The sequence below is a fragment of the Schistocerca piceifrons genome, chromosome 8 (assembly GCF_021461385.2).
Source record: "Schistocerca piceifrons isolate TAMUIC-IGC-003096 chromosome 8, iqSchPice1.1, whole genome shotgun sequence".
In the NCBI taxonomy this organism is placed as follows: Eukaryota; Metazoa; Arthropoda; class Insecta; order Orthoptera; family Acrididae; genus Schistocerca; species Schistocerca piceifrons.
The window spans coordinates 301754768-301898946 of record NC_060145.1 but is presented as its reverse complement, the minus strand read 5'-3'; the positions used below and the strand labels follow the sequence as shown (position 1 = coordinate 301898946).

At 41.4% G+C, this 144179-nt stretch overlaps 1 protein-coding gene across 8 annotated transcripts; it reads left to right on the top strand.

Moving 5' to 3' along the window:
- Nucleotides 1-27185: 27185 nt before the first annotated feature.
- Nucleotides 27186-116493, top strand: LOC124711632 (apoptosis-inducing factor 3). 8 transcript variants are annotated; one of them, XM_047241810.1, is made up of 12 exons: nucleotides 27473-27584; nucleotides 27820-27945; nucleotides 28272-28332; nucleotides 35558-35730; nucleotides 50758-50934; nucleotides 60049-60215; nucleotides 72285-72406; nucleotides 90220-90353; nucleotides 94099-94433; nucleotides 112941-113151; nucleotides 114692-114885; nucleotides 115009-116493. In XM_047241810.1, exons 1-12 carry the CDS (start codon nucleotides 27512-27514, stop codon nucleotides 115021-115023), a joined length of 1788 nt encoding a protein of 595 aa, XP_047097766.1. In that variant the 5' UTR covers nucleotides 27473-27511; the 3' UTR covers nucleotides 115024-116493. The 8 variants fall into 8 exon arrangements, with proteins under 8 accessions (XP_047097767.1, XP_047097769.1, XP_047097771.1 ...); XM_047241811.1 differs by lacking the exons at nucleotides 27473-27584; nucleotides 115009-116493 and adding an exon at nucleotides 27186-27326 and having other exon boundaries at nucleotides 114692-114906; XM_047241813.1 differs by lacking the exons at nucleotides 27473-27584; nucleotides 115009-116493 and adding an exon at nucleotides 27312-27354 and having other exon boundaries at nucleotides 114692-114906.
- Nucleotides 116494-144179: the final 27686 nt, after the last annotated feature.

Below are 144179 nucleotides of genomic sequence, written 5' to 3'. Positions count from 1 at the left end.
CGTTTACAGATGGCAAGTGACTGCGTCGGGGTTGCACTTCTGTCACACTGTACGATTCTCTTCAGTCGTTGTTGGACCCGTTCTTGCAGGATCTTTTTCCGGCCACAGCAATCTCGGAGATTTGAAGTTTACCAGATTCCTGACATTCACGGTATAGTCGTGAAATGGTCTCACTGGAAAATCTCCACTTCACCGCTACCTCGGAGATGCTGTGTCCCATCGCTCGTGCGCGGACTGTGACACCACGTCAAAACACATTTAAATCTTCACAACATGCCATTGTAGCAGCAGTAATCGATCTAACAACTGCGCCAGACACTTGTTGTCTTACATAGGCGTTGCCGACCGCAGCGCCCTGTTCTGCCTGTTTACATGTCTCTGTATTTGAATACGCATATGTCTACCAGTTTCTTTGGAGCTTCAGTGTACATCGTTCACCCTTTTAGTCGTGTGAGAATTAAACTAGAGCAATATTTCTGTGTCAATTGAAAATGGAATTCGGCATATCTGATTTTATCTGCTATTCACTCTTCAGTTTCAGTTGCTCTGTCGTCCATGAATGTCTGGAACTATCACAAGTGCCAATGACGCTTTTACATCAGAACTTCTCTGGATTTTGCGAAGGATATTTCTGTAAGATTGTGACATGGTATTTGTGGTATCGCAGCCCAGCGATCTCTTTCGCTGGGAGGGACTGTTATAACCGCCAGCGCTCGCGTAACCGCTGAGGTGTTACACACCATCCCGCCGGCCAATTAGAGAGCTCTTAGCTGCCGAGTTCCGCCTTGCAGCCACACGGGACTCGGTGGTGAATTCGCTTCGCTAGAGTCTCGTAGTCATAACCATTGTTGGAGCTCGGTCTTCATTTTCTTTACGCCTGTTTTCTCTCTCTGGATTACTCGTTGAACATCGTTTATCCGTACTGCCACCTGCACTTGTCCGTTTCTTCGTTGTTTGTCTCTCTCTTCCCACTCAGCAATCTGCTGTTGACAGCTCCAGACTGGTCGCTCAATACTTACAGGGTTTCTTTTGAGTCGTTCCCGACACTCGGTCGGATCTCGGTCATAATAATTGGCAACGAAGGAAAAGCTTAGCAAAGTACCGCGGCAGCAAGGAATGTGAAGCTATTTGAACAGCAACAGCTCTTTGAACAGCAGCAATTGCAGCAACAGTTCTAGCAGTTGTTTCGACAACAATAACAACAACATCAGCTGAAAAATGAGTTGCTCCATCAAGAAGTTCAGCTTCTGAAAGATCAGGGTATCTACCCAATACCAATACGGGCAGTACTAAATTCCCTCTTCGAGGGCCACCCACCCTCGTTTTCGTCATCTGACGATTCCAAGAGAAACTCGCACAAGTATTTACAGCCGTAACGGCACTTCACCGCCTTTCAGGTCACTCTTAAGTCTTCCTCTCTTGGGCTTCCCCAGAGATGTTTTCCTTACTTTAATAGTTACCATCCTTTTTCATGTTCATCATACAACGGAAGAGGAGGAACCTTCTCGCGCCACTAACTGATGCCCTCTTCCCTATTCCATTAACTAATGGCGCATGAGAAGAATGATGGTCAGTAAGCCTCTGTATTAGCTCTAATTTCTCCAATTTTCTCGTAGTGGTCATTTTGGGACATGTATGGGGAGGAAGTAATATGTTGTGTGAGTCTTCCCGGAAAGTTCCCAATAGAAAATTTAGTAGTTAACTTCTCCTTAACATACAACGCCTCTCTAGTAGCGTCTGCCCCTGGAGCTTGTTGAGCATCACTGTAACGCTCACGCTCCGAGTTAATGTTCTCGTGACGAAATACGCTGCTCTTCGTTGGAACTTCTCGATATCTTCTATCAGTCGTACCTAGTAGGGATCCCACATTGGCGAAGAATAAAGAATCGTTCGAACAGGCTCCTCGTAAGCCACTTGCTTCAAGGATGAGTTATATTTCCTTTAGATTCTTCCTACAAATCTGTCTGGAATACGCTTCTCCTACTATTTGTTTTTTGTGATCACTCTACTTAAGGGCGCTCTGGATAGTTACTCCTAAATATTTTAAGATAAATACTGTTTCCAACAATTTGTCATCAATAGCGTACAAGTAAAGTAGTGAATTTCTTTTCCTAAGTACGTGTAATACCATACATTTACTTACGTTCAGAGTTATCTGTCAGAGCGTGCACCATTCATCAGTCCTCTGCAGGTCATTGTGCAAATCGATACTGTCTTCTGGCACTGCTACTTTCTTATAGACAACAGCATCATCTGCGAACAATCTTAGAGCTTCAGACTCTTTCTGCATGATAATATATATTCATTGTATCGAATAACGATCCTATGACATTGCCTTCCGGTACTCAGGAAATGACCTTTACATCTCTCGATTTTGTTCCGTTAACAGCGGCGTGTCCAGCTCTGTCTGTAATACAGTCTTGTATCCAGTCACAAATCTGGTCCGATACTCGGCAACCTCGTTTTTTTTTTTTTTTTTTTTCTCTTCACTAAACGCCAGTGCGGGATGGCGTCAAATAGCTTCCTGAAGTCAAGGAACACGGCAGCAGCCTGAGCGCAGTTGCCTACAGAGCTACTGATCTATTGTAGGAATAGAGCGTGCTGCGTTTCGCAAGATCTCTGCTTGCGGAACACATGTTGATATTTACAGAGGAGAGTTTCGTTCTCCAAAAACGTCGTAATTCCTGAGCATTCTTATGTACGTCTGTCCTACGAATCTTCTTGTAAACGGAAATGACCTATACAATTTTTCAGTCACTAGGAACTCTTCGCTGCTCCAACTATCTACGATAAACTGCTCCTAGAACGGGAGCAAGTTCTTTCGCATAATCTTCGTGAAATCTTGTAGCTATCTCATCTGGTGCTGATGCCTTTCCAATACTAAGCGATTGTAGTTGCTTTTCTATTCCATGATCGGTTATCTCAATATCTGCCAATCCGACGTTCGTACGATGATTGAAAGGAAGGACTGTGTTATGATCTTCCGTTATGAAACAATTTCAGAAGCCCGAATTGAGTATTTCGATCTTTTCTTCCGTTTCGCATCCATTCACTCTGAGTCGAGGAACTATGTACGTTACTTTCGAATTATTATTAGCAAAGATTCGACGCGGTCGCATCGTGAGTCGGATTTCATCAACACCACGAAAAACGTGGTCCGCCGTGTCGCTCCTGGGAGACTGATTTGGGAGAGTTAAGTCTCCAGCCGAGCGGGTCTAGGCGCTTCAGTCTGGAACCGCGCGACCACTACTGTCGAATCCTGCCTCGGGCATGGATGTGTGTGATGTCCTTAGGTTAGTTAGTTTAAGCAGTTCTAAGTTCTAGGGGACTGATGGCCTCAGCTGTCAAGTCCCATAGTGCTCAGAGCCATTTGAACCAAGTTAAATTTCCAGTGCGATTTTATTTCTAACTTCATACTTTAGTCACGGCTGTAGTTCTCCAATTGGCGCCCAATCCGAAACTACGCACGTCGGCCCTCAAACTAGACAACCCATTACTGGAGGATATTTGGAGAATAGCGCACTCATCCGTAATGGTACAGGCAGCAGAACCTCATGGGTCGACCGCAATTAGCAGTGATACAAGCGCCACACTGTGCCTGAGACATGCGAAACACCCATAAATTACTAGCAAGACTGCAGCGTCGCGATTCATCAACTTCATAATTTCCTTTCTTCCAGGAGTGCTAGTTCTGCAAGTTTAGCAGTAGAGCTTCTGTTAGTCTGAAAGGTAGGAGATGAGGTACATGCGGAATTAAAGCTGTGAGTGCGGGTCTTGAGTCGTACTTGGGTAGCTCAGTTGGTAGAGCACTTGCCCGCGAAAGGCAAAGGTCGCGAGTTCAAGTCTCGGTCCGGCACACAGTTTTAATCTGCCAGGACGTTTCAATTTGCAAGTATCAGTGGCCTCTTAATAGCCAGACGTACCCCATCGGCGTATGCAGCGGGGCTTCCGCCTAGCTCAGACTGTTCCACAGAACCGCTCGTGCAGAGTGTACGGAGCACTGGGCGCACCGCAGCCATTGTGGAAAAGATGAGCATGTCCGAACGGCTTGCGATAAACCGTCAAGACGATCAGAGGTTCCCTGCACGCGTCAAGGGAGACAATAGGCCCTCCAGGTAGCCCTTTCGCTAACAAGCTATCTATAAGCCTCGCCACTGGTGATAAAGACGTGCGTTTCTAAGTTGACACAGGGACTACAGTTTCCTTGGTAAAAGTGCAAACGCATGTTCGTCTAGGTTCCCAAGACTTCCCCATCCTCTCACGCATTGGCAGCATACTGTACAATCGCCACAACCTACAGGGAGGCCGCACGGTTGACGACGCTATTTGTTGTTGACAGTCTCTCACCTGAAAACATTTTCGATCTCGATCCCTCCTCGTTCTTTCGATTCTCCATCCATGACGAACTTAAGCCCGTCTCTGACACAATTCCCTTTCAGGAATCGCGGTGTCGTAACAAAGTTGGCACCTCGCATCAATATCACAGAGGATAACGATGTCTGGCTGCATACTGTAACGACGAATGGGAGGCGCTGACGAAGCCGCACGCTCTCCCAGCTTCGTAACGCCACCGCACCGAGACGCCGGTATACAGGCGAGCAGAGCAAAGCCTAGTTCGTGATAAACTATTAAGATGACAGCATCGTCTTAGATAAGGTACGTATACATCTACGTGATTACTCTGCTATTCACAATAAAATGCCTGGCAGAGGGTTCAATGAACCACGTCCAAGCTGTCTCTCTACCGTTCCAGTCTCGAACGGCACGCGGGAAAAACGAGCACTTAAATTTTTCTGTGCGAGCACTGATTTCTCTTATTTTATCGTGATGATCATTTCTCCCCATGTAGGTGTGTGCCAACAGAATGTTTTCGCAATCGGAGGAGAAAAGTGGTGATTGAAATTTCATGAGAAGATCCCGTCGCAACGAAAAACGCCTTTGTTTTAATGATTGCCACTGCAATTCACGTATCATGTCTGTGACACTATCTCCCCCATTTCGCGATAATGCAAAACGAGCTGCCCTTCTTTGTACTTTTTCGATGACATCCGTTAGTCCTACCTGATGCGGATCCCACACCGCTCAGAAATACTCCGGAATAGAGCGGGCAAGCGAAGCAGTCTCTTTTGTAGACCTGTTGCACCTTCTAAGTGTTCTGCCAATGAATCGCAGTCTTTGGTTTGCTCTATCCACAATATTATCTATGTGATCGTTCCAATTTAGGTTATTTGTAATTGTAATCCCTAAGTATTTAGTTGAATTTACAGCCTTCAGATTTGTGTGACTTATCGCGTAATCGAAATTTAGCCTATTTTCTTTTAGTATTCATTTGAAAAACTTCACACTATTCCTTATTCAGGGTCAATTGCCACTTTTCGCACCATATAGATATCTTATCTAAATCATTTTGCAAGTTGTTTTGATCATCTGATGACTTCACAAGACGGTAAATGACAGCATCATCTGCAAACAATCGAAGACGGCAACTTAGATGTCTCCTATGTCGTTAACATTGATCAGAAACAATAGAGGGCCTATAACACTTCCTTGGTGAACGCCTGATATTACTTTTGTTTTACTCAATGACTTTCCGTCTATTACTACGAACTGTGACCTTTCTGAAGGAAATCACGAATCCAGTCGCACAACTGAGGCGATACTCCGTAGGCACACAGTTCGTTAAGAAGACGCTTGTGAGGAACGGTGTCGAAACCCTTCTGGAAATCTAAAAATATGGAATCAATTTGACATCCTCTGTCGATAGCACTTATTACTTCATGAGTATAAGGAGCTAGTTGTGTTTCACAAGAACGATATTTTGTGAAACCATACTGACAATGTGTCAATAAATCGTTTTCTTCGAGGTACTTCATAATATTCGAATACAGTATACGTTCCAAAACCCTACTGCAAATCGAGGTCTTACGCTGAACTTTAACTTGTGAACATTATGTCTATGTACACCAAATGAAGAATCTTAGAAAGCTGATTGCATACAGTGATACTTTAATATTCAGAAACACTTCTAAATTCTCAGAACATAACCGTGGAAATGGGTTATATAAAGTTAAATCACTCTTCATATCTATTTTGTAACCGAGCGTGGTGGCGCAGTGATTAGCACACTGGACTCGCATTCGGGAGGACGACGGTTCAATCCCGTCTCCGGTCATCCTGATTCAAGTTTTCCGTGATTTCCCTAAATCGCTTCAGGCAAATGCCGGGATGGTTCCTTTGAAAGGGCACGGCCGATTTGCTTCCCTCACCCGAGCTTGCGCTCCGTCTCTAATGACCTCGTTGTCGACGGGACGTTAAACACTAGTCTCCTCCTCCTCCTCTCTATTTTGTAATAAAGTGAACCAATATTTTTCATGTTCTAGTTTCCACGTGTACTCCTCACTGAGTAAGTTGTAATGCTCATTGTTCAAAGTGACGTCCGCCATTATCAATGCATGTACTGCAACAGCGCATGCTGTTATGCCGCACTCTTGCAAAGATTCCATGTGTCTGCTGTACACTGGAACAGGCAATGAGTGATAAACATCGTACACCTCCCACCACCAAAAAGTCATACTGTACACAACTTAGCTCATAGAGCATGTGTCATGTGACGGCCGCATGGATCGCACCGGCACGTTAACCTGTGCCGCAGGAACACCACTATCCCCGGTGTCAGTTATCCGTTGCGTCAGACAGCTTGTGAAGTGTCCATGGCGAGGTGAGTTACTATGTGTAGTGCATGACGCATAGTCAAAGATGGAAGGTTACTCGTCACAAGAGTTAGCAGACATGCACTTAATGTACATTGCGGCAGGATGTAGTGCCTGTAAAGCCGCAAGAATGTACAGAGCCGGCCGAAGTGGCCGAAGGTTCTAGGCGCTTCAGCCCGGAATCGCGCTCCTACTACGGTCGCAGGTTCGAATCCTGCCTCGGGCATGGATGTGTGTGATGTCCTTAGGTTAGTTAGGTTTAAGCAGTTTTAAGTTCTAGGGGACTGATGACCTCAGATGTTAAGTACGATAGTGCTCACAGCCATTTGAACCATTTTTGAATGTACAGAGAACGCTTTGCCAACCGGCGTTATCGTAATTGGAAGACGTTTATCGCCATGGATACCAGCTTATGAGAGACAGGGTCGTTCATGCTACAGAGTCAGACATGGTTCCCGCCAAAGATATATCCAAACACCAGGCTTTCAGGAGATAGTGCTAGATTGCGTGGCCATGAAACTCACATTTTGAATGGTGCAGTGTAGAGAGTACTGGCGGAACAAGTATTATACCCCTATCCTAAAGAAACATGCCCAAGTGCTGGAAGTACTTCTGTCAATGCATTCACTGCAGTGGAGTAGTGCCGCACATTACAGTTTGTATTGTTAATGCATGAAACCTCTTTCACTGATGATGGTGTTTTCAACAGCCACGTCTGGAGTGAGGACATTCCCTGCGCCACCCTCAGTGGTGGCCTTCAGCAATAATCTTCTGTCCTGGGCATTGTCCAGGATCACCTAATAGGTCCTTTGTTTGCTGCCTCCCACTTTGATTAGTCCACATTACCTGGAATTCCTGAGCGATATCCTGCCATGTTTCTTGGAGATTGTACTCCTTGTTGTCTGCGGAAGGATGTGGTTTCAACACGACCGTACACCACCCCACTGTAAAGTTAATATCAGCGAGCACCTGAACAACATGTACCCTCATCGTTGGATTGGAAGGGGTGGTCCTGTGCCATGGACAGCGTGATCGCCGCTTCTCACAACTCTGGACTTTATCATCTGCAGTTACATCAAAACGGTGGTGTATGAAACCATCGTAGAAACGGATGAACATCTTCTTGCTAGGGACCAAGCTGCCTGTCTCCAGGCACAACATACTCCAGGGAACTTCGAGGGAGTGCAGCAGAACTTCATGCGCCACTGCCATACATCTATTCACACTGGCGTCGTCGCCTAGAACAATTACTATGAGCTATGTAATGTGGTGTATGCTGTGCATGTCCATAACACAATACATATGCATTTCCGGCCATTGATTCCCAATATCAAAGTAATCAGCTGTGGGCACACTATCCCCTGTTTAATCTGACCCAAGAGGCAAACCTTTTGGCTCAGACATCCTGTAGACAGGGGGGTCCATTGATCGTGACCGGGCCAAATATCTCACGAAATACACTACTGGCCATTAAAATCGATACACCACGAAGATGACGTGATACAGACGCGAAATTTAACCGACAGGAAGCAGATGATGTGATACACAAATGATTGGCTTTTCAGAGCATTCACACAAGGTTGGCGCCGGTGGCGACACCTACAACGTGCAAGAGGAAAGTTTCCAACCGATTTCTCATACACAAACAGCAATTGACCAACGTTGCCTGGTGAAACGTTGTTGTGATGCCTCATGTAAGGAGGAGAAATGCGTACCATCACGTTTACGACTTTGATAATGGTCGGATTGTAGCCTATCGCGATTGCGGTTTATCGTATCGCGACATTGCTGCTCGCGTTGGTCGAGTTCCAATGACTGTTAGCAGAATATGGAATCAGTGGGTTCAGGAGGGTAATACGGAACGCCGTGCTGGATCTCAACGGTCTCGTATCACTAGCAGTCGAGATCACAGGCATCTTATCCGAATGGCTGTAACGGATCGTGCAGCTACGTCTCGATCCCTGAGTCAACAGATGGGGACGTTTGCAAGACAAAAACCATCTGCACGAACAGTTCGACGAGGTTTGCAGCAGCAGCACGGACTATCAGCTCGGAAACCATGGCTGCAGTTACCCTTGACGCTGCATCACAGACAGGAGCGCCTGCGATGGTGTACTCAACGACGAACCTGGGTGCACGAATGACAAGTCATTTTTTTTTATGAATGCAGGTTATATTTACAGCATCATGACGGTCGCATCCGTGTTTGGCGACATCGCCGTGAACGCACATTGGAAGCGTGTATTCGTCATCGCCATACTGGCGTATCACCCGGCGTGATGGTATAGGGTGCCATTGGTTACACGTCTCGGTCACCTCTTGCTCGCATTGACGGCACTTTGAACAGTGGACGTTACATTTCAGATGTGTTACAACCTGTGGCTCTACCCTTCATTCGATCCTTGCGAAACACTGATCGCAATGAACATGTTCCCAAGAATCCACTAGTCTGAGATGCTGGAGAATTGTCGCTAGCACCGCACACAGAGAGTGACGTGGTAGTTGATCTTCGGTTGCCTGGGTGCAATTGAAATCACTTCCCATGATCAATGCATCCTGCCGACCCAGGAAGAGAGGCGTGACGGTCTCTAAGAAGATGATGGAATGTTCACGGCGGCGACCCGAACCAGATGGCACATAGATATTGACGATTCTGACGCCACTAAAGGTGAGGGGGATAGGCAACTGCATCAGGGAGGATACCGTTACATAAGAGTATTGCCACCCCACTACAATTAGGGGAAGCATGAGAGACATATACTGTAAAACCTTGGGGAGCACACAAAATTAAAACATGCATCTCCTGAAGGAGAGCTACGTCAACGGCCGCGGCATTCAACATGTCATGAAGTAAAGCCAGTTTGTGGGTATGAGAATAGTGTTGACACTGACTGTAGCTGTGGGATAAGTCCAGAAGGCTGCCATCTCCAAGCGGACATGTGATTCACGCACGGGGGAATGACAGGGAACTCCCTCAGGACCCCACGGAAGGGCACATCAGATACAGGTGGGGGAAGGTCGATGTCGGGAGGTGGACACTGACTGGAGATGGAGGCAGGGAAGGACGGCGCGTCGTCGAGTGTCAGGGCATCAGACGGCAGCGCACCATCAGTAGCAGGGTCGCCTTCCTGTGCTGGTTTCCGATGGACGCAGTCATCAGAAGGGGTACGGCGTTGTCTCTTCCGTTTCCTCGGCGACCGTTGCTTCCTAACATATGAGGTGCATTCAAGTTCAAAGGCCTCCGATTTTTTTTCTCCAGACTGGAAAGAGATAGAAACAGGTGCATTGTTATAAAATGAGGCCGTGTTCATTGTCAATATGTCCCAGAGATGGCAGCACCGTACGGCAGATGGAATTTTACCGCCAGCGGCGAGAATGAGAACTGTTTTAAATACTTAAAATGGCGACGTTTTCCTTACTTGAACAGCATGCAGTCATTCGTTTTCTGAATATGCGTGGTGTGAAACCAATTGAAATTCATCGACAGTTGAAGGAGACATGTGATGATGGAGTTATGGATGTGTCGAAAGTGCATTCGTGGGTGCGACAGTTTAATGAAGGCAGAACATCGTGTGACAACAAACCAAAACAACCTCGGGCTCGCACAAGCCGGTCTGACGACATGATCGAAAAAGTGGAGAGAATTGTTTTGGGGGATCGCCGAATGACTGTTGAACAGATCGCCTCCAGAGTTGGCATTTCTGTGTGTTCTGTGCACACAATCCTGCATGACGACCTGAAAATGCGAAAAGTGTCATCCAGGTGGGTGCCACGAATGCTGACGGATGACCACCTGGCTGCCCGTGTGGCATGTTGCCAAGCAATGTTGACGCACAACGACAGCATGAATGGGACTTTCTTTTCGTCGGTTGTGACAATGGATGAGACGTGGATGCCATTTTTCAATCCAGAAACAAAGCGCCAGTCAGCTCAATGGAAGCACACAGATTCACCGCCACCAAAAAATTTCGGGTAACCGCCAGTGCTGAAAAAATGATGGTGTCCATGTTCTGGGACAGCGAGGGCGTAATCCTTACCCTTTGCGTTCCAAAGGGCACTACAGTAACAGGTGCATCCTACGAAAATGTTTTGAAGAACAAATTCCTTCCTGCACTGCAACAAAAACGTCCGGGAAGGGCTGCGCGTGTGCTGTTTCACCAAGACAACGCACCCGCACATCGAGCTAACATTACGCAACAGTTTCTTCGTGATAACAACTTTGAAGTGATTCCTCATGCTCCCTACTCACCTGACCTGGCTCCTAGTGACTTTTGGCTTTTTCCAACAATGAAAGACACTCTCCGTGGCCGCACATTCACCAGCCGTGCTGCTATTGCCTCAGCGATTTTCCAGTGGTCGAAACAGACTCCTAAAGAAGCCTTCGCCGCTGCCATGGAATCATGGCGTCAGCGTTGTGAGAAATGTGTACGTCTGCAGGGCGATTACGTCGAGAAGTAACGCCAGTTTCATCGACTTCGGGTGAGTAGTTAATTAGAAAAAAAATCGGAGGCCTTAGAACTTGAATGCACCTCGTACTGTTCCGTGTCGGATGGCGGGCGGCTATCGTACGACGTGGGGCCAGATGACAGTAAGACGGAGATGGGTACTGCTCGACGATCAACAACCGTGGGGTCGAGACAGGCAGCTTGTGCCTGCTGACAGTCGTCGTTCATTTGTATCGACTCCAGCAGGGGTGTAGGAGAGACAGGTGGAGCGTCCATCGCGTCGCCGAGAGGAGCCGACGACAGTACGGAATTCCTTCACGGTAGAAGATGAAGTAAATGTTCCATAATTCGAAACCAGAACAGCTGTTAGCATGAGCGACATAAAAGTAGATATCTTAGGTGTTGTGAAACAACTCAAATCACTTAAGAAAGGCAAGTCTTCCGGTCGAGATGGTATACCAATCAGGTTCCTCTCAGAGTATGCAGACACAGTAGCTCTTAGCAATCATATACAACCGCTCACCTGACGAAAAGTCTGTTCCTAAAGACTGGAAAGTAGCACAGGTCACACCAATAATCAAGAAGGGAAATAGGAGTAACCCATTGAATTACAGACCCATATCACTGACCCCAATTTGTAGTAGGATTTTGGAGCATATACCGTACTCGAACGGTATGAATCACCTTGAAGAAAATGACTTATTGATACGTAACCAACACGGGTTCAGAAAATATCGTTCTTGTGCAACACAGCTAGCTCTTTATTCCCATGAATTAACGAGTGCTGTCGACAAGGAATCTCAGATCGATTCCATATTCCTAGATTTACAGAAGGCTTTAGATACCGTTCCTCACAAGCGACTGTTAATAAAATTGTGTGCAAAATGATTCAAATGGCTCTGAGCACTATGGAACTTAAATTCTGAGGTCATCAGTCCCCTAGAACTTAGAACTAATTAAACCTAATTAACCTAAAGACATCACACACATCCATGCCCGAGGCAGGATTCGAACCTGCAACCGTTGCCGTCGCGCGGTTCCAGACTGGAGCGTCTAGAACCGCTCTGCCACTCCGGCCGGCAACTGCGTGCATATGGAGTATCGTCTCAGTTGTGTGACTGGATTCGTGATTTCCTCTCAGAGGTCACAGTTCGTAGTGATAGACGGTAAATCATCGAGTAGAACAGAAGTGATATCTGGCGTTCCGCAATGTAGTGTCATAGGCCCTTTGCTGTTCCTGATTTATATGAATTATCTAGGTGATAATCTGAGCAGCCCCCTTAGATTGTTTGCAGATGACGCTGTAATTTACCGTCTAGTAAAATCATCAGACGATCAATTCCAATTACAAAATGATCTAGAGAGAATTTCTGTATGGTGCGAAAAGTGGCAATTTGCACTAAACAAAGAAAAGTGTGAGGTGATCCACACGAGTACTAAAAGTAATCCGATAAATTTTGGGTATACGATAAATTTTACAAATCTAAAAGGGCTGTCAATTCGACTAAATACTTAGGAATTACAATTACGAGCAACTTAAGTTGGAAAGACCACATAGATAATATTGTGGGGAAGGCGAAAAAAAGACTGCTCTTTGTTGGCAGAACACTTAGAAGATGCGACAAACCCACTAAATAGACAGCCTACATTACACTTGTCCGTCCACTGCTGGAATATTGCTGCGCGGTATGGGATCCTTACCAGGTAGGATTGACGGAGGACATCGAAGAAGTGAAAAGAAGGGCAGATCGTTTCGTGTTACCGCGCAATAGGGGTGAGTGTGTCACTGATATGATACGCGACTTGGGGTGGCAGTCACTGAAACAAAGGCGTTTTTCTTTGCGGCGAGATCTATTTACGAAATTTCAATCACCAACTTTCTCTTCCGAATGCGTAAATATTTTGTTGACACCCACCTACGTAGGGAGAAATGATCATAATAATAAAATAAGAGAAATCAGAGCCCGAACGGAAAGATACAGGTGTTCCTTTTTCCCACGCGTCATTAGAGTGTGGAATGGTAGAGTAGTAGTATGGGCCGGCCGGAGTGGCCGTGCGGTTCTAGGCGCTACAGTCTGGAGCCGAGCGACCGCTACGGCCGCAGGTTCGAATCCTCCCTCGGGCATGGATGTGTGTGATGTCCTTAGGTTAGGTAGGTTTAATTAGTTCTAAGTTCTAGGCGACTGATGACCTCAGAAGTTAAGTCGCATAGTGCTCAGAGCCAGTAGTGGTATGAAAATGGTTCGATGAACCCTCTGCCAGGCACTTAAGTGTGAACTGCAGAGTAACCATGTATATGTAGATTCAGAGAGGGCGTAGCAGGCAGCACCGCCGCAGACACCACACGGTACGTTTCGAACGTCTTCCACGTTTCAGCCACGTAACTGACGGTGTTGCCGTAAGGTGTGAAAGCGGCCACCACAACGTCCGACGGTACTTCAAACGGGAGTTCGAAAACCCGCAACATTCGGAGGCCGTAACCAGCGCGGTCAACCACGACAGTCCCTATATGTCCGTCAGAGTATCGAAACTTGTGATCGTTAGCCTGACGCCGTGCAACGTTGGCGCACAGCTCGTCATTCGCCAGCTTTATATACGCAGTAGTACTGAGGATCGAAAAATGTATTCCGAAAACATCTTGTGGCGCGAGACGCACTTCTTCCCGAATAAAACGTTCAACCTCATACGCCTTCGGTCATTCGTGATTTAACAGAAAAGTTAATGTAATTGTTCCTTGGCGGTAAGAAAGCGCCATGATGATCAATGAAGTCGGACTCGGAAACAAGCCGCAAAGCGGATGTAAACAAACGCGCGTTCGCTAGCAGGCAGCAGAACAGGCGAGACGCAAACAAATTGTGTGCGCCTCACCACAGCCAAAGGCAGACTGTCCACTTAATCCTTGCTCAGATTACACTTGTTGAGCTTGAACCGTCCACTGTTTCTGTGGTGTCACCGCCAGACACCACATTGCTAGATGGTAGCTTTAAATCGGCCGCGGTCCATTAGTACATGTCGGACCCGCGTGTCGCCACTGTCAGTGATCGCAGACCGAGCGCCACCACACGGCAGGTCTAGAGAGAGACGTACTAGCACTCGCCCCAGTTGTACGGACGACTTCGCTAGCGATGCACACTGACGAAGCCTCGCTCATTTGCAGAGCAGATAGTTAGAATAGCCTTCAGCTAAGTCAATGGCTCCGACCTAGCAAGGCGCCATTATTATTAAATAGCATGTATCTACAGAGTCTCACTTGTATCGTCAAGAGCGATGTACAACAATGATGGATTAAAGTTAAGTATTTCAGTAGCTACGTACTTTTCTATATAGCATTCGTTACGTATCCTGTTTCAGACATATCTCTAGTCTGCGTGAGTGTAACGCGTGCCTTTCGGCTACTTCCGAGTGGCGTGGCTGTCTTACTACGCCACAACAGTTTCTATTTTGCTTTTTTTTCCCGCAGAACAGTACACTTTTTTCCTATTTTCGTGCTTGATCTGTAGACAGGTTTTGACTGGGCTATCTCGCCACTAAACCTGAGAGGGATGTGATGGGGAGTATCCAATTTGAGAATCGTGAAGGTTTGATATGCTAGGAAGGGGTTGTTCTTGAGCCCTTGTAAAGAAAAAAATAACTCGTAATGTAAAATAATGAATGCGAGGTAGTCATGCATAATAAAATAATGAACATAGTACAAGCAACTTTTTATTTGTTAATAGAATTCACCGTTTGCTTTTTCCGCTTCTTTCTCAGGTCTCCACATTTTTGAGCTCTTTTATGAAACTTGATCTCAAATTTTGTAGTTAAGTTTTTGTTACACTTTGGTCCACAGTTTTATATCGTCTAGAAATTTTTTAACAATCTCTTCGTACGGCCTATTTTTTATATTCTTCGGCATGTAAAGTTCCCGGGTGACTTGCCACTCACAAAGTATTTTGCGGTACAATTTTACAAGTTTTCGATGTGGCCAGTGACCTACTCCTTTGCCATACCGATAGCAACTAGACCTGACTGTCACGTGCAGGAAAACCCGTGGACCCCATTGCGACACTCTAATAACTGCAAAGCTTCTCAGACCAATAGAGGTGGAAACCTTACGGCGTCAGCAAAATCCATTGACCTGGAGAAGTGTGTAACAATGTGCACTAGATATCTGTAGCTCTTCATCAAAGGGCCAGGGGAAGGTTTTCTAGATTTTGCACAGACACTGCCGGAAACAGAACCGCAGTACCCTGCTGCAAGTGCTAAGAGGTGTGCTTTCTCCCCCCACCAACAATTTCTCGCCTTGAAAATGAAACACCAGACTTGGTCCACCAAGTGTTGCCACATATCGAGGATGGTGTGCGCGCATGTACAGCTGTCACGTGGGCAGACACATACACTAAAAGGCATTTTATTACGCATTCAATATCGTCAGTGTTGCAGTGCGAAAACCAGGTCCTGTTTGTTACAGAGTTCCTGTTTGTTGGAGAAAAATGCTACAAATATACGGGAGGGAACTGTAACTAACATAAGAAAGTTAGGGATATTTACAAGCCATGTCTTCAGGGTTGAGTTCGTTACCGGTCAGGGAGCAAATATGAAAAAGTCCCTAGAGAACTGTAGTCACCTTCCATACAACAACCACTTCTGCAACACTGTTCTGTGCTACATCCTTTGGGAAATATGGTTGCAGGAATCTTGTCGTAATGTTCACCCATCGTTGGAATCAACGAAACATGCCGTGACTTACTTAAAAATGAGTGGTCACGTGAAAGACTCGCGGTTGTACTTTACCTTGAAGCAGCACGTTGAAGACTGGCTGGAATACTTTGTGTGTCATGCTAAAATCCGTGTTTATGCAGCATGGAGAAATTGCTGAAGTTTTACGTGAATTCGGAAAAATAAACTTGTTTGGGAACTGGGATTACCAGGTATCTGACAAATTAATTTATTTTCTCGCGGTACGACAAGGGGATACCAAGGTTACGGAAGCTGAGAGCGATTCAACGCTGCAGTTTCTGATGCCATAGGTGTACCAGCTACAGGAACACTATGCTGAGAATGAGGCCGATAGTACGGTAAGCACTGACACATATGTAAAACGACGCATTTATAAATGAAATTTATATTTTGGCTAAACATCTTGAACACCGGTAACAGGATAAGAGATCGTATTTAAGGAATGCGGTATGGCTCAATATTGTCAAACATTTGCGGAAAGCAGCACTACTGAAAACAAGCGCTCGAAGTCTCTTAAGCGGAAAATGGAAATAAAGTCAATGCATTTACTTGCATTATTTCTAGTACCACAGGTGTGTCATCTAAAGAAACTCTCGATAACAGAGAGAGAGGACGTTTATCCCGCAACACGTTCTAGATGTGCTGCACTATGAGGTAAATGCGATGTTAATTAGCTGTACTAAGCAAATATTTTATCAGTACTGACGTACTCAATGTTTGATCATATAATAGTGAAAAAATGAAATGAAATGTCGTGTGACGAGGGCCTCTCGTCGGGTAGGCCGTTCGCCGGGTGCAAGTCTTTCGATTTGACGCCACTTCGGCGACTTGCGCGTCGATGGGGATGAAATGATGATGATTAGGACAACACAACACCCAGTCCCTGAGCGGAGAAAATCTCCGACCCAGCCGGGAATCGAACCCGGGCCCTTTGAATTGACAGTCTGTCGCGCTGACCACTTTTTTTTTTTTTTTTTTTAATCTCATTTTGTTCGCTTTTGTTCGTTGCATGTGCTCGGCGCGGACGTCGTAAGACATCCGTTTAAGTTCGTTGTTGATCGATTAACTCAGTTTTTTTATTACAGAGGGCTGCTAGCCCTCTGACCGAACACGCTGAGCTACCGTGCCGGCTGTCCACTCAGCTACCGGGGGCGGACATATAATAGTGAAAAGACGTAAGTTTATATGAACAATGCGCCAAATTTATTAACAGCTACGCGATGTAACATATTTGTCCTTCATTCTGGCATGATATACTCCTATTATTTGTAAAATGTACAGAGGACGAGCCCTAGCGTCGACGCCTTCAAAACGTGGAAAGTGCGTGCAGTGTGAGAACACTTCTGCTGTGATATAACCTTATAACTTTAGTGGGTGTCAACAGAAACTTTTAAATACTTGCCGTTTCCTCATCAGTATTACAAAAATTCCATAATCAATAGTGCGGTATTTAACGCGTCGTAAGGTACAGAATTTTTTACATGCACATAGCAATGAGTTGATTTAACAATTACAAGCAACGGTGGAAATTTAAGTGCCCATCTTGTTCCTGATGTTACATCTATCAGTTATTTTAAAGCAACACCGGAGGTTAATTACTGCGTCGGTAAATACTGTGCGAAGTAAAAAAACTGTTTGCATGCGGAGCCACAGATATTTCGTTCTGCGCTCGCATCAGCTTTGAACACCCAAAAGCGGTATTGGGAAATCAGTTTACGAAATCGGTTTGAGAGCCCCATGTAAACGCGGAGGTACGGTGCGTGTCGGCAGCCCAGGATCTACGATATTTCCGAACCGGGACCGACATCAAAAATTAAAAAAAAAAAAATCGAGTTTTCCAAATTATACAAATTTTGTAGCAGACATCTTTCAGAAGAGTTCGTTATATAAAACATATATGTCCGAGGAAATGTAAGACATGTTAGTCGATCTTAAGTGTGCCAAAGTGCAGTGCCACACCTCTTCACACAGCGTTCTTCTGTCGTATGTCACTGTATTTCGCTCTGTGGAATTCAAACGTGTACATTTTGTAATGGAAGCCATGAAACCTACATTCAGCACTTGGAAATTAAAGCGTCCTGTGGTGCTTCTCGGCCGATTAAAAAAAATAATAAAATAAAATAAACAAACAAAAATAAAAATTAATACTGGGCGGGATTATTTGTGACCAGGAGAATAAGAACTATTCACAAAATTTGCACTCTTTATTAGTTATTAGCTAATAAATTTCTCGTTTGTGTGACATAAAATTAAATTTGTTGTTGTTGTTGTTGTTGTGGTCTTCAGTCCTGAGACTGGTTTGATGCAGCTCTCCATGCTACTCTATCCTGTGCAAGCTTCTTCATCTCCCAGTACCTACTGCAAGCTACATCCTTCTGAATCTGCTTAGTGTATTCATCTTTTGGTCTGCCTCTGCGATTTTTACCCTCCACACTGCCCTCCAGTACTAAATTGGTGATCCCTTGATGCCTCAGAACATGTCCTACCAACCGATCCCTTCTTCTAGTCAAGTTGTGCCACAAATTTCTCTTCTCCCCAATTCTATTCAGTACCTCCTCATTAGTTATGTGATCTACCCATCTAATCTTCAGTATCCTTCTGTAGCACCACATTTCGAAAGCTTCTATTCTCTTTTTCTCTAAATTATTTATCGTCCACGTTTCACTTCCATACATGGCTACACTCCATACAAATACTTTCAGAAACGACTTCCTGGCACTTAAATCTATACTCAATGTAAACAAATTTATCTTCCTCAGAGACGCTTTCCTTGCCATTGCCAGTCTACATTTTATATCCTCTCTTTTAATACTTTCAGCGTCTCATTTCCTATTCTAATACCCTCAGCATCACCCGATTTCATTCGTCTGCATCCCATTATCCTTGTTTCACTTTTGTTGATGTTCATCTTATATCGTCCTTTCAAGAGACTGTCTTTTCCGTTCAGCTACTCTTCCAGGTCCTTTGCTGTCTCTGACAGAATTACAATGTCATCGGCGAACCTCAAAGTTTTTATCTCTTCTCGAAGGATTCTAATTCCTACTCCGAATTTTTCTTTTGTTTCCGTTACTGCTTGCTCAATATACAGATTGAATAACATCGGGGAGAGGCTACAACCCTGTCTCACTCCCTTTCCAACCACTGCTTCCCTTTCATGCCCCTCGACTCGTATAACTGCCATCTGGCTTCTGTACAAATTGTAAATAGCCTTTCGCTCCCTGTATTTGACCCCTGCCACCTTCAGAATTTGAAAGAGAGTATTCCAGTCAACATTGTCAAAAGCTTTCTCTAAGTCTACAAATGCTATAAATGTAGGTTTGCCTTTCCTTAATCTATTTTCTAAGATAAGTCGTAGGGTCAGTATTGCCTCACGTGTTCCAACATTTCTCCAGAATCGAAACTGATGTTCCCCGAGGTCAGCTTCTACCAGTTTTTCCATTCGTCTGTAAAGAATTCGTGTTAGTATTTTGCAGCCGTGGCTTATTAAACTGATAGTTCGGTAACTTTCACATCTGTCAACGCCTGTTTTCTTTGGGATTGGAATTGTTATATTCTCCTTGAAGGCTGAGGGTATTTCGGCTGTCTCATACATCTTGCTCACCAGATGTAGGAATCATAAAGCCAGTAAAGACAAGAGACACGTACCAATGTTCGTCAAAAGTTTTACTACATGAAAAGTCAAAACGTGGTTGTCTAATACTGAAAAAGCTGTTAATACGAATTGTCACTGTCTGCTAGATAAAACGAGATAAGCCTTTCTAATATTGCAGCAGTTGTAACACACGCCAAATAAGGGAGACTGTTTTGGCAAAAATTGTAATTTTAATGTGCTTCATTTACATAAATAACACTGCAGAACATAATTCACGAATTACCCATATCAAATGCCTATTAGGCTTACTACAAGCAAAAAGTTTCATGTTAGGGAATAGTTTCGCATTTCGTTCATAAGCTCCAGCTTCTCAAGCATGAGATCGATAAGTAGTACTAGATTTTTAATTGGAATCGTCATACTCTTCCATATAATTTGTGTGATGTCACAGCTTCCTTCCTCGTTCTAACAATCAATCTTGTCATCATTAACTCTGTAACTATTCCTACCATTGTTAAAACTTATTCTCTATTTAACTTCACTAACACTGCCATAATGATAAGTTCAGTTAAACCACAGTTAGGCGTTATTACATGTTCGTGCAACGCGTTATCCGCGGTATTCTGAGAAAAGCGGCTGCTAACAGGGAAGTGTACAAATGGTAGTGTAGCGATCTGGCAAAAATTTTCTGTCAAAATTTCGTTCTCTTGGATCTTTCTTACCTGTTATTCCTGTTAGTCGTTCAGTCCACTCTGGTAGTATGAATCTATGGATTTCGCTAATAATTATAACAATGCTGATCATTCGCACACCTGAACAACCACATAAACAAACAGCGATTGGCACTCACCCGCTCGGGTTTATTCGGCTCAGCTTGTATAGCCCCGTCCTCTTTTGTTTGCAGGAAAGATTTTTATTTCTAGATGACAAGAGGATTCCCCTAGCAAGAGACATCACGTACACTATTTATGCATTCAAAAATCGACTCATATTTCGTTCAGAAATCAACTTCGATTGTGTTCAAAAATGTTCTAAAACCAACAGGGATGCGTTTCAAAATAATATGAATAATATATAGACCGTCCGCGGCTCGTGGTCTTGCGGTAGCGTTCTCACTTCCCGCGCACGGGGTCCCGGGTTCGATTCCCGGCGGGGTCAGGAATTTTCTCTGCCTCGAGATGACTGGGTGTTGCGTGTCTCTCATCATTATTTCGTCCTCATTCACACGCAAGTCGCCGTAGTGGCGTTAAAGAACTTGTGGAGCGGCGGCCGAACCGCCCCACGAGGGGTCTCCCGGCCACCAATGCCATACGCTCATTATTATTATCTATAGACCAACGTGCATTGGATGCTCGGCGCTTTGTGAAACAAGGTGTTTTTTTCCCCTCAAGAGTATGAATTTGGCGCCCCCTAAATTGCCGCCCGGGGCCGGTACCCCGGTTCAGCCACCCAGGTCCGGGCGCGCAGCCGAGGCGCACGGATGTCCGGATGGACTCGGGCGGCTGAGCACCGCTAGGCCATGCGGGCGCCTGTGAGGCTCGCACAGCTGACCAAGCAGTGCGAGTCGAAGCTCGCCAGTCATGGCTGCGGCACCGGGAGGGCCGCGCAGGCACGATCCTCATCTCATCAGGCAAGTACTGGGGATCATTTTTCTTCACAATTAGGATTTGAACCAAGTACCATTGCCAACCCGCCAGGATAGCCGAGAGCGCTAACGCGCTGCTTCCTGGACTCGGGTAGGCGCGCTGGCCCCGGATCGAATCCGCCCAGCGGATTTACGACGAGGGCCGGTGTGCCGGCCAGCCTGGATGTGGTTTTTAGGCGGTTTTCCACATCCTACTAGGTGAATACCGGGCTGATCCCCAAGTTCCACCTCAGTTACACGACTCACCGATATCTGAACATGTTCGCACTATTCCATGAATTACACTAGACGCAGACAGCTGGGGTACACTAATTCCGTCCCGGGGGGTACGGGTGGCAGCAGGAAGGGCATCCGGCCTCCCCTTCAACATTAACATGCCAAATCCGTTCCTAACAATGCCGACCCTGCATCAGTGCGGGACATGCACGAAAGAAAGAAAGTATCTGAAAGTACCATTGCCAACCCAAAAGTGTACAGTAATAATCTCAGCAACAAAGATAGAAGCCTAATTTCACTAATAGTATAACATAACCCAATTATTCTTAGAGTTGAAACAGACAGTAGTTTAATGGCTCTAAAATGGCTTTAAATGGAAGACTACATTCAGATTCATAGGTAAATATCTGCTGCAACCACTGGACGTGAAATCCAGAGTATAATGACTTTTCTGGAGACTAGAAATCTGCTCTGTAGGTATCAGCATGGGTTTCGAAAAAGACGATTGTGTGAAACCCAGCTCGCACTATTCGTCCACGAGACTCAGAGGGCCATAGACATGGGTTCCCAGGTAGATGCTGTGTTTCTTGACTTCCGCAAGGCATTTAATGAACAACGTAAGAGCATATGGACTATCAGACCAATAATAATGATGATGATGATGATGATGATGATGATGATGATGATGATGATGATGATGATGATGATGATGATGATGATGATGATGATGATGATGATGATGATGATGATGATGATGATGATGATGATGATGATGATGATGATGATGATGATGATGATGATGATGATGATGATGATGATGATGATGATGATGATGATGATGATGATGATGATGATGATGATGATGATGATGATGATGATGATGATGATGATGATGATGATGATGATGATGATGATGATGATGATGATGATGATGATGATGATGATGATGATCGTATGTGGCATTGGTGGCCGGGATACCCCTCGCAGGGCAGTTTGGCCGCCGCTCCACAAGATCTTTAACGCCACTACGGCGACTTGCGAGTGAATGAGGATGAAATGATGATGAGAGACACACAACTCCCAGTCATCTCGAGGCAGAGAAAATCCCTGTCCCCGCCAGGAATTGAACCCGGGACCCCGTGCGCAGGAAGCGAGAACGCTACCGCAAGACCACCAGCCGCGGACATCAGACCAATAGTGTGATTGGATTGAAGAGTTCCTAGATAACAGAACGCAGCATGTCATTTTCAATGGAAAGAAGTCTTCCGAAGTAAGAGTGATTTCAGGTGTGCTGCAGGGGAGTGTCGTAGGACTGTTGCTATTCACAATATATATAAATGACCTTGTGGATAACATCAGAAGTTCACCGAGGCTTTTTGTGGATGATGCTGTAGTACATCGAGAAGTTGTAACAGTGGAAAATTGTATTGAAATGCAGGAGGATCTGCAACGAATTGACACATGGTGCAGGGAATGGCAATTGAATCTCAATGTAGACAAATGTAATGTGCTGGGAATACATGGAAAGAAAGATCCTTTATCGTTTAGCTACAATATAGCATGTCAGCAACTGGAAGCAGTTAATTTCATAAATTACCTGGGAGTAGGCATTAGGAATGATTCAAAATGGAATGATCATATAAAATTAATCGTCGGTAAAGCAGATGCCAGACTGAGATTCATTGGAAGAATCCTAAGGAAATGCAGTCCGTAAACAAAGCAAGCGGGTTACAGCACACTTGTTCGCCCACTGCTTGAATTCTGCTCACTGGTGTGGGATCCGTACCAGATATGGCTGATAGAAGAGAGAGAGAAGATCCAACGGAGAGCAACACGCTTCGTTACAGGGTCATTTAGTAATCGAGAAAGCATTACGAAGATGACAGATAAACTCCAGTAGAAGACTCTGCAAGAGAGATGCTCAGTAGCTCGGTACGGGCTTTTGTTGAAGTTTCGAAAACATACCTTCACCGGGGAGTCAAGCAGTATATTGCTCCCTCCTATGTATATCTCGTGAAGAGACCATGAGGATAAAATCAGAGAGATTAGAGCCCACACAGAGGCATACCAGCAATCTTTCTTTCCAGGAACAATACGAGACTGGAATAGAACGGAAAACTGATAGAGGTACTCAAGGTACCCTCCGCCACACACCATCAGGTGGCTTGCGGAGTATGGATGTAGACGTAGAAGTCCATAAATTAAATTTATATAAATGAAAAACCACAAATTTATCCATCCCCAATAACTGTACAACACGATTATACCTAGTGTCAACACTAACTGATGATGAGTTTTGTTGCATATAAAGAAAGAATGAGTGATTGCATTCATTCATTCATCACATTCCGTAGATCCCATGAAGAGGGAGCACTGTCAGGAATGTTGAATGAGACAAGGTATAGCTACATTAACAAAAGAGTATCAAATCGTATAGCCTTAAACTGTTGTCCCGTCAATTATATTAAAATCTTACAGTTATTCTTTTATTGATAGCTTAATATTTACTTGAATGTAGTAGTGAAATAAAAAAAAGTTGATATCTATATCTGTAACAACAGATGTCAATTTACAATAAACTCATATTTGCTGTACGGATTTACACTGAATATTGTTACGTGTCATATAGAAAATAAGTATTTTCGTGTCTTTAATGTAGTTAGATAGTTTACAGAAGGAGTTATGAATTAAGTATGTTTATAATTTACTTTTGAACTGGTAGGATTCACAATGTTTTACTTCTTGGTAGACAAGCAATCAATGAAGAAATTCATGTATCTCTACTGTGAACACTAACAAAGAGGCAAAGGCTATATGAAAATATTTTTGTGTCTTACAAATGAAGAATAAACTTCCCATTAGAGATTGAAAGTTACTGTTGAATCTAATAGGTAAATATAAATAGGAACATAAAAGGAAAAAAAATGGAATATAGCCACTCTAAAGTTCTATGCAGATTTAAATATTAGTATTCATTAAATGCATATTAGGCAATCTGCAAGGACCTGAAGATTAAATATAGTTTGTTGATTGTTGATAAATTGTAGAAATGACAATATGTAACATGTGAAGCGGCTGCATAATTTATTTTTTATTGTGTGATAGCTCTGGGCCAGAGACCATTTTCGAGTAGAATTTGGAAAATGTACATGTTCTGGCAGCTCGACTGAAGTGTATAGGTGCACCATCATGCTGGACCAGATACGTTGATGGGTTGCAAATGACGCCTCCTCTAGTAATTCTAGCAGCACTTCCTGGACAAACGTTGTATGGATGTCACCTGTGAATCAAGGAGGAAGCATATAGGGGCCAATGCAAGCCCATACATTGATGGTGAACCTTCCATGAGACATTGTTTGTGGATGTCATAGGGGTTCACCACAGCCCACACATGGTAATTGTGGGTTTTGAGCACAGCTTCGTGGGTGAAAGATGCCTCAGCCATGAACAACAACTATGCAACATAATATATCTGTCTGACACAATGCTGCAGGAAACCACTGCCCAAACACCACGTGCAGAGCAAAGTAGTAGACCAACGAGACCTGTTTCTTCTGAAGATAGAATGAAAGCCTTCCCTACTCATGCAGCACCCACCAAATCACCGAGTGGGAGCTTTGCATTGCACATGCCATAGTATACATATCATGAAACAAATATCAAAACATAAATTTGTAAATAAGGTTTTTTATGCAAAGTTGTGTAGATGAATGAAGTGTCACACAATTATTTCTAAATATTGGTATCTTGGCGTGTGTGTGTGTGTGTGTGTGTGTGTGTGTGTGTGTAAAAAAACACCTGTTATTAACAAAAAAAATTACTGGAATATGGTCTTCAATCCAAACCAGCACTTCTTACATAATGTCACTTATACAAAATTTAAACATCTGGTGTCAACAGTTCATGAAATGAGATAACAGTAACCTGATAAGTTTTGCTAAAAACTGCAAGTTATTGTTTTCAAGAAGGTGACAGTTGATAAGTGAGAAGTATTTGGAATTGCTTTAGTGATTTGGAATCAAGTTAATGTAAACTGTTAATTAAAATAAGTTGGAACGCATGATGAGGGCATTTTATGTAACATATGTTTCTCAGAAAACTAATAAACAGAATTTTAATCTTCAGTGTTCTGTGATTACACAGAGGCTTACTTCACATGTGATCACAACAACAAGAAAAAGTACACAACAGGCAGTATCATACTGGGAGTATGCTTTATAAACACATTCTTTCTCATTTTAAATATGTACCAAATTAAAAACATGTAAAGGAAAAATGAAGTAGTTCCTATTTGGCAATTGCTTCTACTCAATGAATTTTCACAGTATCACATAAGTGTATAGGTACAGCTAACTAATAAAATATTGTTAGTTACCATACATCTTTACTTCTAAATTACAGTTACTTCAGTACTATGGCATTACTTTACATTCAGTTCCACTATTATATATGAACTTTATTGTTCTTCAGTTGATGAGTAACTCTACGTCACTAATAATAAATACAAATAAAACAGCTACAAAGCAAAATAAGAAAAGCACATGAAGAAAAGAGAATAAAATTATCAGCATTTGACATTGCTCCTGTGCTTCTGACTTAGAGGGACATGGAGTAAATTTGTAACTGAATGATTGACATACAATAAATAGGTCTACCTCAACTGCCAAATAACAAAAACGAACACTAGTTTCACCAACAGTGAAGTGAATCCCATTGAATGTCGACTCGACACTCAAAAAAATAAAATAAAATTGTGGACTTGCAGAGGAATAATTAGACTTGTAAAAGTTTAAATGGTTGATGTACCATAATGCAAAGCAACTTCAGCAAGCTATGAGCGATGTAATTCTTTGCTACTGGTATTGGGAAAATTATGTGGAAGTACTATAAAGATAATTGAAAAATCTTGCAGAAAGCTGAAAGCTTGACTGTACTGTATCGTGATATTCTAGATAGGTACTTACCACAAAATACTAGCAATAAACCCAGGAAAATGCCAAGCTGTTGTAGACGGTCACATTCACATCATATACTAAAGAATGGTTAATTCCGATGTTTGGAACTCATGCTTCTGATGGACAAAGGAAAAAAAATACGTCCCACAGATACGTGAAAGTTGGTGTTGATCGTCCCACTGTCGGCTTCGTTACAGAAGTTTCAAATGGCTCTGAGCAGTATGGGACATAACATCTGAGGTCATCAGGCCCCTACAACTTAGAACTACTTAAACCTAACTAACCTAAGGACATTACACACATCCATGCCCAAGGCAGGATTCGAACCTGCGACCGTAGCGGTCGCGCGGTTCCGGACTGAAGCGCCTAGAACCGCTCGCCCACCCCGGCCGGCCTACAGAAGTTTACTTGCCAAAATAGCGAAGAGTACGGAAGGAAATAGGGCGTGCCCTTTCGAAGAGCCGTATGCTACCAGCCAGTGTCTTCACGGATCATGGGGAAACCATGGCAAATCTGCGTTGCCATGAGAGGAACTGAATACTTTTTATCCCCATTGAGGACACGAGGAAATTTTGACACACAGAGCAAATCACTATCGAGACTAGGGACTAAAAAATAAATTAAGAATCCAAAAGGGATAAACATTGGCAATTCGATGCCACAGGTCTACTATCGAAACTTCCTGGCGGATTAAAACTGTGTGCCGGACCGAGACACGAACTCGGTACCTTTGCCCATCGCGGGCAAGTGCATTTCATTCAGGTCCGCTACCTTTGTACACACAACATGGAAAAGCAAGCATGAAATAAAAAAAGAATTAATCACATAAAACGTCAGTCACAGAATGTAGCTTCTTTTATACAGACAAATTGAACGTCAGGTTAAATACTTAAGTTAATTGTAAGATAAGTTCCCTGAAATAGAGACCATTCGAGCACGCAGGCGTTGTGTCGTAATAACCAGTGGTCGAGTATTACGTCATTTGTACCGCCGCTGAAGGCGGAGACACGAACTGCTATCAGAAGTGAAAGTTGACTCGAGCAAGTACGTTGTTGATGTCTGCCTCACTATAGTAATTACGGTTTGCACTTTACTTTTTCGCACAGCTTCTGTTTCCGCCAACTAACTGACACTAACATTACACAGTGGCTTCATAGCGGTTAGTTTACACTTTATCGTCGGGAGGTATATATTTGAAGATCTCTGCAGCAGTCAGCAGTGATAGCAGTATGTTTACAAGCAGACGTTTGTTTACCGTCTTGTGCGGAAGGAGGTTTAATAATGCAAAATTCACGCGCAACAGTTATGTCACAAAATTAATTAGCACTCTTGAATATTTGCGCGTATATAACTGTTTTTCATGCATTCAAAAATTGTTTTCTATTAGCTAGATATTTATCTCAAACTTATTAATATTTCGAAATGTGTCATAGCTCGTAGAAGTTCTGTAAAGCAAAATCCAACCTATTTAGTGTGTCTCGAATTGCATATCTATAAAATCATTAGCAGTGAAACTTTTTCTTTCTGTTTCTCCCAGATTTACTTCAGTATCGTTTGGACAGTCATCCGACAGCATTCAAAAGCACAATGGGAAATGGGAAGTCTAAATATGAACTCTCAGCAGCAGCAGCAGAAGCAGCGGGCTCAGGAAGCGCCCAAAAGGGTCTGTATCTCCACTTTTGTATATCTTTTGTTTATATGAATTTGTAAGGGGACATAAATTTTATCTCTGTCAGGATTTTCAGAGGAATGTGTACTTTAGCGAAATTACGCAAGCCATTTTCTGTTGTTACAGTTGTACTGGTCTGTGGAAAGTTGTTTCACAAAATTCGTGTAACCAGATAAATTACTGCGTTCATAGCCTCTTCCGTCATCAGTAAATTAATTCTGAAGATGGCGTGTAAATGCTGTAAATTATTAGCTCTCTTGCTTTTGGTCAGTGTAATTCATCACAGTTACTGACAAAATGTTTAATCTTTTGTATTCCAGCAACGCAAGATGATTTTGTGGAAGAAGTTGTTTGCCAGGCATCAGACATCAATGACAATGAGTGAGTATAATGTAATTGTGCCGTTAGTCGGAAATTAAATGTTTGTTTTAGTCTTAGAAGCAAGTATAACATGTAGAAACTAGAAGTGCAGAACTTTGGTTTTCAGAAATGCCTTTAATGCTACAGACATTAAGTGGAAGTTTTTCTAAATTATTTTCCTCGAGAGATATGTATGAAATACTCAATTTTTTCTGATTTATGCAGTGGGCATTGACTTGCAATAATTTCGATGTTCGTGCCCTTTTTATGTATGCTACTTGACAAATTGCTACATTGCCCCTCTACATTTTCTAGAGACTTTAAGGTTGGGACCATAATGTTGTCAAAAGAAAATAATCAAATTCGTATACTGTTAAAATAGGCCTAATTTGAATAGAATATCAAAAGTAGGCACAATACCTGTGATCATTTATTATTCTAAAATTCCAAAAGTTTTTTTGTATGTTCTGTCACAAAGTGATTACATACACATTGTCCATGAATAAAGTTGGTGGGTATCTTTTCATATTTGGTTTGAATGTAAACATATTGTCGCAATATTTGGCAAAATTGAATATAAGGCATACAAGTAGGTTATTGGATTAATGGCACATGGGTAATAGGCTACACTACACATCAGTCTATTATGTCAATTATATTTTGTGTCAAGATTCATCTGAACTCATAAGCAAATTCACATATTCCAACCTAACATAGACCTCGGGCCACACTATATATCTGTCTGTCAGCGTGTCTAATTTTCTTCAATTCACATTCATTCGCTTACCAATTCATAACATTCCAGTCTAATCTAGGCCTTGAGCTTCATGACAAGTCAGTCTGTTAGCAAATCTAGTGTTCCCATCCATTAAATAAATAAAAGTATCAATAAAAAATGTAGCATTCAAAAGAATTATATAAGTAAAAGTTATTCTGGCACGATCCAAATTGAAAACAAATGTATTGGTTCATACCTTCTGCCAAAAGGAATCATTAGGTTTAGTATTTTTCATTTGCTACCATATATTATCACCAGATGGAAACTCTAGGTTGGAATATCAGCAATGTAACAAAAAGATAGATTGGTACTTATTGTAAAGATGATGTATTAAAGTATTAAGTTGCAGGCAGGCACAGCTAAAAGACGCATTAGCTTTCGGCCACAACTTTCAACAGAGAAGGAGAAATGTGCGCCACCCACACACACACAAAGTGATCACGGGGGGGGGGGGGGGGGGGGGGGGGGGGAAGAGAGTTTGTGATGTATACCATCACTGTAACTGTTTTCGTGATATATATCATCACTACAGATGCATAAACAGGACCAAACTGAGCTGCTGTTATAACATAATTCTCGGGAAGGTGGTCAGTATACTATTGTAAGCCACCCCTCTTAAACATTTGTAGAATATAAGTAGGATGAATTAAATTACTTATAACAAAAATAAGGATGTAGGCCTAGATACTAAATTACAGAGATAGGAGTATATGTGGCACTTTAAGTAGAACATAAAAAAAATACATGGCGAGACACAAAATGAAATTCTGTAAGGTGACGGCTGTACCTGTGCTACTATATGGCAGTGCATCCTGGGTTATGAAGAGAAAAGTCTGTAGCCATGTTCATGTGACTGAAATGATATTTTTACAAGCAAATGTTTTAGTAAGCTGGACAGGATACCTAATGAAAACATTAGACAAGAACTGAATATTTTTGCAATAATGGCAAAATAGAACATCACAAACAAACCTGGAAACCATACCTGCAACGAATGCAAGAAACAAGGATTCCAAAGATGGCCTTACAGCACAAACCCAAAGGGACATAGGACAACCAGTTAAAAGGTGGATCTTAGAGCAGAACAGGTCAACAGGTCTAATCTGTGAAAAGCAGAAGAAGAAAGATTGGTTATAATTAGATATCTGTTGCTTCTCTCCTCTTTTATAAATATGTGTGACTCCCATATTGCAGTTTTTTCAGGTAATGCACTGTGACTGGTTGGTTACAAAAGTAACTGAAGTGAGTTGCTGTCAAGCCAGTGTAAGGTTTGAGTATTTTTGTTGAAATACCACCATAGCCAGAAGAGTTTTTCAAATCAGTTCATACGTTTCATATCAGTAACGGCCTTATAGGTTCTAGTCCACCTTGGTATTATGTAATGAGGAGGGAAAACTTTTATTTCTGATTTGCCTGGATATCATCAGGTTAATAAACTTTCTGCAAGGTGGTTCTCCACAGTTGTAACAAGTTAATAGAAGACATGTTTATATACACCATCAGTGGCTTTGTTGAAATGTGCTGCCTTCCCAAGTTACTCAAATTATGCTCGCTCACAGTTATTCAAAAAAAAATCATCTCTCCAGTGATTAAAATCATTTGGATTTTAAGCTAAACTTACCAAAGGCCTCCACATCCTACAATTTTTCCCGGTATAGAGCAAATAAGCATAACACATCTCCATGCCAAGTTGGAGGCAGTCAGTGGGAGGTTAATATGTGGTAACTAGTAAAGTGCTGTTAACTGTCTTCGTGTTGTTAACATATGAATTAATTGTTTTTTGCTGACAGCCTTTCCTTCACATGATGCTGTTTTTACCACTATTGTTATCTTGTATCTTCAGCTGAAGTTAATGATTATGCCAAACATATATGAATTTTGTTTGTGGTGGAAAAATGATATGAATTATTTTTATTTTGTGGACTAACGTTTCTTCAGTTTCTGCTTTTGCCAATCACAGGAGTTTCTTTCATTGATGCATGTACAGCACTTTTACACTCTGTGTTGAAAGATTATCAATGTTTTGGAATTTTCATTGTGGCAACTAATACGAGGGCTATCCACAAAGTACATTACGTTTTGTAATTAAAAATAAAGTATTGGAAATTTTTTTATTATATACAGATGAAAGCCACACTTAAATACTACTTTTCTGCATAGTTGGCATTTAAATTAAGGCACTTACCATAGCGATGGACGAGCTTGGAAATTCCTTCGTCGTAAAATTCGGCCGCCTGCGCCTTCAACCACATGGTTACCTCTTCTTGAAGCTGTGCGTTGTCATCAAAATGCTGCATAGCCAACCACTTCTTCATTGCTGGGAATAAGTGGAAGTCGCTCGGTGCCAGGTCGGGACTGTACGGTGGATGACGGTGGATGAGGAAACAACTCCCACTTAAAAGATTCGAGAACTTCACGAGTGGCATTTGCCGTGTGGGCCGTGGCGTTGTCGTGAATCAGCAAGATCTTTTACCCCAACTTTCCCCTGCGCTTGTTTTGTATTGCTCTTCTGAGGTTGTGCAGAGTTTGGCAATACCTTTGAGAGTTTATTGTAGTACCTCTTTCCAGGAAATCCACAAAAATCACACCTTTTCTGTCCCAAAAGAGGTAACCATGTGGTTGAAGGTGCAGGCGGCCGAATTTTATGACGAAAGAATTTCCAAGCTCGTCCATCGCTACGATAAGTGCCTTAATTTAAATGGCAACTACATAGAAAAGTAGTATTTAAGTGTGGCTTTCATCTGTACATAATGAAAAAAATTTCCAATACTTTATTTATTTTTAATTCCAAAACGTAATGTACTTTGTGGATAGCCCTCGTATGTAGTGTAGCCTGAAGTACATGTTAGCCTGAATGGTGACAGTTTGGTTGCAAGTTGGCAAAATTGATGAATGTGAGTATTAAGTCTAGATTGTGGTGATGGATGGGTTTATAATGAGGCCAGGGATCTCTGTAAGCCCAGATAGTTCAGGTTCCAATTATTTTTCGTTTATTTGCATCCAGAGTTCTGAGAAATGCCAAGGAGTGGCAAAAGCAGAATGTGAAAACTCAGGGTTAAATTATTTATTACACCTTTCTGTATTTTTATCCTGCAAAGGGTAAATGTTCTCTAAACATTCAGTTCATTTGCACTCTGGCACCTAGTATGTTAAGGTTATTATTCTCATACATTTGAAACAAAAACCTTATTGTGTCGTTGGGTTTACACATTGGCTGTCCTGTCATCGCAGCTTGCCATGACCACACACAACAAGCATTACCAACGTACACTTTGAGATTGGACCATGAACAGCCCATCATAAAGTTTTCTCAATTTTAGATTGGAGCAGAAGGAAAATTTAGTAGTTCTTGCTCATTAAGATTCTAGATAGGAAATGGCGCTTTATCAAGATAGCCGAAAATAAGTTTCTCTCCCACTCTCACCATTCAGTTTCCTGTTGAGTGCTCTCTCTCCCGGTCATTTGCCTCTACCATTATCCATGAGTCCACACCCATAGTTTTGCATTTTGTTCCACATATACACTTTGTAAGCCACTGTATGGTGCACGAGAGGGGGGGCCGCTCAGTTCCCGTATTGCCACTTTGTCATGTTCCATTTGTGTATGCCACGAGGGATAAATGACTGTCTATATGCCTCTGTATGTGCCCATAATCTCTGTATTATTCTCTCGAAAACTACACAAGACATGAAATGGACCCAGCAGAATTGTTGCACTGTCTTCCTTGAAGTCTGTACTCTTAATTTATCCAACAATGTTTAGTAAATATGTAACGTTGTAGGCCTTTGTGGCTGGTGTCATTGAAAGTAAAATATTCTACAGTGTTAGGGCTCCATCATGTTCCTGTTAAATTTCTTCTTATAGAGTCAACATTTGGACTCCTCTTCTGAGGTCTTCTGGTGTTTCCAGGTAGCTGAAAATCCTATCCTTCTGTAGGTTCCCACATAAGGTTTTTGAGCTATTCTACTACATGTTCCTATTGGCTTTATTGGCCCATTACAGACTTTGGGAACCCGTTACAAACTGTCTTAGATGCTTAGCTTCATTTCCTTAGCAGAAAGATCTGGTTTCGGTTCTCAGTATCTCCTCAGATTTTTCTGAGGCAGGGAGGTCTAGAACAGAGTCCACTAAGCAGTGTGATGCCAAATGAGGAAATGTTTGAATAAAGAAGCAGTGTTGTCACTAGGATCCATCTATTGGTAACAATAGGTGGAGGGATTTGCAACATGCTGATCACATGTTCCACAGTAATAAATCACTCCTCATGCTATCTTTTAGACAGCAGTTGGGCCTAAGGCCTAATCTGTCAGTGGTGGCTACATTCACAAACCTTGCAATGCATCCCAGAAACTATTAATGTCATTAGTCATACCCAATTGAGAACGCTGGCCAACAAAAAAATATTTTTGAATGTTTCCTTCACTTCATGAGTCATATTATGTGTTAAAAAATTAGAATATGACAGAAAAATTTATTAGCTCTAATTTCTGTGAGTCACAATAGGTGGAAATATTATATTTTAGTGGATTAAGAGAAAACAGTACATTTTAAGTAAATAAGTCAACAACATTGAAAGTCCAGTTGAATTTTTTTTAGTGAGCATCACATTCTGAGTATTTAAAATTTATGGAAGAACCCCTGATTGGCAGTTTGGTCTGAAGAGAATTGTGAGATAGCTCATGAGCTCATTGTCTTTCGGCTTCCCTCTTGTGAATTCCAGAGCATTCCTATACAGAGACCAGTAGTAATTGGCAAGCATTGCTTCATTTCAATAGTCCTGATGTCTGTGTTCCAGTACAGTAATTTCCTGATTGAGCCTTTCCCTGTGCTTATCATAACAAGGAGGGGAAAAAAAGTCTAGTGGGAGTGGAAGAAATGCACCTTAAGGCACAGGTTGCATCAGGGGAGACGGTATTTTTGCAGGAATACTGCCACCAACTGAGAATAGTTTCTGTCTCTTTTACCGCTTAAAAAGTCATGAATAACTCCATTGAAGGCTTCCCAAGCTTCCAAAACTTGATTCAATGCAGGATCCTTTACAAGGTAAAAATTTGTGGCCCAACAAAAATACCTTCCTTAGCCTTTGCATAACGTGATGTAGGAAACAACAGGATTATTTTTGTCTCAAAATAAGGCAGCAGATTCTTCTGGAATCTGTAATCTGAGACTCTGACAGGTTGAAGAAGATTCCATTGCTGTAATCTTGACCCTAAAAGTTTTGCTTTCTCCTTTGGCAAATCAAGGTCTTGAATGAGATAACTCAATTCTTATTGCTTCAGTCAGTGTGGTTTATTATCTTTTTCCTCCTCATAATAAGGGTCATGGGTGGCGTAAAGCTCCGCGGGTCCTTCTTTCACACTTTCTGCATCCTTTGTTTCCACCTCAAAGTTTTGGGGGTGGAGTAGTATCTGAATGTCGAATAGCAGATGGAAGATTCAGGTAGTGAATTGAATTGATCTTCTTCTCTCTCTCTTCCCTTTTTTACGATCCTGCCTGTATAGGTGGAGTCAAGCAGAAATAGCAGTCATCTGCATGGTTTGTGGGCTCCAGCCAAAACTATATGTACAGCAGTGATGAAAATGTTAGTTCTCCACTTATTTAACAAAAATTATTCTCTGATTTTGCACATTTCCTTGGCATTTTAATAACTCTTACACTGTAAGTGACTGAGACACCAGAAATTCTGCACTAATTACAATAAAAACAATATTAAATTTTCACTAACAGCAAAAGTATGTATGTTTATAACCTTCTGGTATCTGCAGAACATTGGGCTTGTCAGGTGATAGGCATGCCAATTGCAAAAATAAAATTTTCCCCAGACAGAAAATGTTTTTTTAAAAGACTTGTTACTTTATTGGCAAGACAAGAGCTAATTGATCATTATTATTGTTAGTTATAAATTCAGCAGGTGGATGTGCATAACAATCACCTTTTTTTTTTTTTGACCAAAACTTTTTCAATGTTGACCAGCATAAGGACTCCAAACAGGTGGACTTTGCCATCAAATTGCATATACTGTGTTGTATTTACATGTTGTTTTCTTAACAGATGCACCACACTGTCTCAGAATACTTCCCAAAAGTCCAGATCTTAAATTTTCTTTTACTACTACTGGTTTCACTTGTTTTTCCATTTCATATCACCTTCCATTTCATATTACCTTATACATTTAAATGGTATGGCAGTCTTGAAAATTTACTATTAATGTAATTAGATAACATAGTATTTAAAAGAAATAATTGATCCATTAGTACTGCTCTCCACAGTTTGGCCTGTAGCTACTTAATGTGTGCATGTTAATATGGAATTCTAAACAATTTTCGTAAATATAATTGTTTTGCAAATATTTATATGCTCCTATTAGTTTCTTGTGACATAATAGCATTTAAATTTTTTGTACAATTATCATCTGTTGTGTTGTTATTTCTTAAAGTACATTTGTTTACAATTTCTTTTCTTGTGAAGAATGAAATCATTTGAAGTGGGTGGCGGAAAAGTGCTGCTGGTAAAGCAGGGCGGTAAGCTGTCTGCAATTGCCAACAAGTGTTCACATTATGGAGCTCCTCTATCTTCTGGGGTCTTGGGAGATGGACGTGTCCGTTGCCCCTGGCATGGAGCTTGCTTTAATGTTCATACAGGTGAGATGAGTATTTTAATAATTTCATCATTATATAGTTACTGTGTGTTTAATGGTCGTAATTTATGGCTGCTCCTTGTAAACAGATGGTACTGCAGGCATTCATTTTTGTGATCTTCTGTCTGTTCCCTTACTTAAACTGATTTAAGAATCTAGTAGGATACACATGAGCCAATTCAGTTCAGAGTGTAGAAGAACCTCAAGGCAATTGGGGTATATCATTTTATGTACAATGTGGCAAAATCAGTGATTTGTTGAGCTCAACAGAGGACTCAATTATCAGCTATGCAATCGCATGCTTTCAAGAGAGAGATGAAAAAGGTGATAATGACTGTAAAGCAGCCTCCTAGTATGAGTTGTGATAGACAGATTACAGGGTCCCATTATCTTGGCTGACAGCAAACAGCATTCAGGATGCTGCTGCATTAGGTGTTGCAGTAAACATAGCTGCCAAAGAAACGGACAGCATTGCATCAACTTAAATGCCACTGGGCTCTGTAAGTGCAGTACTGTGTCAATGTACTGATTTGCTTCTCATTCTACAGTACCAGCTACTAGAAATGTCAGTGAAAGCTGCTATCAATAAATGTTAGCTCCCCTCCTCCCTGCTCATGTTGTTGATTCAAAAATTAAGTTATGTAATATTCTTAAAAACTGTTAATGAAAATAGGATGAAATAGTAGTACATAAAATACAAAATGGCACTGGTTCATTATTAAATACACCAACCAGATGAAGGCCGCTTCAACAATAGCCAAAATCTTGGCTAATATAGTATGATAACATCGTCATATATCCAGAAATGTTTTTCTGAAGAACACTAAATACATTTAGTAATACAATATATTCTAATTTTTACCTCACAGCCGTAAATACAACATTGTTAAGGTCTAGATGCTGAGTTGCTGACTAACTAGGGCATCTATAAATTCCACACTGGTCAGTCCTTAGCCCTTACCCACCTTACCGTTGGCCAGTACATTGTCTCTGCTAACCACAACTCCCACAATTCTCTACCTTTCAGCCCATGGATATGCTAGCACACTCAGTGCAGATCATCTTGAAGCCAGCCACAAACTTGAACAGAACACCCGACACCCCAAAGAAACAATTGTTACGGCTGTTAGTTATATACTTCAAAAACGGCATTTTTCTGTCGCAAATGTCATTCACACCGCCATCTCCACCAACCTTCCCCCCCCCCCCCCCCTCCCCTCTGCCCTCTGTCATCACGCCTGTCTGGCCAAAAGCCTAGTCTAGCCTCCTGTCATAGACTACCAATCCCAGCGAGTCACTCCAACAACTCACAGCCTAGCGCCCCCCCCCCCCCCCCCAGTCCTTAATCTCTCATCCAGATCGCTCTCCATTCCAGTCAAGGGTGGTCATTTCTTTCCAAAGGCATAACCTACAGTCCCTACCCAAACTCAACCGTACTGCCGTATTTAAATATCTTCTTTCATCCCCAAGTAACCTCAGCTGAATATACCACTTCACCACCCAATGCCAAACCACAACCAAGAGAATGAGCATCAAACCCTGCCTAGAACAGTTCTAACTCAAACCCCGAAGGGATCCTCCTCCCTTCCATAAAATCATCCTCTCACAGCATTTCAGCCACTATATTATGCTTGAAAAACATCACCAAAACAGCAAACCTTACTAGAGCTGAGTTCTGAGCTGTCCGTGACCTGCAATCCTCCAGTCAGACTGCTCTATCATCCTTCCCGCAGACAAAGGCTTGACTACTCTAGTACTTGACCTTAATGAGGGTGTGGCAGAGGTGCATTGTCAGCTCTTGGATACTTCAGCTCGCAGAATTATTCCTAATGACCAGATTTCCTTCATCCAGACTAAGCTGCAGAAAATTCTGAAAACTCTAGGCACCTCACAAGGATTCACAACTGCTTCTGCAGAACTCCTCATCCCTCCTGATATCCACCCTCACTTTTTACTTAATTCCCAAAATACACAAATAAAAACATCCTCTCTGTCCCTTAGTAGCATTTCTAGTGTATCAACAGAGCCTCTCATCCTATGTAAAAAGACACCAGTCACTCTCTTTAATGTCTCCAATCCATTCCCCCCCTCTTGCATCTGGTACCCTCCTTGTCACCATCATTATGATCACACTGTACACAAACACCGCTGCACACAACCTCTCAGCCCTAGAACTCACCCTCTCCCTATGGCCACCTGAAAGTCTTTCTAAAACTTTGTTTACTGTCATCCTAGTGAATCTCATTGTTATTGTAAGTGCGTCACTTGCTAACTGTAACTACTAACTACATAACTCGATAACTATAATTACATCACTTTTGAAGGCCAGACCTACAAACAAAATGGAAGACTGCTGTGGCAACCAGGATGGCTCCATTCTATCCCAATACAGGGCGTTTCAAAAAGAAAGAGCAGATTTCAAACATTTATTTCTCAAAAACTACAAATGATAGAAACACAATTCAAACGTTTCTTGTCAGAGAAAGGTTCAAAGTTTTTCAATGGTCCGCGCAGAAGTTCCATGCAAATCCGCAGTGGCGCTGGCGTTTGTTTGTAGGAAAATGGCGACGACACCACAGGAACGATCATTTTGTGTGCTGCAATTTGCAAAGTTAGAGTCCATTGTTGGTGTGCAACGTGCATTCCGCCGTCAATTCAACAAACAGCCGCCTCGTCATAAGCAAATTTATGAGTGGCATCACAGATTCGTAGAAGATGGTTGCATCTGCAAGCGAAAAAGCACGGGTCGTCCACGCACATCGGATGAAAATGTCGAGCGTGTCCGTGCAGCTTACGAAAGGAGCCCTAGAAAATCCACGGCACGGGCAAGTCACGAACTAAACATGTCTAAAACAATGGTATGGCGCGTTCTGAGTAACCGTCTGCACATGAAGCCGTACAAACTGCAGTTATTGCAAGCATTGCGTCCTGACGACCACAACAAAAGGTTCGAATTTTCAACTGCAATTCTACAGGACATGGAAGAGGACAATTTTGCCGAACGATTAATTTTTTCAGATGAATCAACGTTTCACATTTCTGGTAAAGTTAATCGGCATAACGTACGAATTTGGGCGAGTGAAACTCCGAGGGACGTTATTCAACATGAAAGAGACTCACCAAAGGTTAACGTCTTTTGTGCAATTTCGGTAAACAAAGTTTATGGACCTTTCTTTTTCATGGAGAAAACTATCACAGGAACCATTTACCTGGACATGTTAGAAAACTGGCTATTTCCTCAACTTCAGGAAGATTCAAATCACTTCATCTTCATGCAAGATGGCGCCCCACCACACTTCTCTGAACCTGTACGACGGTACCTAAATAACACCATTCCAGGACGGTGGATTGGAAGAGCAGGAGCACAAGATCAATGTCATCGTCTGTGGCCTCCCAGGTCACCAGACCTTACTCCCTGCGATTTTTATTTGTGGGGGTACATAAAGGACTGTGTTTATGTCCCACCTATGCCCGCTACTCTTCAAGAGGTACGACATCGAATTGTTGCGGCCGTGAATTCGGTAACTAAAGACCAGTTGCGTCGTGTGTGGCAAGAAATGAGATACCGGTTTGATATTTGTCGTGTAACAAATGGTGCTCATATTGAGGTACAGTTTTGATATTTGTTGTGTAACATTTGGTACTCATATTGAGTGAAGGACCGTTGGAATTGTGTTTCTATCATTTGTAGTTTTTGAGAAATAAATGTTTGAAATCTGCTCTTTCTTTTTGAAACGCCCTGTATTTTCGTGCCCTGCATGGAAGAAGCATTCTAGTGATTCACAAGTTTGGCCCCAAGTATAGATTTATCGATGACAGCTTGGTGGTCTGGACGTATTGTGTGACTAACAACTCTGTTTTCTTCAACGACGTCACTCCTTTTCTCAACACACTCACCTGGGCCTTTTCTAAATCCAAAGTCACCTTTCTTGCTTCCTTGGTATTAACCTTTGCCTTGCTGAAGCCAATAAACCACAGTCCATGTAATACCAACCAATAACTGACAGTTTCTAAAATTTGAAAACTGTTACCCTTTCCAGGTAAAACGCTTCCTTCTTTTCAGCCCAGGCATATGCACCAAACTGATCTGTTCCACTGCCAAATCCTTCAACACCTACATCAAATATTGTCCCAGACTTCCTTTCCTGTGACTACCCCATAGGGTTTAATCAGAAACGAATCTCTCAGGGAGTATTCTCCTCTGCCCTCCTACTAATGCTGTTGCCAGTCCCAAAAAAATGGGAAGCATCCTCTTGTCACACAATTCCACACAGGGCTTGAGTCCTCAATACTTTGCCAAGGCTATAATTTTTTAAATTGTAACCTCCCTTTTATAGTTTAATTTTTGTGGTAATTGGACATGGGCAGGGGATGGTTAACAAAGAGAGGATCATTTATTGCTAGATGAATCTGACTATTGTCTAATACCAAACCATATTCCTTTTGAAAAATATTTAAGTTCCTCAAATTTAAGTGGAAATACTTTACTTTGAAATGAAAAAAAGTGCAGATCATTTTACTTTATTGACTTCTTGCATGTAACATGCTTACTACCCAACCATGCTCATATTAACAGTTAGTTGTATTCCACTTTCATACTGAAGTTTGTCATTGCTGTATTGCTTTTCCAAATTAATCTTTCAGATTATAACTGTCCATTGTAGCTTTCTGTAACTGTAGAAATAGTAATATGTTCCACCAATTGAACTACTGAATAACAATGACAATACAATTTTGTTCACTGATTTCATCTGTAATTATATGCACATTCTGCAAATAAAACACACCATTACTTGTAACTACCCTGCCAATAGACATAATACATCCAAACATTTAACTCGACACTTTAGCAAACTATTCAAATTTGATGTGATGCATTTACATGCAACCATTCTGTGCCGAACATGAATGATGAGTTCCTTCCTTGCATACTGGTTGATGACACACAACACTTGAGTGGTATTGAACAAAATAACAAGACAGTGCCCTTGCCAGAAAAAGGGGCACTCAGCTCTGAAAGTTCCAGATGGGCAGGAATGCATAAGGTGTATATTTACTGTGTCATACTATTTCTATTAAGTACCCTTTCAGGGTGTATACGACCTGGGAGATCTGGGAAAAACCCAGGAATTTTTTCATCCGGGAAAAACCGGGGAATTTTTTAGAATTCTGTGAATTTTTCATTGTTGTAGTTTTCAGTTAGATTTTTCTAAATTTTACTGGCAAGAGCCAATATTCTAACAAAGGATATTACTGTATCCCGGTACTGCAGACTAGTACTGCAGCAATAAAACATGAATGAGAGAAGAAAAACAAACATAAAACTTACTGGTAAGTTGTAAAGGAAATGCGCCATATACAGCAACGAAACACAATGCTCACACAAGCGTATGCCAACAGCGATATGTGTCAAAGGCTTTAGGAAGACTATGCAGTGCTTCAGAACAACAAATAGCCTCCAATGAGCGTGATGTCACAACTGTTTGCATTAGATTCATTTGAGCAGTTGCGAGCGGGCTCATGTGCATGCCCAGTTGAGTCACATAAGAGTTGTACCTTCTACCGGTTTTGACTACAGAAGTGTGGCTGTTTGTGGTATAAAGAGCAGCAGCAAGCAGCCAGATGGTACATGGAAAAATTTTACTGCCGTGCACAAGCTGCCAGATTCATGCATGCACAACAGACCCGTATCTAGGGGGCGGGGGCAAACTTGGGTACTTGTCCCAGGCGGCAGTTTCGGGGGGGGGGGGGGGGGGGGCATCAAATTCATATTCCTGAGTAGAAAAACCTTGTTTCATAAAGCGCCTAGCATTCAGCGCACATTGGTCTATCGATTATTCATATGATTTTGAAACGCATCCCTGTTGGTTTTAGAACACATTCTAAGTTTTTCTGAATGAATCATAAGTTGAGTTTTGAATGCATGCGTAGTGTATGTGTGGAATACACAACTAACAAGAATAACAGGTAAGAAAGATTATGCGTTGTCTTCTCGATGTATCAAAAAAAAAAAGAGAATTTGACAAAGTTTTTAGCCAGGGAGCTACACTGGTAAGGGCCAGTTGCACAGTTCCCAGCTAGAGGTGCGTAAGTTCTGTTCTGGAAGTAGTGCGGAAAATGTGTTGTGTGAATACATAAAAACACCTAACGGGAAAATAAACTTGGGATAACTAAACCTGTGACTGTAGCAGGGTTAGTGAAGTTAACCAGAGAATAAGTTTTGACACTGGCAGGGATAGTCACAGAATTAGTGATAAGATTGTTTGGGTGAGGAAGGAGAAGAAACAGGGACATCAGACAAATTACAGAGGAATATGACGATATCAAAATTATATAAAAATTTTGTACTACTGCTATTCAATCTCGTGCTCAAGAAGTGAAGCATATGAATGAAATGTGAAACTATTTCCTAACATACAACTTTTTGCTTGTAGTAGCTTTAATAGGCATTTGATATTGGTACTTCGTGAATTTTATTCTGTCGTGACATAAAAATGACCATTTGTTCCAAAACAGGACCGTTTATTTGGTGTGTATTACAACTGCTGCAATATTAGGCAGGTCTATTTCATTTTATCTAGCAGACAGTGGCAAATTACATGTAATCAGCTCAAGAAACCACACCAGTCTTTGGTACTATTTGTATTAACAGTTTTTTCCGTATTAGATAATGGCATTTAATTTTTCATGAAGCAAAACGTTTGACAAACTTTGGTGAGGTAATAGATCCTTTTGCAGAAAGCGCTGGCACATCGATACACACACAAACAAACACAAACATACACACAAAATTCAAGCTTTCGCAACAAACTGTTGCCTCATCAAGAAAGAGGGAAAGACGAAAGGAGTTGGGTTTTAAGGGAGAGGGTAAGGAGTCATTCCAATCCCGGGAGCGGAAAGACTTACCTTAGGGGGAAAAAAGGACGGGTATACACACACACACACACACACACACACACACGTATCCATCAACACATATACAGACACAAGCAGACATATACAGAAGCCAAGTTCTTGTATATATATATGTGTCTGTATATGTCTGCTTGTGTCTGTATATGTGTTGATGGATACGTGTGTGTGTGTGTGTGTGTGTGTGTGTGTGTGTGTGTGTGTGTGTGTGTGTGTGTGCGCGAGTGTATACCCGTCCTTTTTTCCCCCTAAGGTAAGTCTTTCCGCTCCCGGGATTGGAATGACTCCTTACCCTCTCCCTTAAAACCCACATCCTTTCGTCTTGCCCTCTCCTTCCCTCTTTCCTGATGAGGCAACCGTTGGTTGCGAAAGCTAGAATTTTGTGTGTATGTTTGTGTGTCTATCGACGTGCCAGCGCTTTCGGGCGAAAGCGCTGGCACGTCGATACACACAAACAAACACGAATATACACACAAAATTCTATCTTTCGCAACCAACGGTTGCTTCGTCAGGAAAGAGGGAAGGAGAGGGAAAGACGAAAGGATGTGGGTTTTAAAGGAGAGGGTAAGGAGTCATTCCAATCCCGGGAGCGGAAAGACTTACCTTAGGGGGAAAAAAGGACGGGTATACACTCGCGCGCACACACACACATATCCCTCCGCACATATCCCTCCGCACATATCCCTCCGCACATATCCATCCGCACATATCCATCCGCACATATCCAGACACAAGCAGACATATTAAAAGGCAAAGATCAGCAGTGTATGTGAAAGCTTAGATTCTCTCGAAGCTTATTAATCTTATCATCATCATTTAAGACTGATTATGCCTTTCAGCGTTCAGTCTGGAGCATAGCCCACTTTATAAAATCCCTCCATGATCCCCTACTCAGTGCTAACATTGGTGCCTCTTCTGATGTTAAACCTACTACTTCAAAATCATTCTTAACCGAATCCAGGTACCTTCTCCTTGGTCTGCCCCGACTCCTCCTACCCTCTACTGCTGAACCCATGAGTCTCTTGGGTAACCTTGCTTCTCCCATGCATGTAACATGACCCCACCATCTAAGCCTGTTCGCCCTGACTGCTACATCTATAGAGTTCATTCCCAGGTTTTCTTCGATTTCCTCATTGTGGACCGCCTCCTGCCATTGTTCCCATCTACTAGTACCTGCAATCATCCTAGCTACTTTCATATCCGTAACCTCAACCTTGTTGATAAGGTAACCTGAATCCAACCAGCTTTCGCTCCCATACAACAAAGTTGGTCGAAAGATTGAGCGGTGCACAGATACTGACTTCCTTTTTTCAGAAGAGAGTAGATCGTAGCTGAGCGCTCACTGCATTAGCTTTGCTACACCTCGCTTCCAGTTCTTTCACTATGTTGCCATCCTGTGAGAATATGCATCCAAAGTACTTGAAACTGTCCACCTGTTCTAACTTTGTTCCTCCTATTTGGCACTCAATCCGTTTATATTTCTTTCCCACTGACATTACTTTCGTTTTGGGGATGCTAATCTTCATACCATAGTCCTTACATTTCTGATCTAGCTCTGAAATATTACTTTGCAAACTTTCAGTCGAATCTGCCATCACAACTAAGTCATCCCCATATGCAAGACTGCTTATTTTGTGTTCACATATCTTAATCTCACTCAGCCAGTCTATTGTTTTCAACATATGATCCATAAATAATATGAACAACAGTGGAGACAGGTTGCAGCCTTGTCTTACCCCTGAAACTACTCTGAACCATGAACTCAATTTACCGTCAACTCTAACTGCTGCCTGACTATCCATGTAAAGACCTTTTAATTGCTTGCAAAAGTTTGCCTCCTATTCCATAATCTCGTAGAACGGACAATAACTTCCTCCTAGGAACCCGGTCATATGCCTTTTCTAGATCTATAAAGCATAGATACAATTCCCTGTTCCACTCATAACACTTCTCCATTATTTGCCGTAAGCTAAAGATCTGGTTCTGACAACCTCTAAGAGGCCTAAACCCACACTGATACTCATCCAATTGGTCCTCAACTAATACTCGCACTTTCCTTTCAACAATACCTGAGAAGATTTTACCCACAACGGTGATTAATGAGATACCTCTGTAGTTGTTACAATCTTTTCTGTTTCCATGTTTAAAGATTGGTGTGATTACTGCTTTTGTCCAGTCTGATGGAACCTGTCCCGACTCCTAGGTCATTTCAATTATCCTGTGTAGCCATTTAAGACCTGACATTCCACTGTATTTGATGAGTTCCGACTTAATTTCATCCACTCCAGCTGCTTTATTGCACTGCAATCTATTGACCATTTTCTCCACTTCCTCAAATGTGATCCTATTTCCATCATCATTCCTATCCCATTCTACCTCGAAATCTGAAACATTACTGATCGTATTTTCACCTGCATTGAGCAACTTTTCAAAATATTCCCTCCATCTGCCCAAGGCATCCACAGGATTCACCAGCAGTTTTCCTGACCTGTCCAAAATACTTGTCATTTCCTTCTTACCTCCCTTTCGAAGACTGCTAATTACACTCCAGAATGGTTTTCCAGCAGCTTGACCCATAGTCTCCAACTTGTTTCCAAAGTCTTCCCAAGATTTCTTCTTGGATGCTGCAATTAATCTTAGAGACGAATATTATGTGAAAGCTTTGCTTTTCTTGTAGAAACACTTTGTATATTAATGTAAACCATTAACTTTTTCTATTTGTGTGGTCGTGCCAGATCACGACATAAGCTATGACTGGATTACAGAAGTGCATCCCAATCTCGATTTCAATAATTCAGAAAATAACCACATGGGAACTCGAATTTATACTTTCGTAATATGAAAATATGCGGCGTACTTGTTGCTGCACATCAAAGGTCTTTCCAAAATGTTCTTTTTTCCCCCCTAAGTTTCATCTTGTAAAGTACTGGGAAATACTATGACGGTGTATGAAACCATAGCTATTCAAGGGACTGATTACTTTTACAGTTCTTAGTAAAAGTATACTGTCACTTAACATGGAAAAAGTGTGTTTTCACCCGGGAGAAAGTGTATTTTTAACCTAGAAATCCAGGAAAAATGTGGGAATTTTTTTCCTTGTCTTCGTATACACCCTGCCCTTATATCCCCCCCCCCCCCCCCCCTCCTACACACTAGAATTTTTCAAAAAAACATGTAAAAACGTTTTTGAAAACCCAGAAAGAAGCTAGAAATCCCCAAGGTCTTGACTCAGCCACTGGATTCCCAGGAAAATAAAAAACTGCACAGTAACGAACAACCCAGCAATGTCTTTCTGTGCCTGAATCGTCAGAACTGTAATACAATAAAAATAGCAAGCACACTTCAGTCTCTCATCCCTACACCTGAAGCTACATTTTGTTTGCATTTTGCTTATAAGTAGACATAGGATATGGAAAGGAATCAATTTGGTTATGATCAGCCACAACATTATGACTACCAACCTACTATTGATATAAACCCTTCCAGGCAATAGCATCATCATCTGGTCAGGAATGACTGCTATTCAGACACCACATGGTGCATGTAGTATCAGGGAGCATGCTATTTGTGTGTAGAATGAGGAAGGCAAGCGATCTATCTGAGTTCGACCAAGGGCAGATTGTGATGGTCTGGAGGCTCAGCATGAGCATTTCAGAAACTTCACAACTTGTCAGGTGTTAGAGGAGTGCTGTGGTGAGTGTCTTCAACACGTGGCAAAACAAAGGTGGAAGCATGTTTAGATGTTGTGGGGTTGGGCAGTCAACCCTTTTTACAGCTGTCTGACGTTCTAGGCTGGGTAGACTGATAAAATAGGACAGGTGGCAAACTATGGCTGAACACCAGACTTTAATGCTGGGCAGAGTACAATTGTGTCTGAACACACAGTGCAGCAGACATTCCTAACGATGGGCCTCCGCAGCTGACGACCCATGCATGTGCCAAAGTTAACACCATGACATCGGCAACTATGACTGAAATGGGCATGTGACCATCAGCACCAAATGTTGGCCCATGGCAGAGCATTGCATGATCTGATGAATCCCAATACCTACTTCATCTTGCTGATGGGAGAGTGCAAATCCATCATTTTCTAGGGGAACAGCTCCTTGACACGTGTACTGCTTTATGCAGACAAGCTGGTGGCAGCTCCATTATGCTCTGTGAAACATTTGTGTGGGCATCCATGGGTCCACTGGAGCTCGTGCAAGGCACCATGATGACCAAGGAGTATCATACACTGGTTGCAAACCACGTACAGTCTTCATGTTTCCCGATGTCAGTGGCATTTTTTAAGAAGATAATGTGCCATGTCACAAGGCTAGGAGTGTGGTGGAGTGGTTGGAGGAACACAGAGGTGAGTTTCAATTGACGTACTGACCCCCAACTCTCCAGATCTGATTTTGATTGAACACATGTGGGATGTGATTGAATGGGGCGTGAGAGATCATCATCCCCCTTCCCGGAATTTACAAGAATTAGGTGACTTTTGTGTGTAGATGTGTCCTAACTCCCTCTAGCAGCTTACCAAGGCCTCATAGCTTCCTTGTCATGTCGCATTGCCACTGTTATCTGTGCCAAAGATGGACATACCGGCTATTAGGTAGGTGGTCATAATGTTCTGGCTGATCAGTGTATATCTAGACCAAACAAAAAAATCTGAAAAACACTTTTCATGTTACTGTTTTGCAGCAATTAAAAAGAAAAATAAGGCATATCAGTAGTATGAAATAGAAAACAAAGCACAAAAAACATTTACTGTTCTACTTAAATACCACAAATAAGAAACAGTTTAATGTCTGTTGGCACACCCAATGGCACACAAGTGGGGAAAAATCCTGTAAGGATAAACAATATGACATAAGTACTCGTATATATGGTGTGATCATTGTGAAAGTTTAACTAGCATGATGTTAAGGAATAGATAAGTTTGTTTTGAGGTAAGTAAGTAAGATAAAACAGACCGAAAAATGCTGTATTTATAGTTGGGAAACTAACACAAGTTGTAATTAGTCTGCTGGAAGATGATTTTGATGATCTCCCTATTGCCTGGAAGAGAATGGAAGGTGAAGAGAACACCTGTGTGGCCCTCTTGTGTGTCAGTTCTCCATCATTACATCAGGGATGGGTGCACCGAAGCTTAGCTGCAGCATCACATCTCTTGGTCATTTGTAGCAGGTTCGATTGGGAACTGTGTTGTGTCTTAGTCCCATTCCATTATTGCTTCATCAACATGGCAGACATGCAAACAACAAAGTGGCTTTGCGTACATACGCGTGACAATAATCAGAATGTGTGCAGTGCAGTAATGCTCCTACTTTCTCTGCCACTACCCTTGTACGTGTTGCAAGGCTGAAAAGCAAAAGAAGGGAGAATAGAATACTTCGACTTCTTGCAGTAATGAAAGTCTTCATGGCTGCTAGCACTAAAGTGCGCGTCATTTATTACGGCGGCCGAGTTTAGGTTCGTTCTGCGTATCTGACGTCACAAAACACAGTCAGCCAATGAACAGAGAACGACGTTGCCAGAGCTCTACTGCAGTGCAGTCATAAATAAAGTAATTGAACAAAAGCAATGTCTTGATAGCAGACTCTTTTATAGAAAGTTTGGAAAAAGCATTCTTTATACCAATTGCTTCATATTCTATTAATTAATTAAACCAAACAAGCAATAAGCCTCCTAATTCAGGCGATTGCAAGGAAAGGTGTTTGTATCATTCTCACTAACGGCTTTTTCGCATTAAAGAACAGCGGTAATTGTTTATTTCCTGTTGTACTTCGACGAAACGTGAGTAATTCATAATCATACCAACAGTGTTTGTCGGTATTTTGCGTGATATTTTAAAGTCCTCCGGGTGGTATATTGAACGACGAGCTGCGTTAGCGTAATGGTTAAAGTGTATGGCTGCTAAGCAAAAGGTTCAGAGTTCAAACCTTGATCAGTGCTTAATATTTTCTTTATTTAAAAACAATATCGAAGTGTCTTACTTCATGAATTTTATTTGTTTGAATGTAATTTTTTGAAATTTATAGTGGCAACTAAAATCGACCATATGGAAAGTATATGCTATGGACTTTTACCTCTGCAAACTCTTCAAAATTTCGTGCAATGGTTTACTACATCTAATGCTGCACAATAACTGCGTTGAACATCAAAACAAAATTAAGTCATTTATGGGGGGAAGGTATCAGTCAAAAAGATGTGTAAAAATCAAATTTTTGGGCCAAATAGTTTTTGCGAAATCAAATGATAGTGTGTCAAAGCAGTCGAAACACCTTGTGTCTGCCCAGGCGAGCAGTGTAATGATGGCAAAATCGCGCACATCGCGGAATGCGGGGAGCACGTCTCTGTAGCAGTGAAAGGGTTAATGCGGTCGTGGTGGCTTTACTTCATAAACTGCGCGCTCCCTCCTAAACGTAAGTTAGCGAACTATACTATGGCGCTGCTTCTCTTGGCGCGTACAACTGGCAACACAGCAATCTCCCGCATCTGGGCGGGCATGCGCAAACCACCAAGAAAAAGAATTGAACTATAATTGTTCATTAGGCTAACACAAGCAGATTAATGTTCAGAAAAACTTTACAGTTCTTTTATTTTGTGGCTACCACACAGCCTTATTGCCGACTTAAAATGTGCTCCATTGTACTGTTGTTGATCTCCTTGCCATCTTATTCTGCCTCTTCTTCCAGTGTATAATATTTATGGACATTTTGAAATATTGTCTTTCATAAATTCTCCCATTTTGTTAATTTTCTGGAGTTGGGATATATGGATGCCTGATTTCAACAGTCTCATAAGAACCTATGTAATTTTGTAATCTTGTGCTTAGTCTTCTTGAATTGTGTGTGTACACTGACCAAAATGAAGTCTCCATTCCTATACACACACTCTGATGTACCAACTTTTCATACTGTACCTTCCTGGCAGTGGCCCTCTTCACTAGCATCGGTGACACCAGTAACCAATTGCTGAACATTCTCTACGGGATCGGTACTGATAGTTTCCAAGAACTAAGTGGATAGAGATTTTCTAGCACTTGATATACTGTCAAGTGTTAAACTTGCAGAACTCCCCCTAACTTTGCTGACTAATTCACAAATCTGTATGTGATTCATTTCACCTCATGTATGAAATAAAAATAACTGGTGCACCCAGAGTCATGGTGACTGATGGAGAAGTGTGTTGGTAAGATTGATGAGTAGGATGAGAGTATGACATACCAGTAGAGGGAGACACATAATGAGATACACTGTTTTAAACGTCATGATGGACATACACAAATTCTGAATTCTTTTCTGTTCATATTCAATTTCTTTAAAACACTAAGAGATTTGGTGTACTTTATGGGACAACCTGTACAATTCTACTGTGAAGTCTCTCTGGTTAGTGAGGGCTTATATGTAATGCCGCACAGTGCACAAATTACTTATTTCATTGACTTGCCTCACTTTTGTTGAAAAGGCCCAAGATGTTTTCAGAGACATAGAAATTGAGTGCTTGAGTGACATACTCATTGCATGTATGTATAAAAAATAATACAATCATTCATACAAACGAATGTACTGCAACACCAGTGCTAAACTTGAATTTTGTTGATGCTGGTTTGGTAGCATTGTTAGGACTGAAGTAAAATGTGAAATCTAACAGTTATGTGACTGTTTGGGCTGTTCTGGCAGGTATAATGAGTGTATGGCAATTTACAGAGTGTAATCCAGTAGCAGAACAGAAAACATTTGTTTATTATTTCAACAATAAGTAAGGGTTGTCAGTGTAGTTATGCATTCATAAGTTTAGCTGAGGACTGATGTTTTGTCAAAGCAGTGTACTCTGTTCAAATAATACTTCGTTCAAGAGAATTAAACTAGCCCTTTAAATCCAGGAGTGAAAGTGTTTGTGGAATATGTGAAGTTGGCCAACTATTTCCTGATGTATATTTTTTAATGTATTTGTGTTAGTGTAAACATATACATTTTGGATAAAGCATCTTACATTTTTATTAAGATATCTTTTGTAGACCACTGTCTTCTTTTACATTTTACTGTTGGGAAGTTAATCTTTCATGTAATGGTATCTCTGCTGCCCTATCATAATTTGCTATGCAACTCTGTTCATCTTTTTTCAGGTGACATTGAAGAGTTTCCTGGTTTGGATAGTGTTCCATGCTTTAGTGTGAGAGTAACATCAGATGGTGGTGTTGCTATTAGAGGAAAACGAAGTGATCTGAAATCTGGAAAGCGAGTGAAGCCAATGCAGACTCGTGATCCAGTAAACCAAGATACTTTCGTTATTGTTGGAGCAGGTAATAGCTATAATAATTACTGTTGTTGCTGGAATACCAAATATAAATGAGATTAGTATCAAGTATATCTTCCTGTAACATGACTTTTCAATAAATACACCAATTGAGGTGGTGCCACAGTTAGCACACTGGACTTGCATTCAGGACGATGATGTTTCAAACCATTGTTCAGCCACCCTGATTTAGGTTTTCTGTGATTTCCATAAATCGCTTCAGGCAAATCTCGGGATGGTTCCTGTGAAAGGGCACAGCCGATTTCCTTCCCTAATCCAATGGGACTGATGACCTCACTATTTGGTCCCCCTCCCCCAAATCAACCAACCAGCCATTAAGTACAAAACTTAATTTTTCTCATGGAAAGGATGATGAACTAAACGGAAGTAAGCTGCGTATCTGATGAAGTCAGTGCAGTTACTTACTGGAGTTAAAAAAGTAAACAGACGGGTGGTGATCAAAGCAATGAGAGAAAAATAAAAATATGTGCTGTGCTGATGGTGTTAGATTGCTGCTACATTGGAAAAGTAGCTTTTGATCATAGAATATGCCCAAATTACACTGAAGATTTTTCAGACCATGTAGAAGAATGTAACTTCAAACAATGGAAAATCCAGGATAGAATATAACAATATTATGAAAAGGATAGTTGCTAATCACCATGTAGTGGACACACACACACACACACACACACACACACACACACACACAGGCGCTGATAAACGATAAATGCAAGTAATAATTGTAAGTGCTTGAGAAAGAGACAGAGAAAGAGCTTAAAATCTGAGATTAATTAAGGGATTTTACTCCAATTAGAGTGGAAACTTATACAGATAGTGTACAGTATGAGAATGAGCAAGATGAGAAGGCAGTTTTATTTTGATGTCTCTTTTGCAGTAATTGTGAGCTTTTACTACAGTCAGAGTGCAGATTCATAATTTATATCAGAATTACCCATATGCCATACCAAAGGACAAGGACCCCCTCCCTGGCTTTTAGGGAAGGGAAGGAAAAAATATGGTCAGATGTTTTTCTGTCAAGAAAATTGTTTAGAAGCTGATATTATGCAGGTTTTTAACAGCGTCAGAACTGGCACTTATGGGTACTTACAAGTTGCCATTCGTATTCCATAATATTAAAAATACGTCATACCCCCCAGGTCTAGCTCCCTCCTCCTCCCCACTATGGGCAAAGTTCAACAAATGACAGGATTATTCTTTCAGGTTTTGCGTCTTTATGCTACTGTTTTTTTGTATTACAAACATAGATTACTTGCATTGTACCACTCCTGTTGAACATTGCGAAAATATCACTCTGGGCCAGGAAAGCTAATTTATTTTAAGACTGGCCCGGCTCAACTTGACATCTTTATGTATTCTACCAGTGGTGTTACGAAAAAGTGTGATAACGTAAGGCTTCTACTTCTCTCTCATCTCAGTATCTTTTGCTCAGGCGGATATACCAAAGAATAGCCGTTTGAAGCTGGAAAGACGACTGTTTACTTTACTGGTAGTGAACTGCAACAGAATCTCCTTTCTCTTTTTTTAGCAACCCAACAAAATAAAGATCATATATCCATCACTCTTCTGTAAATCCAGTACTGGTAAAACAGTTACCTGTGAAATTACACATGTGATCTGTGTAATATATAAATTCAGGGAGTTCCAACAAAACATCTGACTGTTCATTCTTCTTCACCTTGAAACACATCTCTTCATTGTTGTTCTCATCAAGTAGCATTTTTTGTTCCTCACTTTCAACGATCTGCTATATCTTACCCAACATACAAACACTGGAAAATATATCCCGGCACAGCATATCAAATCTGTTTGGTATTTGTACTTAAAAATTTTCAGTAAGTTAAAAAAGAAAGTAATTCCATCTTATGCATTCAGCTAATGCTGTGTTACTGACACATCATATGTCAGTTAACAGCTGCATGTTTCAAATTTTAGATAAGTAATTTAGTAATATCTCTTAAATGAAAAATTGTGAAACCTGTGTGCTCTGAAATTTGTCTGAAGAGTGATGGTACAACTGGTTTGTTATTAAAAAGTGACAGTCTCAGCCTTATCATTTGTGCATTCACTGTAAGTGTGAAAAGTGTATATTATGAATAAAAAATTATATACAGGACAGCACATGTTTGTGTTACAGATGTGGTGGAAATTTGATCGAAATTTTGAAGATGTAAGACTATCTTTCATTGAAAAGTTCCCACATTCACAGCCATCATGCATTCCCCTGCGGGTCCGGGGTAAGAATAGGCCCGAGGTATTCCTGCCTGTCATAAGAGGTGACTAACAGGAGTTTCAACCGTTTCGGCCTTCCATGTGATGGTCCCCCTTGGGGTTTGACCTCCATTTTTCAAAATTCTACTGAAGTATGAGCCTTTCGGGGAAGGACACCTTACGTGATGTACCACTGGTCCTAAGTGCACTAAGACCTTGGCACTCAGCATTGTACCGGCGTTGTAACCATACCCACTATTCCTCAAATTGGGCCTAAACGCCTGATGGGTTGTACAAGTTACGCCCATAGTGCGTCCCCATCTGCACCAGCGATCATGATGGACTTTCCATGGCACCAGAAATCCAGCACGGTAGCCAGCCCGTTGTGGTGGGGTCGTCATGTACCCTCTAGGTTGTAGCCCCCTGACAACACAGGGATTGTACTGCCGATACCTGAGCTGCACCCTCCCCACATCGGCCAAGGAGTAGATGCCCGTCTCCTTGGGGCATCAGGACTCCCGGCAACGGTCATCCTGCCAGGTGGCCCTTGCTGAGGCTGGGTGGTGCCCGTGGGGAGAGCCCCTGGTCGGAGTGGGTGGTATCGGGGCGGACGTTTCGCAGATGAAACGTCAACACGTATCAGGTCGCTCTGCGGCCGAGTCTTTCAAAAGAAAAGGTACCGTTTCTAGTTCTGGTTCTCCTGCCCTTTCCCCCTTGGCCACTCCCTGGGAGGAGGGACAGGCCCGCCGGCTTGGGGCGAAGTACTTCCCCCACTATTTGGTCTGTTCTCGAACCGATGGGGGGACGTTCGCCACCTCCAAGCCCATGTTCTTTGTTCAGCACATTGAGGACATCTTTGGGGAAATCGAGGCTTCAGCAAGATGCGTTCAGGGTCCGTTCTTATCAAGACCACCTCCGCCACACAGTCGGCAGCGCTCCAGCCGTGCGACCGCCTAGGGGACATCCCAGTGTCCATTGTCCCGCATCTGGCACTAAATAGGACGCAGGGGGTTATTTTTCATCGTGACCTCCTGCTACAATCTGATGAGGAGCTCAGGGCCAACCTGGAGCGCCGAGGCGTGCATTTCGTCCGGCGAGTCCAGCGCGGCCCCAAAGACCGTCGCATCGACACCGGGGCCTTTATCCTCGCCTTCGAGGGGGACGTTCTCCCGGAGAAGGTAAAGGTGATGTGCTACCGGTGCGACGTGCGACCTTACGTCCCGCCTCCTATTCGCTGTTTTCGGTGTTTGCGCTTTGGGCACATGTCGTCACGTTGTGCGGCTGAGCCCCTTTGTGGCGACTGTGGACGTCCTCTTCGTGACGAACATACATGCACCCCACCACCTCGGTGTCTTAATTGTCCTGGCATCCACTCGCCTAGATCCTCAGACTGCCCCGCCTATCAGAAGGAGAAGAAGATACAAGAACTCAAAACTTTGGATCGGCTCTCTTATTCTGAGGCCAGGAAGAAGTATGACCGCCTCCATCCCGTGCCGTTGACCACTTCGTTTGCCTCAGTTGTGTCCACTCCTTCCGCGGTATCCTCACCCCTATCCTGTCCCCCCTCCACCTCCTCCGCCCATCAGGGGGCTCTGCCTCCGCCTCCCAAATCCCTCCTTTCCAAATCCTCCTCCCCCGTGGCCCCCGCCCCCTCTGCCCCAGGGGCCACCCTTCCTCTTCCTCCTCTCCCCCCGCCACCTGAGAAGCTATCCTCTTCTCAGGCGTCCATCGGGGAAATGTTCCGGAACCCAGCTTCCGAGGTCCGGCGTTCCAAAACGGACCCCGCGCGTGAGGACCTTCTTCGGGTCCAGCCCACCATCCCTGTGCCTCCTCGGCCTTCCAAGAAGGTCTCCAAGAAGAAGTCTCTCTCCCCCTCTCCACCCCGGCGCGTTTCGTCTGACGCTCCATCCGTGAGTCGCTGCTCCCGGCCGTCCTCAGTTTCGCCGGGATGCTCTGCTGCCAGGCGCTCAGCTGGCCTCTCGTCGGCAAATGATGCTGCCCCTCCTACACAACCAGGGACAGCGGCCGCAGCTGGCGACGACTCGATGGAACCGGATCCGCCTCCCGCCGGTTGTAGCGTTGTTCCCTCGCAACCTGGCCCTCCGCGGCCGTCGAGGTGACCAGCTCTTCCCCCATCTCGTTCCCCCAACTTTTTGACTAGCGATGGCTTTGTTACATTGGAACATAAGAGGTATTCGATTTAATCGGGAGGAATTACAACTGCTCCTCCGCCTGCACTGTCCGCTCGTCCTTGGTCTCCAGGAAACCAAGTTGCGCCCGACTGACCGTATTGCCTTTACCCACTATACCTCGGAGCGATATGACCTCACCCCTGTGGACGGTATCCCAGCTCATGGTGGGGTCATGTTGCTCGTTCGGGACGATGTCTATTACCATCCCATCCCATTGACCACCCCACTCCAAGCAATAGCTGTCTGTATTACTCTTTCTGCTTTTACTTTTTCAGTTTGTACCATCTACACTCCACCGTCATCTGCTGTTAGTCGGGCTGACATGATGCACCTGATCGTTTAGCTTCCCCCGCCGTTTTTATTGTTTGGCGACTTCAATGCCCATCATCCCCTTTGGGGCTTTCCTGCATCCTGTCAAAGAGGCTCACTCTTGGCGGATGTCTTCAACCACCTCAATCTTGTCTGCCTCAATACCGGCGCCCCGACTTTCCTCTCGGACTCTACTCATACCTACTCCCACTTGGACCTCTCGATCTGTTCTACCACTCTTGCCCGTCGGTTCGAGTGGTATGTCCTTTCTGACACCTATTCGAGCGACCACTTCCCCTGTGTCGTTCGTCTCCTGCACCACACCCCATCCCCACGTCCTTCGAGCTGGAACATACTGAAAGCTGACTGGGGACTTTACTCCTCCCTGGCGACCTTTCCGGACCACGATTTTCTCAGTTGTGACAGTCAGGTCGAATACCTCACGGCTGTTATCGTCAATGCTGCCGAATGTTCCATTCCTCGTACTACCTCTTCTTCACGTCGCGTTTCCGTCCCCTGGTGGAATGAGGCTTGTAGGGACGCTATCCGTGCTCGACGACGTGCATTACGCACCTTTCGCCGCCATCCTACGTTGGCGAATTGTATTGAATACAAACGACTCCGAGCGCAATGCCGTAGAGTCATCAAAGACAGCAAAAAAGCTTGTTGGGCCTCTTTCACCAGCTCCTTTAACGGTTTTACTCCCTCTTCCATCGTTTGGGGTGGCCTGCGCCGGCTGTCGGGCATTAAGGCCCACTCCTCGGTACCTGGCCTGACCTCAGGTAATGAGGTCCTTGTTGATCCTGTGGCTGTCTCCAACGCCTTTGGCTGCTTTTTCGCAGAGGTTTTGAGCTCCGCCCATTACCAGCCTGCCTTCCTTCCCAGGAAAGAGGCAGAAGAGGCTCGGCGACCTTCCTTCCACTCGCTGAATCTGGAAACTTATAATGCCCCCTTTACTATGCGGGAACTCGAATGTGCGCTTGCACTGTCCCAGTCCTCTGCTCCGGGACCAGATGCCATTCACGTTCAGGTGCTGGCACACCTTTCTCCGGCGGGCAAAAGCTTCCTTCTTCGTACCTACAATCGCGTCTGGACCAAAGGTCAGGTCCCCATGCGTTGGCGTGATGCCGTCGTTGTTCCTATACCCAAACCCGGGAAGGATAGACACCTTCCTTCTAGTTACCGCCCCATTTCTCTTACAAGCTGTGTCTGTAAGGTGATGGAGCGCATGGTTAATGCTCGGTTAGTCTGGGTTCTTGAATCTCGACGGCTACTTTCTAATGTCCAATGCGGCTTTTGTCGCCGCCGCTCCACTGTTGACCACCTTGCGACCTTGTCGACATTCATCATGAACAACTTTTTGCGAAGGCGCCAAACGGTGGCCGTGTTCTTCGACTTGGAGAAGGCTTATGATACCTGTTGGAGAGGAGGTATCCTCCGCACTATGCACAGGTGAGGCCTATGCGGTCGCCTGCCCCTTTTTATTGATTCCTTTTTAACGGATCGAAAGTTTAGGGTACGTGTGGGTTCCGTATTGTCCGACGTCTTCCTCCAGGAGAACGGAGTGCCTCAGGGCTCAGTCCTGAGCGTAGCCCTTTTTGCCATCGCGATCAATCCAATTATGGATTGCATTCCACCTAATGTCTCAGGCTCTCTCTTTGTCGATGACTTCGCGATCTACTGCAGTGCCCAGAGAACATGCCTCCTGGAGCGCTGCCTTCAGCGTTGTCTAGACAGCCTCTACTCATGGAGCGTGGCAAATGGCTTCCGATTCTCTGAAGAGAAGACGGTTTGTATCAACTTTTGGCGATATAAAGCGTTCCTTCCGCCGTCCTTACATCTCGGTCCCGTTGTTCTCCCATTCGTGGAAACAACCAAGTTTCTAGGGCTCACGTTGGACAGGAAACTGTGTTGGTCTCCACATGTCTCTTATTTGGCGGCCCGTTGTACACGTTCCCTTAATGTCCTCAGAGTTCTTAGCGGTTCATCTTGGGGAGCGGATCGCACTGTCCTGCTTCGCTTGTATCGGTCCATAGTCCGATCGATGCTGGATTATGGGAGCTTCGTCTACTCGTCTGCTCGGCCATCCCTCTTACGCCGGCTCAACTCCATCCACCATCGGGGGATACGTCTTGCGACCAGAGCCTTCTACACTAGTCCTGTCGAGAGTCTTTATGCTGAAGCTGCTGAATTACCATTGACCTACCGGCGCGACGTACTGCTGTGTCGGTATGCCTGCCGGCTGTTGTCTATGCCCAACCACACCTCTTACCAGTTCTTCTTCGCCGATTCTCTCGACCGTCAGTACGGGTTGTATGTGTCTGCCCTGCTGCCCCCCCGGAATCCGCTTCCGTCGCCTGCTTCGACAATTGGATTTTGTCCTCCCTACCACCTTCAGAGAGGGTGAGAGCCCGACACCACCTTGGCTCCAGGCTCCGGTTCATATTTATCTCGACCTCAGCTCACTCCCGAAGGATGGTACTCCGGCTGCAGTGTATTGCTCACAGTTTGTCGTACTTCGTGCTCGACTTGCTGGTCACACCTTTATTTACACCGATGGCTCCAAAACTGACGATGGTGTCGGCTGTGCCTTTGTCGTCGGGGCCGCCACCTTTAAATACCGGCTCCTCGACCAATGTTCCAGCTTTACGGCCGAGCTTTTTGCTCTCCATCAGGCCGTTCAGTATGCCCGCCGCCACCGCCATTCATCGTATGTACTCTGCTCTGACTCACTCATTGCTCTTCAGAGCCTTGGAGCTCCCTATCCGGTCCATCCCTTGATTCAACGGATACAGCAGTCCCTCCATTCTATCGCTGATAATGGTTCTCCTGTCAGCTTTCTGTGGGTTCTCGGACATGTCGGAGTGCCTGGGAATGAGGCTGCTGATGCTGCAGCCAAGGCTGCAGTCCTCCTGCCTCGGCCAGCCTCCCATTGTGTCCCGTCATCTGACGTTCGTGGGGATGTATGTAAGAGGCTTGTGTCGTTGTGGTGGGATGCTTGGTCATCCCTCCAAGGAAACAAGCTCCGGGCAGTAAAACCGCTCCCAACTGCTTGGACAACATCCTCCCGAGCATCTCGGCGAGAGGAGGTCCTTCTGACCAGGTTGCGGATTGGGCATTGCCGGTTTAGCCACCGCTACCTGCTCTCCGGTGACCCAGCCCCGCAGTGCCCTTGTGGTCAGGCATTAACAGTACGCCATGTTTTATTGTCGTGTCCCTGTTTTAGTCAATTTCGTGTTGTCCTGTCTCTGCCATCTACTTTATCAGATGTTTTAGCTGATGACGCTCGAGCAGCTGCTCGTATTCTGCGTTTTATAACTTTGACTAGCTTGTCCAAAGACATCTAACCTTTTTACTTATTTTATCTGCATCTTTGTCAGGTCCTTCTGGTGTCCCCCCATCCCCTTGAGTTTTACTGGATTCCATGTGCTCTAACAACAGTGACTGGGCGCTAATGAGCTCAGTAGTTGAGCGCCCTTAAACCCCACAAAAAAAAAGGCCATCATGCAGGCAAGCATCTACAAATTAAATCAAAGGTTCGAGGTGACAGGTTCTGTAGCTGGCTTAGCACACAGTGGCCACCAAAGAAAATCTGCAGCTCTTTGCACACACTTGTTTAGCCATGCAAGAAATTTGCATGAACAGCACCTAAGGAACTAGAATATTCTGACAGAAGTTGAAGTAGAATGTTAAAAACATTACAGCTGAAGCCTTTATAAGACTTTATTGGTGCACACAGTAGTAAATCAAATTTAAAATTAAATGAAAGAGCAGTTGCATATATTTGTCTTCTGAAAATCTGCAATTGTTATTGAGGAGTAGTTAATGGTGATGGAGTTAAGGTTTTTTGCTGATGTATGGGGCAAAATAGTGATAGGTCCTTACTTTTTCAGTGGGACCATGAATGCAGATAAGTTGTTATTGAATCAAGCAATACCACTGTATGAAAAGCTGTATGAAACCCCCTCATTTGCCAGCAAGACAGTATTCCACTGCACTATGGATGTTTGGGTGACAATTTTCAGGAGTGGATGGAAAAGCGGGATAATATTGATTGATTTGCTAGGTAACATAGCACTGTGGCCAGTGACACTTGACAGAAAGTTAAGTAAGCTGAAATAAAATGTTAGTCTGTGTGAGGAACAGGCAGTAACGATAGATATGCGAATATCTTAGATATGCGAATATCTTAGATATGCGAATATCTTAGATATGTGAATACCTTAGATATGCAAATACCTTAGATATGAGAATATTTTAGTCTTCAGAGAATAAGACTTGTAACTGTTTTCTGTGAATGTGTGTGTGTGTGTGAACATAAGTAATTAACATAAAAATGTCTCAAAATACTCAGAAGAGCTGTAGCGATTTTTCTTTTCATGTTCTAGGTGCAGCTGGTATGTCTTGTGCTGAGACTTTAAGGCAGGAGGGTTTCAGGGGCCGGCTGGTTCTTATAACAGCTGAGAGGTATCCACCTTATGACCGCATCAAGCTTAGTAAAATGTTGGATGCAACCATTGATAAGTTGGCAACGAGGCAAGATAGTTTTTATCAGGTATATGGTTTATATTGTAATGTTTTGTGACCTGTAAGTCACAAAAATCTAGTTCCTTCTTAGATTACTCCTGAAAGTTACCACTGCGTGATCTGAGGTGCCTTGTCACAGTCCGTGTGGCTCCCCCCGTCGGAAGTCCGAGTCCCCCGTCGGACATGGATGTGTGTGTTGTCCTTAGTGTAAGTTAGTTTATAGTGCGTAAGCTTCGGGACCAATGACCTCGGCAGTTTGGTCCCATAAGACCTGACCACAAATTTCCAAATTTGAAAGTTACCAAATATTTTTCTAAAAACTGATGTTTTGTTGAAGTTCATTTTCAGAAGTTTGCCAGTATGCTGTGGCTAATGAAATTGAGCATTGCTGAGGATTATGAATTTAAAATAAGACATATGTGGCAACTGCCTGAGGCAGGCTGCCGTGTGGAAGAATTATATCCTTATAGCAGGCATGAATTCCACGAACCATTGTCTGTAATTTCTGAGCCAGCTGGAGTGGCTGTGCGGTTATAGGTGCTACAGTCTGGAGCCGAGCGACCGCTACGGTTGCAGGTTCTAATCCTGCCTCGGGCATGGATGTGTGTGATGTCCTTAGGTTAGTTAGGTTTAATTAGTTCTAAGTTCTAGGCAACTGATGACCTCAGAAGTTAAGTCACATAGTGCTCAGAGGCGTTTGATTTTGTAATTTCCGATGCTCAGTTTTCACAGAAGGATGCTGTCCACAGGGACAATTTTGAAATGCATGATGGCAACCTTGACTAAAAATGTATTAAATCCATAACAGTATTCTATAAAGAAACACTATCATACTATATTATTTACCTGTAGCCCTCCTCCATTCTCTTATATAAAATAACTTAAAACACCTGATTACTTTACAAAGGAGTTAAGTTAAATATTTGACTTTAAGCTTGTAAGCAGGAGAAAGTTCCAATGAGATGTGAAATTATGCTGAAAGTTTGTTGGAAGCCACTAAGTGCTCTCATTATGAAACACTGAATGAATATAGTATGAATAATTGGTGTTCCATTTTGAGAGAGAGAGTTTTTTTACACATCTCAATGTTTATGACTGAACTACAAATTGTTCAGTGATACAATTTTGCAGGTACATTCAGCAATATACTGTCTGCAAACTGTGTTGCAAATAATCAGTAGTAAAGAAGTGCTGAAGTAAAATGTGATGCCTGATAGCGAAGTTTTCTTGCATCCCAATTCTGTAGTCATGCCAGTGTACAAGGCTGAACAGTGTTTACCTATTAGGTGGTATGACATATGTCGTTTTGCATGTGCGATATGTCATACCAGCTGTTATGTAAACACTATTCAGCCTTCTACCACCAAATTATCAATTAGGATAAATGGGCATAGGCAGAGGGTATATACTGGCAAATAGCAATATTCTGCTGCAGAGCATGCTCTACAACATGGCATTCGTGACCTCGGCACCTGTTTCGCTAGACGCGCTATCTAAATTCTTCCCCCAGACACCAGTTTCTCAGAACTCCCCAGGTGGGAACTATCACAACAACATGTCCTTGGTTCTCACCACCCATCTGGCCTTAATTTATGTTAATTTCTTCCGTCTCAGCTTTTCTTCACTGTAACTACTGTTTGCTTCACTTTGTTTTAGTTTTCTACATCTTTGATTGTCTTACCTGTCAGTTTTTCACCACCCCCTCCCACCTATGTTACGTACAACGCACTTAGCTTCCCAGTTTTATTAACTCGTGCACGTTGTTTCGTAGGAATCTCTGGCTTGCATATTACCCTGCCTTCCATCTTTAAATTCTCAGGTTTTCAAATCTCATCCGATGCAGTCCCCAACAATCAGTCTTTCCTTCTCATCTCATGCGGTAAGTCTCTCCTGAGTTGTGGGTGACTTTCCAAAATCTACACCTTTTCCTATATCTCTCCTGTCCTTTTCCTTCACCCGTCTTCCTTCCCCTTCAGTCCTTCTGCCTGAAGGAACCACTGGCTCTGAAAGCTTGCCAATCACAACAGTCTTTTATGTGTGTGTTCTGCCACAGCTTGGCGAATAGATTTTTTATCTATCCAATTAAATAATTTCGCAAAGGTTTGAAATTTATATGTAAACTTGGTTGAAAGTTGGTAAGTGCTCTTGTTTCCAAATACTCGATGAATAAAGTCTGGTTATTTGCATGCCACTAGTTATGCTGCTGCAAGACAAATGTACAGTGTTAAACTTTTAACATCAGATTATTATTCTTAATGAGTGGATTATGACAGCATTTTAAATTAGGTCAACAAGTACATGCAATACAGAAAATCAAATTTTTGTTGCTCTTGGGTTCACACTGAAATTATGTGACAAGTAAGGCATACTATGTGTGTGATTAAATTATCAATTGGTGTACACTTCAGTTAGCCTAATTTGTTTTTAAGGACTGAAGACTTTGTAAAGAAATTTTCATTCATACCTTTCATACTCAAGAATGAAGAATGAATGTATGATAGTAAACTTTTAGATAAACTTTCTAGCTTATATAATATGTGCACTGACGCAATTTATGTCACATTTCCAGATATGGAGGCTACAGTGTGTTTTAATTTTAAAATTGAATACTTGCAACAGACTTGACAAATAAGGTTTTAAACATTTGATCTTCTTTTGAGTGCTCTGATGACAGCAATTTTAATTCTGGAATAGTTTGTGCAGCCTGCTTTACAATGAATTTAACTTAACTTTTTAAGTGCACTTGTTTAATATTCTTTTAGCTCAAACATTGATAATCAAGAAGTAGAATGCCTTTAAAGACGAACTATTATTATTATTATTATTATTATTATTATTATTATTGTCATCATCATCATCATCATCATCTCCCCAGGAGACTCACCACTCTTTGTGAGTTTATGCTTGGCTACCACCAAGCCCCAGCCTTTGCAGCACCTCTTGCCTTATTGTGCCTGCTGCATTTCTGTCCTCCTGCTATTCTTTTTCCCCTCCCTTCTGAAGTTTTATTATCCTGGTATCAGAACAGTCTTTAGTCTGTTTTTTCCTTCTTTCTTCATTTTTCACCTCATCCCTTTCCTCAGCTTTGGTGTTTGCTCTCTCTCTCTCTCTCTCTCTCTCTCTCTCTCTCTCTCTCTCTCTGTTTTTTTTATGTGGTCCTGAAGACCAGTCCACGCATTTGACGTGTAACAGGTGACTAGGTAATGCTTAATTCCCAGCCATGGGTTGACAGTAGGGTTTGTACATACCTCTGGTACAGGCCAGGCCCAGGGAAGGGTGGTTGCCTGAGCTGTTACCTTCGCAGTTGCCAATTGGTCCCTCTGATCGTAGTTCAGGAAGTGTGACCTAAGATGTGAACACTCACCGAAATTGGGTGAGCCATTACCTGTGAGGGGTCTCCCATTCGGAAGGAGTGCACCATCGGAGAAGCTGGCAATTGTGGGGATTTTTGCGTAATGAGCCAATCATCTTCATCTCAGTAAACGTCTAACGAACATACCTGTAAGTGGAATGTGGCTAAATATTCGATAACTCTCCCAGCTACACCTCCGCTCCTTGTGATGTCACATACTGAAGGTCAGCCTTCAGTTCATCCATTTATTGTTCAGAAATGCATTGATGCAGTTACAAGCACTGGGAAATCTTGCTCTCGGTTACATAATGGGACTTTGCTTCTGGAGTCCATTTGCGATTTTCAAGCCCAACAGTTACTTACAGCTTCACTCCTTCACAGGTATCCTGTTTGTGTCGAGGCCCATTGTACCTTGAATTCTTCACATGATGTTATTTGCGCTCAGCTGCTTGATGGTCTGACCTTGGGCGAAATCTATCATCATCTCTCTGTTCAGGGCATCACTGTGGTCCATTGCATTATGAAAATGGTTGATGAAAACTGAGTGCCTACACACTCTCTTTTTCTTACATATGATTGAGTAGTGCTTCCGTTGTTAGCCAACTTATCAAACGATGGGAACAGGAGTGTTTGGAGAGGAACCGTAGTGACTATAATCGAGTGTCAGATGGGGTTTGCGTTTATGTCCTAAACTCAGTCTGTAGTGACACTGTGCCCCTTCAAACCTCTCTTGAAGCTGTGGCTGTCAGAATAAGGGTGACACAGGAAATAACTGTTTACAATGTATATCTTCTTCCAGATGGTGCAGTACCCGTGAATGTATTAGCTGCACTGATTGATCAACTCCCTAAATCTTTCCTACTTTCGGGAGATTTTAACACCCATAACCCCTTGAGGTTCGCCGATGACATTGTAATTCTGTCAGAGACAGCAAAGGACTTGGAAGAGCAGTTGAACGGAATGGACAGTGTCTTGAAAGGAGGATATAAGATGAACATCAACAAAAGCAAAACGAGGATAATGGAATGTAGTCAAATTAAATCGGGTGATGCTGAGGGGATTAGATTAGGAAATGAGACACTTAAAGTAGTAAAGGAGTTTTGCTACTTAGGGAGTAAAATAACTGATGATGGTCGAAGTAGAGAGGATATAAAATGTAGACTGGCAATGGCAAGGAAAGCGTTTCTCAAGAAGAGAAATTTAACATCGAGTATAGATTTGTCAGGAAGTCGTTTCTGAAAGTATTTGTATGGACTGTAGCCATGTATGGAAGTGAAACATGGACGATAACCAGTTTGGAGAAGAAGAGAATAGAAGCTTTCGAAATGTGGTGCTACAGAAGAATGCTGAAGATAAGGTGGGTTGATCACGTAACTAATGAGGAGGTATTGAATAGGATTGGGGAGAAGAGAAGTTTGTGGCACAACTTGACTAGAAGAAGGGATTGGTTGGTAGGACATGTTTTGAGGCATCAAAGGATCACAAATTTAGCATTGGAGGGCAGCGTGGAGGCTAAAAATCGTAGAGGGAGACCAAGAGATGAATACACTAAGCAGATTCAGAAGGATGTAGGTTGCAGTAGGTACTGGGAGATGAAGAAGCTTGCACAGGATAGAGTAGCATGGAGAGCTGCATCAAACCAGTCTCAGGACTGAAGACCACAACAACAACAACAACAACAACAACAACAACCCCTTGTGGGGTGGCACTGTGCTTACTGGCCGAGGCAGAGATGTCGAAATTTTACTGTCTCAGTTCGACCTCTGTCTCTTAAATACTGGGGCTGTCACACATTTCAGTGTGGCTCACGGTAATTACTCAGCCATTGATTTATCAATTTGCAGCCCAGTACTTCTCCCATCTATCCAATGGAGAGCACATGACGACCTGTGTGGTAGTGACCACTTCCCCATCTTCCTATCACAGCCCCAGCGTCAGGCCCACGGACACCTGCCCAGATGGGCTTTTAACAAGGCAGACTGGGAAACTTTCACCTATGCTGTTACCGTTGAATCTCCCTCGCACGGTAACATGGCTGTGATGGTTAAGCAGGTGACTACAACAATTGTTTCTGTGGCAGAAAACGAGATCCCTCGCTCTTTAGGGTGCCCGAGGGGTAAGGCAATCCATTGGTGGTCGCCGGAAGATGCTGAAGTAATTAGCGTCGACAAGCTCTACAGTGGCATAAGCGGCCCCCTTCGCTGGAGCACCTCATAGCCTTTCCTCTGTCTCGTGATGACTGGGTGTTGTGTGATGTCCTTAGGTTAGTTAGGTTTAAGTAGTTCTGAGTTCTAGGGGACTGATGACCATAGATGCTAAGTACCATAGTGCTCAGAGCCATTTGAACCTCATAGCCATTAAACGGCTCCGTGCCCTTGTTAGCCAACTTATCAAACGACGGGAACAGGAGTGTTTGGAGAGGTATATTTCGACCGTTGGGTGCCATGCATCACCTCCCCAAGTCTGGACAAAGATGAAACGTCTTTTCGGGTATCAGACCCCAACAGGTTTTCCCGGTGTTACCATAAATGGCGTTTTATCTACCGATGCAAACGCGATTGCTGAGAACTTTGCTGAGCACTTTGCTCGATCTCCTGTGTCAGAGAATTACCTTTCAGCCTTTCGCACTCTCAGACGGCGACTGGAAGGGAATGTCCTCTCATTCACTACACGCCACAGTGAATCCTATAACGCCCCATTTACAGAGTGTGAGCTCCTCAGTGCCCTTGCACATTGCCCCAACACAGCTCCTGGGCATGATCGTATCCACAGCCAGATGATTAAACATCTCTCATCTGACTACAAGTGACATCTCCTTGTCATCTTCAACCGGATCTGGTGCAATGGCATCTTTCCATCGTAATGGTGGGAGAGCACCATCATTCCAGTGCTCAAACCCGGTAAAAATCCATGTGATGTGGATAGCTATCAGTCCATCAGCTCCACCAACATTCTTTGTAAGCTGCTGGAACGTATGGTATGTTGGCAGTTGGGTTGGGTCCTGGAGTCACGTGGCCTACTGGCTCCATGTAAGGGCGGCTTCTGCCAGGGTCGCTATACCTCTGATAACCCTGTCTCCCTCGAGTCTGCCATCTGAACAGCCTTTTCCAGGCGCCAATACCTGTTTGGTGTCTTTTTTGACTTACGTAAAGCATACAACACAACCTGGCGACATCATATCCTTGCCACATTGTATGAGTGGGGTCTCTGAGTCCCGCTCCTGATTTTTATCGAAAACTTCCAGTCACTGTGTACTTTCCATGTCCAAGTTGGTGCCTCCCATAGTTCCATCCATATCCAAGAGAATGGGAGTCCCATAGGGCTCTTTATTGAGTGTGTGTCTTATTTTTAGTGGCCATTAACGGTCTAGCAGCAACTGTCGGGTCCTCCATCTCACCTCTTTGTGTGCAGACGAGTTCTGCATTTCGTACGGCTGCACCAGTGCTGGTGTCGCCGAGCGTCGCCTACAGGGAGCCATCCAGAAGGCGCAGTCACAGGCTGTAGCCCCTGGCTTCCAGTTTTCAGCTGCAGAGTCGTGTGTCATGCACTTCTATCGGCATTGTACCATTCATCCAGACCCAGAACCTTACCTTCCTGACGATCCACTCACTGTAATGGAGACATATCGATTCTTAGGACTGGTTTTTGATGCTCGATTGACTTGGCTTCCTCATCTTTGTCAGCTTAAGCAGAAGTGCTGGCAGCACCTCAATGCCCTCCATTGCCTGAGTAACACCAATTGGGGTACAGATCGCTCTACACTGCTGCAGCTCTACAGAGCCCTTGTCCAATCCCAAATTGACTATGGGAGTATGGTTTATGGTTCGGCAGCACCCTCAGCATTGCATTTACTCGACCCTGTGCACCACTGCGAGGTTTGACTAGCAACAGGAGCTTGTAGGAGTAGTCTGGTGACCAGCATACTGGTGGAGGCTGGGGTCCCTCCGTTGCAAATCAGGTGTGTACAACTGCTCACTAGTTACGTAGCACACATTCGTAGTTCTCCTGAGCATCTGAATTACCATCTCCTTTTCCCACCTGCGGCAGTCCATCTCTCGCATGAGCGGCCCAGGTTGGGGCTAACGATTGCGGTTTGCATGCGTCCTTTCTCTCTGAACTGGAGTCCTTCTCTGTACCACCTCTACTTGCGGTCCGTTCATGTACGCCTCCATGGTGTACGCCTCGGTTGCAGTTTTGTCTGGACCTTTCAGGTGGCCCTAAGGACTCCATTAACTCTGCAGCTCTCCACTGGCATTTCTTCACTCTCGGTTCTTGACGTGTTCTGGGGCTCTGAAGTGGTTTACACCAGTAGCTCGATGGTTGATGGTCACGCTGGCTTTGCCTACGTTCACAGCGGCCGTATTGAACAGCATTCCTTACCCGATGGATGCACTGTGTTCACTGCAGAGCTGGTGGCCATTTCTCGTGCACTTCAGTATCTCCGTTTGTGCCCTGGGGAGTCTTTCCTTTTATATACTGACTCCTTGAGCAGCCTGAAAACTATCAGCCAGTGCTACCCTTGTCATCCTTTGGTAGTGCCCATCCAAGAGTCCATCTATGCCCTGGAACGGTGCAGTCGTCCAGTGGTTTTTGTCTGGACCCCGGTCATGTCGGAATCCCAGGAAATGAACTTGCTGACAGGCTACACGGGAACCACTTCTGGAGATGGGCATTGCTACAACTGACCTGCATTCGTTATATGCCGCAAGGTGAATGGTGAATTTGATACTGGGGTGCCAACATTTCAGATGTTTGAAGAACTCCTAAAGTTTTTCACTCCCATGTGGCCACACAACAAATGTTTCCAGAGCTTTCTCTTCGAAATTCTCCATAAAAAAGTTTGCCACAACCCTGTTGATAGAGAACACCCCATCGCAATGCTAACCAATTATTCATAATAGTTGCCATTGAAGAGTGAGAATGTTGATGTGAGGACTGATTCAGAGAGATTAGTCAGTGTTGGGTTGAATTTCTCCCTAATCAATGTGAGGGAATCTGCAAGCAGCACTCTGGTGAAGAGGGAAACTACATCAAAGCTCACAATAAAGTCCTAGTCACGAAGGCGTAGCTCTTGCAGCCATTGACTAAAATGTACAGAATTCCCGATGTGATGGTAACATTTACCAACGTAGAGGCTGTTAAATATTCTGCCAACTGGTAAATAGGTGAGCATATCTTGTTCACAAGTGAACATGTTGTTGTTGTGGTCTTCAGTCCTGAGACTGGTTTGATGCAGCTCTCCATGCTACTCTATCCTGTGCAAGCTTCTTCATCTCCCAGTACCTACTGCAACCTACATCCTTCTGAATCTGCTTAGTGTATTCATCTCTTGGTCTCCCTCTACGATTTTTAGCCTCCACGGTGCCCTCCAATGCTAAATTCGTGATCCCTTGATGCCTCAAAACATGTCCTACCAACCGATCCCTTCTTCTAGTCAAGTTGTGCCACAAACTTCTCTTCTCCCCAATCCTATTCAATTCCTCCTCATTAGTTACGTGATCTACCCACCTTATCTTCAGCATTCTTCTGTAGCACCACATTTCGAAAGCTTCTATTCTCTTCTTGTCCAAACTGGTTATCGTCCATGTTTCACTTCCATACATGGCTACACTCCATACAAATACTTTCAGAAACGACTTCCTGACACTTAAATCTATACTCGATGTTAACAAATTTCTCTTCTTGAGAAACGCTTTCCTTGCCATTGCCAGTCTACATTTTATATCCTCTCTACTTCGACCATCATCAGTTATTTTTCTCCCTAAATAGCAAAACTCCTTTACTACTTTAAGTGTCTCATTTCCTAATCTAATTCCCTCAGCATCACCCGACTTAATTCGACTACATTCCATTATCCTCGTTTTGCTTTTGTTGATGTTCATCTTATATCCTCCTTTCAAGACACTGTCCATTCCGTTCAACTGCTCTTCCAAGTCCTTTGCTGTCTCTGACAGAATTACAATGTCATCGGCGAACCTCAAAGTTTTTACTTCTTGTCCATGAATTTTAATACCTACTCCGAACTTTTCTTTTGTTTCCTTTACTGCTTGCTCAATATACAGATTGAATAACATCGGGGAGAGGCTACAACCCTGTCTTACTCCCTTCCCAACCACTGCTTCCCTTTCATGCCCCTTCACTATTATAACTGCCATCTGGTTTCTGTACAAATTGTAAATAGCCTTTCGCTCCCTGTATTTTACCCCTGCCACCTTCAGAATTTGAAAGAGAGTATTCCAGTTAACATTGTCAAAAGCTTTCTCTAAGTCTACAAATGCTAGAAACGTAGGTTTGCCTTTTCTTAATCTTTCTTCTAAGATAAGTCGTAAGGTCAGTATTGCCTCATGTGTTCCAATATTTCTACGGAATCCAAACTGATCTTCCCCGAGGTCGGCTTCTACCAGTTTTTCCATTCGTCTGTAAAGAATTCGCGTTAGTATTTTGCAGCTGTGACTTATTAAACTGATAGTTCGGTAATTTTCACATCTGTCAACACCTGCTTTCTTTGGGATTGGAATTATTATATTCTTCTTGAAGTCTGAGGGTATTTCGCCTGTCTCATACATCGTGCTCACCAGATGGTAGAGTTTTGTCAAGACTGGCTCTCCCGAGGCCATCAGTAGTTCTAATGGAATGTTGTCTACTCCCGGGGCCTTGTTTCGACTCAGGTCTTTCAGTGCTCTGTCAAACTCTTCACGCAGTATCTTATCTCCCATTTCATCTTCATCTACATCCTCTTCCATTTCCATAATATTGTCCTCAAGTACATCGCCCTTGTATAAACCCTCTATATACTCCTTCCACCTTTCTGCCTTCCCTTCTTTGCTTAGAACTGGGTTGCCATCTGAGCTCTTGATATTCATACAAGTGGTTCTCTTCTCTCCAAAGGTCTCTTTAATTTTCCTGTAGGCAGTATCTATCTTACCCCTAGTGAGATAAGCCTCTACATCCTTACATTTGTCCTCTAGCCATGCCTGATTAGCCACTTTGCACTGCCTGTCGATGTCATTTTTGAGACGTTTGTATTCCTTTTTGCCTGCTTCATTTGCTGCATTTTTATATTTTCTCCTTTCATCAATTAAATTCAATATTTCTTCTGTTACCCAAGGATTTCTATTAGCCCTCGTCTTTTTAACTACTTGAGCATCTGCTGCCTTCACTACTTCATCCCTCAGAGCTACCCATTCTTCTTCTACTGTATTTCTTTCCCCCATTCCTGTCAATTGTTCCCTTATGCTCTCCCTGAATCTCTGTACAACCTCTGGTTCTTTCAGTTTATCCAGGTCCCATCTCCTTAAATTCCCACCTTTTAGCAGTTTCTTAAGTTTCAATCTGCAGTTCATAACCAATAGATTGTGGTCAGAATCCACATCTGCCCCAGGAAATGTCTTACAATTTAAACCCTGGTTCCTAAATCTCTGCCTTACCATTATATAATCTATCTGATACCTTTTAGTATCTCCAGGATTCTTCCAGGTATACAACCTTCTTTTATTATTCTTGAACCAAGTGTTAGCTATGATTAAGTTATGCTCTGTGCAAAATTCTACAAGGCGGCTTCCTCTTTCATTCCTTCCCCCCAATCCATATTCACCTACTATGTTTCCTTCTCTCCCTTTTCCTACTGACGAATTCCAGTCACCCATGACTATTAAATTTTCGTCTCCCTTCACTACCTGAATAATTTCTTTTATCTCGTCATACATTTCATCTATTTCTTCATCATATGCAGAGCTAGTTGGCATATAAACTTGTACTACTGTAGTAGGCATGGGCTTTGTGTCTATCTTGGCCACAATAATGCGTTCACTATGCTGTTTGTAGTAGCTAACCCGCACTCCTGTTTTTTTATTCATTATTAAACCTACTCCTGCATTACCCCTATTTGATTTTGTATTTATAACCCTGTAATCACCTGACCAAAAGTCTTGTTCCTCCTGCCACCGAACTTCACTAATTCCCACTATATCTAACTTTAACCTATCCATTTCCCTTTTTAAATTTTCTAACCTACCTGCCCGATTAAGGGATCTGACATTCCACACTCCGATCCGTAGAACGCCAGTTTTCTTTCTCCTGATAACGACGTCCTCCTGAGTAGTCCCCGCCCGGAGATCCGAATGGGGGACTATTTTACCTCCGGAATATTTTACCCAAGAGGACGCCATCATCATTTAATCATACAGTAAAGCTGCATGTCCTCGGGAAAAATTACGGCTGTAGTTTCCCCTTGCTTTCAGCCGTTCGCAGTACCAGCACAGCAAGGCTGTAATGGTTAATGTTACAAGGCCAGATCAGTCAATCATCAAGACTGTTGCCCCTGGACTACTCAAAATGCTGCTGCCCCTCTTCAGGAACCACATGTTTGTCTGGCCTCTCAACAGATACCCCTCCGTTGTGGCTGCACCTACGGTACGGCCATCTGTATCGCTGAGGCACGCAAGCCTCCCCACCAATGGCAAGGTCCATGGTTCATATTGTTTAGAGGAGCATATTATTTGTGAACCTCTGTTAATCTGTGGGCCTTTGTGGTGCAGCAGCTCGTGTTTTAACTTTGTTTCTCTGTTTCATCCGTAGAAATCCTGCATGAACTTTTTGCCAAAATATTTGCTGTGTTGTCATTATTACAGAATCAATTTCCAAGTTTGTGATTTTATAATTTCAATGACTATGTTAATATAATTATAGCACCATAATTGAGTTTTAATTTTATTTACATCCCATGACTAGTTTCTTGTATTTTAGGAATATAATATTGAACTCATGCTGTCAACTGAAGTCACTGGTTTGGACACGCATCACAAGCAGCTGAAATTGGGAAGTAATACTCTGAACTACACGTCCCTTTTTTTGGCTACTGGTGCAAAGTGAGTATCTGAATGTTTTGTTTCATTATAAAAGATGCAGAAGTGATAGTTGTAACTTTGCAGTAAGAGTACTGTCAACCCGTCTGTTTCTGACACTACTTCACAGACAAAGTGATCTGCATTTTCAGTGAAAATGATACCTATCTTACAGCTCAGGGATTGTTTCCTGTTGTTTTCATTTTTTTAACATCCAGAGTCACAAAGGAAACCACATTATAAGTGCAGGTCGGCTCAACCCAGTACTCGGTGTTATGTCAACCACTGTATTAAAAGTACACAGGAAAGAATGTTCACAAATATCCTGGTTGATATCAGCCTCTATTTTATATTATTCTGTTATTTATTTTTTAACTTTTTTAAAAGGAATTTTGGGATCGGAAGATGTGTACTTCAATATATTTTGTTAAGTGCATACATTATTCAATTTTGTACTCACAAATTTAATATAAAATAATTAATTTATTCCCAGACATAAAATTACGTCAACGTAACACCATATTATCACAATTATTAATGAACTAATTAACCTGAAAATTAGGGGTTTTGCAATGATGTTTATTCCTAATTAGTTGCTTGACTGACCCATCTGTTCTTCAGCATTCTTCTGTAGCACCACTACCAAAGTCTTCTGTTCTCTTCTTGTCTAAACTGTTTACTATCCATGTTTCACTTCCATACATGGCTACACCCAAGACAAATACCTTCAGAAAAGACTTTCAACACTTAAGTCTATATCACACTATGCTGTCCGGTGACACCACAGTGGTGTTGTGTGCGAAATAGTGGTCAACAGCCAGCAACACCACAGCGGTGTCATGTGCATAGTATCGCTCAGTGGCCGGCAATATCACAGTGGTGTCGTGAGCACCGTATTGCGCAATGGCTAGCGGGAGCACTTTAGTATCTTTTGCATTCTGTTGGTGTTTTGTTTAGGTAACAGTAAGTTAGAAACGTCAACAGGTTTTTTGTTTTTATAAGTACTTGTGCTCTTTCTTCATGGCAGACGAAAGAGACAATATGATTATTTACGATGAATGCACGGATGTCTTGTCTGATATTTCAGACAACTTGGCCTATTGGGAAGAAGACATTCGATATAAAAAAAATGAAAGTGAAGCAGAATCATCGGAATATAGTCAAATATGTCCAAGAAGAATTCGGTGAATGCTATGGTTGCCAACTGATTTGGATGAATCAGACGAATAAACAGTGCTCAGTGGTCAGACTTTGATTTACGACCAATAATAAATCTGAAGGACCTGCGGGTCCATACATAATTCCCAAAGATACACAGATAGTCGAGGATATTATAGAATTATATATTGGGAATGATCTATTTGAATATATTAACAACAAAACCAACAAGCTCTTCAGTCAAAATTGCAATAGAAGGAAACTGAATGAAAAAAATGCCAAATTTGTCGACGTTACGGGACCTGAACTTAAAAAATGGTTTGGGCTTGCTATCCTTAAGGGAATTCTTAAATTCATTTTTACATTTTTCCAACAACAGTACACCAAATAATGCCAACCGGCTTTTCAAAGTGCCGTTTGTAATTGATTATTTTTCCAAAATGTTTCAAGAAACTTTTAATCGAAGTCAAAACACCTCAGCCAATGAAGGAATGATACCATGGTATGGATGGTTAAATTTTAAAGTTTACAATCCGTCGAAAATTACGAAAAATGGCATTTTCATTCAGATGCTGTGTGATTCGAATACGGGATACAATTCCTCATTGAAGATACACTACTGGCCATTAGAATTGCTACACCAAGAAGAAGTGCAGATGATAAACGGGTATTCATTGGACAAATATATTATACTATAACTGACATGTGATTACATTTTCACGCAATTGGGTGCATAGATCCTGAGAAATTAGTACCCAGAACCACCACCTCTGGCCATAATAATGGCCTTGACACACCTGTGCATTGAGTCAAACAGAGCTTGGATGGCGTGTACAGGTACAGCTGCGCATGCAACCATGGTTCATCAAGAGTAGTGACTGGTGTATTGTGACGAGCCAGTTACTCGGCCACCATTGACCAGACGTTTTCAGTTGGTGAGAGATCTGGAGAATGTGCTGGCCAGGGTAGCAGTTGAACATTGTCTGTATCCAGAAAGGCCCGTACAGGACCTGCAACATGCGGTTGTGCATTATCCTGCTGAAATGTAGGGTTTCGCAGGGATCGAATGAAGGGTAGAGCCACAGGTTGTAACACATCTGAAATGTAACGTCCACTGTTCAAAGTGCCGTCAATGCGAACAAGAGGTGACCGAGACGTGTAACCAATGGCACCCCATACCATTAAGCTGGGTGATACGCCAGTATGGCGATGATGAATACACGCTTCCAATGTGTGTTCACTGCGATGACGCCCAACACGGAGGCGACTATCATGATGCTGTAAACAGAACCTGGATTCATCTGAAAAAATGACGTTTTGCCATTCCTGTACCCAGGTTCGTCATTGGGTACACCATCGCTGGCTTTCCTGTCTGTCATGCAGCGTCAAGGGTAACCACAGCCATGGTCTCCGAGCTGATAGTCCATGCTGCTGCAAACGTCATCGAACTGTTCGTGCAGATGGTTGTTGTCTTGCAAACGTCCCCATCTGTTGACTCAGGGATCGAGACGTGGCTGCACAATTCATTGCAGCCATGCAGACAAGATGCCTGTCATCTCAACTGCTAGTGATACGAGGCCGTTAGGATCCAGCACGGCGTTCCATATTACCCTCCTGAACCCACCGATTCCATATTCTGCTAACAGTCATTGAATCTCGACCAACGCGAGCAGCAATGTCGCTATACGATAAACCGCAATCGCGATAGGCTACAATCTGACCTTTATCAGAGTCGGAAGTGTGATGGTACACATTTCTCCTCCTTACACGAGGCATCACAACAACGTTTCACCAGGCAACGCTGGTCAACTGCTGTTTGTGTATGAGCAATCGGTTGGAAACTTGCCTCACGTCAGCACGTTGAAGGTGTTGCCACCGGCGCCATCCTTGTGTGAATGCTCCGAAAAGCTAATCATTTGCACATCACAGCATCTTCTTCCTGTCGGTTAAATTTCGCGACTGTAGCAAGTCATCGTGGTGTAGCAATTTTAATGGCCAGTAGTGTATATTCCAGTGCTGGACAGCCTTTAGCAAGAACAGTAATGTAACTGTTGACACATTCTTATGGAAAGTGGCCTCAGCATGGATGATAATAATAATAATAATAATAATAATAATAATAATAATAATAATAATAATATCATGGGCGAAATCTCGGACCCCTTTGAAATCCACACTGGCCTAAGACAAGGAGATGGACTGTCCCCGCTATTGTTCAACATCGTCTTGGACAAAGTAATGAGCGAATGGGAAGCTGAAGTCAGGAGACAAAACACCTGGAGACCAGTCACATTAGGAAGGAAAAGACTGGAAATCCCTTACCTAGCATTCGCAGATGACCTAGCGATACTGACCTATGACCCAACATCAGCAAAAACACAGATCGAAATCCTGAAAGAATGCGCCGAGAAAGTCGGCCTACAAATCTCTTTTGAAAAAACGCAAGTCCTAACAAGAGAAGGCGACGACATCACAACAAAGTACGGCAAAATTAAAGGGGTCACACACTTCAGATACCTAGGCGAAATCATCGAACCGACCAGAACAGAGAAACTGGCTTATGAAGACAGACTACAGAAGACACGGAAATCACTAGGCATGGTACGAAACGTCTACAACAAACAATGCATTTCCAGAAACACCAAGATCAGACACTATAACACAGTGATCAAACCCGCTGTACTGTATGCCAGCGAAACACTAGCACTCAACAGGAAAATCAAAATTGAAGAAATCAAAAAAGAAGAACGCAAAATCATGAGGAAAATTTTAGGAGGAAGACCCACACCAGATGGCTACAGACTACAGAAGAACTCAACAGTAGAAGCATATTCGAACATCGAGAACGATATGAGAAAAAGGCGCCTTAAATTCTACGGACATTTAGATAGACTCCCTGAAACAAGACTCACCAAGAAAATTCTAGAACACATCAAGACACTTAAAGTCTCGACACCCTGGATGGAAGGAGTCCGAAAAGACCTACAAGCAATTGGCACCACAAACACCACAGACAGAAGCACCTTCCGAAAACACATAGACAATTGGGAAGTAAAGTCAGAAGCGCTAAAACAGCGGACCAAACAAGAATGGTCTGAGGAGAGAAAAGAGGCCCTCTCCAAGAGAATGAAGGAGTACTGGAAGGACAAGAAGAACAAGCCTTCAAAGTCATAAGCTTAACGATTTCCTTTTAGGGAAAATTCGCCAACAATAAACAATAATAATATCCTTTTCTCAGACGTTACGTCTGGTTAAAAATGGAAAGTGACGCGGACCTTGATCAAGTGTGACTTCCTTTTAACTGTACGGTATATGTTACATTGTATTTAGGAACTTTCGGGTTATTGAACACGTATCAATAATTACAGATTTTTTGGATGCGTCTTGATCGATGTGTGGCTGTGTTAGATGATACGGGTGCTTGCCATGTAGTGTTTTCTTTTTCCAATTTACTTTCTTCGTATCTGTTGATGTTATGTGATCTAAAGGGTTGTAGAAGTGGTTATGAAATTGCAGTGGTGTAGCAGATGTATTTATATGAGTGATTGCTTTGTGTATTTTGCTAGTTTCTGCTCGTTCTAGAAAGAATTTTCTTAAATTGTCTACCTGTCTATAATGTAGGTTTTTTATATCGATAAATCCCCTTCCTCCTTCCTTTCTGCTTAATGGGAATCTGTTGCTGAATGTATGTGATGTATTCTATATTTGTGGCATTGTGAACGTGTAAGTGTATTGAGTGCTTCTAGGTCTGTGTTACTCCATTTCACTACTCCGAATGAGTAGGTCAATATTGGTATAGCATAAGTATTTATAGCTTTTGTCTTGTTTCTTGCTGTCAATTCTGTTTTCAGTATTTTTGTTAGTCTTTGTCTATATTTTTCTTTTAGTTCTTCTTTAATGTTTGTATTATCTATTCCTATTTTTTGTCTGTATCCTAGATATTTACAGGCATCTGTTTTTTCCATCGCTTCTATGCAGTCGCTGTGGTTCTCCAATATGTAATCTTCTTGTTTAGTGTGTTTTCCCTTGACATTTGTCTGTTCCAAAAGCCATATTTATGTCATTGCTGAATACTTCTGTTATCTTTAGTAATTGGTTGAGTTGTTGATTTGTTGCTGCCAGTAGTTTTAGATCATCCATGTATAGCAAATGTGTGATTTTGTGTGGGTGTGTTCCAGTAATATTGTATCCATAATTTGTATTATTTAGCATGTTGGATAGTGGGTTCAGAGCAAGGCAGAACCAGAAAGGACTTAATGAGTCTCCTTGGTATATTCCACGCTTAATCTGTATTGGCTGTGATGTGATATTATTTGAATTTGTTTGGATATTAGGTGTGGTTTTCCAATTTTTCATTACTATGTTTAGGAACTGTATCAATTTAGGATCTACTTTGTATATTTCCAATATTTGTAGTAACCATGAGTGGGGTACACTATCAAAAACCTTTTGGAAATCAATGTATGCGTAGTGTAGTGACCTTTGTTTAGTTTTAGCTTGATATGTCACCTCTGCATCTATTATCAGTTGCTCTTTACATCCTCGAGCTCCTTTGCAACAGCCTTTTTGTTCTTCATTTATAATTTTGTTCTGTGTTGTATGTGTCATTAATTTCTGTGTAATGACTGAAGTTATTATTATTATTGTTTACATTTGATGGCCTTCATTGGACCACTCTAGCCAACTTCATACAAAGAATTTTTCAGTTTCCTGTCAGCCCAGTATTCTTCATTCTCTAAGATCTCGTCCTTCTTTCTTTATCGGAAAGCACCCTTCCTATTGTGTGTTTGTTGATTCTCGTTTGCAGTCTGGTTTGTTTGTCTGTGAGTTTCCTGATTTTGTCAGTGTCGTTTCTTAGATCTTCCAATGTAATCTGTAGCTCATCCGTATCTTCCTTTATTTCTGTAATCCACTGAATGTTGCACTTACTATTCCACAATTTTTCTATTATTCTCCTGATGATCATGTTCTCTGGTGTTCTGATTAGATGTCCAAAAAATGAAATGCATTTCTTCCTGATTGTACTCATTGCTGGTTCTATTTCCTTGTAGACTGTTTCATTTGTTGCTACTCTCCAGTGTCCATCTTTCTGGTACGATTTGTAGATGCACATTCTGATGATTCTTCTCTCTGTTTTGAGTATTTTGTCCGTTTGTGCAGTGTTAGTGTTTTGAAGATGGCTTCACTTGCGTATGTTATTTATAGTTGAGTGGCTGTTTTTTAGTGTTTTAGTTTTGTTGCTATTGACAGGCTCTTTTTGTTGTAGGTGTTCTTGGTAATATATTGTGGTCTGGTCAATTTGTTTATTCTTTTATGCCATGTTGGCTTTTCGTTGAGGTTATATGTTATGATTCCTCATGGATAATTATTATAACAGTGTAGAACTTGCAGAGAAGGTACTTGAAAAGAAAATTCGATTTTTGTGGAACGATGCGGCAAAGTAGAGGATTTCCAGAAAAATTAAAGCGCACAAAAGTCAATGTGTTCACAGCTTGTCATCAACGGACAGGTGAAGTACTCACCGCACAGGTATGGAGAGCTTCGAAAACTAAAATGATACGAATGATCTCTACAATACATAATGCCACTTTGACTGAAACGCAAAGAAAATGTAGAAAAACCAATTACTCAATTTAAAAAATCTGAAAGTGTATTAGACTACAACGAATACATGAAAGGAGTGGATCGAGCAGACCAATAGTTGGTTTGTTACCCTATATACTGAAAAACTTTAAAATGGTCAAAAAAGGTTGAAATGCACATTATTTAATGCATTCTGTACATAGCAGAATACAAGAATGTCCGCTTTCACAATTTTTTATTGAAAGTGTCCGATTCGAGGATTAAAAACCATGTACCTGCTTCTGCCACTACATCATGTGTGTCTCATCATGATCCGGTTGACATTTGCCCATCACATAAAGAAAGACCAACTAATACATATTTCCGAAACGAATAAACGAAAATGAAGAAACTGCCATGTATGTTCCAAAAAAAAAAAAAAAGAGAGAACAACAAATTTAATGTGCAAGTCTTGTGGAGTTGTGTTACATCTTGAAGACTGTTTTGCTGCATATCATATGAAAGAGAAATACTAAATACCAGAGGCAATGCAAATAAATAAATATATGAAACAAACAAATTTTCTATATAATGGAAGGAAACATTCCACGTGGGAAAAATTATATATAAAAACAAAGATGAGGTGACTTACCGAACAAAAGCGCTGGCAGGTCGATAGACACACAAACATACACACAAAATTCAAGCTTTCGCAACAAACTGTTGCCTCATCAGGAAAGAGGGAAGGAGAGGGGAAGACGAAAGGAAGTGGGTTTTAAGGGAGAGGGTAAGGAGTCATTCCAATCCCGGGAGCGGAAAGACTTACCTTAGGGGGAAAAAAGGACGGGTATACACTCGCGCGCGCGCACACACACACACACACACACACACACACACACGTATCCATCAACACATATACAGACACAAGCAGACATATACAGACATATATATATACAAGTACTTGGCTTCTGTATATGTCTGCTTGTGTCTGTATATGTGTTGATGGATACGTGTGTGTGTGTGTGTGTGTGTGTGTGTGTGTGTGTGTGTGTACCCGTCCTTTTTGCCCCCTAAGGTAAGTCTTTCCGCTCCCGGGATTGGAATGACTCCTTACCCTCTCCCTTAAAACCCACTTCCTTTCGTCTTCCCCTCTCCTTCCCTCTTTCCTGATGAGGCAACAGTTTGTTGCGAAAGCTTGAATTTTGTGTGTATGTTTGTGTTTGTTTGTGTGTCTATCGACCTGCCAGCGCTTTTGTTCGGTAAGTCACCTCATCTTTGTTTTTAAACAAATTTTCTATTTATTTACGTATGTATATCTCCGAACTTTCATGAAAGTAGGGGAACAGGGTTGTTAACTAATGAGAACTAACAATGAGATTAGTAAAACTTAACAATTTATAATCTCCTCATAATGTCAAGGACGGCCGGCGACAAGCCAAGTAATCCGCCATAACACTGCCAGTGCCAAGTGACTAAATTTGTAGGAGAGGTGCGGACAGCAAAGTGTTAACAAATTTCTCTTCTTCAGAAAATATAATGTAATTGGTTAGATAAAAAATCTACTCAGTACCAGATGAGATGAGAAGGAAAGACTGATTGCTGGGGACTGCTTCTTCAGGTAAGCTTTTCTTGCCAATGCAAGTCAAAATCTTATGTCATTCCTACTTTGGCTGTCATCAGTTATTTTGCTGACAAGATAGTGAAAACTATCTAATACTTCAAGTGTGTTGTCTCTTAATCTGATTCATTTAGCATTTAATTCGACTACATTCCTTTATTCTTGTCTTGCTTTTGTTGACGTTCATCTCAAATCCCCCTTTTCAAGACAATCTCTTAAACTGCTCTTCCAAGTCTTTTGCTGTCTCTGACAGAATTACAGTGTGATCAGAAAACCTCAATTTTTTCATTTCTTGTCCTTGGGTGTTGATGCCTAGTCTAAATGTATCTTTGGTTTTCTTTACTGCTTGCTTAATGTACAGATGCAATAATGTTGGGAATAGGCTACAAACCTGTCTTCACCTGCTCGACCACTGCTTCCCTTTCATGCTCCTTGACTTTTATAACAGCCCCTTTGTTTCTGTACAAATTGTAAATAGCCTATCACTTCTTGTATTTTATCCCCTGCTACCTTCAAAATTTCAAAGAGAGTATTTCAGTCGACATTGTCAAAGGCTTTTTCTAAGTCTATGAATGCTATAAACATAGATTTGCCATTCCTTAACTTATCTTCCAAGGTAAGTTGTAAGGCCAATATTGCCTCGCATGTTGCTCTTTCTTTTTGTCATCAATCTTCTGACTGGTTTTATGTGGCCTGCGACAAATTTCTCTCGTGTGCCAACCTCTTCATCTCAGAGAAGCACTTGCAGCGTATGTCCTCAATTATTTTCTGGATGTATTCCAATATCTGTCTTTCCATGCAGCTTTTACCATCCGCAGCTCCCTCTAGGACCATGGAAGTTATTCTGTAGACTGTTCACTCCATTCAGCAGGTCCTGTGATTCTTCTTCACTTTCACTGAGGATAGCAATGTCATCAGCTAATCTTATCAGTTATACCCTTTCACTTTGAATTTTAATTCCAGTCTTGAACCTATCTTGTATTTCCTACAGCCAAACAGATAGTCATCAGCACATCCTCAACTTTCTTTTTAATTCTTCTGTATATTATTCTTGTCAGCAACTTGGACGTATGAGCTGTTAAGCTGATTGCTCAAAGATTTTCGCACTTGTAAGCTCTTGTAGTCTTTGGAATTGTGTGGATGATGTTTTTCCAAAGTCAGATGGTATATCACCAGACGCATACATTCTACAGATCAACATGAATAGTCATTTTGTTGCCACTTTCCCAATGACTTTAGAAATTCTGATGGAATGTTATCTATCCCTTCTGTCTTATTCAATCCTAAGTCTTCCAAAGCTCTCTTAAATTGTGATTCTAATACTGGATCCCCTATCTCTTGTAAATTGACTCCTGTTTCTTCTTTTATCACATCGGATAAATCTTCCTCTGATAGAGGCCTTCAATGTACTCTTTCCACCTATTTGCTCTCTCCTCTGCATTTAACAATGGAATTCTCGTTGCACTTGTAGTATTACCATACTTGCTTTTAATTTCACCAAAGGTTATTTCTACTTTTCTATACGCTGAGTAAGACCTTTCGACAATCTGTACTTTTTCGATTTCTTGATATTTTTTGTGCAGCCATGTGCCTTAGCTTCTATGCACTTCCTCTTAATTTCATTCCTACGTGACTTGTATTTCTGTATTCCTGGTTCTCCCTGAACATTTTTGTACTTCCTTCTTTCATTGATCAACTGAGGTATATCTTGATACCCTGGTCTCTTCACATTTACCTTCTTTGTACCTTCATGTTTCTTTCCAACTTCTATGGTTGCCCTTTTTAGATATATCCATTCCTCTTCAACTGAACTGCCTGCTGAACTATCCCTTATAGCAATATCCATAGCCTTAGAGAAAGCATATTTCTTAATCCCTTAGTACTGCTGTATCCCACTGTTTTGTGCATGTTCCTACACTTCTCCAAAATCAAAACTGATCTTCCCCGAGATCGGCTTCTACCAGGTTTTCCATTTTTCTGTATGGAATTGGTGTTAGTATTTTGCAGCCATGACTGATTAACTGATAGATCAATAATATTCACATTTGTCAGCACCTGGTTTGGAATTGAAATTATTGCATTCTTCTTGAAGTCTGAGGGTATTTTGGCGATCTCGTACATCCCCAGGTGGTTCTAACAAAATGTCATCTACTCCAAGGACTTTTTTTGACATAGGTCTTTAAATGCCCTTCTCAAACTCTTCTCGCAGTTCCATATCTCCCAACTCATCTTCGTCTATGTCCTCTTCCATTTCTATAGTATTGCTTTAAAGTTCACCTCCTTTGTATAGATCCTCTGTATGCTCCTTTCAGCATTCTCTTCGTTGCTTCGTAAGACGTTTCCACCTAAGGACTTGATAGTCGTACAGCCGCTTTCGCTTTTCTCCTAAGTCCTCTTTATTCTTCTTGTGGGTAGTATCTATTTTTCGCCTAGTGAAATATTGTGCTAACTCCTTACATTCATTCTCCAGCCATTCCTGCTTGGCCATTTTCACTTTCTGTCCGTCATTTTTTAGACATTTGTGTTAATTCTCACCTGCTTCTTTGTCTGTTCCCAAGGTAGTTTGTGGAATTTCTTACTTCTGTGGAGCATTTCTTATTTATAATGCATTTGTCTCTGGATGTTCAATTGCTTTGGCAAAATCTGGATATTTGGAAGACATGGCTGTGACCTAATGCATTACAGAGAAGACAGACTGTGTAAGTATAAAAATCGCAGCAAGACAACAATAGTCTTCATGGTAGAATGAAATCACTCTATAAAAAGTGCAACTGCTATGCCTCGTCAGATGCTTGGTTGACTCTGTACTGGAACACTAAATTTTTGACTAGTTTCTGTAATGTGGAAAAAATATTTTTGTTGTAATATTTGGTTAGCTGAAAATGATGATTATAGAAATAAGTTTATTTGTGTTTTAGTACAGCTTGAAAGGGTGGATAAAAGTTACACACAATACTATTTTATTAATTTCACTATTGGCAACCATGAGTTACAAATCGTCAGTGTCACACAGTATGTTGTGCACACCTTGCAAGGTCAAAGGGAGATCTTAGCATTTGGTTAGAAGCCAGCAGTGCCTGCTAGTAGCTAATTTTGTTGGAATAAACATGCAAATTTAGAAAGTGAACACAGTAGTCGAATTCAAGCACCCAAGGTCCGTTATAGACAGTTTAGCAGCAGTGAATTATAAAAAGATTCATTTCTGCATGATGAGGCCTAATGTGGACAAGTTACCGTCTAAATTTACATCTACATTTATATTTAATTCCAAGCCACATTACGATATATGGTGGGGGACACTTTATGTATCACTATCATTTCTCCTTTTCCCTGTTTGGTAACGAATGGTTTGTGGGAACAGCAGTTGATGATAAGCCCCTGTGTGAACTCCACAATCTCTCTAATTTTACCTTCAATGATGTTTCACAGATCTACTTAGGAGGAAGTAATGTATTGGTTGACCCTTTTTGGAGTGAACATTAACAATAAAGCACAACATAATGCAAACACGTATCTTGCTGTGTCTGCTACTGGAGTTAGTTTATCATCTGTGTGATGTTTTGGTGCTTTCTAAATGAACTTGTAATGATGTGTGCTGCTCTTCTTTGGATCTTCTGTATTTCGTCTGTCAGTCCTGTTATAACTCTTAACTTGCCGTGAAACAAGCTAATGTTATCCTCTGAGAGGATTTCAAATTTTGATTGTGTATGTATCTAATGTATAATGGCGTCAGACTATAATTTTGAATATGGTAAAAATTAACAGAAAGACTAAATGGACTTAAACCTTGAGAGTTAATGAAAGTGGTAAAAATTATACGAATGAAAAAATGAACCTCCCCATCCCAATTAGGCACATTAATTTGTAAATATATGTTTAAGAAAATTGAATATTGGTTATTAAAGTTACTTTTGTTGGTTTTTCGCTTTGAATAGAGCACAGGATACAGACTGACACAGTGCACTTTGAGCTATGTGTAGCAGCAGTTATCAATAACGTACACATCAGTAATTTTGGAAAGCATATTTGCACCAGCTGATACTAATAACAACTACACTAAAGATCATTACTTAAACCAATACTGAAATGTTATTGCCTGAAGTGCAGAGCTAAATTTGGACATGGGGATCTTCTATTTTAACTGACATGTAAAAACACAAATAAAGATAAATAATATCCTAAATACACTATTTATACTCCTCTACAAATATCAATTTTCCTTAGCAGCAGTTATAGTCCAGTTATTTTTCTAATATGTGGAGAATATGGTGGGGACCCATAAACTAGTATAGTGTCACTGGTCAATCTCTTTGATTATTTCAGTAAAAAAGACTAATTCAAACAAAGCTAATCTCTCACTTGACTTGGAGTAGTTCATAATTTACTTTGCAACACAAAAAATTCAACACTGAGCTCAATTAAACTTCAAAAAAGGAACCATTCATGACAGAAATAAAGACCACACTATTGTTACAGTGAGCTTAACGTATTTGCCGGTTTTATCACCTGTGAAGCAGGTATTTTAGACAATAACATTTACAAATCTAGCACTGTATTCTTGCAAAACTATACTTTGCAATGAACTGAGAGTACTTTAGCCAAATCGTATCTTAACTTCAGTTTTGTGGTTTTAATTTCGACTTTTACTGCTCTTTTCACATTTGACAAAAAAAAAAAAAGCTTTGAAATACTTGAATGCCAGTATTGTTCATTTAACACAGGATACTCGGTGTTAGTAGCACTTAAGTGAGGACTCTGCATAGGTTCGTGATCAGGATAGAAGATATGGTTCCGGACACAGATTTATAGCATTTGGATTATTATTAAAACCACACACACAGATTAACTGGTCCATGTCCATATACACAGCTGCATTATGAAGTTCGTAAAGCACTGGTGAAGTTTTGGTGACAAGTGACATGGTGGCTAACTGTACTCATGGCTTTTGATGTTGTAATGCTCTATAAAATCTCTTCTTGGTGTCGGATTTTCAACATTTAGGACCATTCCCTTTTGCAGAAAATACCAAATAATAGCCAGATCCACATCTGAGGCAACAATCCTTTGCAAAGCAACTTCCAATTGCCTGTCTTGGCACCATTGAAGTGTACCGTGCTACAGCTAGCCACATACTGTATACTGTTCATACCAAGAAGCCACTGAGTTCGACTGTCAAAACCACCTTTTACATCGCACCATGCCACTTCCGTTGTGGAGGGACTTCCCTACATCTTTTACACATCACAAATACAATTGCCATAAGCATGAACCAGCTTTCAATAAACATTGTCTTTTTTATAAACATACACATATTATAAAATTTCATTTTGCTTTTTTCATATATACATTACAAAACTCTAAATTTCATGTCGCAAATCAATGACTTTAACTAACAAAGAATACACACACCATAATTGTAGATACACAGTTACATGATATAAACCTACTTCTAATCGATATAAGTGTTACACTGTCTCTTACAGACCCCCAGGCTTACGAGCAATATTCAGGTATTTGTTGAATAAGAGTTTTGTGAGCTGCCTCCTCTTTGGGTGGATTATATTTCCTGAGCATTCTTTCAATGAATCTGTCTGGCATCTGCCTTACCTGCAATTAGTTATGTGTAGCCATTCAGCATTAAGTTGTTCTGTACACATACTCCTAGATATTTTATTGATGTAACTGCTTCCAATGTTTGCTCTGAAATCGTGTAATTGCATGGTGACGAGTCTTTCTGCCTATTGCGTGTTGACAGTCTGTTGCCAACCCCTACACCAAGTGTCAATCCTCTGCAGGTCATCCTGCATTTTGCTATAATAATTTTCTACCATTGTGACTTCTCTTTATACAACAGCATCATCCATGAGAAGCCTCTTCCATCTTCCAGTGTTATCCACTAGGTAATTTATATGCATTGTAAAAGGGAATGGTTCTGCAAAACTTCCTTGGGGTGTACCCAAAGTTGCTTTTACATGTGAAGCTTTCTCCCCATTGAGAATTACATGTTTTGTTCTGTTTGCTTAGAAATTCTTCAGACCAAACACACAGCTGGCCTGATCTGTGCACTTGTATCTTGTTTATTAAGCACTTGTGCATAACTTTATTGAATGCCTTCAAAATGTCGAGGAACATGACACTGAACTAGATGCTGCTTTTTTTTGTCTTGTGGGTGAATGTAGTGAGCTGGATTTCAAATGATTGTTGTTTTTGGAACCCCAGTTGATACATACGAAGGAGATTTTTCGATCTCCGGAAATGTCATAATATGCAAACACTTCTACGACAGACCAACATCAGAGGTGTAGACCTATAGCTTGTTGTACCTATTCGATGACACGTCCAGAAAATAGGAATGACGTGCACTACTTTCCATTCATTAGCGATACTTCAGAGGTTCAGTGACCTATAATACATTGCTGCTAGAAGGAGAGAAAGTTCTTTCACATACTCTCTGTAGAATCTTATTGGTATCCCATTAGGTCCCATAGCCTTTCCTCTGCTGAGTGATTTCAGTTGCTTTTCTTTCTTGTGGTCACTTATTTCAATGTCATTTTGATGTTCGTGGGACAATTTGAAGGTGTAAGTACAATGCAGTCATCCTCATTGAAATAGTGTTGCAACAGCCATTTAGTATTTCGATATACTGTGTCATCATCCTCTTTTTGCTTGTCAGTGCGTTTGAGCAGATGGTTCCAGTCAGTACACTAATTTAACAAAGATCAAGACATTTTGGGTTTTCTGTCAAGTAGATAGAATTTAGTTTCAGATTCATTGAACATATCATGCACAACTCTCTTTATGTGGGGTTCTCTCCACGTTTAAATTTGCTGTGAAGCTCTCTTTGCTTTTGTAACAGCTTTCTAACAAGACTGCTGAACCTCTTTGCCATACCTCACAACTCTGCTCAACGCCTACCTGACTGTAGCATAATTTGCCTATTGATGCTCAACATTGCCAGTGCTGGAGTTTAAATTTTCGTGGTGACTGCCCAGGTAATTTGAATTTGATTAGTGTCATTCTCACTAAGCAGAATGTGTTACTATGTTTCTTTATATTCTTATTTACAATCATATTCAGTGGTATTGTAATGGCCTTACAATCACAGAGATGAAAGGTTTGGGCCTGTTGGTGACCATAAGCCAGAACATTATGACCACTGACCTACTGTCGATATAAACCTTTCCAGGCAATAGCACCTGGCGAGGAATGACTGCTAGGCAGACACACGCATGGTGCATGTAGTATTAGTGAGTGTGTTGTCCATGTGTAGAATGGAGGAGACGTGTGATCTGATTTGACTAGGCGCGGATTGTGATGGCCCGGAGTCTCGGCAAAAGTATTTCGGAAACTTTACGAATTGTGAAGTGTTAGAGGAGTGCTATGGTGAGTGTCTTCAACACGTAGCAAAACAAAGGTGAAACCATGTCCAAATGTTGGGTTGGGCCGCCGCCCTTCATTACAGATGTCGGACATTGTAGGCTGGGTAGACTGGTAAAACAGGACAGGTGGCAAGCTGTGGTGGATCAAACCTCAAACTTATAATGTTGGGCATAGTAAAAGTTTATGTGAACACACAGTGCATCAAACGCTCCTAATGATGGGCCTCAGCAGATGACGATCTATGCAAGTGCCAATGTTAACACCATGGCATCAGCAACTGTGACTGAAATGGGCATGCGAACATTGGCGCTGAACATTGGCCTAATGGCAGAGCATTACATGGTCTGATGAATCCCAATACCTTCACCATCATGCTCATGGAAGGGCGCAAATCCATCTTCCTCCAGGGGAGCAGCTCCTTGGCACCTGTGCTAAGAGACGGAGACAAGCTGGCTGTGGCTCCATTGTGCTCTGGGGAACGTTAACGTGGGTATCTGTGGGTTGAGAGTGGAGCTCATGCAAGGCACCATGATAGCCAAGTGGTATCGTGCACTGGTTGCAGGCCATGTACACCCTTCATGACGATCATGTCTCCCGACAGCAGTGGCATTTTTCAAGAAGATAATGCGCCATGTCACAATACCAGAAATTTGATAGAGCGGTTCGATGAACATCATGGTGAGTTCCATTTGATGTGCTGACCTCCAGCTATAATTCTTCCTCCGATAGCAGAAGTCCAGTAATCCACATCCAAGATTGTCACAGCATCGTCTGAATCTCTTATGTAAGTCTTCCACTTGGCTCCAAACCAGAGGGCCACTTTCGGTTCTGGGAATGATACTGTAAAATGCTTAGTTCTGCTTCCACCCTGTGAGTGAGGCATTCTGATTTATTTTGCATTTGGACCTGTCCCTGCATACACAACAGGTGCTCATTAAAATCCTTCCAGGTGTAGTGCCATGTCATCTTAAAAAAATTTTGAGATAACCAACATTTTGTGCATGTTGTAGCAATCTTCCTCAGGCCATACACTAGTTCACTGGGGAGTGGGTGCTTCAGTATATTGTATCTCTAAAGGTGTAATAAGGCCACTGACACCATGTGTCTTAGTGACCCTAAAATACCACTCGTTGTAGGCTGGGGATATCTGGCAGACCATTCATGGGTTATATGGATTACTGGTAATTTTAGTTCACTATAATTTGGCAACAAGCTTGTGAGGGCTGTTTTGCTGCTATTCGTTGCAGATAAACAGTGCCAGTTATCAGCAGTTGTAGGAAAAGTTCTCACATCTTGAAACTCATAAAATTAAGAAGTGATGTGTTTTAAAGAAATGTGTGAATTGCCTCTGTGAAAGACTTGCCTCTAGTATAGATAAACTTAAAACATCATCTGGAAGAAAGTGGGCCTGAAAATAGAATAGAATAATCCTGAATATCAACCATAATAATGCCTATTTATTGATGGGAAAGAAAATAGTGCAGTTGTACAACCAGTTGTTATAGTTTTGGTATTTAGGGTTGTTGAAGATGACAACTTGATAGGCAGCAAAAGAATACACAGAAGAGTAAGAAAGGGAAATGATGTAATATGTAGAGAACTTCAGCAATGAGAGATTCTATAGCTTTTGCTAAAAGTAACTGATGGCATTCAAAAACATTGAGCCATATCTCAATGTGCTCTCTACAGCTTATCATATTTTGGATTGTGAGCTGTGACCTTGAAAATTTCCACTGCATATGTATTCAGTACCTGCAAGAGAGAGACACTGCCAAAAATTTGTTATTTTTTTTTTCTATCTCATTCACATACATTGTCTGGTTTGATCAGATCTTTAGTGAAGGTAAAGTTGCTTAAAGAGACTACAGTAATATGATCTTCTTCTTGTTTTCAAAGTATAGTTGTTTATCTTCAAGTCACAACAGATGAATGTATTTGAAATTTTGTAGAATATATATCAAATATATTTTTTACTACAGATGTTGTCTGATATACAGAGACTGGTGTTCATGATCTTATTTGGTAAGATTTGTGGGTGAGTGCAACCACCATTCCTTTCCTGAACTTTTTTAATTTCTCCAAAATTAATTTGTACTAAGATGATCTCTCTCTATTTCAGCCCACGTGTACCTTCAATTCCAGGAAGTACATTGGAGAATGTATTTGTTTTACGGTCAATTGATAATGCTAATTCCATCAATCAGGCACTTGGTAAAGATAAAAACGTAGTCATCCTAGGCGGTTCCTTTATAGGTAGGTAACTGTTGTACTGCCAAGAGGCTGCAATGATATTCTTTTTCTTTTTTTGTGATTTCATGTTTCTTGCAAAGAAAAAAATGTTGTAAAGGCAGTTCCAATTGTGTGATAAGTGATTAATTTTTGTGATTAAATGATTGTTTTGCGAAAATGTACAGAGGGTAGATGTATCTCATACAGCATCATTTTGAAATTAAAAAAAATAAATAAAATAAATAAAAATAAATTGAAAGATGAAAGGTGTAATGTATAAGGCAGGCTTTTTTTTACCTTTGTTAAGTTGTGATCGTCTTTTTAATACTTACCCTGCTGTTAACACATACATACTTATAATAAGATATACTATACTTTAGTTGCTGATGTGACACACAGACTATAGGCGTATTTGCCAAAAGAATAATAATTTGACAACAGAATAATTATTAAACACATTTAATAAAAATTTTCGTGATGTGGTTGTTAAGCAGAGAAAATCCTTCCAGAAGGTTAGCATGGAAATTGATAAATAATGTTTTGTTATATCAAGAGTGCTAAATTCTGCACTCTTATTCATGCGGAGCTTGGTTTTTGTTGTAGGCAGCTTACTTTTGGTTTCTCTCACAGCTTCCTTAAACAATTATAGTCTGGCAGAAAGGTGTTGTCAGAAAGGTTGCAACCAGTCTTTCTCCATTATTCTTGTCACAACTGAACCTTTATATATATATATTTTTTTTTTTTTTTAATTTAACAATTCTTGGTGGGGTCTTAAATCCTAAAAATGTATTTCAAGATGCATTTGAAACTAAAACAGTTAATTTGACAGGTTTTGGTTTACATTTTGAATTCAAAACACTTTGCTTGAAGTATGTTTCTGGATTAAGAGAAATCAGAACTCTAACAGAAAGGTTTAGGTGTTCGTTTTTTCTGCGCACTGTTTGGGAGTGGAATGGTAGAGAGATAGTATGATTGTGGTTCGATGAACCCTCTGCCAAGCACTTAAATGTGAATTGCAGAGTAATCATGTAGATGTAGATTACATAGGTTACAAAATATGATTTATGCATATATTGATGGAACTACTGTTACAGTGAAACAAAGCAATGTAATCAATATGAACAGATATTTGGTGGTTACATAGCTTAGTCAGTATTAAAACTCCATTACAGGTAAGAATATCAACAATGTAGGAAAAGACAGATTACTACTTACCATAAAAAAGACACAAAAAGTTGCAGACAGGTACACGCAAGCAAGCAAGCACACCTCATGCACACACAACTGTCAACTCCAGCATCTCCGGCCAGAGATGCTAGAGTTTGCGGTCTCGTGTGTGTGTGTGTGTGTGTGTGTGTGTGTGTGTGTCTCTCTCTCTCTCTCTCTCTCTCTCTCTCTCTCTCTCTCTCTCTCTCTCTCTACTGACAAAAGGCTGTGACCGTAAGCTACATGTAAGAAAAATAAAATGCCTACAAATATCCTTATGACTTACTCATTTTGTTGCAACCAGTTCAGTGCTTCAATGAGCCATCTTTGGGCTGTAGTTGATATGAAACGGGTTGTTACAATCCCTATATATATCGCACCAGTGGCCATCATAATTGGATATGCAGACAATCTGTAAACTGAGGTGTCAGCACTCTAACCACAACTGAATTGGCAGTTAATGGTTAGAGTGGTGACACCTAAGTTTTGAGATTATCAGTGTATCCAGTTATGATGGTCACTAATGCGATATACATAGGGATTGTATCAAACCTTTCCCCATCAACTACAGCCTGAAGAAGGGGCACTGAAGTGCTGAAACTGGTTGCAACAAAATAAATAAAATCATAAGGACAGCTGCAGGCGTTCTGTTTTCTCATAATAGTACATGGCAGTCATCCCAAAGGTCTCCTGCCAAAAGGATGGACATACAAAAACTTGAAAGCTACATGTGTCTTTTAATCGTGCCTGTCTGCAACTTGAGGTGTCTGTCTTTTCTTATATTGTTGATAATATTCCTACCTGGAGTTTCCATTACAGGTAAGCAATAGTTGTGTATACAATTTGAACAATTCGAGATTCTGCCAAGTTTTCAAAGGTAAAAATTTGTCATTGGAAGAAAAGGATAAATATAAATTGAAAATACAGTAAAAGAAGTTGTCATCAGTACCGTACCAGGAAAGGGACAAGCGGTTTACGAACACTGTAATACTTGATTTTTTAAAGATATTGATGTTGTTGTGGTCTTCAGTCCTGAGACTGGTTTGATGCAGCTCTCCATGCTACTCTATCCTGTGCAAGCTTTTTCATCTCCCAGTACCTACTGCAACCTACATCCTTCTGAATCTGCTTAGTGTATTCATCTCTTGGTCTCCCTCTACGATTTTTACCCTCCACGCTGCCCTCCAATACTAAATTGGTGATCCCTTGATGCCTCAGAACATGTCCTACCAACCGATCCCTTCTTCTGGTCAAGTTGTGCCACAAACTTCTCTTCTCCCCAATCCTATTCAATACTTCCTCATTAGTTATGTGATCTACCCATCTAATCTTCAGCATTCTTCTGTAGCACCACATTTCGAAAGCTTCTATTCTCTTCTTGTCCAAACTATTTATCGTCCATGTTTCACTTCCATACATGGCTACACTCCATACGAATACTTTCAGAAATGACTTCCTGACACTTAAATCAATACTGGATGTTAACAAATTTCTCTTCTTCAGAAACGCTTTCCTTGCCATTGCCAGCCTACATTTTATATCCTCTCTACTTCGACCATCATCAGTTATTTTGCTCCCCAAATAGCAAAACTCCTTTACTACTTTAAGTGCCTCATTTCCTAATCTAATTCCCTCAGCATCACCCGACTTAATTAGACTACATTCCATTATCCTTGTTTTGCTTTTGTTGATGTTCATCTTATATCCTCCTTTCAAGACACTGTCCATTCCATTCACCTGCTCTTCCAAGTCCTTTGCCGTCTCTGACAGAATTACAATGTCATCGGCGAACCTCAAAGTTTTTATTTCTTCTCCATGAATTTTAATACCTACTCCGAATTTTTCTTTTGTTTCCTTTACTGCTTGCTCAATATACAGATTGAACAACATCAGGGAGAGGCTACAACCCTGTCTTACTCCCTTCCCAACCACTGCTTCCCTTTCATGTCCCTCGACTCTTATAACTGCCATCTGGTTTCTGTACAAATTGTAAATAGCTTTTCGCTCCCTGTATTTTACCCCTGCCACCTTTAGAATTTGAAAGAGAGTATTCCAGTCAACATTGTCAAAAGCTTTCTCCAAGTCTACAAATGCTAGAAACGTAGGTTTGCCTTTCCTTAATCTTTCTTCTAAGATAAGTCGTAAGGTCAGTATTGCCTCACGTGTTCCAGTGTTTCTACGGAATCCAAACTGATCTTCCCCGAGGTTGGCTTCTACTAGTTTTTCCATTCGTCTGTAAAGAATTCGTGTTAGTATTTTGCAGCTGTGACTTATTAAGCTGATAGTTGATAAGGACATTAAAAGAAAGTGTGAAGCCAAAATGAGTAAAAAATACTGATGAAATATTAGAGATACGTCTACTAGAGCAAGAAGGCAGGAGAGGTGGTGATGTGTACACAAACTAGCCTTTTAATCATTTAAAATCATGTTATATTGAAATCATCATTTATGTAAAGGCCTTCAAAATGTGCAACAAATTAAAATGAATAAATGCTCTCCAATGTTTTGTATTATACAGTTGTTACCCTCTAATTTCTTAATTTGGATAAATCTTTGATTCCAGGAATGGAAGCAGCAGCTTACTGTGTGAAGAAAGTTCACTCAGTTACTGTGGTGATTCGTGACAGTGTCCCATTCAAAGCATCACTTGGTGAGGCAGTCGGTGGCAGATTGATGGCTTTTGCTCAGGAGAATGGTGTCCAGTTTATCACTGGGAGTGGTCTAACAGAACTCCGCCCTGATGAAAGTGGCAAAAAAGTAGCAGCTGCCATAACAAAAGATGGAAGAGAGCTTCCTGCTGATGTTGTTATCTTTGGTGTTGGTGCTACACCTAGTACTAACTTCCTTAAAGGCTCTGATGTGAATGTTGCTCCATCTGGAGTTATTCCAGTGGATGAGGTTGGTATCTGTCTTCTAATTATGTCTCTTGAACAGTGTTTTTACACATTTTTCTGTGCCACTATCTTTGCCGATTCAGCCTGTTTCAAGACATGTGTATTGAGGTATAGATCTGTCTGATAGCAGATAGTTGCACATCTAGTTTCTGGTGTACTGTGAAATCTTAAATTCATAATTCAGAGACTAAAGAGTTGTATATTTTTACTGAAATTTTGCAGAAATGTGTCCAATTTATTCATTTTCAGAATGGCAGGTTTGAAACCAATAATTTGGAATGTTATAACACGTACTGTTAATATCTGCAGCCATTCTTCCTCAGTTGTGACTTCAATTATTATCATGTAGATAATAGTAAATACAGGGTCCAACAAAAGACCTCCTGTGTTTTAAAAAGCATTTACAAATAAACAAATTAAGATAAAGAGAAAATACTTGTATCTGTGAGTAACAAAGACTATGCCATTTTACATTAGCTGGTTTTAAAAATTATGTCCAGTAAATGGCTTCCTTCATTGTTGACACATGGACAGTCTTTCTCAGAAGTTGTCCATACTTCTTCATGCAATCTCTGGAGGAATGGCAGCCTCTTCCTGGGTGATTGCCTCCTTAAGTGTGTGCAGGGTTGTGGGGTTATGTTTGTACACTTGAACCTTTAAGTGCCGCCCCCCCCCCCCAACACGCAAAAAAAAAAAGAAAAAAAAAAGAGAAGAGAGAGAGAGAAAGAGAGAGGTTAAGGTGATAAATCAGGTTGCTTAGGGAGCCAGGCAATGTCTCCTTGTGAAGAGAAAAGACATCTTGGAAACAACTCTCTCAACATTTCTAGAGAACACAGAAGTGTGAGCTGTGGCTCGGTCTTGTTGGAACCAGACTTCTCTCTGTTCTTAGTCCCCAACAAACTTGTTTAACTAAGGTCTCTACTATGTGACAGTAACCATTTGAATTAACCATTACCGTCGCGCTATCATCTTTGAAAAAAATGCAGACCCCAACATCAAATTCAGCGATACACCAAACTGTCGCATGATGGCTTTGAAGTGATCGTTGGTGAAGTACCTGACAAGTGGAAGTGGTCCTTGTCAGAAGAAATCAAAATGGCTCCAAGTGGAGTGTTCTGAAGAATTTTCTTACACACAACTCTGTTGTTGTTGTTGTTGTTGTTGTTGTTGTCTTCAGTCCTGAGACTGGTTTGATGCAGCTGTCCATGCTACTCTATCCTGTGCAAGCTTCTTCATCTCCCAGCACTTACTGCAACCTACATCCTTCTGAATCTGCTTAGTGTATTCATCTCTTGGTCTCCCTCTACGATTTTTACCCTCCACACTGCCCTCCAATGCTAAACTTGTGATCCCCCGATGCCTCAGAACATGTCCTACCAACCGATCCCTTCTTCTACTCAAGTTGTGCCACAAGCTCCTCTTCTCCCCAATCCTGTTCAATACTTCCTCATTAGTTATGTGATCTACCCATCTAATCTTCAACATTCTTCTGTAGCACCACATTTCGAAAGCTTCTATTCTCTTCTTGTCTAAACTATTTATCGTCCATGTTTCACTTCCATACATGGCTACACCCCATACAAATACTTTCAGGAACGACTTCCTGACATTTAAATCTATACTCGATGTTAACAAATTTCTCTTCTTCAGAAACATTTTCCTTGCCATTTAATAGGGAGAATGTATTTAGAGATCCCAGGAATTTTAAAAAGTCAGTCTCACCATGAGTCCATACAGCAAAGATGTCATCGATGGCGCTAAACCGAACCAAGTCTGAAGGCTTATGGAAGCCAGGAGAGCCCCGTCCAAGCTACCCATGAAAAGGTTGGCATAGGAAGGAGCCTTCCTGATTCCCACACCTGTACCCCTGATTTCTTTGTATGTCCATATTAGTTTTGAAGTTTCTTTGTAAGACCTGCCATGAACTGCATGCAGCATGATATTGTGCAGCAAAAATGTTGCATCGTATTTGGACAAAAATATTGGAGAATGTATGCTACATTCTCAAAGTAGTGCAGGCCTTATGCCACGAGATTTATTTCAGTCCACTTTTCTGTTCCTCAGTTGTACTTACTACACTACACTACACTACACTACGCTACACAGTCCAGAAGATGCTGTTCCAGCTCACCCAGGAGAATGTCCCAGCTCACCCAAGAGCAGCCAGGCTGGCATGGACATGTGGCGGGCAAACAGCTGGCACATGGGTAGTCCTGCAGATGGACTGTAGTGTATGGGATCATAGCCAGCTAGCCAAGCTCATATGGTCAGGAGTGGTCAAGCAGGTTGTGCATGCACAGAGCACATGCAAACAGGCCATCTAGTGGGTTGCCTACACCATCTGCACCTACCTGCGAGCAAGCTGAAGGGTACTTGTGGGGTGTCTGTGCCCAATGGACCAGCCTGATCTAGAAGAATATCGTAAAATTAAAATTTATGTTTGCAGACTGTTTATAATTAACTTACAAATACTAAAGAAGATCAATTTCATGTCTTTATAAGTATTGCTTTTAAAAACTTTCTCTGTTAACTGTGTTTTTACCTGATTAAAAAGATTAGCAGCCAGTCTGCTGTGGAAATTAAACTCTTCCTGTGGGAATGTATAAAGGGCATCTGGCATTTAATCTGAGTGAGCAGATAGTCTAAATTATAGGAAACCATGCTGAAGGTGATCGGGGAAGTGATTCAGGTCCTCTCACGTCTTCCACAATTGACAGACGTACTGGGAAATGTAAGTACTGCCCTAAAGGAGGCTATGTTCCAAAAGACCATATAGATATGGTTCTTAACAGAATTATTTTGTGAATAGCAGAAAAAAGTGGGGTTGCTATATCCTCCATCAGGCACTTACACTTACCAAGGTGAAGGCATTCAAGTTACCAAAGAACACATACAGTACAAAAACCTTAACTATTAATACAAAATTGAGACATTACAGAGTTGTCATTGTAACCAGGTGTTTATATGACCAGGATTGCCTCATCATAAACTCAGCCAAGAAAGATTATTGGAAATTGAGAAGCAGTAAGCAGCTGTATGGAAAAACTGAGAATAAAATAGATACATTGAGAAGGTGGAGGATTACGTTTTATGACCACTTAAAAAGAATGGATAACCGGAGCTGACAAAAATATATTAGTTCTTCGACGAAAATCCGAAAAACCAAATTTCGTGGCTTGTGTAAGTTAATGCTTTGGAGACAGCCAGACCTGGTTCTATCTTGAAAGAGGTAAGAGAGATCTACAGGAGTTGAGAATGACAGACATGAATTAAAATAAAATGTATAAAAAAGTAAAGGATTTCCAGAAGAAAACACAAAAGAAGAGAAGATGGACATAAACAGAAGAAAGGTGAGAGCAAGAATAAAATTAAAGAAATTTTGCTGTTCAACTATTCCATCGGTATTAGAAATGTACATCTAGTTTACTGCACAACCAGGAAAAAAAAAAGAAAAAGAAATTGCTAATGTGAATTAAAAGTGAAGAGACTCCGAACACAGTCAAACAGAGGGATGAAATATCTACAGTAACTAGTTCTTTCCTCTCACATGAGACTGAGCAAACTGATGCAGTAGTCATAGCACTGAATTGCATTTAGGAGGAATGGGTTTCAAATTGCCGCCAGGTTTCTCCATATTATGTCATTATTTCTCGTCAATTAAGGTGAATGCCATGATTGTTACTTTGCAAAAGAGATGGACAGTTTTCTTCCCCATCCTAGCTTGAGCTCTGTCTTTATAAATGGGACATCTAACCACAACAGTAAGAATACCACATATGGCAAAGCCTCTTCAAAGTGAAACCACTGCACCGCTATGATTATTTTTCACAACTATTGTTTGTGAAATTCAGTGAAACAGTTCTTTGCCTTCATTATACACAAACCTACATTGCATGTTTTACACACTGATCTTGTCTGATGCAGTACTAGAGCAATACTAGTGTGGAGAGAGATGGTCCTCCACATGGCATACAGGATGCATTGTCAAAGTGTATTTCTGATGCAACAAATGGCTTGATTCTGTTCTGCTGGATCTGAGACCTCTTGTGATGAGGAGATGAGGGAGATGCTCCAAATATGAGGTCTGTTCAAAAAATTTATCCACAAAACCTTCCTTCGCTCACCTATTATTTATTGTACACGGCTTCTTCGACCTCCACAATTGATAGACCACTCCCAGTGCTGTTTCCACTTCCAGAAGCAGTCTCCCCCCTCCCCCCCCCCCCTCTCTCCGCCCATCCAGGGAGCTAGTCACTTTTTGGTGGGTTCGTGCTTGGCTACCACAGGGCCTTCTTGCTGCTGTTTTTCTCCTCCCTTAGGGGAACATGCCTGGGCTGTTTTTGGAAATATATTTTTGGTAGTCGGTATCAGAATACTCTCCACTGTTTTTCGTTCCTCGTTCACCTTTTCCTATCCTTCCTCTGCTTTGATGTTTGACGTGCCTCTGTTACGTCTTCCTTCTTGTGCGCTCCTGAAGGCCCACCACCTGACGCACAACAGGTGACTGGGTTATGAGGAATTCCCAGCCCTGGATCAACAGGTGCGGTTCGCGTGTACCCCCTGGTACAGGCCAGGCCCGGGGGGGAGGGGGGGTGATTGCCTGAGCTGCTACCTTCCCAAACTGCCAGTTGGTCCCTCTGTCAGGTGTTCAGGAAGCATGACGTGAGGTGTGAACAGTCACCTAAGGTGGGTGAGCCCCCCTTCTGTGAGGAGGAGGAGGAGGAGGAGGGGGGGGGGGGCTGTTGGAAGGAGCGTGCCATTGGAGATGCTGGCAGACATGGGGGATTTTCTCGCTGTGAGCCAGTCATCATCTTTGCAGTCAACGTCTACCAAACATAACTGGAATGAAGCTCCCGATTGGAAGGCCCTCCCAGGTGCATCACAGTTCCTCGTGGTTTCATGTGCTGAAGACAGTCATTTGCAATGCTAAATCAGTTTCTTATTCAGAAAGGTGTTGATGCAATTGCCGGCTCTGTAAAATCTTGGTCTCATTCACGCAATGGCAATTTGCTTTTGGAGACTACTTCTGATTCTCAAGCATAACACCTGCTGGCCGTGTCACTTCTCCACGGCTATAGAACTCTGAATTTTTCCCATGGTGTTTTTTACACTAGGCTGCTCACTGATCTGACTGAGGCAGAAATCCAGGTGTACCTCTCTGATCAGGGTGTCATTGCAGTCCATCGGGTGATGAAGAAAGTAGATGCACCTTTAGTGCCTACATGCACTCTTTTTCTCACTTTTGATAGAGTAGTGCTTCCATCAAAGATCAAAGCAGGCTATGAAGTTATCACAGCCCGACCGTACATTCCAAACCCAATGCGCTGCTACCAGTTGTAATATAATTAATAAAAAAAGCAAAACTTGAGATGAGGCATCTGTGCATAGACAAAAATCCTTGGACATGTCCGGGAGGCTAAGAATGTTTGCATTTACCAATACCTGCTTAATTTTATTCAAGTCCTCTTGACACTTATCATCCCATAACCAAAGCCTATTTTTTCTTAACAAGTTGAGCAATGCATCACTGTTCATCAGTTCTTGTGGTACGAATTTACGGAAAAATGAAGCTAGTCCTAAAAAAGCTGTTAGTTGTTTTTTGTTCCTTGGGGCTGGACAACTGTGTACGGCATAAAGTTTTTTTCAGAACAGGTAATATACCTTGTTCTGACTCAACATGTCCTAAAAATTTGACTTGCTCCTTACCAAAACTAGACTTTTTTAAGTTAGCTGTTCCTCCGTAATCTGCAAATTGTTGAAGCACCTGTTTTATGAGCCTGATACGTTCTAACCAAGTAGGTGTGGCTATTAGCAGGTCATCTACATAGACAGTGACTTTGCTAAGCAATTCTGGTCCTAAAACCTTGTCCAATACATATATAAACACTCCTGCACTAATGTTCAGTCCAAAAGGTAGAACACAGAATTGGTAACCTCTGCCCCCACTTTCTTCGTGGAGCTTTATTTGCCAGTAGGACATTTTGTGATAGAGTATACTGAAATATTTTGTATTGTAAAACCTTAGAAGCTGTTCATCCAAGTTGTCTGGTCTTATGCGTACTGGTACTATAATCTTTATTAATACCTCTGGCATCGAGAACTAATCTTACAGAACTGTCTGGTTTGCTTACTGGTAATATTGGACTACAATAGGGTGAAAATGAAGTTTTTTATAAATTCCCATTTAATCATACAATTGATCTCTTCCCTTACTGCCTCTCGTTTTTCCCATGGAATCGGATATGACATTACACAAAATGTTTCATGTGGATAGACTTCAAATTTATATTCATAGTCTTTGACTACTCCTGGCTCCTTTCTGAAAACATTGGCGTACTTAAACAAGAAGTTAAAAGTTCTTGTCATGGCATATCATTTAGTACCTGTGATTCACTTAGTTTCTGCTCTACCATTTTGTAACCAACCTCAGTGTTTGCTTCTTGTTCAGCATCAAATTTGTTTGTGAAATACACAGCTGGAAGGGAATATTGTACTACGATATTTGACTCTTTTTTTTTTTTTTTTTTTCTTTATCTTACTTTCATCAGGTGTTTTGACTAAATCAGTAGAAAAGGTCTGACCCTTTACATAAAAGTGGTATTTACCAATACCTATGTCAATCTGATTTTTGTACGTTCTAATGTGTCCGTGCCAATAAGACAATTAACAATAAGTTTGTCGATTATAAGAAAATTGCATTTCACTGTAAAATGTTCAATTTGTACTGGAATAAGTGCTTGATGCTTAACCAATTTAGTCTTACTGTCTGTAGCAGTCTGCACCTTGCAATTTTGTACAGGAAATGTTGGGACCTTCCCTCTCTTCTTCAATTCACAAAAAATGCATTTGACATTAGGTTGGTAGCTGAACTTGTATCTAAAATTAACTGTCTGTCAATGTTAAATCTTTTCACCTTAATGATTGCTTGTACTTGATCTTCCTTGACTTTATCTACTATATCTAATTCATGCTGATACAAATCACCCTTGATGTCACCTCGTTTGTCAAATCTTATGAAACATGTTTGCAACTCTGCCTTGCCCCCTCTCCCTGAGAGGTCAATAGCCTGGGGCTTTACTACAACCGGCGTAGTGTGATTTAGTTCATTACCTGGAGAAATTTCAGTGAGTTGCACTGTGTGTGTACTTCGCCAATTTGCGGCGTTAGCCACTGTGCAGTTATTTTGCTGACCAAAAGTTGGCTGTGGTACAGTGTAAGGCATGGCATTGTTGCCGCACGTCGGCCACGGCTGCAGCTGTGTGTTTAAATCATGTTTTACTGACTGATTTACATAATTATGTTGTTGTTGTGCCTGATTTTCTGTTGCTTTATGGGGTACAGGTCTTTCCTCATAGATTAAGTCAATTGAATCTAGCAATGACAGAAAATATTCAGTGTCGTGCTCGGGTGTTGTGACTAATTTTTCTGTAATGTGCGATGGTAAATAACTTCTCAAAAATTTTATCATGTCTACCTGTGATATTTTGTCCTTCCAGTTGCAAGTCTTGTTCAGGTATTTTTCAAAGTATCCGCGTAGACTATCTTATTTGCCATTGAATGGTGCAGAGTTGAAAACCACGTGTCTGAGTCTTTCTTGCACTGCCTCAGACCAATATTTGTCGAGGAAAGCTCGTTCAAATTGGATGTAAGTGCTGCAACGTTTGACCACTTCGGTTGCCCTTAAGATCACATCACCTTGTGTTTATCCCACAACAAACCTGATTTTCTGTGCTTCCGTCCAGTTGCGTGGAAATACATGATGAAAAGCACTGATAAATACTAGGGGATTCATTCTTTTACCTTCGGTAGTGAATGTAGGAAACTGTTGATGTCTCAGCAAACCTTTGTCTACAGAAATAGTTGATAAACACACGGAATTTTCGGTTGTATTTATGTTATTATTGTAGTTGCCTGTAATTCTGGCTGGTAATTGTTCAGATATTGGAGTTGTGGATATGTTTACATTTTGTAACCTACAGCTGTCACTGGTACCTGCTGTGGGATTCATGACAATTTGTGAATAGATACCAACAGGTTGTGGTTTGTTCACTGTAGCCTGTGTATTATTTACATGCATATTTCGAGCTCCAGTAATACTTTCTTCTAAAAGATTGCGGATCCCATTTTCCTCATCTTGTGGGTTAATGTTTACCTTGTTCACGATTTCATTTTCCTTCTCCTGAATAGCCTTTTCTACTAAATCTGTGAATAACTTAGAATCGGTTACTGACTTCTCTGCAATGGTATTCCCCTTATCTAGCATACCTGCTTCCGCTTGACTAAAGATATCACTCAGATGAGTCAACTTCTAATGTTGCTACCCTTAAAAGTAAGCTCTTCTACAGCTAGACGTACACCTTCATAGTCTTTATTTAGTTTGTTAACAATAATGGTTTTCTTTTTTACTGTCGAAACCAGCTGGTATTGTGTGGCTTCAATGTTTATGTTTGCGTCTGTGATTTTCTTTATGTCTTGTTCCACTAGAGTGTGATGGTCATTAAAAGAATCTACCTTCTGTTTTAACTCTGTAATGTTATTGTTAACTACAGAAAGTACTTCATGCTTTACATGTGTTTTCATGTCATTCAATTTTTTATCTATTTCATTGTGAAAATTTTTGGCTAAGTCATCGAATTTCTGAGAGACCGTTTCTTGCAGGTCCTGGGATACTTGTTTTTGTTCTTGCTTCATTGTATTTAGCTCTTGTGTAACGATGTTTGCTGCTGTTTTATTATGGTCATATCTTGAGTGAAATGACTGAAATTGGTGTTGATACTATCCAATTTGGTGTTCATGTTGGATAGTAACTGCCATAGCAGTGTGTTAGTTGTACTACTGTGGTTGCTGTCTGCTGTGCTTCCCAAGTTAATTTTTTGTGTTGTGACCAAATGGTGTTTGTAATGTGTTGTTAAAATTCATATTGGAATTGCCCTCTAATGTTTCATTCATGAGCAGTATGTCGCTCTGGGAGATGCATGACATTGTCTTGTCAATTGTAAACATTATGTCGTAAAGGTCGTTCTGCTGTGGAGCATCGCTATCATTTATCACTCCTGCAACACGCATCTCTGATCTTACTTAAAACTTTCTGCAGTAGGCAGGCATGGCGCCTGAACTTCAGTTGCTTGATCCCGCAATTCTACACCATCTTGGCTGATTGCATTTTCGCTATTGCTATCAACAATGGGCATAAATTTCTTGGCCATGTTATATGAATTATTAAAAAATAGAAATTTCACAAAAATGTTAAAAATTTCATACATTAATTATTACACTTGATAAATGCAAATCATGTGATGTCAGAGCCTGTTTTTTCGTCTGTTATGATGCTCAAACTATTGTCACAATTCTTTGTTTTGCTGACAATGCATATCACATTGAAAAATTTTTGTAAATTTTTCGCCAATAAAATTCAAGGAAGGAAATAATGAGGAAAAGGTTTCTATCTACACCAAAAGAGGCGCTACCAAGCGTAACCATGCTAGCAACTTGCGTAGCCATCCTACCTTTGCTGCACCGAATAAAACAGCCTACTATGGAAAATTTTACATCAATTGTGTCCAATTCTTATTTGTGCTTATCTTAATTTTGTTGAACGATTGGACTTCGCTGACCTAGTTGAAGATGCTGGCAGCAGTGGACTTCCGGGATACCGGTGCTTGTTGTGACTGAAATAATCTACTTTCTTCGTTTTCCTCTTCCCTCAATAAATAAAAATGCTTGATACGTTCTTTAACCTTGTATTATTCACTCATACAATAGAATACATCACTGTCACTCTTAAAACAGACACAACTGTAAAAAAATTTGAATGATAAAATGTTTTCTTTTGTCTGCACCTTACCACGCATTTATAATTAATGTCTTGCTAATGCATCTGTTCGACCTCTGTTTCATTTTTGCTTTGTTCTTAAATAAATATTAAGTTAACGGCATCCTGGGGCTCTTTCGTCATGTATTTGTACACAGTGTCACTGTTTCAACCACACTCGAATGTCCTGTCAGCACCCAGCCAAATGTGTAACCTGTGGTAAGGATGCTCATGAGGGCAGTTGTCTGCTTCCTCATCCCCGCTGTATCAACCGCAGTGGCAGCCGTGCTGCCTCCTCTCTGGATTGTCTCATGTATGTCGATGAGCAGGCTGTCCAGGAGATCTGGGTAAAGGAAAAAGTGCCTTACCCCGTTGCTTGCAAGTTATTTGCTTGTCGCAGACCGTGCATTCTACCGTCTGGCACTTTCAATACTGTTCTTGCTACATGTCGCTTCATGGAGGACATGGCCCCACAGACATGTGACCTCAAATTCAGTTTTGTGGTTATAAAATCACCCAGTGTCGTGATAGCATTGCGATTTCCTTGTCCAGCTGTGCAACATGTCACCAAACTTTCGCCTCATGGAACGAAGTCACCTGCTACTACACAACCGGCAGGCCGGAAAGAACGGAAGGAATATTCTTGCGAAGACTTTCTATGTCCCTCAAGCCAATAACCATCTGAGTCTTCCTCTGCCAACTGGAAAGGCTCCAAGAAGTTGAGCAAAGGCAAAATTTGTACTCGTTTGCTGACTCGGAGCTACTCTATGGCAGTGTCACCATGTGGCACCCTCGCCTGTCCGTGTCGCCGATATGCACCGCCAACTGTTTTTCTGCCCTGGACTACACAGATCGAAAGACAGAGCCTGCCGATCCCTCTGTAGATCTCACGGATCAGTGTCCTCCAACCTCTGCCCTGTAGCATAGTCTTTGAAGGCTGGCACTCGGCAGCCACATAGGTGACAACCAGTCATTTTTTTCCTCCTCCCCTTTCCTTGTTATGGCTCTCCTTCAATGGAACATTCGTTGCCTTCGATCAACCAAAAAGGACTTAAGGCTGCACTTAGAATCACAGCATCCGCTTGTTCTCTGTCTCGAGGAAACAAAATTGTCCTCATGACCACTTCAAGTTCTTGCATTTCTCCCTGGTTTGTTTTGATGATCTGCAACTTCTCTGTACACTAAAACATCATCCACGAAAAGCCGCATGGAACTTCTGACACTATCTACTAGGTCATTTATATATATTGTGAAAAGCAATGGTCCCATAACACTCCCCTGTGGCACGCCAGAGGTTACTTTAACGTCTGTAGACGTCTCTCCATTGAGAACAACATGCTGTGTTCTGTTTGCTAAAAACTCTTCAATCCAGCAACACAGCTGGTCTGATATTCCTTGGGCTCTTACTTTGTTTATCAGGCGACAGTGCGGAACTGTATCAAACGCCTTCCAGAAAATGGCATCTACCTGGGAGCCTGTATCTAATATTTTCTGGGTCTCATGAACAAATAAAGCGAGTTGGGTCTCACACGATCGCTGTTTCCAGAATCCATGTTGATTCCTGCAGAGTAGATTCTGGGCTTCCAGAAATTACATGATACGCGAGCAGAAAACCTGTTCTAAAATTCTACAACAGGTCAATGTCAGAGATATAGGTCTATAATTTTTCGCATCTGCTCGACGACCCTTCTTGAAAACTGGGACTATCTGTGCTCTTTTCCAATCATTTGGAACCTCCCATTCCTCTAGAGCCTTGCGGTACATGGCTGTTAGAAGGGGGGCAAGTTCTTTTGCGTATTCTGTGTAGAACCGAATTGGTATCCCCTCAGGTCCAGTGGACTTTCCTTTGTTGAGTGATTTCAGTTGCTTTTCTATTCCTTGGACACTTATTTCGATGTCAGCCATTTTTTCGTTCATGTGAGGATTTAGAGAAGGAACTGCAGTGCGGTCTTCCTCTGTGGAACAACTTTGGAAAAAGGTGTTCAGTATTTCAGCTTTACGCGTGTCATCCTCTGTTTCAATGCCATTATCATCCCAGAGTGTCTGGATATGCGGTTTCGATCCACTTACTGATTTAACGTAAGACCAGACTTCCTAGGATTTTCTGTCAAGTCGGTACATAGAATTTGACTTTCGAATTCACTGAACGCTTCACGCATAGCCCTCTTTACGCTAACTTTGACATCGTTTAGCTTCTGTTTGTCTGAGAGGTTTTGGCTGCGTTTAAATTTGCAGTGAAGCTCTCTTTGCTTTCGCAGTAGTTTCCTAACTTTGTTGTTGAACCACGGTGGGTTTTTCCCATCCCTCACAGTTTTACTCGTCACGTACCTGTCTAAAATGCATTTTATGATTGCCTTGAACTTTTTCCATAAACACTCAACATTGTCAGTGTCGGAACAGAAAATTTTGTTTTGATCTGTTAGGTAGTCTGAAATCTGCCTGCTATTACTCTTGCTAAACAGATAAACCTTCCTCCCTTTTTTTATATTCCTATTTACTTCCATATTCAGGGATGCTGCAACGGCCTTATGATCACTGATTCCCTGTTCTGCACATACAGAGTCGAAAAGTTCGGGTCTGTTTGTTATCAGTAGGTCCAAGATGTTATCTCCATGAGTCGGTTCTCTGTTTAATTGCTCAAGGTAATTTTCGGATAGTGCACTCAGTATAGTGTCACTCGATGCTCTGTCCCTACCACCCGTCCTAAACATCTGAGTGTCCCAGTCTATATCTGGTAAATTGAAATCTCCTCCTAAGACTATAACATGCTGAGAAAATTTATGTGAAATGTATTCCAAATTTTCTCTCAGTTGTTCTGCCACTAATGCTGCTGAGTCGGAAGGTCGGTAAAAGGAGCCAATTATTAACCTAGCTCGGTTGTTGAGTATAACCTCCACCCACAATAATTCACAGGAACTATCCACTTCTATTTCACCACAGGATAAACTACTACTAACAGCGACAAACACGCCACCACCGGTTGCATGCAATATATCCTTTCTAAACACCGTCTGTGCCTTTGTAAAAATTTCAGCAGAATTTCTCTCTGGCTTCAGCCAGCTTTCTGTACCTATAGCGATTTCAGCTTCAGTTCTTTCTATCAGTGCTTTAAGTTCCGGTACTTTACCAACACAGCTTCGACAGTTTACAATTACAATACTGGTTGCTGCTTGTTCCTGACATGTCCTGACTTTCCCCCCGCACTGTTTGAGGCTGTTGCCCTTTCTGTACTTGCCCGAGGCCATCTAACCTAAAAAACCGTCCAGCCCACACCTCACAACACCTGCTACCCATGTAGTTGCCTGCTGTGTGTAGTGGACTCCTGACCTATCCAGCGGAACCCGAAACCCCATTACCCTATGGCACAAGTCGAGGAATCTGATCTGCAGCCCACACGGTCGCAGAACTGTCTCAGCCTCTGATTCAGACCCTCCACTCAACTCTGTACCAAAGGTCCACAATCAGTCCTGTCGACGATGCTGCAGATGGTGAGCTCTGCTTTTATGCCGCTAGTGAGACTGTCTTCACCAAATCAGATAGCGCCAGAAGCCAGAGAGGATTTCCTCTGATCCATAGCGACACACATCATTGGTGCCGACACGAGTGACCATCTGCAGTATCCTTCATGGCATCCGGAAGGACCCTTTCCACATCTGGAATGACTCCCCCCGGTATGCATATGGTGTGCACATTGGTTTTCTTCCCCTCCCTTGCAGCCATATCCCTAAGGGACCACATTACGCGCCTGACATTGTAGCTCCAAACTACCAGTAAGCCCACCCTCTGCGACCGCCCGGATCTTGCAGTTTGAGGGGGCAACCTCTGGAACAGGACAAGCAGCCATGTCCAGCCGAAGATCAGTATCAGCCGGAGACAGAGCCTGAAACCGGTTCGTCAAACAAACTGGAGAGGTGTTCCGTTCAGTCCTCCGGGATGTCTTTCGCCCCCTGCCACACCTCGAGACGACCTCCCACTCTACCACAGGTGATGGCTCAGCCTCAGTGTGGGCAGTATCCCAGGCAGCCACAGCTGTAGTACGATCGGGGGATGCGTGGAACGAGTTGGCCGTCCCCGACAAACCCCTGTCCAGACCCCCACAGTGATGCCCATTGGCAACAGCCTCAAGCTGTGTGACCGAAGCCAACACTGCCTGAAGCTGGGAGCAAAGGGATGCCAACTCAGCCCGCATTCGAACACAGCAGTCGCAGTTCCTGTCCATGCTAAATACTGTTGTGCAAAGAACGTCTGAACTAATCTACAGAGAGCACAAACAATTAGACATAAAGTTCAAATAGTTATTAAAATACAAGACTGCCTAGTAAATGCAGTAATGCTGCTACTTGCATACTGCCGACACACTGCTCGGCGGCAGAAGGCTAACTGTACTGTCAGTAACATACAAAGACTATTTGAAAGAAATAAACAAATGACAGATGACTACGCGACTTTACACGTCACAGATATTAAAATGCAAATCTGTCCCTGCTAATTACGAAACTATACAATGATTTGACGGATTTAACTAAACAAGTGCGCTACGAACACTCGAACAAATTTTCAACTTGACTACCACACTTATATGAACACTAAATAAGCCACTTGCTGCTACTTGCGCACTGCTGACACAGTGCTCGGCAGCAGAAGGCTCCAGCCTGACAGTAGCAGACGATGTCATAGTGGACACTGTTGCTATCTCCAACACCTTGGGCCACTATTTTGTGGAGCTTTCAAGCTACTATCAGTCTGCCTTCCTCCATCGGAAACAAGTCGAGGAGGCTTGGGCGATACCCATCACTTTTCAGAAAAGTGAGTGTTACAATGCCGCCTTTACTATGAGGGAGCTATATTATGCTCTCACATTCATCCCGATCCTGCACCCCAGGGCCAGACGATGTTCACATTCAGATGTTGCAGCACCTTTTTCTTGCAGGCAGGTACTTTCTCCTTCATACATACAACCGTATCTGGGCAGAGGGCACGTTTGCTAGATGCTGGCGTAAAGCCACTGTCATACCCATACCTAAGCCCGGTAAGGACAAACACCTTCCCTCCAGCTACTGCCGTATTTCTCTCACCCGCTGTGTTTGCAAGATGATGGAACGTATGATTCATGCCTGGCTGGTATTGTGGCTCGAGTCTCGCAATTTACTATCCATTGCACAGTGTGGATTTCAAACGCACCATTCTGCAGTTGACCATCTCATCACTTTGTCTACCCATATCATGAAGGGTTTTCTCGGGAAATCACAGACTGTGCCACGTTTTTCGATTTGGAAAAAGCCTACGATGGCTGCTGGAGGACTGGTATCCTCCATACTCTCTACACATGGAGCTTCTGTAGCTGCATGCCTCATTTCCTTCACAATTTTTTAAAAGACCTAGTTTCCAAGGTATGTTTTGGTCCTGCCTTGTCGGGCACTTTTATCCCGGTAAACGGTGTGCCTCAGGGGTCTGTACCGAGCGTCGTCCTCTTTGCTATCGCCATTAACACTATAATGGCCTATCTCCTGCTGGTCATCTCCGTCTCCCATTGCATTGACAATTTCGCCATCTATTGCAGTTCACCAAGCACTTCACTCTCATTGAGCGGCATCTTCAGTGATGTCTTGATCGTCTTTACTTATGGTGTGTCGACAGTGGCTTCTGCTTTTCCACTGAAAAAACCGTTTGTATGAATTTCTGCTGGCGTAATTGGTTTCTTTCACCTTCTTTACATCTTGGGCCCGTTGCTCTTCCATTTGTTGCAGCTATGACATTCCTGGGGTTCACGCTTGATAGGAAACTTTCTTGGTCCTTCCACATCTTACCTGGCAGCCCGCTGTGTGCAGGCCCTCAATGTCCTATGTGTCCTCACTGGTAGTTTCTGGGAATCAGATCCCACTACCCTCCTCCATTTGTACCAGACCCTTGTCCATTCGAAACTCGACTATGGGTGTTATGTTTACGTATCTGCACGTCCATCCCTCTTATGCCATCTCAATACTATCCACGATTGTGGCATCCTTTAGGCTACTGGTGCCTTTTACACTAGCCCAGTTGAGAATCTGCATGCAGAAGATGCCAAACTACCATTGTCCTAATACCATGGCCTTCTCCTCAACAGATAAGCATGATGTTTGTCTGCCCCGTGGCCACCCATCCTATGAGGCGCCTCCTTCGATGACTCCTTTGATCGCCACTATGAGGCACGTCACTTTCCTCTGCTACCTCCAGGAGTTCGCTTTCAGCTCTTGCTCTGGCAGCTTAACTTCACGCTACCTGCCACTTCCCCGATGGGTGTGAACCCTTCACCATCCTGGCTTCGTATGGGGGGTAGTGTTCACCTTGGCCTTCATTCCTTAGGACACTACTTCAGCCTCGCTCTATCGCCTTCAATTTCACAACCTTCACATAGAACTTGGTGATAGTATCTTTCTTTGTGTTCACTGATGGTTCTTGGACTGACCATGGTATCAGGAGTGCCTTCGTCATTGGTACCAACCTCAGCTTCTGGAACACTGCTCAGTATGTATGGCAGAGCTCTTCACCCTGGGTGAGGCCACGCAGTACGTCCAGCAACGCAGGCTTTTCAATTGTCATCTGCTCAGACTCATCCTTCAAAGTCTCCATGTGCTGGACACCATCCATCCCTTAGTGCAACAGGTCCAGAAAGGCTCTCTCTTGCTGGAGCTACATGATGATTATGTGGGTTCCATGTCACATCGGTCTGACAGGAAATGAGGCCGCTAATGCTGCTGCCAAGGCTGCAGTACTCATATCTTGGCCGGCTAGTTTTTACATTCTCTCCAATGATCTCTGTGTGTTGCCATCTGTCAGCAGATGGTGTCACTTTGGCATCACCACTGGTCCACCACTCATGGGAACAGGCTCTGGGTTATTAAGCCTCTCCCAGCAGCTTGGCCACCCTCCCTTTGGCCCTCTCACTACGAGTAAATCATTTTAGCCGGGTTGCTTATCGAACACTTTCTTTTTAGCTATTGCCATTTGTTAAATGGTGCTCCCCCACCACTCTGTGCCCATTGCTTTCAACCAAGCACCATTTCCTGACAGAGTGCCCTATTTTAACCACGTACATTCTTGTTTGTGGTTGCCGTGTGACTTATTGGCCATTTTAGCAAACAATGTGCGGGCTGTCAACTGCATTTTACTTTTTATCCATCGTAGCAATATGGTGAAGGACCATTTTTAGTTCAGGACCTCCATTTCTCTATGGTGTATTTATAGACATTTCTACACATCCCTGTTTTTAGTTGTCTTATCATCCATCGGGTTGGGACTACTGCGAATTTTCTTCTCTCTCTTCTATCGTTGCAAATCTTTGTTCTTTCTACAGGGTCTTCAACTTTGGAAATAAAAAAAAGTGCACTGGGGCCAGGTGTGGAGAGTACAGAGGATGAGGCAGCATAATGATTCCATTTTTTGTGCAATAGTCATGTACCAACAGATGTGAATGTGTGGGTGCATTATCATGATGCAAGAGCCATGAATTGTCTTCCCACATTTCAGGCCGTTTCCTTCTCATATTTTCTCGCAGGTCACAACAACAGTTTGTCCCTGTGGCACGAATTGATGATGAAATAATCTTTGAAAGTCAAAGAAAACTGTCAGCATACCTCTGTCATTTGTGATGAGCTTGTTTTGGTCTTCAAGAACCCTTCTTGACCCATTGTTAAGATTGAACATTGGTTTCAACATAGACTCCCGTCTTATTACCTATTATGAGTCTCTTAAGGAATGTTTTCATTCTCATTTGCGCAATCCGAAAGCTCTTCACAGATTACGAGGCGAAGATCTTTAACTCTGCCATCTCAAAATTTGCAAACTGTGCAACACAATGTTCTATTCAATACATTCTCTGCCTGGGGACTGGATGTTTGTGTTGTCATATCATCATCATCATCATTCAGGAAGTGCTGAGACTGTAAATGGAAAGATTTGGAACTTGTACGGGTCCTGATGACCACGACGTTGAGCGCCCCATAAACTGACATCTTCATCATCATCATCATCAATACAGAATGAACTATAACTGACAAACATACAGCAATGAAACTTCTGGCAGTTACAAATTGAACACAGGCCTGTGCAGGGATGCCAACCGCATTTCGCTCCAGCACACCATTGTAGTGTAATTACGAATGTTCCGGAACTTTTTGAACAGACATCGTAAAACATCAGTCACAGAGAGGTGAATTGCTACAAAGCACAGTGAAGGCAGTTTCAACAGTGACATCATGAATGTGCCAGAAAATTCAGTGCCACCAATTTTTGCTTTTTCTGTCAATTGGTTTCCTTTTGGCAGCAATTTGTTTTCCATACTGACAGTTAAAGAAAAAAAATCTGCATCTAGATTTATTGTATTAAGTTCGTCACATTCCAGTGGCCTCAGAATGAAAACACCTGTATTTTTGTAACAAATGAATCTGCTTATTAATATTTATTAATAAAAGACCTCTCAAAAAGAAAAAAGTAGTACCCAAAATTCCAAGAGTCTGCTGTAGAGATGTCACAAATTAAGTATATAACTAAGTCTGGCTTGCATGCCTCAGTACTCAGTGCAACATGACACTAAAAATGTGGGTAACCTTCAACAATCACTTTTCTGCTGCAACTAGTTATTGGCACTGATGCTAGCTACTGCCAGCAATCAAAGTGCCACATATACCAAGGATAGTAATCAATCTTTATGTTTGGCTTCAGTACCTGCGGACAAATGTTGACGGTGTGTATGCCGGTGGGGATATTGCAATGGCTCCAGTCCTGGGTGGTGAACAAGCTGCTATAGGCCACTGGCAGCTTGCACAACACCATGGTGCTCATGCTGCCCGCAACATGCTTGGTGCTGTCAAGCATCTGAAGACAGTGCCATTCTTCTGGACAATGCTGTACAACAAAGGAGTGCGCTATGCTGGTAAGTAGTTTGTAACTGGCCTTCTTCCATTGTGATGCTAAGTATCGTCTTCCAGATTCCTTAAATTAAATATTAGCGACGATTCATGGATAGTTGAACTGGTCCTCAGTTTCCTCTGTGAAAGTGGTTTTTATTTCTAGATATAAGGTTTCGCTTTACTCCGGGAGCAGGAGCAGGGTGGTTGCGGTAGGGACCTCTCATCATGTCTTATCAGTCTGGGACCCTGTGACCACTGGCCCCATGGAAAGACTGCCCTTATTTCCAGTTTTTAGATTTGGCCTCACCTTTTATTGTGTTTGTTTTAGCATCGTTATTTTATAATTTGACTCCCCTGATTGGATCCGTCTGCTTTTAGCAAACACTCTTTCTTCTGTAACTTAGGAATCATGGGACTGGTGACCTCATCATTTGTTCCCATAAACCCTCTCAGTTAATCAATCAATCATGCACTCAATTTGTTCCATTGTAGGGTTCTCATGCTGATGGCTACGTAAAACTGTGAGTATAATTCATGAATTAAAAACCCTGGATAAAGATATGAAAAAAATGCTATGAGGAAAAATGACAACTCACTCTACAGGGGTAGTGAGTTTTGGACACAGGGTGAAAACAGACAGATGTCATATGTGTATAGAAAAGTGGCAGGTGCAATTTCATGTGTGACATCACTCTGTCAGACCACCTGACATTTAATCCTCTGTATTTATCCCTTTGGCCTTTCATTTGCCTTTTTTTTTTTTTTTTTTTTTTTTTTTTTTTTTTTTTTTTTTTTTTTTTTTCCCTACTGACTGGTTTGATGCGACCCGCCACGAATTCCTTTCCTGTGCTAACCTCTTCATTTCAGAGTAGCACTTGCAACCTACGTCCTCAATTATTTGCTTGACGTATTCCAATCTCTGTCTTCCTCTACAGTTTTTGCCCTCTACAGCTCCCTCTAGTACCTCTACAAAAGTAAAACATAGTGTCAACTGTCGTCGTCAGTAGTTGTAATCCTGGTGGTGGTGGTGCAGACAGCTGTCAGAAGCTTGTATTTCATTTGAAATGATGTGTGTTCGAAAAATAAGATTATTTTATTTGGGCATGCCACTGTGAAAGACTTAGAGGGCGTACAACATTTCTGGGCTTCCTCTACAGTGCAAGAACGTATTTGAAGTATTAAACTTCCACTGCAGTGGAGTTGATAAATTTTGATTTAACTTGTCACAGCATAAGGACACTGGTCTAGGTTGTAAAACAGCTGCAGCCTGATGTGCCATAGCAAATAGTTCTTAAGTAGTGCAAACAGCCTTACTTATTAAGTGTTGAAGGTGTACATGTATCTTCATGGATTCATTGTCATATATGGGAAAAAGAGGTTGTCTTTCAGTTGAAAAATACTGTTTTTGTAATACGAGAGGTGGCACGTTTTGTCTTTCATCTATGTAATCTAAATGTAGCTTTCCTTCTTGCTTACTCATTTTTTGTAAGTGTATTTGCTCTTCATAGATTGCATAAAATTTTTCAGACACTGCTAATGCTAATTTTTTTTTCATTCTGCTAGGCTACGCTCCTTCATATGAAGACGTTATGATAACAGGCAGCCTGCAAGACTTAGCATTTGTGGCGTATTATCTGAAAGGTGATAATGTACTAGCCATTGCCACAATGGGCCGTGATCCTTTGGCAGCAAAGTTTGCTGAGCGGTTAAATTCTGGGCGAAGCCTAACTAGATCAGAAGCTGAGGGTGATGCATGGGTAAGATCTTCTGTTCTTTGACAACAGTTTTTCATGCTTTGTGGTTGTGTGTTGTAAAAACATATCTTTGTATTATGCTCTTACTGAAGAACAATATTATTAGCTAATGTTTATTTGTTCCAGGTTAATGAGGCGTGATTACTGGATTAAACTGAACATGAATGATGCCAAACTGATGCATTTATACTTGGTGCTGACATAGTTCACAAAAAATATAATATACTTAGAGCTGGTGCTAGCATGTGCAATCTTTTGTGTTCCTTCAGTTAATTTAGCATTTTTCAGAGGCACTGATAAAAAGTGCCTCACATTTTGTGCCTTGTAAGATTTCTTTGTTCATGTCACTGCAGTTCTGAAGCTTCTTAATGCAGTATTTTCCCTGTGTGTGAAGCATTCCACAAACACCAACAAGTTTATATGGCAACAACTTGTAAGACTACAGTTAATTATTCTGCTATGATATATTTAATGAAGTATTGAAACAGCAGCACATTTCATCTGTACTATGTGATACTGTGGAAAATCTGAAACCGATATTTTAAGTGGGAAGCTTTGGTAATATTTAAAATTAAAGGCATGCTTTTAGTTAGTTAACATACCTTGTTTCAGCATCATAGAATAAAATATTGAATCTCAAGCTTCAGGAACTTAAGCTGAGCAAATGGGGAAATTTTGAAATTAAAGGATTTAGAATGCTTGTAAGAGAGAGAGAGAGAGAGAGAGAGAGAGAGAGAGAGAGAGAGAGAGAGAGAGAGAACAGTAGAAACTCGCGGTATGAATACAAATAATGAAAGGTGTAAATCAACTTTAGCTAGCAGATAACACTATGTAGTGCATCTACATCTAAAAGAGCAGAAGTTATGTGTGAAGTTAACATTTGCTGAAAGAATTTAGAATGTGTATTATTTATTGAAGTGTTTGGCATCTTAAATAGTGTGGTATGCTAGCTGAAGTTGGAGACCAAGAAGCAATCTGTACCAGTCAACATTTTTTCCTTTTTTTTTAAAGCTACTCTTGTCAACTATTTTGCTGATAGCCATCTTGAAGTGTAGTAGTACACACACTTAGATGACTTCGTTGACCTGGAGTTAGTGCTGGGAAAAGTATAGTAATGATTACAATCTTGTTTGTGTTTGTTGATGACTAAATGCCTTATTATCCGATGAAAAGAAAAAGGGGAGAAAAAAAATCTGTGGAAGAAATTTTGTTCTGAAAGCTGAAGAATCCTCCAAAACTTCGTTTTTCTGTTGGCATGGAGATAGGTACTGTGGTTAACTCATATTATGTACTTACATCCAATTACAAACCAGTCTGTGCTAATTCTGAATTCTTAGAAGTGCAATGCAGGGCACACTCAGTGAAAAAGATTTTACCCTTTCCCATGTGACTGGGTGTTGCACTATGCAGTGAAGCTGTAAGCTTTCAAATGAAGAAAGTAAACATTCTTTACAACTGCTACATTTTAAAAATGTTTCACATGCTCCATAAAGGGGACTGCACCATTGAATGTGGTCTCTGTTGATTTGTTTCCACAAAAAGAAGTTGCTGCAATGTATGCTGGACACACAACTTTGCTACAAAGAAAGATACTGAATTTCTGGAAATGCAGGATTTTGTATTTTAATTCTCATAAAATGAGTTATTAGAGTTTGTGCAATATTTTAATGTTTTTACATAATGTGATATCTTTTCTCAACATTGAAATATTTTGAAATGCATTTTATTACATTTTTGTAGCTCAGTATTATCACTTGTGACAAATGTATGACCATTTTTCCTTGGTATGATTAAACTGATAAACCCTTATTTTGTAAGCAAATATATTTTTTGAAATAAAGTCAATGTTCAAGACCTTGTGTTTAAAAGATTACACAAACATTTTTTTTTCTCCTGATGTATAAAGGTACAAATGTTATGTGATTAGTATTAGTAATTTCTTAATTAACTCTGTCATGTATAGAATGTAGAAAGCATTTAAATTTTTGAACCTCTCAAATTATGCTTTGTGGTTACTTGGCTCTGAGGTCCCTGGAATAGAATAGACCTAGATGCAAGACCTGTCCCATACATCCTCGCACCACCACTTAATCCAGTCCGGTCACAAGCATCACCTATCGCATCATAGGCAGAGCTACCTGCGAAGCCACTTATCTTTTTGTAATTTTTTAAAAAAGTACGTACATGTCACATGAAAGGAAGGGAACATAAAATGTGAACATCCAGTCCTATGCATCAAACATTGGTAAGTCATTTTTATTGATGGAGATGGAAATATATAGACCCATTAGCAATAACAAATTTGACAAAATGGAGAATTTATTCAAGGGCTACTTCAAAAAGTATTTGTCCACACTTTTTTTTAAATTTACAATATGAAAATTGATTTCAGTTATAAAAATTGATATTTCGTGGGGGTTTCCCTTTGCAGCTATTACTGCTTCTAGTCATCTGGGCAACAACTGGACCAAGTTTGCCATCAGAGAGGCTGGAATTTTGTCCCATCTGTCTTTAAATGCTTCTTTTAGGTCTCTCTTGTTAGAAATTTGTCTTCTCCTGATGCTATCTTCCAGTACTTTCCAAAAGTGTTCAATAGGGTCAACGTCTGGGCTCTGAGGAGGTGTGTTAGTTGTTTTGAGGTATTGTACACGAGCCACAGCCTTGTATTTACAGTCTGTTTATCAGAAGAGTAAACGTGATGTAAACAAACACATTGAATGTGTAGCGCGGTCAGTAGAGATACTGGAACATGAACCAAATGCAGTTATTCGTGCGTTGGATCTCCCCCCCCGCCCCACCTCCCCCCCCCCCCCCCCCCCCCCACACACACACACACACAATTTGAAGCAGCCACATCTCATAATTATAATTACAAAACTAATCATCATTTTTTATGAATAATGCACTTCTTGTTTCTAATTACATACTGGACGTGAAATTCCTGTTTCCATTTCTAATACAAATTCTTAATTATCAATGTTTTGTGAAAGACTGTTCATAAAACTTGTTTAAATTAAGAAAACATAATTATTTAAGGCAAAAATAAAAAACCAAATCCTGTTTATGTGGACTATGTCCATCATTTTATACCACAGAGGTAGATAAGTATCGTAGAAACATAAAAACAATCATTTTCACACCATCGAGCACATCGTACAAATGCTGCATTTTTACATTTGCTACTGTACCATTACAATATGAACCCAACAGATCTGATTTGGAGTTAAGCTGCAGGATTTGGCCTGAGAAGTAACAAGACTGTTAAGCTGCCAGACGTACTGGAACTAAGGCACGCAGCTTCTTCAGATGTCACTCTCAAACGCTAGTGTGATATAGAATGACTCATCATAAAAGAAGAGAGAATGCTGCACCTGGTTGGCTTTGTGGATTCTGTTGCTGATAGGCCTGTTATCAACATAGCGACTGACACTTACAGAAATGAAATGTATTTCTCAGATTCGGATAAGGAAGGAGCTAAGAGATTACCAGATGACTTGACTACGTAATACCTTCAGTGGCTTCAATATTTAACTATACAGTGAAATCCTCCAATACTCTCTTACATTACACACAGCTTATGCACAAAAATTACCCTGTGATTAAATCAGGAATTTTGTTCATTCTAGTTTTTAATTACAATAGTACGTTAGCTAAAACGATGACGTGTTGCGGTGAGAGATTTGCGGTGTATCATTTCCTTTTGCTTAAAAATTAAATGACATTCAAAGCCGTATTGCTCCTCTGCTAGTCCTTTTTTTAACTGGAGCTGGCCATGTCACTGCAGGATAATTGTACGAGCTGACCGGCCAGTGCTGCTAAAGTTAAATGTGCTGGTAAAGCTGTTGTCATGTATTATTGCTAAGTCAATGTGCGCGTAATGTACACCACAAAACGTACCCTTACTATCGTACTCAACAGTACTCAAAACAGCCTGGCTGCAGATCCATGTAAAACAGAAATCCAATTAGGTTCCAGCAAACGTGGAAGAATACATAGTGCAATGTTTACAGGTTCATCTGCCAAACATCTGCTTTCATGCCCTGCAACAGCTCATTGCAAGTAATAATCTGTTCCACTGATCCTGCAGTTGAACAGACTGTGCATTGGCTAGAATTGCAAATTAGAAAAATAATGTTTAATATAAGCCATAAGAATAATTAACAAAAAAGGTGTTTTATGCTAATGTCAGTAACTGATGTAAACAACAGATAATTCTGTTGAAAAATATTTGCTCAAGAAAGCAAATTTAAAATAAATGGAAAGTGATCCTATGATAACCAGTTATGACACAGACAGTAAGATATTCTTATAAAATGCAGGAAAGTTGTGTTGAGAGAATGGTGGTAGAATCCAAGACTCATGAAAACTAAGTCCATTTCATGATCACAATACACAAAATATTCGCCAACTCAAAACAGTTCAGAGTTCAACACAATGATTTACAAATTAACACACATAAGATGATGAGTAAGAACTTACTGTCTCATCGTGGTTATGAAATACAAAGTTAAAAGTTCTGCACTGAAGCACATTCAGACTTCACAATATTTAAAGTCCCATCGAAAGTTAAGGTGTTTTAGTGGCCGTTGACCACCCAGACACCCACAACACACGTTACCACAGGCAGGTCTGCCTTCAAGTGTCCAGAATCACTCCCTTGAGCTCTTCACTCAAAGTCCGTCTCCACTTGACTGCAGCAAGGTTCCACCATTGTCCAACACTCATTGGCTGAAGGCCATCCACCACCAAAATTTACATTGTTCTTAGTTTTAGACATCATTTGACCCAGCTTGATTACTTACTGCACTAAATTAATATATTAAAACAATATTTCAATAAAGAAACATTAAATATTCAGTCACACTCAAGCCATTCACAATAAATAAAAATTTGTCAACAGTTAAATTTAATGTAGTTGCGCATGTGCACTTGTGTTAATTGACAGTAAAAATGTGGTTAACATTGTTTAAACAATTATTGAGGCCTGCTTGACAGAAACATGTTTTGGCCTTCTTTTCGTTGTTGGTGTCAGCTAACCCATGCGATTAACCACTTTTAAATTAAATTATTTTTTTTGTCCACTATAATCAACAGATAAATAAATGTCTGACAAAAATACACTCCTGGAAATGGAAAAAAGAACACATTGACACCGGTGTGTCAGACCCACCATACTTGCTCCGGACACTGCGAGAGGGCTGTACAAGCAATGATCACACGCACGGCACAGCGGACACACCAGGAACCGCGGTGTTGGCCGTCGAATGGCACTAGCTGCGCAGCATTTGTGCACAGCCGCCGTCAGTGTCAGCCAGTTTGCCGTGGCATACGGAGCTCCATCGCAGTCTTTAACACTGGTAGCATGCCGCGACAGCGTGGACGTGAACCGTATGTGCAGTTGACAGACTTTGAGCGAGGGCGTATAGTGGGCATGCGGGAGGCCGGGTGGACGTACCGCCGAATTGCTCAACACGTGGGGCGTGAGGTCTGCACAGTACATCGATGTTGTCGCCAGTGGTCGGCGGAAGGTGCACGTGCCCGTCGACCTGGGACTGGACCGCAGCGACGCACAGATGCACGCCAAGACCGTAGGATCCTACGCAGTGCCATAGGGGACCGCATCGCCACTTCCCAGCAAATTAGGGACACTGTTGCTCCTGGGGTATCGGCGAGGACCATTCACAACCGTCTCCATGAAGCTGGGCTACGGTCCCGCACACCGTTAGGCCGTCTTCCGCTCACGCCCCAACATCGTGCAGCCCGCCTCCAGTGGTGTCGCGACAGGCGTGAATGGAGGGACGAATGGAGACGTGTCGTCTTCAGCGATGAGCGTCGCTTCTGCCTTGGTGCCAATGATGGTCGTATGCGTGTTTGGCGCCGTGCAGGTGAGCGCCACAATCAGGACTGCATACGACCGAGGCACACAGGGCCAACACCCGGCATCATGGTGTGGGGAGCGATCTCCTACACTGGCCGTACACCACTGGTGATCGTCGGGGGGACACTGAATAGTGCACGGTACATCCAAACCGTCATCGAACTCATCGTTCTACCATTCCTAGACCGGCAAGGGAACTTGCTGTTCCAACAGGACAATGCACGTCCGCATGTATCCCGTGCCACCCAACGTGCTCTAGAAGGTGTAAGTCAACTACCCTGGCCAGCAAGATCTCCGGATCTGTCCCCCATTGAGCATGTTTGGGACTGGATGAAGCGTCGTCTCACGTGGTCTGCACGTCAAGCACGAACGCTGGTCCAACTGAGGCGCCAGGTGGAAATGGCATGGCAAGCTGTTCCACAGGACTACATCCAGCATCTCTACGATCGTCTCCATGGGAGAATAGCAGCCTGCATTGCTGCGAAAGGTGGATACACACTGTACTAGTGCCGACATTGTGCATGCTCTGTTGCCTGTGTCTATGTGCCTGTGGTTCTGTCAGTGTGATCATGTGATGTATCTGACCCCAGGAATGTGTCAATAAAGTTTCCCCTTCCTGGGACAATGAATTCACGGTGTTCTTATTTCAATTTCCAGGAGTGTAGTAGGCCTAGATTATTCGTGATATGAGGTGTTCACGTTGGATTCATATGTTGTGTTATTGTGGAGGATATGATGTTCTGACAGACATTGGTATAATGAAAACGATATTAGAAATGTAATAAGTCAATAAATTAATAGATACAAATATGTTGGTTTCAGGAAAAACTATAGTGCAATGCTATCCTCTGAGACTTCTTTTGTTGAAATTGCGTGAAGCATTTAAAAGTTTTCAACTCTAGAATTGGGAAAATATTTAGTCACTGTAAAATATTAATTTGTCATATTGCTGTCCAAGCTGCCGGAGATTGTGGTCATGTGTCTCGTGGGTATCCTTTGGTGTGTGTGTGTGTGTGTGTGTGTGTGTGTGTGTGTGTGTGTGTCCCTAATATTATTGTAGTTTTTGAAGATACTGTTTTGTCACTGGAAGGGTCTCACTTTTTGGAGTTGCCAGTCTATATAGATTGCTTTTTAATTGTAATTTATTATAGATTTTCTCCAGCCACACTGTACCCTGGGCCTGCCATCATTCAGCCACTTTAGCAAATCCATCTCCTACCAATTCTAGGCAACTGAATAACTCTCCTACAAATGTGTAATGTGACATAATAAGACAATGCGGATATGGACTGAGTAGGTTTGCGATGCATTTGGAAACTGTTAATTGATGCTGAGCTGTGTTCATGAATCTTACAGAAAAGGAAACGTGTTCTCTTAACATCATTAAGGTGATTAGTGGCCAGTGGTGGATACATAGGGGTGTGGGGGCATGCACCCTCCCTTTGCAGGGTCGCCAGCATTGCCACCCCTGTCAATCAGCCCGCACACTATTCGTTCTTTCCTTTTTTACAGTCGACTTGACCGCATCGAATTATTGAGTAGTTGTACTTTCCTATGTAGCATGCACGTCTGCGTCATTGTATTTTATACATTTCTGTCTGGCAGATAGCTAACTAATGCATACCTACGAGAAGAGTCGTGGCCATTCTATTGATCTCAATACGTTATTCTGTCTGGCATTTGTTCGAGAAAACTCACGAATATTCTACTGTTTTCTTGTACAGAGAAACTTTGATATGTAGCACTATAAATACATTCTATTTACTGAATAGAAAACTAGTTTACATTGAGAAGCATAAATATTAAGATTGAAGAATGAATAAGTAAGAAGTCCTAGTTGTAGCAAGTGCAAGTGTGATGATTAGTCAAGAATGAGAATGATCAGCTGATTGTGAAGTATTAATAATAGTAATTTCTTAGTAAAAGTATTGTTAACAGACTCGTAACAATATTTTTACTAATAACACAACAATAGTTTCCCATACCTAACTCGTAATACAACTGATGCACATATCTGTGGCAATAGGGACTTTCGAGTAAATTCCTGAAAATGCATTGTTACTAAATAGCCCTCTGTCGAATGCACTAGAAATGAATGGAATCAACAATAAAAGTTCCACATACATAAATAGCCAAATGTCGTCATCATTCGCCCTTATATTATACATCGTAAGGTACATATTGGCTTGTCACTTTCACAGTATATATTTGTTCACACTCCATAAAAGTCTGAAAGCGAACATTCTGGCAGCCTGTGATTGTCCTATTGACGATGTAATTAACCAATTTGCCAGGAAGAATAAGTGCATAGAATTCATCATTTAAGGAAGAGAACCACAATTGTAACTTTTTTAATATCGTTTATGTGTATAATCAGTTTAAATAAAACTTTGCACGTGACTTGATTATTTACAGTAAAAGTAAATGTAGCTCAAGATATCTTCAGTGTCCCCTCCTTGAGGTTTTTCTGCATCCACCAGTGTTAGTGACACATACAAAGATGATGGACAACAGACAGTACTGAGAAACTAATACTAGTGAATATGAATATAGCAATAATGAATGCACATGCTCCAACAGAGGAAAAAGAGGATATAATTAAAGACTAGTTCTACGAAGACTTGGAAAAAGTGTGCTGCGCAGTACCTAAATATAACCTAATGCTAGTAATAGGAGGTTTTAATGCAAAAATAGGGAGAAATGAACCTCTGTATGGAGTTTCTGGAACATATTCACTACATGAAGAAAACAACGAGAATGGAGACTTACTACGCCAATTGACAATAAGGAACAATATAATTATTAAAAGTACCTGCTTCCCACATAAAAGGACCCATCTGGGTATTTGAAAGTCTGCAGTCAATCAGACTGACCATATTTTAAAGACTGCATGCCAGTCCACATCAGCCATGGATGTACGGAGCTGCAGAGGACCAAATTGTGAATCAGGCCACTTTGTGATAAAATCAGTCTTGAGAGAAAAACTGGCACTATCAAATGGCAACAGAATAGGAAAGATGATGAAATGGAGTACTGACAAAGTGAAAATCCCTGATGAAGTAAAAAAAAATACCAAGTAACACTAAACAGAAAGTTGAACAATGGAGAGACCGTAGCAGGAGTAGACAAAAGGTGGAGCAGGTTTGAAAAAGCCATTAAAGATGCTGCAGAAGAAATAATAGGCATAAGAAGGAACAGAAGAACCCAGGAATTGTTTGACGAAGATTGCAGGTCAGCAATAGAGGAAAAGAACAGTGCAAAAACAAAAGTGCTACAGAGAGAAACCAGAAATAATGCAGAACAATATAAAGAATTACGGAAAAGAGCTAACAAACTGTGCAAGAGAAAGAGAAGAGGGTGGACTAAGAAGAAATTTCAAGAACTGGAAGAGTTAAAAGAACAGAGTGAAATAAGAAAATTATATCATGCTGTAGGCAAAATGAAGAATAGATATCAGCCAGAAATAATGGCCTGTTCCAGTAAAGATGGGAAAATGATAAGGGAGGGAGAAAAGATAGTGGGAAGATGGGCAAAGTATTTCAAATATACACTAGGCACCAGCCTAAAAGATGGAAAGAGTGAAGTTGGAAGTAGAAAATAATGAGGCAAGAAAGCCAACACTAGAAGAGGTCTCCCAGGCTGCGCACAAGCCAAAAAACAATTAAGCCCCTGGGGAAGACAGCATAATCCTTGAATTAATTAAAACTGGTGGTGAGGATTTAATACAGGAACTGCACACATTAATATCAGATATATGGGAATTAGAAACTATGCCAGATAATTGGAAAACTGGAATAATAATCCCCATTTATAAGAAAGGAGACAGCACAACATGTGAAAACTATAGAGGAATAACACTCCAAAGCACAATGTATAAGATCTTCACAAGTATATTAAACAAAAGGACACAGAAGTGTGCAGAAGACTTACTAGGGGAATATCAGTGTGGCTTTTGACCAGGCAGAGGAGCACCTGATCAAATATTTGTGATAAGACAAATGATGAAGAAGTTCTACATTTTGTATTCATTGACTTCAAACAAGCCTTTGACAGTATAAATCAGCAAGAATTATACAGGGAACTGGAAGAAGTTGGTTGTTGTTGTTGTTGTTGCTGTTGTTGTGGTCTTCAGTCCTGAGACTGGTTTGATGCAGCTCTCCATGCTACTCTATACTGTGCAAGCTTCTTCATCTCCCAGTACCTACTGCAACCTACATCCTTCTGAATCTGTTTAGTGTATTCATCTCTTGGTCTCCCTCTACGATTTTTACCCTCCACGCTGCCAATACTAAATTGGTGATCCCTCGATGTATCAGAACATGTCCTACCAACCGATCCCTTCTAGTCAAGTTGTGCCACAAGCTCCTCTTCTCCCCAATTCTATTCAATACCTCCTCATTAGTTATGTGATCTACCCATCTATCTTCAGCATTCTTCTGTAGCACCACATTTCGAAAGCTTCTATTCTCTTCTTGTCTAAGCTATTTATTGTCCACGTTTCACTTCCTTACATGGCTACACTCCATACAAATACTTCCAAAAACGACTTCCTGACACTTAAATCAATACTGGATGTTAACAAATTTCTCTTCTTAAGAAACGCTTTCCTTGCCATTGCCAGTCTACATTTTATATCCTCTCTACTTCGACCATCATCAGTTATTTTTCTCCCTAAATAGCAAAACTCCTTTACTACTTTAAGTGTCTCATTTCCTAATCTAATTCCCTCAGCATCACCCGACTTAATTCGACTACATTCCATTATCCTCGTTTTGCTTTTGTTGATGTTCATCTTATACCCTCCTTTCAAGACACTGTCCATTCCGTTCAACTGCTCTTCCAAGTCCTTTGCTGTCTCTGACAATTACAATTTCATCGGCAAACCTCAAAGTTTTTATTTCTTCTCCATGGATTTTAATACCTACTCCAAACTTTTCTTTTGTTTCCTTTATTGCTTGCCCAATATACAGATTGAATAACATCGGGGATAGGCTACAACCCTGTCTCACTCCCTTCCCAACCACTGCTTCCCTTTCATGCCCCTCAACTCTTATAACTGCCATCTGGTTTCTGTACAAATTGTAAATAGCCTTTCGCTCTCTGTATTCTACCTCTGCCACCTTCAGACTTTGAAACAGAGTATTCCAATCAACACTGTCAAAAGCTTTCCCTAAGTCTACAAATGCTAGAAACGTAGGTTTGCCTTTCCTTAATCTTTCTTCTAAGATAATTGGCTCTGAGAACTATGGGACTTAACATCTGAGGTCATCAGTCCCCTAGAACTTAGAACTATTTAAACCTAACTAACCTAAGGACATCACACACATCCATGCCTGAGGCAGGATTCGAACCTGCGACTGTAGCGGTCGCGCGGTTCCAGACTGAAGCGCCTAGAACCACTCGGCCACAACGGCCGGCTTCTAAGATAAGTCGTAGGGTCAGTATTGCCTCACGTGTTCCAACATTTCTACAGAATCCAAACTGATCTTGCCCGAGGTCGGCTTCTATCAGTTTTTCCATTCGTCTGTAATGAATTCGCGTTAGTATTTTTAAGCTGTGACTTATTAAACTGATAGTTCAGTAATTTTCACATCTGTCAACACCTGCTTTCTTTGGGATTGGGAGTATTATATTCTTCTTTAAGTCTGAGGGTATTTCGCCTGTCTCATAAATCTTGCTCACCAGATGGTAGAGTTTTGTCAGGACTGGCTCTCCCAAGGTTGTCAGTAGTTCTAATGGAATGTTGTCTACTCCGGGGGCCTTGTTTCGACTCAGGTCTTTCAGTGCTCTGTCAAACTCTTCACGCAATATCATATCTCCCATTTCATCTTCATCTACATCCTCTTCCATTTCCATAATACTGTCCTCAAGTACATCACCCTTGTATAGGCCCTCCATATACTCCTTCCACCTTTCTGCTTTCCCTTCTTTGCTTAGAACTGGGTTTCCATCAGAGCTCTTGATATTCATGCAATTGGTTCTCCTTTCTCCTAATGTCTCTTTAATTTTCCTGTAGGCAGTATCTATCTTACCCCTAGTGAGATAAGCCTCTACATCCTTACATTTGTCCTCTAGCCATCCCTGCTTAGCCATTTTGCACTTCCTGTCGATATCATTTTTGAGACGTTTGTATTCCTTTTTGCCTGCTTCATTTACTGCGTTTTTATATTTTTTCCTTTCATCAATTAAATTCAATATTTCTTCTGTTACCCAAGGGTTTCTACTAGCCCTCGTCTTTTTACCTATTTGATCCTCTGCTGCCTTCACTATTTCATCTCTCAAAGCTACCCATTCTTCTTCTACTGTATTTCTTTCCCCCATTCCTGTCAATTGTTCCCTTATGCTCTCCCTGAAACTCTGTACAATCTCTGGTTCTTTCAGTTTACCCAGGTCCCACCTCCTTAAATTCCCACCTTTTTGCAGTTTCTTCAGTTTTAATCCACAGTTCATAACCAATTAGATTGTGGTCAGGGTCCACATCTGCCCTTGAAATGTCTTACAATTTAAAACCTTGTTCCTAAATCTCTGTCTTACCATTATATAATCTATCTGATACCTTTTAGTATCTCCAGGGTTCTTCCATGTATACAACCTTCTTTTATGGTTCTTAAACCAAGTATTAGCAATGATTAAGTTATGCTCTGCGCAGAATTCTACCAGGCGGCTTCCTCTTTCATTTCTTAGCCCCAATCCATATTCACCTACTATGTTTGCTTCTCTCCTTTTTCCTACTGATGAGTTCCAGTCACCCATGACTATTAAATTTTCGTCTCCCTTCACTACCTGAATAATTTCTTTTATCTCATCATACATTTCATCAATTTCTTCGTCTTCTGCAGAGCTAGTTGGCATATAAACTTGTACTACAGTAGTAGGCATGGGCTTCATGTCTATCTTGGCCACAATAATGCGTTCACTATGCTGTTTGTAGTAGCTTACCCGAACTCCTATTTTTTTATTCATTATTAAACCTACTCCTGCATTACCCCTATTTGATTTTGTATTTATAACCCTGTATTCGCCTGACCAAAAGTCTTGTTCCTCCTGCCACCGAAGTTCACTAATTCCCACTATATCTAACTTTAACTTATCCATTTCCCTTTTTAAATTTTCTAACCTACCTCCCCAATTAAGGGATCTGACATTCCACGCTCCGATCCGTAGAATGCCAGTTTTCTTTCTCCTGATAACAACGTCCTCTTGAGTAGTCCCCGCCCGGAGATCCGAATGGGGGACTATTTTACCTCCGGAATATTTTACCCAAGAGGACGCCATCATCATTTAATCATACAGTAAAGCTGCATGCCCTCGGGAAAAATTACGGCTGTAGTTTCCCCTTGCTTTCAGCCGTTCGCAGTACCAGAACAGCAAGGCCATTTTGGTTAATGTTACAAGGCCAGATCAGTCAATCATCCAGACTGTTGCCCCTGCAACTACTGAAAAGGCTGCTGCCGCTATTCAGGAACCACATGTTTGTCTGGCCTCTCACCAGATACCCCTCCGTTGTGGTTACACCTACGGTACGGCTATCTGTATCGTTGAGGCACGCAAGCCTCCCCACCAACGGCAAGGTCCATGGTTCATGGGGGGAGGAAGAAGTTGGTATAGGTGCTAAACCAATAAGACTAATCAGAATCACAATGACAGAGACAGAAGCAAAAGTAAAGGTCATTCGCAGAACAAGTGAAGGCTTTATTAAAGGTGTGAAGCAAGGTGATAGTCTCTCCATTGTCCTATTCAATATAGCCATGCATAGTGTAGTAAATAAAATCAACAAAAGAGGCACCATATTTATGAGAACTAGCCAGGTATGTGCATGTGCTTATGGTATTGCTATAGTAGGAAGAAATATAAATACACTTCAAGAAACAAATAGAGCAATGGAAACAGAAACCTTAAAAATTAGCCTTATAGTAAATGAAAACAAAACAAAATATATGGTAATGTCACAATATGAGGCCACAAGAACTCTTAAAGACCTAAACATTAATGGGAAATGCTTCAAAGGAGTGTCCTCTCCCAACTACATGGGAGCCCTAATAACAAATGGTAACAGTACTGGAAAGGCTATAAGGGAAAGAATACAAGCAGGAAACAAAGCTTACTTTGCAAATGTGTGACTTTTCAGAAATAGTCTTGTTACAAGAAAAACAAAACTGCAAATCTATAACTCCCTAGTCTGCCCAGTTATCACATACACGTCAGAGCAATGGACATTGACAGAGCATGAAAAAAATGCACTAAGAACCTTTGAGCGGAGAATACTAAGAAAAATCTATGGTCCAATAAGGGAGAAAGGAGGCTGGAGAATATGCTATAATGCCGAATTACAAGAGTTAATACAAAGTAGGGGTATGGTAAAATTTGTCAAATCACAGCGAATATGATGGCTAGGACATGTGGAGAGAATGGCAGCGAACAGAATTCCAAAGAAAATGATGAAAGGTGTGATTCATTCAGTTAGGTGAAAATGGAGACCTAGAAGAAGATGGACTGGCGACATAATAGTAGATCTCACCAGTAAGGGAATCAGCAGTGGGAAAAAGCAGCAAATAACCAAGAAGTGTGGAGCGCTACTGAAGAAGTAGTGTATACAGATTTGCTTTATTATTTAATTGTGATTTATCATAGATTTTCTCCAACCACACTGTGCCCTGGGCCTGCTATATTCAGCCACACATGCAAATTCATCTCCTGTCAATTCTAGGCAACTGAATAACTCACCTACATATGTGTAATGTGACATAATAAGACAATGCCGATATAGACTGTTTGGAAAATGTTAATTGATGCTAAGCTGTATTCATGAATCTTACAGAAAAGAAACGTGTTCTCTTAACAACATCAAGGTGATTAGTGACATATACAAAGATGATGTAGAATGGACAGTATTGAGAAACTATTGCTAGTGAATTATGTTTCCTTGTTGTACCAAATGAAAATTAAGCATTGATTCTGATTTGTGGACAACAGTTGAGCCTGGACCTGGTAAAGGTGCATTAATTGCTGATACCATGTTTATATACGATGGGCAGCAAATACTTATACGAAATTTAGCAAATCCAAAAACAGTATGGGAAGAATTTCAAAAATATATTCCAAAGGATTGTAAATTTCACACTGTGAAACTGAGACAGAAATTCTCTGGAACTCATAAACCAACTGTAGCAGATCTAGCAAACATTGGTGTCAAAATTGAGGCTGTAGATACAGAAATGTGTATTTTGTGTGGCCTCCCAGATGAATGGGATGCAGTAGTTAAAACCATTATCTGGCAAGCAGCACAAAGCATTAAGTGTTCTACAATTAAAAAGCTTCTACAGGCTGAAGATGCTAGACGTCATGAATACAATGAAAAACACACGTTCTGCAATGTCCTTGACAGCTAATACTGGTAATCAAAGGCACCAAAAGAAGTCACTTACGGAATGCGACAAGGGATGGGAACACATGAACAAAGAAGCAAACATGAAAACGTTGCCTACTTTTGTTTGTTACAAAATCTGTCACATATCCAGAAATTTCCTGGAAATATTAAAACGGGCAAAAGAAATGAGAAGCTGTTAGTATGAGTGTTTCCTGTGTCGCAGTTGCACTAAGTAGGGTTAACTGGATTCCAGGGCAACTCATCACATGTACGAAATGAAATTTTTTTACAATGTTGATAAAAATATGTTAGCTGAAATCATGAACTTAGCTGACTGCAGAAAAACATAAGCCCTGGGCAAAAGCGTAAGGGCAAATATAATTAAGAACGAAGGATGGCTAAAGAATTTGTAGTTAACAATACACTCCTTGCGCCCGAGATCAACCATGCAATCTTACACACGAGGGACCTCACTGAAAAAGATAGGTTATTTTCGATAAAGAAGGTTGCATGATATACAATGAATCTGGACGACTGCTCATTAAAACAACAGAAATGTTTTTTATATTCAGTGTGTATGCGCAGACAAGGAAAACAAAGATTCATGAATTTCCCAGTTAAAAATACACTTTCTCTGTGTTAAGTGACAGCACACTTTTCCTCGGAACTGTAAAACATCAATCCTTTGAATGGTTATGGTTTTACACACCAGTGTAGAATTTCCCAGCACTTTAGAAAATGAAACTCAGGGAGAAAAACACGTTTTTGAAAGATGTTTGATGTGCAGCAACAAGTACACTGCATGTTACTTTCCGAAACATTAAAATCGAGATTGCAATGTGCTTTTGTAAGCCAGTCATAGCTTATGTCACATGATCTTGCAAGCCAATGACAGCAGATATTCAGAGCATAGTGTGATGTAGTCAGCCAATTACAACAGCACTGTTAAGTAGGAAGAACATGCAAATAGGAAAAGTTAATGGTTTAAATTAACACACACAGCGTTGCTACAAGAAAAGAAAAGCTCTCATTAATGTTGATTTCTTTGCGCATGTTACACGTTAAGATCCATCACAAAAATGTGCGAGTAAAATTTTTAACAATGGCATAAATGTCTGATCTTCTGGGTCCGAAATTCTTCTAAATGGTCATCCTCAAAGAGTTGATTTTTTATGAGAGTCAAACGCTCTGTGATTTAAGAAATTCATCGTACATTAATAGGTTCATTTCAGCAGCTGGCAGAGAGCGCCAGATAAAAGGCATCACCACAGTTGCGTAGCTACGATGACACAGGAAACCCGGATGTTCGTATGTGTAAAACATTAAAAGCTCTTACATTATGTCATAAAAGAAACAAGACAGTAGAGGGTACTCCAGGAGCATTGTAATTTCGTGAACCATTCTAAAATGCATAATTCAGCTTAAAGTGCACATTTGGATGTAAATTTTCTTGGAGTACCAGTACTGTATTACGGTATCTCATATTTGGTTCTTTACTATGGCATAATGCCATACGTGCTAGAAGATGAAAATGTGCACTTGAAATACAGCTAACAGTTGAAACTAGCCAACAGTGTGGAATTAAACACTTCGTTTCAAATAAATTGACTGCCTCAATGGAAAAGATTTATAAAGGCCAAATTTCTTTAGCAAGCCATTGAAAATAACTTGATTGTTCTGCGAGGCGATTAATGCTTGACAGTCAGAAAGGTGGAAATAAAAGAAAATTTGAAATTAATAACTTATTTTAGCCTTCCATAATTATGTGAATGTATTTTAATTCACTTGATAGTTCCTGGCCACAGAAATCCGTTTTGTTTTCATTTGACATGAGAGCAATAAACGAAGAGGAAACAGCAAAATCACTAAACGTGAACACTGGTCATGTGGAGACTACCCACCTCCCACTATAATTCAGACTGCGCTGTGCATCAGCCCTGGAACTACGATATTTCTGAACTGGGGCAATACTAGATAATGGCGCCCTCCCGCCCCCTTGAGCGTTTAAGGTAGGTTGCTAAAAATTAAAAAAAATCGACTTCTTAAAAACATGTTCATTTTGTAGCGCACATCTTTCTGAAGAGTCTGATACATAAAACATACGTATTCGAGGAAATGTCAGACATGTTATTTGGTGCAGTGCCATGCCCCTTCACAAAGCATTCTTCTATCGCACGTCACTGTATTTCGCTCTGTAGAATTCAAACGCGTAATATTTTGTAATGGAAGCCATCAAATCTATATTCAGGACAGTGGATATTAAAGTGTCCTGTGGTGCCTCTCCTGCTCCCAGTCAGCCGGTTTGATATCCTGCCCCTCTTGAAAAAAACTCGCAATTAATACTGGATGGGATTATTTGTAACCGGGAGAACAAGAACTCTTCAGAAAATCTGCACTCTTTATTGCCTATTAGCTAATAGCTGGCTGTTTTATCTGACATAAAATTAAATAAAACCAGTAAAGACAAGAGATAAGCAAGACAGTACACATATCTTCAATCTTTAAGTTCTAGTATTTTTGTTCTCTCTTATCTTGCGACAGCTTTACATGGCGTGCTTTTCTTTCTGGGAAAGTACCTCTTACATCATCAAAGTTCCTCAAATGTTTTTCTACACGAAAAAACAAAATGTCGTCGTCTAATACTGAAAAAGCTGTGAATACAAACAGTACCCAAGAGACTGGTGTGGTTTCTCGATCTGATTACTGTATTTTGTCACTGTCTGCTAGATAAAATGAAATAGGTCTGCCTAATATTGCAGCAATTGTAACATATACTAAATGAACAAGACTGTTTTGGCACAAATGGTCATTTTTATAACACGACAGGCTATAATTCACGAAGTACCAATGTCAAATGCCTATTAGGTCTACTAAAAGCAAAAAGTTTTATGTTAGGAAATAGTTTCACATTTCATTCATACGCTCCAGCTTCTGAAGCATGAGTTTGATCGAAAAGTAGTAGTACGAAATTTTTGTACACATTTGAAATTGTCATATTCTTCCATAATTTGTGAGATGTCCCCATTTCTTCTCCTTCCTTGTTTTAACAATTTTTTCATCACTAATTCTGCAATTTGCCAATGTCAAAACTTATTCTCCGGTTAACTTCACTAACCCTGCCACAATCACTGGTTTAGTTATCCCATACTTATTCTCTGGTTATACGTTATTACATGTTCATACAATGTGTTTCCCACACTGCTCCCAGAACAGAACTTTAGTGGCTGCTAGCCAGGGACTGTACAACTGGCCCTTCCTAGTGTAGCTGTCTGGCCAAAAATTTGCTGTCATCTTTCTTACCTATTCCTGTCAGTAGTTTATTTCCATTCTGGTAGTCTGAATCTATGGATTCTGCTAGTAATTATAACGATGCTGATCATTCACAAACCCAGCCAACCACATTCACAGCGATTGGCATTCACCTGTTCAGCTTTATTCCGCTCAATCGTATAGCCCCATCATCTTTTGTCTGCGGGAAAGTTTATTTCTAGATACAACAGGGATTCCCCTGGCAGAGACATCATGTACACTATGCATGCACTCAAAAATCAACTCACAATTCGTTCAGAAATCAACTTAGAATGCGTTCAAAAACCAACAGGGATGCATTTCAAAATCATATGAATAATCAGTAGACCAGCGTTCGCTGCATGCTAGGTGCTTTGTTTTTTCCCTCAATAATACGAATCGAATTTGGCGCCCCCCACCACCTGAAATTCCTGCCCAGGGCAGATACCCCAGTTTGTCCTCCACCCCTAGATCCGGGCCTGTTGCGAATGCGTGAATCTGGCAGCTTAGGCATGCCAGTAAAATTTTTCCCAGTAGCATCTGGCTGCTTGCTGGTATCGATTATACAGCTAACTGCCACACTTCTGTAGCTAGAAACGGGGAGGGGGGGGGGGGGGGGAAGGTACTACTTATACACTGCTCAACTGCACACACACATGACCTCGCGCACAATTGCTCAAACTAATCTAATGTAAACAGTTGTGACATCAGGCTCATCAAAGGCAATTTGTTGTTATGAGGCATTGCGTAGTCTTCCTAAAGCCTTCGACAGATTTAGCTATTGGCAGACCCTTGTATGAGCACCATGTTTTTGCCATAGTTTATGCAGAGTAACACAGCTAAATGATAAGTAACTACCATTTAAGGGACAAAATAAACTTTTGCTTTATTCACACAATACATATTAATGCATTTGGCTATGGAAAAATATCATGTTGCCCATCAACATGTATATTCCACAGAGTCTAATGGACTCTGCACATCATATCTTGTGCGCCACTACGCACGCTGAAAAATGTTTGTTCACATATCTCCAACACTCCCATTTACACAATTATTTTTCAGATACTCAACACTATACATCCCAGGTTAAACCACAATGTTTCACCAGCTTCTGAAATTTGTCCTTACTGAGAGGGTTGGTTAGGTCAGATAACGTTTCTTCTGTGCATAAATAACTGGGGATTATATTTCCCTGTTCCACATGATGTCTTATGAAGTGATGCATTATGTCAATATGTTTGGATCTTACACTGGTGACATTATTTTTTGCAAGTTTAATAGCTCCCATATTGTCACAAAATACCACAGTTGGTTTTAATGTTGGAGAAGATTCTATTTCACTCATCAGTGTACAGATCCAAAGAGCTTCTTGGATAGTAGAAGACAAGGCCATATATTCAGCTTCTACAGTACTCAAAGCAACAGTTCATTGTCTCTTACATGACCACGATATCAATCCTTCCATTAGACCAAAACAACTTCCAGTGATGGAGTGTCTGCTTTCCAGATCATTTCCCCAGTTTGCATCACTGTATCTTCCCCAATTTACATTTACAGTTCTAGAATATTTTAACTTATAATCAACAGTTCCATTTAAATATCTAAATATTCTCTTGACTGCCATCCAGTGCTTTTCTCTTGGATCACTGCAAAACTTGCTTACTGCATTTGTGGCAAATGCAATGTCTCGTCTGGAAGTCTGTGCTAAGTACATTAGACTTCCTACAGCTTCCAAATAGGGTACACTTTCCTTACATTTCTTGTCATCATCAGTTATCAGCAGTTTTGCATTATTTTCCATAGGCGTAGAAATATGTTTACAATTTTCCATATTGAACTTTTCTAAGATTTTCCTTGTGTACAGAGATTGATCAATCCATAATTCTTCTCTGTTGACACTTCTTAGAATCTTCATGCTTAAGTATTGATGAATTTCCCCTAAATCATGCATATTAAATTCTGATCATAACTGTTTTTTTTAATGTCCATCTGGCTTTCACTACTGGTTAAAATAAGAAAATCATCTACCCATATGGCCATGATTGCAATTTCTTCATTGCTCATTTTATGATATATACTTGGATCTGTTTTTGACTGTAACATGCCTAGTTTTCAGTTTTATGCAAACATTTATTCCAGCAATGGCCACTTTGCTTTAATCCATATATGCCTTTCTTCAAATGCCAAATTCTCCTTTTCCCTTGATAAGGTCACTTAACTTTATCAGGTGGAATCACATGTATTTCCTCTTCCAATCAGGTAGGCTGTTTTCACATCCATTTGATGAATTAATAAGTCTTCCCTTACTGCAAGAGCTAAAAGATATCTTAATGATGAATACTTCACCACTGGTGAGAAATTTCATTGTAATCTATTCCTTCTTTCTGGGAATATCCTTTAACTACCAATCTGGCTTTGAATTTTGCTATTGCACTCTCAGGATTTTTAATATTAAACACCCATCTTGTTCTTAGTGGCTTTTTATTTTCAGGCATGTCAACCTGTTCATATGTATCATTATCCACAAAAGATTGCAGCTCCTTTTCAACAGCCTTTTTCCATTCTTGAGCATTTGAACTTGCTAAAGCTTCAACTGGATTGGTTCACGGTTGATTGTTTGGGCAGCATACATTTCATACTCTGGATATTCTTTTGGTTTTGCTATACATGAAGACCACCTTAAACTGACTGCCTTTGTTCAATTTCCTTCCTCAGTTTGATTCTTGGGTAGCACATCAGCTTCCTCTTTATTCTCGGTTTCCTCTGTTTCAGTTTCCATCTCTGTTTCAGCACGATCACATATTATGTTGCTTGGTTGCATTACTGTATCACTTTGACTACTTTACTACAATCCTCCAAAAATACTACATCTCTACTACTTATTATCTTCTCATTCACAGGATTATAAAATCTATAGGCATTTGAATCCTCACAGTAGCCAACAAAAATATATTTTTGAGATTTTGCATCCCATTTTCCTGGTAATGGTTTTGGAATATGAACCATGGCTTCACATCTATAGACTTTTAAGTGCTTTAGATCCGGTTTCTTACCACCCCATACTTCATAAGGTCTCCTGTGTTTCACAGCTTTGGTAGGTGATCTGTTAATTAATTACACTGCCGTTGACACAGCCTCTGCCCAAAAACACTTAGGTAGCTCAGCATTCAGACATGCCAACTTTCAAAAGTGAAAAATCAGGAGAATTTTAGTGGTGTACTATTGTGAATTACAATACATCCCTGACAATTAAAGTTGCAATAATTCAACAACTGTAACAATTCAATTACATTTTCTTTATTATTTATATGTAAATACTAAATAATGGACATACTTCAGCCTTCGGACTGTATAATTTATCATTCAGCATGCTGAACAATATGAATGATGAGCTCTGCAGGTTTCTTTGGATTCACACACATTCAAATGAAGCACTTTCGAGAGAACTACAGTTCGAAATTACGATCTGAGGAAACAAATTAACGTATATTAGATTTCTGTTTTGACATTAGCACAGTTTTTGCATGAATAAATCACTGTTAAATGATCACATGTTTTCATTTCATAATGCAACCCATATTTGCATGGCATCTTATATCCGTAAGACATATTTCCCAAATTTAAATCAATTTTAGACAGGATGTACGTGTTAGGCTTAGCAAATAATCTGAATAGTTTATCAGTCTGATTACGGTAGCTACTTATTGAGCACACCCACAGCTGACTTAGCCTTCTTCAAAAACTGTGAACTAAATTTCTGCACAAAGCACTTGCCTTTTTGAATTGATTTTAAAATCAAAAATTTATCCAAAGATGTTTCTGAAAGCATGGACCTGAACTGAGTTTTGGTCTTTGTACTTGTGCTAAAAATTCTCTCACATTCCACATTACTATGTGGAATTGACAAAATAGCCAGCATCACCTTTGCAAGTTTATCATATTGAAGAACCACAAGAGCCGATTTCTTCTGACCTACCATCGCCCAATGAACATCAATTCTCTCTGCTGCCAAGTTGGTTTCTTCCAGCGGAAAGTTACAGAGTGAAGAATATCAACTTCTGTGTTTAAGTGTTCAGTTTCGCTAGTCACAATATTAGGAAATCTGTTTATGAAAAATCTAAGGCTGGAAAATGATGCTTTGCCAATTATAGAAATATTTGCAACTTCTGCATGCATTAAAACTTCATCTTTGAATGGAAATTTGTGTATCATGTAATCACATGATGATAAGAAACATTTTCTTACAGACTTAAAGAATATAGACTTTTCCTCAGGCTCCAAAGTGGTCACCAAAGCAAATGTAGAATTCCCTATCATCAGATCTGTAACAGTTCTGATACTAAATGTAACACATCTGTCACTAAATGTAACTGGGTTTTCTCTTTTGATTCTGTCAATTGTCAGGATGAGCATTCTAAAGCATTCTGTCAGGGTGAAAATATTAACTAAATTAACTTTTCTCTCTTAACAACTTGTGGGCAGGGTGGGTTCTTCCTTGGCTCGGGTATGAGGTAGAATGAAACAGCATTTTTACATAAGATAACTTTTATTGAAAGTTTCGTACAACTGTATCTTACTGGATGTTCTGGTTCAGAGAATGGCAGCTGTGTCGTTTGCGTAGCCTTCTGCTGCGGCAGCGGTGGCGTCTGATTACGCGTAGCAGTGTATATCTCGTGTCGCCGTCTCGCCCAGCTGACTGGAGACGCGCAGCGCGAGGTGGCCCGTTTAATTACTGCGAGCGAAGTCGTGCATCGGATGGTGATACCTTGGATGTGGCGTCCCAGTGTTTCTCTTCTCTAAGCGGCCGCATGTGTTGTGCGTCGACCAGCGGAGCGGCGCTGCGGGGGAAGGCCAGTGTCCCGGACTCGAACAACAGACTCCCGCTTGCCAGTCTTTGGCTGTCAGATCTTCATCCCAGCTCACAGGTGACTGCTGATGTGAGGCCGTCTCCTTCCTGTCCTCACGAGTCACCCAGGTACGTAAAAATCAGACTTCAAATACCTTTTAACTTCTGTCTTCTGGCGCCGAGGCTGCTGCTTGATATTCCATTACAGCGGCAGACTTGGTGCGTCTGTGCATGATGTAGTCTCTTCTTGCATGACGGTCTTCAGCACCGAAACTGACTGAAAACTACTGCTACGCTTCTTCACTTCTTCGTCTTCTCCGTCTCTCGTCTCCGTCCTCCGTCCTCGTCTTCGTCTGTCGGGCCCACTGCGTCTCGCGTATTTATTCATTTCAGTTTACTGGAGGTGAACGACTTCACGGTCATTGCCTCGTCTGTCACATTGAAAAGCTTCTCGTAGAATCTTCTTAACGTCAGTCATTGGCTCTTGGGATGTAGGCGAGGGCCTTTGCTCACATGCGACAACTGAGAAACACGTGAGCCGGTCGGGCGATGCCCTGACGGCTGAATCAACAGTGCCCGCTTATGTGGAACTTGCTGACTTCATGGTCATTGTCTCTTCTGTTCTGCTGTTTAGCCCGCTGTTTGCCAGTATGTAACTCTCTAAACTAAACCAAGTTTTTCATTTATATTCTAATTTATACTTCACTTTGATTTCACTAATTTATTTACTTAAGTACCACTCAACAGATCACAATCATCCTTTTGATTTGCTGGAGTGTGATATCTACATCAATAAGAGAGCTGGAGGTTTTAATAATGAGTGGTCTCACAAATCTTGCCATCACATTTTTCAATAGTTCCTCCGAAATTGACCCCAATAAGTGGATATGTGGGGCACTTGACTGAAGAGCTACATTTGGACTCTCAACGACAGGCATAAAACTTGAAAGGAAAAGGCATAAAGATTTATGTAAATTTGATGACAGAAACATGAACAGTCGTTCCTCACATGATAAAGCCTGGTACACAATGTCAATAGTTTTCTGTAAAACTGATGATTGGGTTTTTCTTTTAAATGAGGAGTGTGGTGAAATCTTATCACAGTGCTTGGACTTGTGATATGAAGTAGACACATCTACATTTTGGAGTATTATAATTCTTCAAATTTTCCACTTCAGAATCGTTACTTACAATTTCACTCTTGAACAAACTAACCAAAGGGTCCCACTGCTCCAAAATCCTATCCAAACATCTTTTCAACGATAACCATCGTGTAGGCACATGTTTCAGAATTTTCCTCATTTCTGTGTCATGTAAAGTTTGAAACTTTCTAAACTTTTCTTTCCTCTTTGCACTCCTTTCCAAATAATAAAATATGTCAATAATATTTTATTCAACGTTTAAAGGCAAACATGCCGCCCCCTTCTCAGCAGCAAGATTAATTAGGTGACAAGAACAGCCTACAATGATTAAGTTAGCAATTTCTTGCTTCAAACATCCTGCCACACCCTTTTTTAGCCCTACCACTACAGGAGCATTATCGGCGCCAAAAGCCAGACAGTTTTTTAATGGAATACGGAATTCCTGTAAAGTTGAAAGTAGATCAGCAATATTAGGTCCAGTGGCATCCCCTTTTAAATTAGGCACAGAGAGTAGGCAATTTTGAATTTCACGGAGTTCAGGGGTGAAGAACGATACGATAATAGGATATAACGTAATGTCTGTTTTATTACTACCATCGGTAGCAATAGCGAATGGATTCGACTGCAAGTGTGTAATAACTTCCGCCTTTTCTTCCATGCACATTTCCATAAGGATAGCAGTCGTTTTTGTTCTGGCGCACCCATATCGTTTCGCAATTTCAGAATCAGGAAACATTTTGCGAAACAAAGGCCCAGCATGGTCGGCACAGTTTATAGGCAATTTATGCTCTACAATAAATGCGGTAAATAAAGCCTCGGCATTCATAACAGCATCTACATTTTGGGGTTTACACGAGAAGTTAAGTTTCTGGTTCCGTTCTACACAGGACGCTGTCCTGGTGTTTTTTTAATTTGCACATGTTTAAGAATGTCGCATTTCCCGCCATGAGCTACTGAAAAGTCACATCTACACACACTACAAAATGCGTAAGTTTGTCCCTTCCTCGATTCACTTAAACACGGAAACTCTTCCTTATACACGTTTCTGAACACTGCATCATATTTCTTCGCCATTCTGCACCAAAAGTAATCGCGGCCAACGACTACTCCTGAGTACACAAATCGCGCAACAGAACTGAGAACACAATGGTCCTACGTCCTAGACAATGGTCTTGTAGCAGTGATGCCAGCCCTCGCGCACCGTTTCCCCTTAGATTGCACTTCAAATTCCCCTACATAATTTATCACACCGTCGGGTAAGCAAGCGGGGTAGTGGGGCGGCAAAAATGAAATTATCGAGCGGAGGGGCGGGCAGTAACCCTAAATATTTTTCCCCCTGAAACATTTATCTCTCTAACTTCCCCCCAGGGCACCTTAGTTCCCCCTAAATTTAGGGGGAAATCTTGTAACTTGGCAACACTGCCTTTTAGACACAACAATGCTAATCACTTCGCTTGGAACAACTATCGACTACTCCTTATCCACGATAACTTTACGATTGTGCTGGTGCTACCAGTAGCGGAGGAAATTGGCACTAGTTGAAATGAAAGATATTCATTTGTCTCCAAATGCTGCCAACGATAAGTATCGTACTTGTAGATACGGAGCACGAGCTATGCCTGCTGCCGCTCCCGACAGCGGCAAGCTAACATAGGCAAGTAACAGCCATACCTTGTCATCCACCAATATATCGAAGGCGCAGGATTTTCCAATAGTAAGGAAAGTATTGAAACTGCTCTGAAAATCGGTCTTCACTGTTGGGATATCGAGAGGAAGAAGAAAAAATCGGGAGTCTCCCGCTTAAATCGGGAGAGTTGGCATGTCTGTGTTACTTAACTTACTTCTTGCCTTTTCTACAATGGTTCTGCTGGCTCGTTCTGCAACTCCATTCTGAGGAGGACTGTAGCGAATGGTAGTCTTATGCCTAATACTCATTCCATTCAACTGTTCCTTAAACCGTCTATTTACATATTCTGACCCATTGTCTGATATAATAATTTTCCTCCCAGTCCGTCTTTTGACCATTTTGCAATAAACAACAAATACATCATTCATTTGATCTTTGCTACTTATAAAATAAACATAAGTGTATCTTGAAAAATCATCTATTAATGTCAGGAAATAGAAGCTACCTCCTAAGGAATTATTCTTCAAAGGTCCAAAGAGATCTGAGTGTACGAGTTAAAAGACTTCGGTAGATCTGCTCTGACTCGATTTAAATGGCAATCTAACCTGCTTCCCTTGCAAACACACCTTACATTGGACATTATTCATTGCATAATTTTCCATCCCAGTTGCCATATTCTTCAGTAACGTCATACTTTTCCTATTCAAATGTCCAAGTCTCATGCCACAAGAAACCTTCTGCAGCAAAAACAGAGTGATTAGCTGTTTCAGGAGTATTTTGAACTGCATTCACCTTGTAAACACCTTTTACATTACCTGCAGTAGCTACAATATCACCACAAGAGTCTATCACTTTGGCTCCCTCCATATCATAGGTAACTTTATTACCCTGCTTTACTATTTCGCTTACTGACAACAAATTAGTTGCAAAATTCTTTACATAATGTACATTACGAGCAGTAACAATTTCCTTTTCCCCATTCACAAGCAAATTAAGATCCACTCTTCCTGCGAGTTCACATCTTAACTTAGATCCGTCAACTGCGTAAATTCCAATGTCAGTCCTTGATGGAACATCATACAAACCTGATGCAGCTTTGGTAATGTGCACAGATGCTCCCGAATCTAGGAACCATTCTGCATGATCGTCACTAGCTTCATTTAAAGAGTAAAAAACAGAGAATGCCTTACCTTTATGGGTAGTCTTTCTCTGAAGACTACTAGAATGAACATGCTTCTTTTCTTTTATACTTTACTTTTCGTTACACTGTGAAGCAATATGTCCAATTTTCTGGCATCTGAAACATCTTATTGGCTTCTCCTTCTTGTACTTAGAGTATAAAGCTGACGCTGTTTCTTTCTCTGAAGCATTATAATTTAGTTCATTCTATACGTCCTGTAGAATCTTTACTTCAACACTATCCGCTGTAATGGGTATTTCCGAACTTTCCAAACCCATAATCATTGGCGAATATTTCTCTAGTAGTCCAGCTAACAATAAAGTTCCAATCATTCATCCGCAATTTCAAAACCAATATTCCTCAAACGATTGAAATTATTTTATTCACATATTCGTCCACACTTTTACACTTATTCAATCTTGTGGTTATCAGCTCATGAAGCAATCCTACTTTCCTGGTAAAACCACCATTTTCAAATGTGTTTTTCAGTTTGGCCCATACCTCTTTTGCTGGCGTAGCGTTTTCTATGTGAACATAATTCACTGTATCAATCAAAAGGATTAGTTCTGATTTCACCTTCCGATCCTTAGTAGCAAAACTTGATTCCGTAGGTTCAAATTTACTGTTTACAGTGTTCCATAAGTCACCCAAGTGCAAATACGCCTCAACAGCAAATTTCCAGGTCGTGTAATTTTCGCGCCCTACAAGCCGCTCTATTTGCGGTATCTGTCTGGGTCGACCGAAGCGTCCGATCCCACCCGTCGGCTTTGACCCGTGATGTAAGGCTGTTGAGGTGTGTGACGTTACGACGGCGTGGAATTTAGTTTGTGAGAGTGGCGTGCTTGTAGGTGTCGTTTTGATGTGATCGGTGGTGTTCTCTGTTGGTGTGTTAGGTGATGTTTCTGGTTTAGTTTGCGTGTGTGTTGTGTTTATAGGTGGCGTATTGTTGTGGTTGGTGGTTATGGGGTGCATTTGCGTGATAGCATTGCACGTGTGTGGTATCAAGACTGTGCTTGCACCGGAATATTTTTCAATGAGTTAACAGTTTTAGTTTTGTTATTTCGACATTATTGTACTTTTTTTCTGTTCGGCGTGTGTGAATTTTGGTAAATTGCTTGTTTTATGTCTTTGGTAGGTATGGATATGACTGGCAAGATCAAGTTTTTGGTTGTCGGCGATGATAGGGGACAGTGCGTTGTCTCTAATAAAATTTCTTCAACTATTCGGATTTTTGGATGAAGTCTTGAAGTGTTCAGTGTGTCGTGAAGAAATGAGGTTTACTAAAGTTCCAGCGTCTAGGACCAGGGACGGCTATATATGGAGATGTCGTAAGGATAACAGGTTAAGGGAAGTGTTCGATTCCAATTTGTCGCTTCGGGAGCTGTGTTTAGTGGAATTTGGGGAGTTTTGTGTGGTTTGGTATGGTGGTGTGTGTCTAAATTTGTTCATATTTATTCTGTCCCCACCCAAAAACGCCCAATTTCCCACGCTTGCCCCGTTAGTTTCATTAGGTTTTTGTGGAACGTGTGTGTGTTGGTTTTTCAATGTATTTTCGTGTTTGTGGTCATGTTTACGGACGTCATAGGCGCCATATCGAGTCGTAATGTATGGTCGTTTCCGCCATATTTGTGACGTCATGGGTCAAAGAAGACGGATAGAATCGGACGCTTCTGTATTTCCGTTGTATTCATTTTACAGTTATTTTTCTTCTTCATAGAGTGTACACAATCCAACATTAAATGAACTTCCGTGCACTTTTTGCGCAAATACACATCACCTTAAAACTTATTATTTCGCTTTAATCCAATAGCTGGGCCCATAACCTGTTGTTGTTTGCGCATAATGCAGCAAAATGATAAGTAACAACTATTTAAGGGACAAAATAAACTTTTGCTTTATTCGCACAACAGATATTAATACACTTGGCTACACAAAAATATTACGTTGCCCATCTACAAACATGGAA

Excerpts from the sequence above, each read along its gene's own strand:
- LOC124711632 (XM_047241809.1), top strand. The coding sequence starts at position 27,512 with ATGTTTACAAGCAGACGTTTGTTTACCGTCTTGTGCGGAAGGAGGTTT. Across the intron at positions 28,333-35,557 it reads TCAGACATCAATGACAATGA|AATGAAATCATTTGAAGTGG; the intron begins GTGAGTATAATG and ends TTTCTTGTGAAG. Across the intron at positions 50,935-60,048 it reads TTTCGTTATTGTTGGAGCAG|GTGCAGCTGGTATGTCTTGT; the intron begins GTAATAGCTATA and ends TTCATGTTCTAG.